This window comes from Danio aesculapii, chromosome 19 (assembly GCF_903798145.1).
Source record: "Danio aesculapii chromosome 19, fDanAes4.1, whole genome shotgun sequence".
NCBI lineage: Eukaryota > Metazoa > Chordata > Actinopteri > Cypriniformes > Danionidae > Danio > Danio aesculapii.
Window position 1 is genome coordinate 30040796 of NC_079453.1, and position 144179 is coordinate 30184974.

The following is a 144179-nucleotide window of genomic DNA, read 5'->3' on the forward strand; positions in this document are numbered from 1 at the left end:
ACTGAATCACTCCGTGTAACCTATATAAACAACCAAACAAACATCTCATTCATACAGTGCCCTACATTAATATTGACACCTCTGGTAAATATGAGCAAAGAAGGCTTGGAAAATAAAAAAATATATATTAAATACTTTTGAAGTCAGAATTATTAGCCCCTCTGAATTATTAGCCCCCCTGTTTATTTTTTTCCCCAATTTCTTTTTAACGGAGAGAAGATTTTTCAACACATTTCTAAACATAATAGTTTTAATAACTCATCTCTAATAACTGATTTATTTTATGTTTGCCATGATGACAGTAAATAAAATTTTCAACACACTTTTATACAGCTTAATGAGAGATTTAAAGGCTTAACTAGGTTAGTTAGGTTATTGTATAAGCTATTGTATACGATGGTTTGATCTGTTGACTATCGAAAATAGCTGAAAGGGGATAATAATTTGGACCCTAAAATTGTTTAAAAAATTTAAAACTGCTTTTATTCTAGCCGAAATAAAACCAATAAGACTTTCTCAAGAAGAAAAAATATTATCGGACATACTGTGAAAATTTCTTTGCTCTGATAAACAGCATTTGGGAAATATTTTAAAAGAAATAAAAATCAAAGGGGGGCTATTCTGACTTCAACTCTATATTGTAGAGTGTATACATTCACTGGCCTCTTTATTAGGTACACCTGTCCAACTGCTTGTTAACACAAATTTCTAATCAGCCAATCACATAGCAGCAACTCAATGCATTTAAGCATGTAGACATGGTCAGGAGCATCTGCTACAGTTCAAACCGACCATAAGAATGGGGAAGAAAGGTGATTTAAGTGACTTTGAATGTCTGGTCTGAGTATTTCAGAGACTGCTGATCTACTGAGCACAATCATATTTAGGGTTCACAGAGAATAGATCAAAAAAGAGAAAAAATCCAGTGAGCAGCAGTTCTGTGGGTGCAAATGCTTCGTTGATACCAGAGGTCAGAGGAGAATGGCCAGACTGGTTCGAGCTGAAAGAAAGGCAACAGTAACTCAAATAACCGCTCGTTACAACCGAAGTATGCAAAAAAGCATCTCTGAACACGAAACACATCAAAACATTGAGGCAGATGGGCTACAGCAGCAGAAGACCACACCGGGTGCCAGTCCTGTCAGCTAAGAACAGGAAACTGAGACAAAAATTTGCACAGGCTCACCAAAATTACACAATAGAAGATTGGAAAAACGTTGCCTGGTCTGATTAGTCTTGATTTCTGCTGCGACATTCAGATGGTAGGGTCAGAATTTGGCATCAACAACATGAAAGCATGGATCCATCCTGCCTTGTATTAATGGTTCAGGCTAATGGTGGTGGTGTAATGGTGTTGGGGATATTTTCTTGGCATACTTTGGGCCCATTTATACCAACTGAGCATCGTATCAACACCACAGCCTACCTGAGTATTGTTATGACCATGTCCATCCCTTTATGACCACAGTGTACCCACCTACTGATGGCTACTTCCAGCAGGATAACGTGCCATATCATAAAGCGTGAATCATCTCAGGGTGGTTTCTTGAACATGACAATGAGTTCACTGTACTCAAATGGCCTCTACAGTCACCAGATCTCAATCCAATAGAGCACATTTATGATGTGGTGGAACGGGAGATTCAGATGTGTGGCCAACATATCTGAAGCATCTGCGTGATGCTATCAAGTCAATATGAACCAAAATCTCTGAGGAATATTTCCAGTACCTTGTTGAATCTATGCCATTAAGGATTAAGGCAGTTCTGAGGGCAAAAGGTGGTCCAACCTGGTACTAGTGAGGTGTACCTAAAAAAGTGGCCGGTTATTGTATGTACTTTTAAACTTTTGATTATGCTCTGAAATAATAACGCAAAAACCGAAGTCTTGGCTTGAGGTTGTTTTTGGATGAAAGCACAGGCTTTTTCCTTGAAAGCCTTTCAAACAATTTGTGGTGATGTTAGTGATGTCGGATTGCAGTTTTAGAGACTTTTTGACCCCGAGACGCAGCGAACTTCTCCAGCTGTGATACTTGGAGATTTTCAGGCTATTTGATCCTTTTTTATAACAGGGTGTTGGAAATGACAGGCACACATTCTCTTTCAGAATGATTCATAACACTTACAGTTGACTGGAATTGTTTTATTATTGCCCTGATTGTGGAAATAGGAATTTACAGTGTTTTTGCTGTTTTCTTAGAGCCAATTCTCATTTTGTGAAGCTCAAAAACTTCAGCTTTCAGTTTTCTTTGGTTTTACTTATCATGATGAATGACAGAGAGTTGTCTAAAATTTATGAGTATATTTTAAAATTATTTCCAATTCAGTCACAAAATATATGATGTTTTAATGGAAAATACGGTACTGTACAAAAGTCAGGCAAAAAGTCATCAGGAAGTATATTAGTCAGTAAAATCTATCTTTAGGTTTTGTCTGTCAGTAAAACAAATCACTTCTACATATAATTTCCATATATTATTTGTGCAATTAATTGTAATAATCCAGTGAGATTTTTGTATGCACAAGTAGTCAGTTCGCAGCCAGTGCTCCACAAACAGATATCTGATTTATCCATCCTGAAGTCGATATGGAGGGACATAAAGAAACAGAAAAAACGGAGACAGATTAAATCTAGTAGAACTGTGGAAACATCTGCAAGACATTTCAAGTAACCTACCTGCAAAGCTTCAGTGCTGTGTAAAGTTTTAGGTAGGCTACTGTAAAGTGTCTCAGTTTTCTTTCTTTATGGAGAGATGCTGTCAAATTCCTTTGTGCATACAAAATCTCACTGGACTTTTACAATAAGCAAAAAATATGTTAGAAAATGTAAACTAAATTAAATAAAAACTTTAAATAGTTAAATAATACAATTTTGGTTATTTAAAAAATAAATATATAGCCAATAACAAATGCCAATGTTTTAATAAATCATGTATTTTCTATTTGGGCTACTTAAATTTATATTCGGGCTACCAAAAACTGAAAAGTGTATGTCTGAAGGTCTACCAGAAATATAGAAATTTTGCAACCCCTGCGACCCTAAAAATAGAAATAATAGGGATAGTTCATCTAAAAAATCTCAATTCTGTCAGCATTTATTCACCCTTCACTTGTTCAAAACATGTATGAATCTCTTTCTTCTGTAGAAAATAAAACGAAATATATTAAAGAATGCTAAAAACCTGTAGCCATTGACTTTATTTAATTTTTTTCTACTATGGAAGTCAAGTGGCGGCACAGTGGCTCAGTGGTTAGCAAAAACAGCAAGTAGGTCGGTAATTTGAGTACCGGCTGGGCCAGTTGGCATTTCTATGTGGAGTTTGCATGTTCTCCTCGTGTTCGAGAGGGTTTCCTTCGGGAACTCTGGTTTTCCTTACAGTCCAAAGACATGCGCATTAAGTGAACTGAATAAACTAAACTGGCCGTAGTGTATGAGTGTGTGAGTGAGTGTGTATGGGTGTTTCCCAGTACTGGTTTACCAACACAATCTCATGGCAATTCGTAACTTTTTGATTTACTGGCTAATTCGTATGAATTTGTACGATCTAATTCGTACAATTTAGTACAATTTGCCTCTCCCCCAATGACGGTTGGGTTTAGGGATGGGGTTAGGTGCCACGCCTGCTTTTAAAAATCGTACAATTTCGTATGAATTAGCCACTGAACTGACAAAATGTAAAATACTTAAGTTTTCTCATCAGATCAGGCTGGGTTTATGGCTGGAAAGGCATCTGCTGTGTATGTTTGAAAAGCTATGCTGGTATATTTGGCGGTTCATTCCGCTGTGTAATTTTTTTAAAATAGAGACAAAGCCAAATGAAAACGAATGGAAGTCAATAGTAACTGCTATCTCTTTTTGTTGTTGTTTGTTTCTTTGCTTGTGTGTTGTTGATAAATTAGTAGGCCTTTTGCACAGTACTGAACTGTATTGTAGCTCATATGAGTTCATAATGGGGCCAATAACCATACTGTCACTCATATATTTTACAAATATATATTTATATAACTACTTTATTATGCAAAACGTTTGTTCTCAGTGAAAGCAGATGCTTTTTGAGCTCAATATCCAAATGTACCATTAAATAAATAAATGAACGAATAAATAAATAAATAAATAAATAAATAAATAAATAAATAAATAAATAAATAAATAAATAAATAAATAAATAAATAAATAGATCATTAAATAAATAAATATTTCCTAGTAATGGGTTACAAAGGGCATCTGCTGTGTAAAACATGTGCTGGTTAAGTTGGCAGTTCATTCAGCTGTGGCAACCCCTGATTAATAAAGGGACTAAGCCAAAAAGAAAATAAATAAATAAATAAATAAACAAATAAATAAATACATTTTTCACAGCCTTTTTTGTTATATTTAGCACGAGATTCAATATTAGTTGAAGGCACTGTCCATATATTTGTGTCTCCTGCTGAGTGTCTGTGTGAGAGTGTAGTCGGCAAAACAATGAAAATCATGTGCAAAACCCATTTATCTTTCTTGAAATTCATATAAATAAGGAATGAATAAACAGTATTCAGCATTCAATGATACAGCGGGACTGATATTAATCTGAGACTGTCACTCTGACAGACACAAGTAACAATTTTCTACAATTCATTACACCACCCGTGAGCCCATATATGTCAGCTCAATGAGAGGCTGCGTCTCGGGAAAATGCACACATACAATGAACTACAGTACAGAAAACAAGGAGGGGGTCTGAAGTATATAGGCAGGCACCATATATAGAGGTAAATTAACTGTAGTCCTGTCACATTGCGAGACGGCACAGTGCCATGGGGACAGCAGGGCACCGTAATGGTGAAAAAATTGCCCCTTGGCCATGGAAACATTGTTTTGAATCATGGCCGAGTGAGGTATAATACAGATGGGTGGAAATAATGGAATGATGAAGGTGGAAACAAACCAAAAGGACAGGTTTAAAGCGCAAAGAAACATGAAAGTAATGGAAATGCTTCATGATTGTGGCTAACCTGATCTCCAGCCAAAAATCATCAAGCATTTCCATTACTTTCATGTTGTTTTATGCTTTAAATATGCCCTATCATTAAAAAAAGAAGTACTTACAGTAAGTAGAAACTGGATATTTTTAATATCGTTATTTTTTAAAGGAATTAAATAAAATTTGGTTTCTCTCAAGTTTTTTATTTTTATTTTTTTTCCTTTGTCAGTTGAAGTTTTTTCCTCGCCACTGGCTTACTTGTATTGGGACTTGTGCAGATGCGCATTGATGGATTTGCTCTTCAGTGTTTGAATATTCAGCAATGAAATTTAATCCACACTGAACTGAACTAAACTCAACTGAACTTTACTTTACTAGAACTTCTATGTTGAGCTGCTTTGACACAATCTACATTGTAAAAGCTCTATAGAAATAAACATGAATTGAATTAAATATAATGTATATGTATAAGTAATGTTTAAGTAACCATAACAATAAATAAATAAATAAATAAATAAATAAATAAATAAATAAATAAATAAATAAATAAATAAATAAAAAACAAACACCCAACCTGGCTTAACCTCAAGGAATTTTGATGAACTCAAATATATCAAAAAATCAATCCAGAAAGTAAACATTTTAGGACAAAGCCTGTCCATATCTGTGTGTGTTCGTGTTTATATACTATAGCTCATATCTTCTCTGACAATAAAGGATACTCTGTAATCTATTATCTTTTTTTTTTTTCATTATATACAATTAAGTACAGCTTTTTTTCTACAAAGCATAATTAATAGTCTTACTAGGCTACAATAATGGTTTGTTTACAGCCATTTGATTGAAGATTCCATTCACTGCCCATTCAGGTGAGAAATAGCTCTTTTCATTGATGTCACCCAATCTCTTCTAATCACTGTCCATTATATTTAGAGTTGATAATGTCAGTCAAAATGCATTAAACATACACACATAGAGACAAGAAGGTGTAAGATTCACAAAAGATCCTTTATCTCCTGGCACGGGTGAGGATTCTGCTATATTGGATGACTTTATCAACTCCGCATCTCTGAGGACGGACCTGGTTAATATACGAGAAAGATGAAGACATCACAGTCAGATTTCATCTAGCTTTCTTAATACTAACACAATGCTGAAGCCACCAGGCCTTTCTGACCCTGGTCAGAAACACACTCACACATCGCATTTGGCATCTCCCTTTAGACCTGGGTACAACGCTCTGTTTTAGGGAGCCAATTCAGTCCCATCCACTTTCATTTAGCTTGGTTGGGTAAACAGAAATGAGCATTTCCTTTCTCCTACACAACAGCGAATGAATATAGACATGAAGAGATAGATTCATTTATCCTCTTAATGGAGAGAGACACTGGTTTGTGGTGTCAGTGCATCGCCGCTTTGTGTCCAAACTAAATCAGCTGGGACGAGGTGAGCGCAGGAAGATGCTATCTCGCTTTTTTCCTTTTGAGAGCTTGTTTATGTCAGCGTAGAGGAGTCAAATGGACAGAAATGGACTCCCAGACAGATGCTAGTACACCGAAGACGTTTGACAAAGTCAAAGCGATAAGAGTTTCAAATGCTTTGCGAGGCGAAAAGCGACAATGGTGAACTTTGGAGTCATTGGTTTGTAGCAGGTTCAGTTATTTAAGCTAAAGTGGTTTCTTAGCACACCAACAAATACAAAAGGAGGCATGAGAAAAAAAGTGATGTCCTTTTCAAGGTGGAGGATGAATATAGCCTGTATTGGAGCTCGGTGGTCTCCAAACAGATAATAAGCTGACATTTTGACACAGGGTCCCAGGGCTGCTTGTCTAAATGGACATCCATTTGATCAAATGCCAGGAAGGAGATGCCTGGAATAGTAATGCAGCGATTAGACTTCGCCTTTGCCCTGAGCACTGATAAAGGTCACAGACAGTGGCGCATTTGGGTGCAAGTCAGTCACTGGTTTTCAAATGTATAAACATTCAATACGTCTACAGATGACAATTAACAATGCAAGCAGGTCTGCCATCAGATTTAACTGTAGGTTCACAAAAAACCTGCTACTGGTATAAATTAGAGTGTAGCATGTTTCTATGTTTTAGCCCATGGCTGACATGTTTTAACAAGATACTACCATGAACTTTTTAACATGCTACTAATATGAAGTAGCACGTTTTTAGCATGTTTTAACATGTTTGAAATCCTGTTATTCTTAAATTTATTTTATGCTTGCTGCTTTATTCAACAGTGCACTTTATTCAATCATATTAAATATAATAGAAGTAATTAACAAATCACACATACTATGCTACTAATGTGAATCAGCATGTTTCTAGCATGTTTTAACATGTTTGAAATGTTATTTTTAATTTAATTTAATGCTTGGAGGTACATTCAACAGTACACTTGAATCATGTATTAAATATAAAAGAAGTAATCAACAAATCGCATATACTTTGCAACTAATGTGAATTAGCATGTTTCCAGCATGTTTTAACATGTTAAAAATCCTGTTATTGCTTAATTGAATTGAATGCTTTCTGGTTCATTCAACAGTACACTATAATCGTGATTTAAACATAAAAGAGGTAAACAAAACAAAACAAAAAATCACATATACTATGCTGCTAATGTGAATTAGCATGTTTTAACATGTTTGTTCTGTTGTTGTTTACTTTAATGTATGCTTGCTGGTACATTCAACGGTACACTCGAATCATGAATTAAAAATAAAAGAAGTAATCAACAAATCACATATACTTTGCTGCTAATGTGAATTAGCATATTTCTAGCATGTTTTAACATGTTTAGAATCCTGTTATTGTTTAATTTAATGCTTGCTGTTTCATTCAACAGTACACTTTAATCATGTATTAAATATAGTAGAAGTAATCAGCAAATCACAGATACTACACTACTAATCTGAATTAGCATGTTTCAAGCATGTTTTAACATGTTTGAAATGTTTGAAAATGTTTGAAATAAAAAAGAGGTAATCAACAAATCACATATATTATGCTACCAATGTGAATTAGCATGTTTTAGCATGTTTAAAATGTTATTGTTTAATTTAATTTAATGTTTACATTCAACTGTAAACTTGAATCATGTATTAAATATAAAAAAGGTAATTCACAAATCACATATACTATGCTACTAATGCAAATTAACATGTTTTAACATGTTTATAATGCTATTGTTTAATTTAATGCTCACTGGTACATTCAACAGTATCAATCATATAATAAATAGAACAAAAGCAATCAACAAATCACATTATAGTTTTGCTTGAAACAGGTTTGCAAGGCTAGGCAAGTTTCTTATTAAGTTTATTATTATGGTTAAATCGAAAATGCTTTAGCTTACATAAACAAAATAAATATTTAAAAACAATCATAAAGTAACCACAAGTTAACAAGAAATTGTAGTAACCATGGTTTTGGTAGTAAAAGCATAGTAACCACAACGTGAACTATAGTTTTACAATGGTTTTTGTAGTAAAAATGTTACCACCATATTTTAGTAGCACAACTTTGTGTAGTAACCACAAAATAAATGATGGTTTTAGTTTCTGTAAGAGATATGAAGTAGTATGGTTATAGCACACAACACACGGCTAACATGCTTTAAAATAATGTTACGATGAATAAGCATATTCTTAACATATTCAACATGCCACTAGCATGTTTTAGCACTGTGCTGGCATAATCTCTGGGGTAATAATCTGTGTTTGCTTATCAAGATAACTGCATGCAGACAATTTCTTAAAAACAGTGCAGGGGCACCTTTCACTTTAACAGTTTCACCATTATGGAGCCATATACCCCTGCTAGTATTGCACTATGGCCAGCATAGCATCATCTGGTATTTGATCTAAAATAGCCCTATACAACCACACACCTCGACAGAGCTTGACTGCAAATTTATTTCCATGTACTAAAAAGCTAACCAAATTATCTGCCCTCGTTACGCTAAACTCCCGAAAGCCTAGCTATTAGCTGCATTAGATCTTTAATTTGTTTCTTACGAGTGGCTAAAGCTTATTCACAACTGCCCAGAGGAATGGTTTATTGCTTAGAGGTTGCTTATTCAAAGCTCAACATATTCCATGGGGTTCTATATTAACTTGATCTCGGATGCTTTTACTGAATATCCATATAGGAGAAATAAAAATGGAAGCAAATTAGACAATTATTAGCAAGCAGAGCTAAAATTAATATGAGGAGTGTAGGTCACAAATACATAAAGGAATGTAAAAATATATGTCAGGCATATTTACTAAAATAATTATTTAACAATCACAGTGCAGCCACAAAATACTGATAAAATTTTGATTATAATTTTAAATTCTTGTAATAATTTTTAAAATAATTTTAGATTTTTTTTACAAAAGTAATTTGAAGCATTAAAAGCAAATAATAAATAAATATGAAATATGAAAATATGAAAGTAAGTAAATAAATAAAATAAAACTGCTAAATTTTGTTTAATTTGCTTCAGACATCAAATGTCTAATATAAAATTGTGGGTACATTTTGCATCTCTAATATAAACCTGTTATTAAAAGAAGACTTAAATTAAACAGTTTTAAATAATAAAACAAATTATGTCAAGTTATCTCTAAAATGTGTATTTAAGGACATATTTGCTTGTGTATTTAAGGACATTTTGTCTTGAAAATATTACCTTAGACTCCCACTATACCTTTTTACAGCCTCAATCACACATTCAGCTTTAATTATCATGAAATAATTAAGTCTGATTTTTATATTTTTTGTGTGTGTTTACTAACTTTACATGCCATTATTTTTCTTTTGTTGATAGTTGATTAATTAATTGTCAACTCTGTTATAATTAGATTTTTTCAGTGAATTTCCTCATTCTCTTTTTAAAAAACAATAATATAATCAAAATACTTTTGATTTTAAACATGCCATGTTATATCTGCTTTAGGGTTAGCATCCTGAGCTAAATCATATAATGATGGAAAATGTCAACTCTGTTAATGGTTTATAAAGTTTAACAATAAATTAAACAACAATTAGTAACAATTTTACGTTACTAGAGAATTCAGTTTACTGTAAATCATCAATATCTTTAAAGTTTAAGGAAAACGAATAGGAGATGCGTGAAATGTAGCTACAGTGTTGCAAAGACTGCAATATCAAGTGCATATATAGGCACAGAAAAATCTGAGTAATTTAAGAGTTTTAAAAATGTTATGGGATAAATGAGACATTAAACAGATCTCATTTGCATCTTTTCATTCCTTAAGGCGTGCTGTATGGAAAACAGCCACCTTTCATCAAATGTTATATTAACCTCTAAGACATATGACGTTTGAAACCTTCACATTCTTTGTAGAAGCACTTCAAGACAATCACGCAGGTTTGATTCTGTTAAATAGCTTTTAAAAACAGATTGAGGAATGAGGAATTCAACTGACAGACATCTTGAAGAATGTACAGTCAATAGGCCCGCCGCTCTCAACAGGACTTTGATTATTGATTCACAATACTTCTTTTATAGAGATGTGCCATGGATGTTCTTATATTTGAAAGTGAGATGGAGAGATTCTGATGGTAAAGCTCACAGGAAGAAAAAGTGCTGTAATATTTAATTATCACGATTAAATGTGTAACTGGCACAAATTAACATGTTGTTAGCATTTTGGTTAGTACCTTTTATGCTTAACATTAATAAGCATGGTACTAGTTTGTCTTCCACTAATCCCACACACCTGGCTGATTGTCTAAGATCAGCTAAAAAAGTGATTAAACTCTTTTAAAACCAGCTATGACCAGGCTGGAAAACTAGCTAAAATTGGATAACCGGCATTAGCTAGTTTATAGTATATCATTAATTGTAATGTTAGCATACCTGTTAGCATAGTGTTAAAACATTCTAGAACCATGCTAATTCATGTAAGGAAGGATAAACATGCTAATTTATGATAGCATAATATTAAAATGCTAGTAGTATGCTAGAATATGTTAGCCATCCATACTTGAATAACATGCAAATTAGTGCTAAAAGCTAGCTAATACAGCTTATCCAGTTTTAGCTAGTTTTCCAGACTTGTCTCAGTTGGTTTTAAAGGTAGTGTTAGTTGGGCAGGTGTGTGGGATTAGTGGAAGACAAACTAGCACCATGCTTATTAATAATAAAAGGTGCTTGCCAAAATGCTAACAACACTTTAATTTGAGCCAGTTACATGTTAAATCATGAAAATCATGACAGCACTTCCAGTGAGATTTACCATCAGATCTCCATCTCATTTTCAAATATAAGAACATGGCACATCTCTATAAAAGAGTACAGTAATGTGAATCAATAATCAAAGTCATATCAAGAGCGAGCCCAAAGTCTGTACGTTCTCCATTCTGTCTGAACCATTTGGATAGTTCAGTCCTCCAAAAAAAAGGGTGTTTTATCCTGCTTGACAGGTGGAAACCTATATGATTGCTTTGAAGAGATTCTATGAAGAATGTAAAGGTCACACATTATGCCTTTGGAAGGCTAACACAACATTCCATGCTTGCAGGAATATGAATTTGATTATTGATTCACACAACTGTACTTTTTTTATAGAGATGTGCCATGGATGTTCTTATATTTGAAAGTGAGATGGAGGGTTTCTGATGGTAAAGCTCAGAGGAAGTGAAACTGCTGTAATATATGGCCACTTTATCACGATTTAAGGTGTAACTTGCACAAATTACAGCGCTGTTAGCATTTTGGCAAGCATCTATTATTTAGTGCTTAACTTTAATAAGAATGGTGCTAGTTTGTCTTCCACTAATCCCACATATGCCTACCCAAGACTACCTTTAAAACCAACTATGACCAGGCTGGAAAACTAGCTAAAACTGGATAAGCTGCCCAGATAGCAAGAAAATTTGGGCCAAATGTGGGTGATAGCTAGCACAGTTGGCTTAGGTATGGCATGGCTGAACAGATATGGGCCAGATTGTTACAATATATGTTTTGCCATACATTAAGAATAGGCGGGAATGTTCTTCTGGTTCACAGCTCCCTTTGCAGTATGTGGGCCAGTTAACAAAAAACACATAAGATCCTAGTAAGGTTCAGCTATGGCTGACATCGGTAAACATCGACTTCTGGCTGACTTTGGGATTGCATTTGGAAAACAAGCAAAACTAAACACAGGTGTAACGTTAGTAGACATCTGCCACACCACACTTCAGTTGCCAAGTCTACCCTGCGAGCTTAACATTCTTCCCGCCTGTCATTTGCTTCAGGTAAGTGATAATTTGGCATTTAAAGTGATTTACTTCAATATTCATCATTATATGTAAAAGTTGAGACTCATTGAGTGATTAGTTATTCATTTATTAAGAAATGCGTCGAGTTAAATAGTATTTTCCTCTTTGAATGTGGTGTTTATGTAACGTTAGCGCTCCAACAGTTTGCTGTTTAAATTAACGTTAGCATTAAATTTATTGCCATTTTTCAATGACCACAAAATCCGGTTTATTTATTATAGATAAATAACATTTTTTTTAAATGTTCAGTCACGTTTCAGTGTGGTTTAGTAAGGTTTAAAATAAAAGTGGTCCTGTTAGGCCTAACGTTTGAAACCTTTACATGTTCTTCATAGAATCTTTTCAAAGCAATCATATAGTGTTTTTTTTTATGTCCAAACGGTTTAGACATCAAGGATAATGTACAGCCTTTGAGTTCGCTCTCGATAAGACTTTGATTGTAGATTCACACTATTGTACTTGTTTTATAGAGATGTGCCATGGATATTCTCAAATTTGAAAGTGAGATGAATAGTTTATGAGGGTATATCTCACAGGAAGTGAAACTGCTGTAATATTAGACCATATTATTATGATTTAGGGTGTAGCTGGCACAAATTAAAGTGTTGTTAGCATTTTGGCTAGCAAATTTTATCTAGTGCTTAACTTTAATAAGAATGGTGCTAGTTTGTCTTCCACTAGTCCCACACACTTGCCTGACTACCCAAGACTACCTCTAAAACCAACTATGACCAGGCTGGCTAAAACTGGATAAGCTGTATTAGCTAGCTTTTATCACTAATTGGCATGTTGTTCTAGTAAGGCTGGCTAACATATTCCAGTATACTGCTAGCATTTTAATATCATGCTATTATAAACTAGCATGTTTAACCTACCTTACTTGAATTAGCATAGAACGTTTTTAGCAATATGCTAACAGGTTGCGAGCCTGCTTCTTGATAATCACTGTGGTAATGTTGTTTACTAGCAACAATTTACGAGACAATTTTTTAAAAAATGGTCTGGGACTAGCAACAGTTAACCATTAGCGGTATCCTGCTAGCATAGAATGTTGTGTTAGCCTTCCAAAGGCATAATGTGTGAAACCTTTACATGTTCTTCATAGATTCTCTTCAAAGCAATCATATAGGTTTCCACCTGTCAAGCAGGATGTAAAAACAGCCTTTTTTGGAGGACTGAGCTATCCAAACGGTTCAGACAGCATGGAGAACGTACAGCCTTTGGGCTCGCTCTCGATATGACTTTGATTATTGATTCACACTTCTTCTTTTTTGGAAGGAAAGAGATGTGCCATGGATGTTTTTATATTTGAAAGTGAGATGGAGAGCTTCTGACAGAAAAGCTCACAGGAAGTAAGAATTTCAGATTGCTGCTGACAAACCACGTGCGCTACGTTAAGGATGCAGCAGCGCTGTGCAGACATCAAACAATTCAGACTCAATCTCCAGAAAGTACAATTTTACAAATGCGATGGTAATACTTTCAGTCGTTTGCATCTCATTAATATCAATAAGCTCATCTGTGGGATGGAGATGAAGATGGTAAAGACAAACATGAGGAAATGATTGGAGAGGTTGAAAGACAAGAGAGACCAAATGGCTCCATGTCCCAACGCGCTGTGGTCTATTTATAATGGATCAATATGAGGACGGGGAGATGGTGGGCTTCTGTAGCGTAATAGAGGCTTTGGCAGCTCTCACTCTAATGATGCATGTTTACGTAATTTCTGCCAGTTTATGGAAAATGGCAGCGAGTGCTTTTTTAATTGATGAAGGATGTTGCAACACTTCAGCAACCCCTGCTGTTGCTAGGGATTAGGCAGATATGATCTGAAAGAGGTGCCCTGTTATGACAGAAAAATAATACATCACATAGTGAAAAACAGATTTAGTTCCCCTCTGGCTTTGTACATCCAAATGTGGCCTCTATCCAAGTCGAGTTAGAGGAGATGTGATTCTCCTTAACAAAAGCAAATCTGCGCTCCTAACCTGCTTTCTTAAAGGGATAGTTCACAAAAACAGTCATGTAGCTCCACATTCGCGGTTGTTTCTTCATGGAATGCAAATGAACGTAACACTTTACTTGAAGAGGATGTTCATAAGGAATCATAATACATTTGAATGTGTCATTAAAATGTCATTAACTGTCATAAAACAGTTATAATGACACTGCTGTGCGTGTTATTTGACATTTTTAATGAAAACGTTTAATGACCAATTCATTTTGTTCCACTGGAAAAGGTGATCAAAAAATATTCATGACAAATTTATAATGGCCTCATGACAATCATGAATATGACAGGTTATGACAAGTTATGTTGTTTTGCTAATGCCAAGTTGTCATAACAAAGACACTGACATGCTTTGATGTATTTGTTTATGTTAAGTAGCCATAACAAAGACATTTCAAACAATGTCAACTCTGCATTTAAAATGACATAAAAGAGATAATGACAGTTGACAGTTGACATAAACATGCGTAACATCTTCTTATATAGACACTCACCGGCCACTTTATTAGGTACACCTCTCCAACTGCTGGTTAACGCAAATTTCTAATCAGCCAATCACATGGCAGCAACTTAATGCATTAAGACTTGTAGACATGGTCAAGCAATCTGCTGCAGTTTAAACCAAGCATTAGAAGGGGGAAGAAAGGTGATTTAAGTGACAAACTGGTCTCAGTACTTTCAGAAAGTGCTGATCTACTGGGATTTTCACGCACAACCATCTCTAGGGTTTACAGAGAATGGTCTGAAAAAGAGAAAATATTTATCTTAGGGATATTTTCTTTGCACACTTTGGACCCATTAGTACCAATTGAGCATCATGTCAACGCCACAGCCTACCTGAATATTGTTGCTGACCATGTCCATCCCTTTATGACCACAGTGTACCCATCTTCTGATGGCTGCTTCCAGCAGGATAATGCGCTATTCATAAAGCATGAATCATCTCAGACTAGTTTCTTGAACATGACAATAAGTTCACTGTACTCAAATGGCCTCCACAGTCACCAGATCTTGATCCAATAGAGCACCTTTGGCATGTGGTGGAACGGGAGATTCGCAACATGGATGTGCAGCTGACAAAACTGCAGCAAATACGTGATGCCATCATGTCAATATGGACCAAAATCTCTGAGGAATACTTCTCTGAGGAATTTATGTTACGAAGGATTAAGGCAGTTCTGCCTTACCTAATAAAGTGGCCGGTGAGTGTATGTCACATCTTGTCAAGTCATGTCAAAGGTGTCATAAGAGCCTTCTTTAAGTTAGGTGTTACCCAAATGGGAAATTGTGGACAGTTTTGGCCAAGTTAATTAATTTTCTTATTTCATACAGACTTTAGGCTTTAGACTTGAGTGATCTTAATGAAACCACCACCAACAACAATACTACTACTAATAATAGTAATAATAATAATAATAATAATAATAATAATAATAATAATAAAACAATATACACAGAACAAAAAGTACCATGCATAAATGTAAAACTGTAAAGTTCAGTCTTGTTCACCTTGTGACCCCTGTGCCACCTGACTGCCGCATATTCAGACTCTATGAGCAAATTGCAATCAGAATTGAGCAACCTTATGCAGAGCCCTTGATGTGGGGACTTTGGAGAGAGTAGGGCACTTGTGTGTCGTAATGAAGCTATTTGGAAAGCACTTGGCAAATGGAGCAATGAAAGACAACATAATATCCTAATTATCTTCACCTGGAATGTTACCATGACAACACCAGGCAGCAACAACTGGAATGTCTTATTATTGCTCTTAATTATCATCGCAGATATATATACACTTTGTAATGAAGTTTTAAAAATATTCTGCATGCGTGTGTGCCCTCTGTGCTCTAAATCCTATAAAAAATTACCTTATTTGAATCCTGTAGGCAGAGTCAGAATTAGCTTTCACGTCTGTTTAACACATTTATTCTTTATGAAACTTATTTAAACTTCACATACTCAAATATAATTCAATAAATAAATGCAGGTAAATAAACAGGTAAATTAATAAATGAATAAATAAATTAATTAATTAGCTGGTTTGATTGTTTCAACACTGGCAAGATGTGAAAACTCCAACTGGTGAGTATTATTATTATTTAATATTATCATTATTATTTATTATAATTGTTATTATTGTTATTGTATTGATATTTATTATTTTTTATTTATTACTGTTATTGTATTATTATTATTATTACTATTTATTATTATTTATTGATCTTATTATTATTGTTATTGTGTTGGGTTATTTATTATTTATTTAATTATTATTATTGTTGTTGTATTGTTATGTATTATTATTATTATTATTATTATTATTATTACAATTATATTGTTACTGTTATTGTGTTGTGTTATTTATTATTTATTTAATTATTATTATTGTTATTATATTGTTATGTATTATTATTATATTGTTATTGTGTTATTTATTATTTATTTAATTATTGTTATTGTTATTGTGTTGTTATTTATAATTATTATTATATATATATATATATATATATATATATATATATATATATATATATATATATATATATATATATATATATATATATATATATATTTAAACAAAAATTAACCCAAATGTTGAGTTTTTCCATATTTTATCCCTTTTAGGGTTCAAGTAAGTGTATGTAATGCATAACACTAATCTATGTAATGGATTGTATGTCACAACAAAAAACAAAATACTAAATTATTTTTCTTCACACCCCAGTGACGGTTAGGGTAAGTTTAGAATCTTACACTTAAAATCGTAGTTTTGTTCCAATTACACTGTACAAATTAATGCAAATTAGACACTAATTCACCAATAATTACTGCTGAGAACAAAATTCCAGAATAACATGCACATTTCTAAATTCCAAAGACTAGTGACATCTTGAGCGAGACACACTGATGTCCTGATAGAGACTAGTGATGTCATGTGGCTGTAAATGTGCTGATGTCATTTAAAGTAAGAAGCTGTACACTTTCTACTTGTTTTGAGTGCTGTAACCTTCAGAAATTTATTCTAGTTTTTTTTTTTTCATGCAAAAAAAAAAAAAAACAACAACAGCAACAACCCCCCCCCCCCATCCTAACCTGCATTAATGAGCTAAATTATTGCTTCAAATCAGTAGAATAAAAAAACACACAGTGCCACGAAGCCTCTTCCTATAAAGACATAAAATGGAGATCTGATTTTGATAACATGGTATGAAAACCAGTGGCTGTAAAACGAATGAATTCATTTGGATTCATCACATAATTTCCAAACAATCTTCAAGAAAAGATATCTGAAAGCGTAGTAATGTAAAATTATGTAAATTTGATAAAATGATTAACTTTGACATCCCTAAAGATACCTTTGGTAAACCCTTTTTTATCTCTCCAATTCTCCTTATGCGTGTCTCTGAAGCTGCTTAAAAAAGCTGCTGCTTTAAATGAACAAATCATAGGCTTTAAATCCCCAGAAATCAACATAAACAGCTTTAAAGCTGACCTCACTATTTCAATACGCTTGTCCGACTCTTTAAGCCTTGTCTGCTCCGTCGCTTTTGTCCAGCAGCATATCTTTGACATTCTTGATGGCCGTATTTACGCAGTGCAAGGAGGCTGAAATGATTGGCTTTTCTTTGAGAGCCTTTCTCCTCTCTCAGTTTATCAGTTAATTGGTGTTACGTCTAAGAGCAGCTGATGGCTAAAATCTAATGAGTGAAAAAGTCCAGAGGCTGTTGGAGGGCAGAAACAGCCGGACGGCACTACAGGGTGTGGAGATGGCTTAACGTCATAGGGTTAGATGCATCTTCCTCCTCCCCTTCCTGTTCTCCAGCACAAAACCTATTTGTGCAGCTCAGCCTGGCATCTTCCTATCTCGTTACTCAGGACTGATGCAATAGGATGCAATCCGCCTTGCTCGCTCCATCACTCCCTCCCTCCCTCAGTCTCTCCTCCGACCTTCTCTGTCTACTCTCCACTCATTCTTCTCTGACTTTTTCCGATGCACACCGTCACTCCAGGGCCTATATTCACAAAATATTTTAAGGCTCATAAATTTCAAATTTTGGAAAAATCTTTTAAAAAATAATGGGTGTGTCAGTCTTAAATTTTTGCTCTACGAGTATTTCACAAAGCCTTTCAGAACTAAAACTAGCTCCTAAATCTATGAAATGTCAGAAATAGTGAAGAGAACTTTGTAGTCACTATAAACAAATCAAAAACTATGCCAGCAATCTGACATGAAACATAACATTTTGGAAACATTTCATAATTATGAGCTTTTAAAAATTATAATCATTTATAAGTATTATGACTGTTGTAGACCTTAACCAAGAAGAAACAGCTGTTTTTGTGTCCAGTTTGATTCTCTTTTACATTTGCATGTCTTTCAATCGGCCATGATTACTTTGTTAATTAAAAGGCTGTTTATTTGCATATCCGCTAATTGTTTATGATATGCACACATGTCTCTTACGTGACAATTAGCTGAACATATACTTCTTTAATTAGTGACACTTAAGGAGGTTGCACACTTGGTAAGAAGTGCAGCGGTCGCACCGTGTGCTTAAACCAAATGCAAAGCATTTATTGTGGAAGATGCCTCTACTGCATGTATTATGATAGATCTATTAAAATATATATATTTTACTGCTTTTCTTTTCTTAGAATGTCTTAACTTGAAGTGCTTTAAAAAAAACAGTCTGTCTGTCAGAAATCGTGCCACAGAAAGACAAGTCATGTGATTAACCAAAGCACATTACTATGGAGCCAGATCAGTCTAAAAAATAATACAATTACAAAATAAAATTGGTAAATACACAAATACAATTCGTAAATTCAAAACACAAATTGGATTTGTATATTTATGAGTTGCGTTTTGAACTTACGAATTGGATTTGTATATTTATGCATTGTAAGTTCAAAACACAATTCGGAAACACAAAACCAATTAATGAATTCAAAACTCATAAATATACAAATCCAATTTGTAAATACAAAGCACAGTTTATAAATATGCAAATCCAATTTGCAAATTCAAAACAGATTTCATAAATATGCAAATCTAATTTATTTATTCAAAACACAAATCATAAATATGCTAATCCAATTTGTAAATTAAAAATGGTTCATAAATATGCAAATCTGATACGTAAACTCAAAACACTATTCGTAAATTCAAAACACAATTCGTAAATACACAAATCCAATTCATAAATTCAAAACACAACTCGTAAATATACAAATCTAATTTGTAAACTCAAAACATTTCATAAATATGCAAATCCAATTTGTAAATTAAGAACAATTCATAATTTTTGCAAATCCAATTCATGAATTCAAAACGGCTAAATATACAAAATTCAATTCGCAAATTCAAAACAGTTGCAAACCCGATAAATATGCAAACCTGATACGTACATTTACCACACAATTCATAAATTCAAAAGACGATTTGTAATAAATACATATCACAGATAAATATGCAAATCCGATTCATAAATTAAAAACACAGTTCATAAATATGCAAATACAATTCATAAATTTTAAACGTAATTCGTAAATTCAAAACGCAATTTATAAATATGCAAATCCAGTTTGTAAATAAACAAATCTAATTCATAAATACGCAGCACACAATTAGTAAATTTAAAACACAATTCATAAATGTACACAATTAATTAATTTGGGGAAATATTTATTATTTTCACTTCACACAAATTGTGTTTTAAATTTACAAATTGGATTGTGTAAATGTGAATTGTGCTGTGCATGTATGATTTTTTTTTTTTTTTTTTGCAAATGCATTTTTTTCCATACATCACTGGCTAAACTAAGGTCTTCTATTTCCAACAAAAAAAAATTATTACATTGGTCTTAAAGAAACAGTGGCAGGGAAAGGAACATACATATCATGTTGCCATATGACAATGCCATGCGGTAGAGGGTTAAAGCAAAATAGAAAAAAAAGAAAAAAGTTCGCAGCAGTCACATCTTCCATGCAAGTTCAAAATATTAAAATCAAGCAAAAATGTTCACTTTGCATTAGGTTTAAAGACATGGTGCGGCACTGCACTTTTCGTCAAGTGAAATTTCTGCCATGAAACTATGCACGTGCAGTCTGCATAGTTTTTCTGATTATGACACTGCCTTGTCTGATTATGACACTCCCACTAGTAACTCCACTACAAACATCGGATCTTTCCTTCTGTCTCTCAACATCCACATTACTTCTGAGCCACCACACACTCCAACTCTAGTTGCCTTTCGCAGAAACCTACGCTCTCTCTCACCCAATAGACTACCCACCATTGTTTCAGACTCTAATCCTCCATCTTGCAAACTCTCTGCACTTGATACGAACAGTGCCACTGATACACTCTGCTCCACACTAGCATCATATCTAGACAGACTATGTCCTCTTACATCCAGGCCAGCCCGTGCCAGTCCTCCTGCACCCTGGCTTTCTGATGTTCTCCGTGAGCATCACTCAAAACTTCGGGCTGCAGAGAAAATTTGGCGAAAACTAAAAATCCTGAACACCTCATAATATACCAAACTCTTCTGTCCTCTTTCTTGGCTGAGGTTACTTCTGCAAAGCAGACATACTTCCGACAGAAAATCAACAGTGCCACCAATCCTCGCTTACTGTTTAAAACATTTTTCTCCATCTATCCTCCTCCTCCACCCGCATCCTCCACACTCACTACTGATGACTTTGCTACATTCTTTTGCACCAAAACTGCAAAAATCAGTGCTCAATTTGCTGCACCTACAACAAACACTCAAGATACATCACCAACACTCACCTTTGGTGTCCAAACTCGTGCTATCTAATCATGCAACCACCTGTCCGCTTGATCCCATTCCCTCTCATCTCTTGAAAGCCATTTCTCCTGCAGTCATACTAACACTGACTCACATAATTAACACATCTCTTGACTCTGGTTTATTCCCCACTTCATTTAAGCAGGCTAGGGTAACCCCACTGCTAAAGAAACCCAACCTGGATCAAACGCTACTTGAAAACTACCAAAAGGTATCCCTGCTTTCATTCATGGCCAAGATTCTGGAGAAAGTAGTGTTCAATCAAGTCCTGGACTTTCTTACTCAAAACAACCTCATGGACAACAAGCAACCTGGCTTTAAGAAAGGCCACTCAACTGAGACTGCCCTGCTCTCGGTCGTGGAGGATCTCAGACTGGCTAAAGCAGACTCTAAATCATCTGTCCTCATCTTGCTGGATTTATCAGCTGCTTTTGACACTGTAAACCACCAGATCCTGCTATCTACGCTTGAGTCACTGGGTGTTGCAGGCACTGTTATTCAATGGTTCAGATCTTACCTCTCTGACAGGTCATTCAGGGTGTCTTGGAGGGGAGAGGTGTCCAACCTACAGCATCTTGACACTGGAGTACCTCAGGGCTCTGTTCTTGGGCCACTTCTCTTCTCCATCTATATGACATCTTTAGGACCAGAAACATGGATTTTCCTACCACTGCTATGCTGATGATACCCAGCTATACCTCTCGTTTCACCCTGATGATCCCTCGGATCCAGCTCGCATCTCAGCCTGCCTGTCAGACATTTCACACTGGATGAAAGATCATCATATTCAGCTTAACCTTGCCAAAACGGAAATGCTTGAAGTTTCTGCCAACCCGACTCTACACCATAACTTTTCAATCCAGATGGACGGGGCAACCATTACTGCATCCAAAATGGTAAAAAGCCTTGGAGTAACGATTGATGACCAACTAAACTTCTCTGACCACATTTCTAGAACTGCTCGATCTTGCAGATTCGCACTCTATAACATCAGAAAGGTCCGACCCTTCCTATCTGAACATGCAGCTCAACTCATTGTTCAAGCTCTTGTTCTCTCCAAACTGGACTATTGCAACTCTCTACTTGCCGCTACTTGCACTTCCAGCTAACTCTATCAAACCTCTTCAGCTGCTTCAGAATGCAGCAGCACGAGTGGTCTTTGATGGACCCAAAGGAGCACATGTCACTCCGCTACTCACCCGTTAGCACTGGCTGCCAGTTGCTGCTCGCATCAAATTCAAAGCTCTGATGTTTGCTTAAAAAGCGACCTCTGGCTTTGCTGCTCCTTATCTGCTCTCACTTCTGCAGATTTATGTGCCCTCCAGAAACTTGCGTTCTGTGAATGAACGTCGCCTCGTGGTTCCATCCCTAAGAGGGAAGAAATCACTTTCCCGAACTCTCACATTCAATCTGCCCAGTTGGTGGAATGAACTCCCTAACTGCATCAGAACGGCAGAGTCACTTGCTGTCTTCAAGAAACGACTAAAAACTCAACTATTTAGTCTCCACTTTCCTTCCTAATCTGTAACTGCCTCTCTGGCTATACCACTTACTGCACTCTCTCTCTCTCTCTCAAAAAAAAAAACTTACATTACTAATGCTTTGCTTCTTAGACTTCACACATAAACTTGCCTATAGCACTCATTCACTGTTGCTCTTATAGTTGTGTAAATTGCTTCCTTGTCCTCATTTGTAAGTCGCTTTGGATAAAAGTGTCTGCTAAATGACAATGTAAAAATGTAAATGTAAATGATAGGTTCACCTAATCTGCTTCTGCGACATTAACTACATGGCCTGGTCGCCAATGGTCACAGTCGTAGACGGAGGACGCTGGAAGTCGCTCGCTCTCCGTTAAAATGAATAGTTGCTTGCCGCTGCGAGTGTGATAGTGTGAATGAGGCTTCAGACAGCATGTCTGTGTATATACTGGCAGTAGCAGGTCTTGGTACTTGCTCTGCCATAATAATCGCAGCAGCAGCGTAGCAGATCTATACCGCCAAGACCAAATACATCAACACTGCCATATACATATTCATTACCATACTAAACCCTGAGAGTGTTCACAACAGAAATACTTAAATTTGCATTGAGTGTGAATCCAACTCATTTTCTACCATTCAGTGTACCAGTTATGACTCCATGTACCACTCTTAGCTTAAAATGTCTCTCTATTCCTCACTAAAAGTTTGCCTCAGCATCTTTGTAAATTAGTTTTTACGATAAAAAAGTTAAAATTGAAGTCAAAATGATTAGCCCTCTTGTGATGTTTTTCTTTTTCAAACATTTCCTAAATTATGTTTAACAGAGCAAAGAATTTTTCACAGCATATTCTATAATACGCTTTTTCTTCTTGAGAAAGTCTTTCTAGTATTAGCCCCCTTAAGCAATATTTTTCTCCATTGTCTACAGAACAAACATTGTTATACAATAATTTGCCTAATTACTCTAACTTGCCTAATTAACCTACAGTAATTAACCTAGTTAAGCCTTTAAGTTGCACTTTAAGCTAAATACTAGTATCTTGAAAAATATCTAGTAAAATATTATGTACTGTCATCATGGCAAAAATAAAAGAAATCAGTTATTAGAAATGAGTTATTAAAACTATTTTTTTTAATATATTTAAAAAAAAATTATTTTCTGTTAATCAGGAACTGTAGAAAAATAAAATACACAGTGGGCTTAGAATTCAGGAGGGCTGATAATTTTGACTTCAACTGCATATACTGATATTTTGGAAAACCCCTAGTTATAAGATAAAATGTTTTGTGAATATTTTTCCATCTCTCTTTGTTTATTTAATCTGCTTGATTATCCAAAGATCAGCATCTCTCTCTCTCTCTCTCTCTCAGCAGATCTGGTATTCTGTCCACGCATGACTGAGGATGCTGTGTTCAGGTGGACCTTTGCAGCTGAACCAGATAAGGTCCATACGGTGTGAGAGGGGGATGCTGGGTACCTACAGTGAGTAATCCTGTTAATGGTGGCCTTTAATTAAAGAGCACACCGGGGAGCACCACTGGCCCCTCCGGCCTGTCCCACCTCAGACAAGGTCAAAGAGTGCATGATGATCATACAGACTGAGAACTTTTGACCATGAAGTTGTTGGAACTTTTCAAGGTGATTAGCATAACTACAAATAAAAATGTTCTATTTTTGAATAGAGCACATATATATATATCAGCGCTGCGAAAAGGGGCAGGATTCAACAAGATGATTAGACATTTAAAACAGCGAGAGATTGGTCTATATTTTAAATTCCTGTCCAGAGAGGTCATGTTTTGATCATCGGTTGGTCTCATGCAGTCAAGTGATGCAATTTTGCAGGTCAGAGTTCCCCAAACTTAAACTTTGCAACATAGCGAACTGCGAAACTTGTTGTATGAGCTTGCGTTTCCGACGCATTCACGTGCGTATGAATGGAAGTCTATGGGGAGAAAAGTGCAGTGTGACGGCAGCTTACAGTCACCACGATCACCCCCATCACAGTCACCTGAATTCTGATTAGCCCCGCATGTGCACAGCATCACCAGTCATCACCTCAGCCCTATAAAAACCAGCACCATGCTCCATTGAGGGTCTGGCCTTGTTGCTACATGAAGGACTGCACTGTCAGTGCAATTTACTCTTTCAAGTTTACTTACCTCTCTCGTCTCCTATGATCTTCAGTGTCTGTGTCTCTCATTCCTAGTGTGGTTACTCCTGGTCCCTCCTCTGGTTGTTGTCGATTCCCCGAGTTCATTCTGTGACTGGCTTCCATATCTCCTCCGGTCCATTCCAATTCATCTGGTCATCCACACTGTAAAAAACAAAAAGTTGACTCAACTTAAACTTTTAAGGCAACAAACTTCAGGACATTTTTGAGTTCAACTTAGATCAAGTCAAGTGCAATAATTAAGTTGAAAGTTGAGTCAACTCAAAAATGTCCTGAAGTTTGTTGCCTTCAAAGTTTAAGTTGAGTCAACTTTGTTTTTTTTTTGTTTTTTTTTACAGTGCATATCCAACCTGCAATAGACCTCCATTGAGCTTTGTTTACATTCCTGCCATCCTTTATAATAAACGGTTATCATACTTGCATCTTTGGCATCTGTGTCCTTTCGTGACAAAGAATTAAAGTATTGAAAAGTAAGCAATAGCCCCTTTCACACAGTGATACCGGTAAATACCTGGAAAATTATCGGAACAACTTTACCGGTAAATTTATAAAAGCGCTGTTCACACAGGCACGGATGTTCCAGTATTATTCTGGAAAAGACCATACATCCATTCCAAAATTCCAGTAAATTCTGACATCTTTAACCAGAAATGGCTGTGCTTGTATTTGTAAACATAGAAGGGGTTGGGCTTTTGTTAATGGTTTCACTTTTATTTAAAGCTTTAGCATTCATGCAGCTACACTGTCCCAGAGATATCCAGAAGCAGAAGCGGCTAAATGTTTACACATTTGATTACGTAAAAAAATCTGTGTAAGTATTGTGAAAAACTTTGATGAAAACATGGAGGAACACTTTCGCATGTCGAGATGTACACAAAATGTGTGTGTTGGCGCTCATCGGAGCACTCCTTCACTTCACGTGCACGAGCGTTATACAACTAAAGCAGAGCTTGGAGGTAAACAAACAGCGCTTTATCATAAGCATTTTATCAATAATTTTTTACACAGTTGGCATTAAGAAGGAACATAGAAACATTATCTGACTAGCATCTAGCAGCTAAATGTGTCTGGATAAATAATCAAAGGCTTTCATTATCATAAACAGCGTGGATGTGAACGCGTCTGAATGTTCTGATTGGCTGAAGTAGACGTCTCACGTCAGCGCGTTCTAAATGTGAACACGCTCTTTTCGGCAATTTTTCTCCTGCGTTCACATAGAGCAGCATTCTGGTAAATTACTGGTAATATTACAACTTCTCTCTCCAGAAAATTGGCAGAATGAATTTACCGTTATATTCAAAAAGGCCCTGTTTACACATACAGACCTTTCTGGAAAATTGCTGGTAATTTTCCGAAAAGGTCTGTATGTCTAAAAGGGGCTATAGTGTGTTTAGAAAAAAGAATGATAAAGACTTTATATTTTAGTCAGTTTGATTAATGTAAGTTAAGACGACTAGAAAAGTTAACTTGATTCAACTAAAAAAAATAAGTTAGACTTTGTATGACTAAAAAAAAATTGCTGAAACCTGATTAGCAAAAATTTTTATTGCTGACTTTTTTTCATTACATTTTTTACAGCGTATGAATGACTGTGGTGTCACGGTGGCGCAGTGGGTGGCATGATTACCTCACAGCAAGAAGGTTGCTGATTCAAGTCCCGGCTGGGTCAGTTGGCATTTCTGTGTGGAGATTTCCGGGTGCTCCGGTTTCCCCCACCGCCCAAAGACATGCGGTGTAGATGAATTGAAGAAGCTAAATTGGCCGTAGTGTATGTGTGTGAATGCAAGAGTCTATGGGGGTTTCTCAGTGTTGGGTTGTGGCTGCATAAAACGTGCTGGATAAGTTGGGAGAGGTTTATTCCGCTGTGGCGACCCCTGATTAATAAAGGGACTAAGCCAAAAAGAAAATGAATCAATGAATGAATGAGTGCATGTATTAAGAAATGGAATTACATAGAACAACAGGCACTGTCTATCTCTCGCTCAAGCAAAAGAAAATGGTAAATGATAGTCATTTTTGGTGAGGAACTACAAAATAGCCTTCCATTTACAGTATATAATAAATACAACCATAACAGGCCAACTATTTTTTCCCAAACATCCCATTCTGAGACCTATAGAGAGAATAATCTATAACTTTACATCGCACATGACAAGATGCCCTATACGCGTGGCACATTAGCAGTAAATTGGGACATATCTTACCTTGGTGAACGTGTCACTAAATGGCACACAAATCTCAGAGAGAGTGGAAATTGGACAGTGTTCATGGCATATCAGATAAAATTGCAGAAAACAGTGACAGAACATTGGCCAAACATTACCCCTGGGATCACATAGAGCACCGAAACACAGGCTTATCGTTGGCTTTTCAGCCCGAGGACAGCCAAACATGTCAAAGAGGAAGACATGAACTCACATTGGAATGATGGTACAATCAGGCAAGACTGATTGCTTCAGAATCGCCAGGAATAACTCGCTTGATGCGCCACTGTGTGAAAATCATTTGAGCTGAAATATCCTTCCATAGTCAAGAGGCATAAGGGCAAATTGTAAATCAGGGAATAATAGAAAAACAAGACAGCGCCTGGAAACGAGTTTAACGAGTCATGTAAAAGCACTGCTTTTCTGCACACTTTTCTATTTCAGGCTTTTTTTCTGGTCATTACATTACAGACCTTTGAATGCCCTCAATAAGAATGTAATGCATGCACACAAACACTATCTTTTTTACAGAGCACAATATGTACAGTAGTTAAGAAAGGAAAGTTGCCTTGGTTACTGAGTAGATGTGTTTTACCCTCAGTAACTGGAGGTAGACTAATTGCGAGGTCAGTCCCGGTGGATCAACTTGAGGTTAAGAGCCATGCTTCAGGGCATCCAGCGGTGACAGGGTATCTTCTTAATTCTCTAGTTTACCTCTTCTCAACTAGCGGGTCATGGACAGCAGAGTAAAAAAAATAATAATAATGATGGCAGGAAATAAACTGATAGTCAAACTGTAGTACATAAACATATATATAAATAGATATAGTAACATCTCAGCATTGTTCTTGCATGATTATTTTTTAATTAGCTCTTTCCTTGAGATTTTGCAGGTAATTTGTTCCTTCTTGTGAAATTAAAGGTGTAGGGGGTTGTTCTTCAGTTGTACATTAAAGAACATTGCACATTGGTGATTTTTCAAATGCAAGTGAATGGCTACTAGCACTTTGAGAGTAAAAAACCTATACAGGTAAAATTAAAACCTTGGGATTCTGATAATATTTTGAATATGAAAGTAAGAAAAAAAAACAATCTGAGAAAAAAAAAAACAATACTTGATACTTTTTATATAGGCAGATCATTTTCTTGAAGCTGAATACACTACAGTCACTGACCTGTTGAGGAGACTGGAAGAAGAGTGAAGATAGATCACAGCAGAGCATTGTGAGAGACTAGCAATGTCCTGTTGTGACATACTGTATGTGCTGAAGTCATTCAAAGGGCAAGGACGCTCCTTACAAATTTTTACTGCCATAACCTTTATAAATATTTTTTCATGCTACATTCATTGCGGTTCCCTAGTATTTTGTAAAACACAGTTTTTTTTACATTATATGAGACACCATATAATGAAAATCGAGATGTATAGGCATACTTGAATTATAAGAGGCTCAAACACTATTATTTCCTCGTTTTCATGTAAAACCATGAGTGTACAATTATGGTGAAAAACAGGCCAATTGAAACAACACACAGATACCGTTGTACATGGGATGATTATTATGCACATCCCAGGCTGTGTTTATTTGACCACAACAGTTTCTAGTGAAAGAAAGAATATATATATATATATATATATATATATATATATATATATATATATATATATATATATATATATATATAATCTTATATTAGCCCTTTCACTCATACAATCACATCTTGGCTGGTCCCTGAAGCTTACAATCACACTGGTGTGATTAGAATGTTCAGAATGTTAGTCATCAATTGCTAAATTTCAAATCTGACAGCGCATGCTGAGGCACAGACAGAGGTGCGCAGCACTCATCATAAGTCAGAATTTATCAGAATCTGGAGATCGCCACAGCGGAATAAACCACCAACTTATCCAGCATATGCTTTTTTTACGCAGCGGATGCCCTTCCAGCTGCAACCCATCACTGGAAACACCTATCCACACTCATTCACACACATACACTACGGACAATTTAGCCTACACAATTCACCACTGTGCAGCCAGATATTTATATTATTTATATTATATATATTTTTTATATAATTAAAAAATATTTATATAATATTTTATAAATATTTATATAATATTTATGTTGCTAAGACACACTGGATGGCAGAGCCGGTGTGCGTATACTCATATAAAATAATGGTTAGAATTCTAAAAGATAAGAGATAAGTGTTTAATATGTCACATCCCTCCGCTCTAACTGTGATTTCTCTTGAGTGTTTTCATACCCATTTAAAGCCTCAAAATACAACTTTAAATACATCTCTATAAGTTTATTTTGTCAAGTATAATTATAATTTCACCCATATTTAATACACAACACACCTCAGAGGCAAAATGGATATCTCACTCAGTCCTAGCTAAAATAAACCTCCCTTAATTATTTAGCAAGTTTCCTAAATGCTATATACATTTCTGGAGAACGCCAAATACGTCCCAGGAGGTATGTTTTGTTTTTTGCAGTTTTTGTTTTCGCGAATCCACCAGAGGCCACTGTGTACACTTTTTGAGATCTCAAATTTCTTTCACGAGTGCCATTCATGCCTGCTGTTCTTGCGTAAATCCACCAGAGACCGCTTTTGACTGACTGACTGACTGACTGAATGACAGAGTGACCAATCGACTGACCTACCCTCATCCTTCCCTTAAATCCAACCAATAATGTTTTCAAAAGCACCGATTGACTTGCTCTCCCACTTCCCTAAATCCAACCGACAGTTTTAAAAAGCAATAAAGAAATGGATAAGTCCTCGCCTTATTTTTACAACATTTTCAGATTTTCCACATTCCCACCCTGGTATTTACTTGTTTGTTTTATTTTTTGGCTTCTGTTTTTGTCTTACCTGCTTTGTGGAACTGTTCATCACCAGACTTGAACCTTGTCGTCATGGTCAACTTTGTTCTGTCTCAAGTCTGCCGACATACATAGCAAACAAACTGGTAACAGTGAGAAAACCGTCCATACAGAGGTAAGCGATCAGCTGGTAAACGTGAAAAAGAATTGTGTCATACCGGTCAGAAGATGAAATACAGCTATACGCTCTTCTGGCTACATAACTCGCGATCTCCAGAAATGTATACAGGGCTACATTTTCAGAATGAGACTTTGATGCCACTTTGACAAAATGTTTTTTAACAATTAGAGTGTGATTTTGCGTGTTTGTGTTTCAGAGTACATCACATGTGTGTGTGTGTGTGTGTGTGTGTGTGTGTGTGTGTGTGTGTGTGTGTGTGTGTGACAGAGCAAGTACTGATGAGCTGTGAAGCACCAGAACAGAGCTCATTAATATTCACGATCATCCCAAACATTGTAAAAATCATGTTTGTTATTCAGGGGTATTTTCTGAGCATATAAACTGTTTATGGAAGTACTTGTTCTCATCTAAGCTCTTGATATATCAGAAAACAGTTTAACCAATTGAAGCAAACCATTCTATGCAACATAGGCTCATTCTGAGAACATACCCTTATCTTCATTTCTGGAGATCTTGAATTATAAGCCAGGGGAATGTATGGCTGCATTTCATCTTTAAAATGAACTGTACGATGTGGTATGATGCCCTTTCTTTTTTCGCTTTCCAGCTGAGCGCTTACCTCGGGTTGCTTTTCTGCTGTTACCAGTTTGTCCGGTGGCTTGCCATGTACATCATCAAAGGTGAGATGCAGAGCGGAGTTGACCATGACGATGGGGTTTGAGTCCGGTGAAAAACAGTTTTAGAAAGCAGGTAAGACAAAAACAAAAACCCAAAAATAAAATAAACAAGTAAATACCAGGGTGAGAATGTGGTAAAATCTGAAAATGTGGTAAAAATCAGGCTGCCACGAGAGCTTTTTTTAAAAAACTGCGGTTGGCTTTAGGGAAGTGGGTGGATGCTGGTCAATCTGTGCTTTTTAAAACACTATCGGTTGGGTTTAGGGAAGGAGGTGGGTGGAGGTATCAGTCGGTTGATCAGTCAGTCAGTCAGTCGACAGTGGCCTCTGGTAGATGTAAGCGAGAACAGTAGGCGCAAATGGCACTCGCGAGAGAAATTTGAGGTCTCAAAAAGCATACACAGCGGCCTCTGGTGGATTTGCGGAAACAAACGTTTGGAAAAAATCTTATCTCCAGGGACGTGTTTTGCTCTCTCCAGAAATGTATATAGGGGTACGTTGGCACCTTTAAGGAGGTATTCCCACAACTATTGTAAAATTCTAATAAATTTTGAAGATTTAATAATAAAAAAAACAATAAAGTCTTTATGAATTGTTCTTTAATTGTAATCTCAACTGTACAACAATACTTTTCTAATATGTTTGTACGATAAAAATGCTGGCCCTGTGCTGGCCCAAAACATACAATCTGAGTCTTTCAGCAAATCCAGTTGAGGACCACTGATCTAGTTTATAGCTCTAATTTGTACTAGATATCAAGCTTATAACCTTTACGATATACCAGCCTTAATCCAGAACCCTTCAGCTTCCATCACAACAGAGAGACAGAGAAGAAGCAAAGTGCTGTTATATTGCGTTTCTAAGGTTTGTGCTTTCAGAAACACAATTTCTCAGAGCGGTCAATGAAAGAATTGTCTGACTGGCCATTTTATGAGGCTGATATTTCAAAGCTGCAATCGCGGGCCTGATTTTTTTTCCCTCCAGTCCTTCCTTTCTTCCCATACAGTACAAATCAACGTCTATACATGTTACGGGCAGCACAGTACAGCGCTTATGCTTTGTGATGTTTCCCAAGATGCCATTCTAATTTGCTCTTCTCTACTGTATGGCACATAATGGGGCGAGTGAGAGCCGTCTCTCCTGTTCGTCTGCACTCATGACAGCTTTTCAGCTAGGGTGCTCCCCATCTCCTCTACATCACTCTTTACTTTTGTTCTTTTATATGCTGCTTTTTACTCATCTTCCCCTCTTTTATGCCTGATACCTTTCATCCTCACTGTTCCCCCCCTCGGCTCCTGCCTCATTCAGCTCCCAACCCCCTGCCTCTCACCGGCCAGAACGAGCCCTCGATCTCCTCAGATTGTGTCCCATCAGACGAGCGGCCTTGTGGGTAATGGGTGCAGGATCCCCCATCACTCCCCCGCATCTCTCATGTTGGTGAAACCTGTCGGCAGGGGAAAGCCAGTCTTGATCACCCTTATCAAAGGGAGCCTCGTTCCTCTTGCTATGCCTGGAGGTGCTTTAGAGAGGAAAGAGAAGATCTGTCAGATGGCTTGGATGAGCTTGAGATAGACAGGAACAGAGAAGGTATGCTTTGTACTACTGGGCTACAAACACGAGCCAATCACAACCATGAAATGAGCTGCCATGAAAACAGTATATAGTGGAGAAAGTTGGAAACCTCTTATTGTTTTTTTTTTTGTGTGCTTTTTTTCCCCAGGAGTGTCTGCCGAACTTCACCAAAATGGCAGTTAAGGGTAATTTCTACATCATTAATGGTGATAAATTTCTTCAGTTGGTTGGCAAAAACAAAACGGATATACAGTGCTCAGCATATACAAGTACTCCCTCACAAAATCTATCTTTTAAATTCATATTTTTAATAGGAAGCTATACAATATTATATTTGTGCATATCCAGTTGAAGTCAGAATTATTAACCCCCCTGAATTATTAGCCCCCCTGTTTATTTTTTCCCCAATTTCTGTTTTACGGCGAGATTATTTCAGCACATTTCTAAACATGATAGTTTTAATAACTCATTTCTAATAACTGATTTCTTTTATCTTTGCCACGATGACACTAAATAATATTTTACTAGATATTTTTTCAAGACACTTCTATACAGCTTAAAGTGACATTTAAAGGCTTAACTGGGTTAATTAGGTAACTAGGCAGGTTATTGTATAACGTTTGGTTTGTTCTGTAGACAATCGGAAAAAAAAAATAGCTTAAAGGGGCTAATAATTTTGACCTTAAAATAGTTCATAAAAATTTTTAAACTGCTTTTATTCTAGCCGAAATAAAACAAATAAGACTTTCTTCAGAAGAAAACATATTATCAGACATACCGTGAAAATTTCTTTGCTTTGTTAAACATCATTTGGGAAATATTTAAAAAAGAAAAAAAAGAAAATTCAAAGGGGGGCTAATAATTCTGAATTCAACGGTACATAAGATCAGTCAGTACCGAAGCCAAATCTTGAGCTTATCTAACAAAATAAATTATGATAAGGGTCCAAAAACTAGTACAACCAAATTTAAATGTAATAGAAAAATTTTAAATGCAAATAAACAATATTGAACATTTTATTTGACATTTTGTAGGTTGTAATTATAATTTTTTTTTGCAGTATTTTGCTTGAATTTAATTGTCTTTCAATTTCTAAATTTGCTTGGTGACTAAAATATTATTTTAATAAATTAGGGTGTCCACTGGGTCTTAATAAGTATTAACAGTTTTTAAATCAATTATGATAAAATTAAGGCCCTTAAAAAGGTATTTAAAAGTCTTAATCATGTTATTTTACGAGGTCTTAAATTTTGTTTAAGCGTTGTCCAAAGTGTTTGACTCCAAAAAAAAAAAAAAAAAACTTTTCCACCTAATATTAACAATGGCGTGCTCAATCCATGTGATTGGTTCGGGCCAGGGCATGTCCAGCCAAGTTCCTCTGTCTGGGTGATGTCACGTAATTTGTGACAAACGCGGAAGGTGATGTAAGGTCTTAAAATATTCTGAGAAGGTCTTAAAAATGTCTTAAAAAGTTATTGAAATTACCTTTATACCATTCCTGTATATACTCTGTAAATATATCTGTTTAATAAAACTGTTTTGTTTTAATACACCATAAAAGCATTGTCTATATTCACAGAGAAATCGACAAAAATATTAATTTTCAAAATGGGGTGTATTCAATTATGCCGAGCATAAACTTGAACTTGTTTTCTATTTCCATTAAAGAATTGATGATAGAAAAGAAGAAAAAACAACAACTTTTCATTAAGTTGCACCACTTGAAATGTATTTAACACTATATATTTATTTGTCCCTATATTAGTTACTACTACTATTATTTTTACAAATATAACATGAATTAATTTGAATGAATTAATATGAGTGTGTGCTTGAAGAGTGAACACGAGATGACTTTTTACAACCTGAACTAACCTTGTCTTACCTTAATAGTTTTTTGCAATTTACAAATAACATTGATACATAATTCATAAATATATTTGCATATTTGAAGTCATCCCCATGATTATCTTATTTTAAAAATGTAACTAACCTTGCCTTAAAAATATATATTTTTTCAAAGTAAAAACTATATATGCATTTATTGCAAATATTACAATTAATATATAAATATTGGTGCGTTTTGAAGAGCCACACAACATGACATCAACAGCCTAAACTAAGCTTACCATATATTTCTTTAAATATATTTTTATATTTATTTATGTCCATACTTAATTGGTAATTTATAATATCTTGAGGCCCGTTCACACCAGAATGCTTTTTGCTCACGTTTTTTCGTCGACGTTTAATGCCTCGTGACTAAATAAAGAGTGCCAATGTAATCGTGCACACCAACGTGCAAAATGCCAGCTGTAAAAGCGTAATTTTTAAAGAAAGGCTTGTGTAGCTAACGTCAAGGAGGGATTTTGCATATTCTTCTGCTCGACACCAGTAAAAATGGCTTGGGCTTGAATGCAGAAAAACGAAAAGCGTTGCAGTGTGTACGAGCCTTTACACTGACAAATGAATATCATTGTTATTTTGGAGAGTCAGACCACATGACAGTTACAACATAAACAACCCCTTCCTAAACTGCTATTACTACTACTTACGTATGGGCTGTTTATATCGGAATATATATTGATGTTTAGCCGTACCATATTGGTGTTTCATAACATTTAAGGACCAGGACATTCACACATACACTACGGACAATTTAGCTTACCCAATTCACCTATAGTGCATGTCTTTGACTACTACTACTAATACTATACTACTACTATTTTTTTAAAAATATTATTAACATTATTGCTATTAATGTTATGTAAAAAAGGCTTTAGTGTCTCACAACATTACATTTAACACCCCAAATTAATTTTTTTTGCATTTTTCCTACTAGCAAATTTCTAGATATCATTTCTATATACCAATTAATTTAAAAAAAGTATAACTACATAAAAATGTACTCTGCACTGCCATAAAAAGCTCAAATTATCTGAAATTTTAAGGGAATCAATGGCCTTGAAACCTCCACAAGGGCCTCATTGTAGCCTTTTTTTCAATAATACTTTAGAATTGAGAAATTAAAAACATGGCCATCATAAAAAGGTGTATTCAAGTTACTGTACAGTATGTGTGAAATGCGTTTTAACATACCTTTGAATGAATGAACTGATTCATACATCACATCAATGACCCACAGAAGTTTCAACCCTAAAATAACAGAAACACAAGACAAGCTTTAAAGAATTTTATACAATTTAGCTGCTGAGAATAACACTACAATAAACGTTTAACTATGTAGTTTTTTTTTTTTACATATAGACACAGTCATGCCAAAGCCCCAAATGTAAACAGAGCCAAGTGGACAGGGTGATGATTTTAGGACTAAAAGTAAAATAGGCAGTAAAATGGACTTTGGACGATCTTCTTAATAATAATAATTAAAAAAAATTGGATCGCAACATCAGCTGCTGTACAGTATATAGAATTGTCCATTTGCCAGAAGTTTTAAGAATGATTTTAGCTAACGCTCAGGATAAGCTGCCAAAATAGCATGCTTATTCAAATTCACTGCATATTGACAAAGATAGTGTGAAAAAGAATTTCGAAACACAAACATGCACAAACAAAAGCAAGAGAGTCACCATTTACTGGAACCTTGCTTTGACCCGCACTCTGTAATTAAATTTGTCATGAATTGCCTTCTTTGCATTGTTTACTGAGGTTTACTTCTGATGTTAAGATGTTTTACATAAATTAATCATAATTTTTACCAATATGTTTGTTTGTTTTTTTAAATCCTGTTTTGAACCCTGTTAAGTACATACTGCTATTATTGACTAATCGCTTGCACTTTTTTCTTTTCTTCTTTAATTGAAAGTTCAAAAGGGTTAGGGTTAGACAGTTTACATCCTTCTTAGACAGATACTGCTGTAATTAACATTAAATACACATAAATACTTAATATATATATAAAACAATCTGTAATGACAGACCAAACAAAGCAATACAGACTGCTCAATAAAAACACTTACACTTGTGTGGTGTGACACTGCTGTTAGATCCTAGTTAGCACAGCACCAAGATTTTCAATAAATACAGGAATAAATTGTCCTTATTTGTAAACTAATCAACACATAAATGAAGTGAAGGATCATAAAACCACAAACACAATCATTTTGACCATTTTAAAATTAGAATTTTAATACATTTGTTATAAAAATCCCCATATAACTATAGACTTTTCCTAAATGTCTGCATATTTAATTCCAACATTGTTATTTTATTGTAACCATGAATGACCATAACAGTCAAACTGACCGTGTGCATTTCACAGCCCAGGCTCATTCTGATTATGTACCACTGCATACATTTCTGGAAAGCGCCGTATATGTCCCAGAAGTAACTTTTTTTTTCAGTTTTTGTTTTTGTGAATCCGCCAGAGGCCACTGTGTATGCTTTTTGAGATCTCAAATTTTTCTCGCGAGTGCCATTCACGCCAGCTGTTCTCACATAAATTCACCAGAGGCTGCTGTCGACTGACTTACTGACAAACAGACCAAAACCTCCACCCACCCCCTTCCCTAAACCTAACCAATAGTGTTTTCATAATCAATCCAGAAAAAGAAAAGCCCTTGCAGGCACCTGATTTTTACCACGTTTTCAGATTTTACCACATTCTCACCCAGTTATTTAATTGTTTATTTTATTTTTTGTCTTTTGTTTTTGTCTTACCTGCTTTCTGGAACCATTCTTCACCAGACTCGAACTCGTCGTCACAGTCAACTCGGCTCTGCGTCTGAAATCCTTAGACGCATGCGACGAGCTACTGGACAAACTAGTAACAGCGGAAAAGCTGCCCATACTGAGGTAAGCAGTCAGCTGGTAAGCGAGAAAAGGAACTGTGTCATACCGCCCTGCAGCGTTCGTTTTTTGCAATAAAATTCCTCTGGCTACATAATTCGCGATCTCCAGAAACGTATATAGGGCTACGTTTTCAGAATGAGCCTATATTGACATTTCACTATACTTTCGCATGTCTTTCAATATGCATTTCTATAAATCTGTTGCCTAGCAACTTTCTGCTAACGAAAACATAACTTTTTGAAAGCAAAAACGTAACTTTACGTCAGACCTGTTTTTCAAACAAATGTGTCTTTTTTTCACTGCGATGAAAAATCTTTGCTCTCATTCTTGCCGATCAAAGTAAAGCATGTACCTTCAGGAATGGTATATTAACACAAATTTATAAGCTATATTACAAAAAATGATTGATGACTTCATAAAATACAATGACAACAAAAGTCCAATAGAAGCTAAATATGACATGACAAAAATTCTATTCAATACTGTCTTAAACTTTTGTTCTTCATCCGAGGGCAAAAGAACTTTGAAAAGGCTGAGTGATGGTGTAGTGTTTGAGTACTCTAACACCCCCACACTGACAGGCCTGTAAATGTGTCACATTGCTTTCATGTACCCTTAAACACAACAAGAATGGCAGCTGTAAGTGAAGAACAGTTTCGTAAACATTTGGTAAACAGCCTTCTCAAGCCTTTCACACACCTGAAGAGAAGCGCCACCGCAGCACGCCACATCTTTACATTGTTTTCTATTTGCTGTGGACAGACACCAGTGCTATAAAAGTTGTGGTGTGATGCGGTGGAGAATCATGTATATTGTGTGTCTGTACAATCTCTCCACAAGCAATGTACAGCTACCAGCCCTGCAACTCAACCCTCTTGTGTATACATGTTGCTAACTTGGTGTTGTGGTGTTGGATGCTGTTCTCCTGTCTGACCTCTGTGGATGAAATATAAAATCAATAGCATAATCAAAGAAATTCCAGAACACAACCACTGCTTGCGTAAATATCATGGACCAATGGTAACAAATTCCCTCAAAAACATTGCTTTGGAGAGCTGTTTCAGCCTGCAAAAACAAACCTGGATTTTGTTCCAATTACATCATACAGTTCATACTTTAGCCGGGCCCATTATATGAATGGTCAGAATAATCGCTATGGCCATTCTATTACACTACCTGACAGAAGTCTTGTTGTTGATCCCAATTGTAAGAGCTACAAATAATACCTTAATTTCTAGTTGATCATTTGGAAAAGTAGCAGAAGGTAGATTTTTCTGATGAATCATCTGTTGAACTGCATCCCAATAATCACAAATACTGTAGAAGACCTATTGGAACCCACATCGACCCAAGATTCTCAGAGAAATCAAGTTTGGTCAAGGAAAAATCATGATTTGGGGTTACATTCAGTATGGGGGCATGCGAGAGATCTGCAGAGTGGATGGCAACATCAACAGCCTGAGGTATCAAGACATTTGTGATGCCCATTACATTACCAACCACAGAAAAGAGCAAATTCTTCAGCAGGATAGCGCTCCTTCTCATACTTCAGCCTCCGCGTCAAAGTTCCTGAAAGCAAAGAAGGTCAAGATGCTCTAGGATTGGCCATCCCAGTCACCAGACATAAACATTCTTGAGCATGTCTTTGGTAAGATGAAGGAGAAGGCATTGAAGATGAATCCAACGAATCTTGATGAACTCTGGGAGTCCTGCAAGAACTCATCTTTGCCATTCCAAATTACTTTATTAATAAGTTATTTGAGTCATTGCAGTGATGTATGGATGTAGTCCTCCAAGCTCATGGGAGTCATACACAATTTTAATTATTTTTCTATACTGCACATTATTTCCGTTAAGTGACAAGACTTTTGTCTAAGCAAAGTCAGACCTTACTGTCCTAATTAAATAATTAAAAATCAAGGCATGATATTTTATTTTGGTAAAATAAGCATAATATAGAGGCCTTTGCCTTTCATATAAGCCACTTCTGATACCAAATGATCAACTAGAAGTCAAGTTATTATTTGTTGTTCCTAAAACTTGGATAGGCGACAAGACTTTTAGAAGTGTAGTGTCAGGTAGTGTAGTTATAGTTTCAGTGTCAAGTTGATTGACTGTTTCCTAATGTTGGGATCAGGCAACGCAAATCATTAGGGATGTAACGGTACTGTATACCATCGTACCGCACTAGCAATTTTTTTTTCGATATTAACATGTTGGCATGATTAAACTACAACTAAGTTAACATGATGGGGATTCTTTTAGTTAAGGGGAAAGGAGAACACAGCACACTGCTCAGATTGATGCAGACATTGACTTGTACTGCAAAGAGACCTCTATCTCACTCATGGTTTGTCCTCTCAAGTGGTGTAAAGACAATGCACAACGTTACCCACTGCTGTCAACCCTGACCAAGTCATACCTCAGTCCCAAGTGAAAGGTATTTTTTCTGCTGCAGGGGACATTGTAAATGCCCAGAGATCACAGCTTTTACCATATAAAGCTGATATGCAAATTTTCCTTAAAAAAACCCATCTCTGTCTGAATAAGTGAGTGCATGAGTGAATGAGATGACTGTTCTCAAATACTCATTCAGCAGATGGACCAGCTGCAATAAGTAGGCTGCTATTTTAATTGTTTTCTGAGTTTTTAAGAATACTGAATTGAAACTTTATTTTTTACATCGTTTAATTTTTTTTGTTATTAAAATTGAAATGTAAGTTCTTGTTTCAAAGTTTACAGATAGATAATTTGTATGCCATTGAAATGATCAATGTTTTGCTAAACTGTTTAATAAACACCTCTGGCACTTTTTTCGAGTCTCATCATTAGCTTTGTTTTTCTTGTAAATGATTCAATAAATACCATATCGTTTCATTCATACCGAGGTATTATCTCACCGTGAAATTTTGATACAGTTATATCCCTACAAATCATGTTTTTTTTTTTCAAAACTTGTCACTGCAAAGTAACTTGTTGTCTCTAGAGCATCTTTATCATTTGGTGTCTGGATTTATCTCTCATTATTTACCCACCACAATGTGAATCAGTGGGCGGAGCTAAACAGGCAGTGATGTAGTTAATCTTCATTTGTGGAGGCGGAGTTTAGTCACAATTACGAAGTAAAATGGCACACTCCACAGTCTGTCGTTTTTTGGGGATTAGCTTTAGTATAAACACTTTTGAGACCAGCAACCACATTTCAAAGTCTAAAACTTACAGGATGTTATCACAGAACAATGACCCCTTATACATCAAAAGATCACAGGAATTTGGATTTCTCAGTTCATGACCGCTTTAAGATATCAGAGTAGTGTTCAAAAGACAAGTGAGTCTTCAACATGTCAAAATATTTCATCTGCTCACTTCAGATTTTGCAAATTGATGTCCAAGAGTACAGAATATCTAATCCGTACATGCACAGAACATGAAATTATGGGAGTCGCTTTTACTATCCGCATACAGCAGGTGATTTACATGCCAATATCTGCAATACCCAAGATGCCTTTTTTTCTCTTTTATCACATACTTGTGCCAAGTTGAAGTATACCACCATCAACATCATCCCCTTCATCATTAATGTCATCTCAGCCATGCACACTAGAAATCTGTGCGTCTCTGAGGCTTATTACAAGAGTAAATCAAAAAGCCAGTGACAGCTAGTAGTCAGGCGTCATCTAAAAACAAGCAATACACATGCCATATTAAACTACCCTGGCTTCAGGATTAGTTACGAAACAAGCGCGTTCAGGGAAACACATTTTCAGACGCTGTCAGAAAGTTCATTACTCCCTGTTGTTGACTGTGCCCAGAGGCACTTTTAAAAGCCTATGCATAAAACAGTCAGAAAGCCATAGTTACACCTTTGCCTCGCTGGACTCTTAAAATAAGAGGCTTTGGTGCAAATTGCAAGACAATGAATTACTGCAGCCTTAATCACACCACCAGATAAATTTGGGTAAACAATGTGGTGCAAGATGTGAAAATGATACCTGCAAACTAGCAAAATAAAAAAACTGTTGCGTTGTGCCTTGTGCTGCATTGTGCCGAAAAGGGTCCAAAGACTTCAATACCACTTCTGTGTTTCTTTTGTACTGCTTTTGTGTCCTTTTAAAGCTTGAAACCTGTAGCTTCCATTTAATGTAACTGCATGAAAAAGAACAATAGTGCCTTTAGGTCCATTAGTATGAAGGAATAAAATAAATGTTCAACATAACCTGAGGGTGAGTAAAACATTACAGAATTTTCATGAAAATTTACACACTGTTAACTCAAACTTGTTGTTTTCTTGTTGTTCTTTATGAAATTGTTGGAAAGAAGCAGGGATGGGCAGTATTTATGATATAAGTATTTCAAATACGTATTTTAATTTGTGTTGGTCACACTTTATTTTGATGGTCTGTTTGTTGAATTTAAGTTACATTGCATCTACATGCCACTAATTCTCATTAGATTATACGTAGACTGTTAAATTGGGGTTAGGGTTAGTGTAAGTTGGCATGTACTTGCAAAGTTTCTAATAGTCAGTTAAATGTCTGTTGAAGATGCAGTATCAACAGATATTAAGCAGACAGTCTACTAATACTCAAATGGACCAACAAAATAAAGTGTTACCCTTGTGTTTGATAGGGATGATGAAAATGGCTTAATATTTTCTATCAAAATACTTTAGTGTCTTGTATTTTTGTAGTTTCAAAACACTGTAAAATACTTTGCAAGAAGTCTACATGATGACATCATAAAAATGCGGCCTCTGATTGGAGCTTTCTCAGTTAATTTCCTAGACTTGAGATTAGAACAGAAAATGTATTTATATTAAAGAAGGTGGTTAATGCTTGGAGTATGAAAGGAAATTATGCATCACATCATGGCGATACCTTCAATTCTTCACTGGTTGTTTAAATTTCCAGTAGTATAGTTAATGAAGAGTAAACATGTCCGCCTAAATATGTCAAAGTGGGATAATATATAAAACACTGATATTTAATAATACAGCAGTCAGTCTACAGACTAGTCAAAAACACCTGACTCAGGTTATACGGCATTAGCGGGATATATATGAAAAGAACGCTACGGTTACTAAAGTAACCCTTCGTTCCCCGAGGGGGGGAACGGAAATGCTATGTGGAAACTTCCACTATGGGGATTTCGTCAGAATCCAATCATCTGAAAGAGTATAAAAACGGGCCAATGAAATGCCAATGAGTTGGCAGCGTCAGCGTGCACAGCTGGCGTCAATGACAATCAGTCATGCTATAAAGACGCAGCCAGTGCCATGCTCGACATCCTTTTCTAGCTGAAGAGACTTTCACGCTCAACCGCTAAGGGACAATCGTTGTGGCGAAGGAACATAGCATTTCCGTTCCCCCCCTCGGGGAACGAAGGGTTACTTTAGTAACCGTAGCGTTCCCCTTCGGATGGGGAACTCCAATGCTATGTGGAAACTTCCACTATGGGGAAATCTATGGAAAACGCCACAACGAAAGAACCTTACTGTGTCCCTGGCGAAGGGTGTGCCACGCAGTAGAGCGAGCGCACCTACAACGCCCCGAGACACAGTCTTCCAACGTGTCCCCTGGCCCTCACTTACCTGTTCAGAAACGGTTATATTTTTCGGGGAGTCGCAATAACCCTGTAAAAAGGTTTTGATACGACAGTACGTTGGGAAAGCGTTCAGTCCCGATAGGGAGGACGCTGCGGAGCTCACCTGCTACCCAGAGGGGAGACCTGGTGACAATCTATGGACCAGCCCAGAGATGGGGGGGTCCTAGCATAAGGATGGTTAGCGGGGAGGGAAGACACGAGCCTGCCCTAGAAGGGGGGACTATACCGTGGCTGTGTGAATGTATGGGATCGCCAGCGGGGATCACACATAGCAGGCACCTATACCCAGAACGCGGGCTGACCAGCGGGCATGCCGACAACGTAACGGGCCAACACCTGACTCCTCCGCTGAGTCAGGTGCTGGGGGCCTCGGAGGAACTCTGCAGGGTTCGCCAAAGAAATGGGGAACTAAACTGACAAAGCTGAAAAAGCGCACGTATCTCCGGGTTAGGGAGATTGGCGCAGCAAGCGTGTTTCGACACCTCAACCGAATTGTTTCCTCAATCACCAAGGGTTGCCTAATACCCTTGAGGAAACCGGCTCCACTCGCAGATTGTAACCTTGCAAATGTATTGGGTGTCACCCAACCCGTAGCTCTACAAATGTCTGTCAGAGAGGCGCCGCGTGCTAACGCCCAGGAGGATGCGATGCTCCGTAATGGAGTGCGCTCTCACCCCCGGGGGACACGGCTCACCCTGGCCCAAAGGCGAGGGAGATGGCATCCACTACCCAGTGGGCCAACCTCTGTTTAGATACGGCACTTCCCATCTGCCGACCACTGTAATGGACAAAGAGCTGGTCAGAGGATCTAAGGCTCTGAGTGTGGTCCCCATATATTCGCAAAGCGCGAACAGGACACAACAATGAAAGGGCTGGGTCTGCCTCCTCCGCGGGCAGCGCTTGCAGGCTCACTACCTGATTGTTAAACGGCGTGGTAGGAACCTTGGGCACATAGCCGGGCCGGGGTCTCAGGACAACGTGAGAGTAGGCCGGCCCGAATTCTAGGCACGAGTCACTGACCGAAAATGCCTCCAGGTACCTAACCCTCTTAACCGATGCCAACACGACCAGCAGAGCTGTCTTCAAGGACAGAAATCTCAAGGATACTGAGTCGAGTGGTTCGAAGGGATCCCCACGTAGGCTCGTAGCACTACCGCGAGATCTCAAGAGGGTATGAGAGGGGGGCGGGGGAAAACATCCGCCTCGCACCTCTGAGGAACTGGATGATGAGGTTATGCCTCCCCACGGTGCCGCCATCCACGCATCATGATGAGCGGAGATGGTGGCCACGTAAACCCTCAGTGTGGAGCGCGACAGCCTTCGCTCCACCTGTCCTGAAGGAAGAAAGCACAACACTGATCTGGCAAGATCGGGGGTCTTCTCGGCGAGAAGCGCACCACTCAGTGAATAGACTCCACTCCAGGGCGTAGGCATGCCTCGTAGAGGGTGCACTAGCCTGAGTGATGGTATTAACCACCGCCACCGGTAGGTTACCTAAGTCTTCCTCGTCGCGTCTTATGGACCCCACGTGGAGGTTCCACAGAACTAAGCGAGGGTGCCAGATGGTGCCCTGTCCCTGAGAGAGTAGGTCCTCTCTCAAAGGGACTCGCCAGGGGGGGCGTCGCGAGGAGGGAGAGTTCTGATATCCAGGTCCGGTTGGGCCAGGGGCGCAACTAGCAAGACCTGCCCCTCGTCCTCCCTGACCTTGCACAGAAACTGCGCGAGTAGGCTCACTGGGGGGAGTGCATACTTACGCATGACTCGGGGTGGAGTCGCCATTCTCCCGGGGAAGGAGCTGCCGTGAGAGCCTGTTGGCCGCACGGTTGAGCCCATCCGGGGTGTGAATAGCAAGCAGCGACTTCAGCCGCGTATGACTCCAGAGGAGCAGACGGCGAGCGAGCTGAGACATGCAGCGGGAGCGTATACCCCCCATCCGGATGGAATACGCTACCGCGGCCATGCTGTCCGTCCTGACCAGCACGTGTTGCCCCCTCAGCACCGGTAAAAAGCGGCGCAGAGCGAGAAACACTGCCAACAGCTCTAGGCAGTTGATATGCCAATGCAGCTGGGTTCCCCTCCACAGGTCCGCAGCAGCATGCCCGCTACACACGGCCCCCCCACCCCATACTGGAGGCATCTGCCGAAACGACAGCCTGCCTGGACGCCTGACCTAGGGGCACACTGGCCCGTAGGAAGGAGGGGTCCTTTCCAGGGGGTGCGGGTGCGGTGACACAGCGCAGTGACAGTCACTCGGTGTGGGCCCGCGTGCCATGCGCGTCTGGGGACCCGATCGTGAAGCCAATGCTGTAGTGGTCTCATATGGAGCTATCCGAGCGGCGTGGCCGCGGCTACGGATGCCACATGCCCCAGGAGCCTCTGAAATAATTTCAGGGGGACCACTTTTTTTCCTGTCGAACTCTCTCAGACAGTTCAGCATTACCTCGGCGCGCTCTCGTGAGAGGCGCGCCTCCATAGTGATCGAGTCCAGCTCCAACCCGAGAAAGGAGATGCTCTGCACGGGGGCGAGCTTGCTCTTTTCTCGGTTGACCTGAAACCCCAACGGGCGGAGGTGCCGGAGCACCTTGTCTCTGTGCATAATCAATTGCTCCCGAGAGTGGTCTAAAAATCAGCCAGTCATCGAAATAATTGAGCGTGCGGATGCCGGCGAGCCGAAGGGGCGCGAGGGCACCCCCCGCGAGCTTGGTGAAAACTCGCGGAGACAGAGAGAGCCCGAAGGGGAGGACCGTGTATTGCCACGCTCGACCTTCAAACGCAAACCGCAGAAACTGCCGGTGGCGTGGAAGTGTGGAGATATGAAAATACGCGTCCTTCAGATCTATTGCTGCAAACCAATCCTAAGGACGAACGCATCGCGTGATGCGCATCTGCGTAAGCATTCCGAAGCGCAGCCTGTGAAGGCAGCGGTTCAAAATGTGCAGATATAGGATTAGCCATAGCCCACCGCTTTTTTTTTTTTTTTTTTTGGGGGGGCACGATGAAGTGCGGGCTGTAAAACCCGCGCTCCATCTCGGCTGGAGGGCCGGCTCGATTGCATCCTTCGCCAGGAGGACAGCAATCTCCTCTCGCAAGACAGGGGCGGATGCAGGACTGACCCTGGTCGCCCGTGAACCTGGGAGGCCGTTTAGCGAACTGAATCGCATAGCCGAGTCTGGTCGTATGGATGAGCCATTGCGATGGGCTGGCCCGCGCTAACCAGGCAGGCAGAGCCCCCGCAAATGGTCCCACCCGCACGATCGCTGACGTGCCAGCGGCGGGGCAGCGTGGAGTGAGTGGGCTCATCCGGGGAGCGCTGGGGTCCCACAGGAGAGCAGGAGAGGAGATGTTCTCGTCTCGCACTCAAACTCCAGGAGAGGGGCTGGGAGTGGAGAGAAAGGAGACCGTTCTCTCGTGCTCCATGAGCCATTGGCGAAATGCACCGATCCTGCGAGCTGGAAGGCATAGCGTCCCAGACTGGCAGTGTTCGGGCTGTCACATCCGGAGGAGGGGAAAAGTGCTCTTTCACTGAGGATTTTGATGGCGTTTTTTTTTTTTTTTTTTTTACGCCTTTAAATAACGTGCCCCGCCCTCCAGCGGGGAAAGAGCAAATTCCCTCCTCCCCAGATGGCCCGCCTCAGGGACGCTTCGCGGTCCGTTTTACCGAACTTAGCGGCGCCCTGGGCGGGGGACGCTGGTTGCCTGCGCGATGCTCGGCGCAGCCGCGTGGCCGGAGGCGCAGGCGGGGCGGCGAAGCAAAGCTGCGGGCGGGCGTCCTCGGCGAAAAAGCAGCGGATGTGGATGGCTCGGCGGGGGGGAGCGGTCATACAATCCCGCCGATAGAGACCTCGCCCATCGCCTCCGACTGCTCTTTCACCGGCGTGAATTCCTGGGCGAATTCACTGCCAGTGTCGCCGAACAGGCCAGCCTGGGAAATGGGTGAGTTAAGAAAGCGAACTTTGTCAACGTCACGCACATCACCAGGTTTAGCCTGGGGTGGCATTCCTGGATCACGGATGTGAACATCGTCCTTCCCAGGGCACACACAGCCGACTTTTTTTTTTTTTTTTTTTGTAAGAGCATAGTCGGTTGCGGTGCGGAGCGCATGCTCAGTCCTGGGTCAGAACCATCCTCGCGCAGCCGGGCCAGCGCCTGCGCTTGGTAGCGCTGGTAGGTGGCCATAGCGTGCATGGTGAGGGGGAAGGAGCACGCAGCACACTGCGTGAGCCTACTGTGCCCATCCAGGAAGAAGGGGATGGGGAGGCTTAGAAGGTCTCGCCTTCATCCTCCACATCACACCCCTCTAATCGGTCCGGCCGCGGAGCTGGGGGATAAACCATCTCCAGAGCCACGGCCGAAGCAGCCTGGGGAAGCACAGCCGCAAAGTCTGCTTCTGGATTCGACGCCGCGCTCAAAGTCCCGGAGGGAGCGAGCGGGTTCGAATCCTCGTCAGACCTTGACAGCCCAACCTCCAAGGATGGTGAGGATGGAAGCGCACGCAGATCGGGCAGAAAAAAGTGCCCTCAGGACAGCGTGAGTTTACTGTGCACTTCCGGGAAGAAGGGGACGGGAGGCGTTGAAGGTCTTGCCTCCTTATATCCTCCACATACACCCATCTAGTCGGTCCGGCCGCGGGGCTGGGGGATAAACCATCACCAGACCCACGGCCGAAGCAGCCCGAGAAAGCACGGCCATCACGTCTGCTTTTTAGATGCTAACGCCGCGCTCTCCACCCCGGAGGGATGGAGCGAGCGGGCTCGCATCCTCATCAGACAATGACAGCCCATCCTCCGATGCAGCGATGGACATCTGACCCCCGGTGTCATCAGGTGAGAGAGCGACCATCCAAGGACGGAGCGCTTCTCTTCACCTGAAGCTTGGATGGAGCGCGTGGAGGAGCGAGAGGTCCACGGCCCGGGGGCGGCGGATTTACTCTCACTGAAACCCTCAGATCTGCCCGAGTGCCAACCGCAGTGCGGGGGACAACTGGGGTGGGTGGCTCTTTTGCAAGAGCGAGCCGCGATCTTAACTGCGCAACAGACATGACATCAGTGATGGCATGCACTGCCCGCGAGCACCGCATTAACATGCTGGACCCCCAGACATGAAACGCTGTGCTCGTGCCCATCATCCGGGGATAGGAAACCACCGCATCCAGAAACGCACGGTCGGAGTGACGTCTTGAAAAAGACGCGCTGCACGACCGTGTTGCTCTTTTAGGAAAGCTTTTTTCCTATATACAAACCGCTCTTGGAGGACCGGACCCAAAGGACGCCAGGCAAGGGAGAAATACCCAGCTCGACCATCTGCCACTGCGTATACGCGCTCTGGACCGGGAGAAGCTGCTTCTCGATCTCTCTCTGTAGACACAGGTTGGAGATACCCTCAAAGACTCTCTCAGAAGCTTCGTGAAAGGCTCTGAAAGCGAAAGGATGTCGAGCATGGCACTGGCTGCGTCTTTATAGCATGACTGATTGTCATTGACGCCAGCTGTGCACGCTGACGCTGCCAACTCATTGGCATTTCATTGGCCCGTTTTTATACTCTTTCAGATGATTGGATTCTGACGAAATCCCCATAGTGGAAGTTTCCACATAGCATTGGAGTTCCCCATCCGAAGGGGAACTATATATATATATATATATATATATATATATATATATATATATATATATATATATATATATATATATATATATATATATATATATATATATATATATATATGTATATATATATATATATATATATATATATATATATATATATATATATATATATATATATATGAACTACATTTTTAGTAATTTTAAGAGATCATGTTTTTATGTGCATTGAAGAAATTATATGGAAATTAAATTGTTTTTAGTTTTCAGAAATCATATATATTTAGTAGGCCTACTGAAGAGTTATATTGCAAAAAAAAATACATTTATGAAAAAAAAATCTGTGAAAAAAATTTATTTTAAAAATGAAACACTTCATATATCACCCTTTTAGAATGTTAAGAGGTTGAATAATCATTATACAGAGATTACATCAATTCTACTGGCCACACAATGGGTGAGAAACATTATCAACAGATATAGTACTATATTCTAACTCCTTGTCTGCATTGAACAGGGCTTTCTGTATGAAATGAGTACAACAAAATATACTAAATGAATAAAAAAGAAACAAGTAAAAAAATAAAAAATAATAAATAAATAACTTGCCTAATTACCCTAGCCTGCAGTTAACCCAATTAACCCAGTTAAGCCTTTAAATGTCACTTTAAGCTGTATAGAAGTGTCTTGAAAAATATCTAGTAAAATATTATTTACTGTCATCATGGCAAAGATAAAATACATGAGTTATTAGAAATGAGTTATTAAAACTATTATGTTTAGAAATGTGTTGAAAAAAAATCTTCTCTCCGTAAAACAAAAATTGGGGGAAAAAATAAACAGGGGGGCTAATAATTCTGACTTCAATTATACATTAAGAGTAGATGTGAATGAAGTAGCAGAGAATCTGTTAAAACTTGCTCCGAGAAAAGCTGTTGCTATCAAATATTGTTTACCTCATGTTTAACAGTAAGTTATTGATTAAATAGGCCTATTCATGAAAGGTTTGCAAAGAAGGTTCATGCTTACTTGTAAAAGTATTTTGTAGTATTTTTAAAATACAGTATTTTATTTTGATACGTTTGTGGCTGCTGTATTTTGTAGTTTATTTTGATACACCTAAAAAAGGAGGTATTTGGTACTTTATTTAAAATAAATTTCAATGTATTTTTGCCCATCCGTGGAAAGCAGACGCCACTAAATCCCGTAGTAAGGGGAGCAAATACATTCTTCAAAATATCTTATTTTGTGTTCAAAAAGGATTAGAAGAATTGAATGGTAAGTAAATTATGATAACTGAAATCTTAGGGTAAACAATCCCTTTAATTAGGCAACATGTAGAAAATGGCAAGTAATTTGCGGTACTGCAAAATATGGATTGTATTGCTGACACAAATTACATTTACCAAAACAATCCAATAAAATTCATCCTGAAAAAAGTTATTCAAACAGTTTTTCATAGCTCTGTTGTCTAAGCACTAAAGTAGGGAATTATCTTTGCCTCCACAGGCCTCTGATGTGAATGTCAGGACTATAAAGGCCATAAACACCTGCCTTACGCATATGCAAAGTAAAAACATGTCATGCCATCATCTTCATTGACCTCTCCGGAGCTCGTTTTTTCCTGTCCTCGTCCGTATGCGACCGCTCTGTGTGAAAGGCGGTAATTTGATCATTTGACATATGCCGCTGTCAGCTGATGTTTTCTCCTGTCTTTCAGAGCGAGTGCCTTGCATTTATCTTCTCGCATGAGCCTGACCTCGTCTCTCAACCTGTTGTCTTCTACCCCTTCATAATTACCCGAGCAGGGGGGTGAAGCTGGCGTTTCACGCGGCTGCCTCTCAGAGTTTAACAGAGCGTGAATGAGTTTTTAAATGCGTGTTATTTAAGTGCACACGTTTACCTCAGTGTGTGATTTGACCATGATTTCGGTGGTGTTTCTGTGTACCTGAAGCCTCAAAAATGACACCAAGGCTCTTTGGAATAACAGATATCTGAAAACACACTATTGAAACTCCACACATTTAGATAACTTCACATAAAAATTGTTTCAGTATAAAATAAAATAAAATAAAATAAAATAAAATAATAAAATAAAATTTTCTTCAGCTTAGTCCCTTATTTATCAGACACAGCTGAATGAACCGCCAACTTTTCCAGCATATGTTTTACGAAGCGAATGCCCTTCCAGCTGCATTCCAGTACTGGGAAACACCCATACATCTTCTGCATAAAACAAATGCTGGATAGGCTGGCGGTTCATTCCGCTGTGGAAACCCCGGAATTAATAAAGGGACTAAGCCGAAAAGAAAATGAATGAAAATAAAATAAAATAATACGGCGTCACAGTGGCGCAGTAGGTAGCACGATTGCCACACAGCTAGAAGGTCGTGGTTCAAGCTCCGGTTGGGTCAGTTGTCATTACTGTGTGGAGTTTGCATGTTCTCCCATGTTCGCGAGGGTTTCCTCCGGGTGCTCCAGTTTCCACCACAGTCCAAAGACATGTGGTACAGGTGAATTGAATAAACTAAATGCAACAGTGTATGTGTGTTTCCCAGTACTGGGTTGCAGTGGCAACCCCTAATTAATAAAGAGACTAAGCCTAAAAGAAAATGAATGAATGAATGAAAATGAAATGAAACTAAACAAATTGAAACAAAACGAAACAAAATAAAAACAATTTTAAGAAAAGAAGATACAAAAGAAAAGAAAAATTAAAAGAAAATAACAAAACAAAACAAAAAAAAAAACTAATGAAATGAAAAAAAAATATATATATATAAAACAAAACAACATTAAATAAATTAAACAAAATAATACAATTAAATAAAATAGAAATATTTAAAAAAACAGCAAAAATCCAAATAATGAAACAAAAACTACAGGCAGTAAAATGTTGTTAATTTTCATGCAAATTATGATTATGAAGCAAATGACCAATTATGAAGACACTTCCATACGGTTCCGTTTATAATTTTTCTTCAGCCTTTGGGAGAGAATTGCCACAGTTCACAAACAAACAAATATTTGTATTTATTTTTTGCATGGCCAAATTCAGTAGTTTTGCTTTTGAAATGTAACAAACAGCATCTTAATGATGTGACAGCAACAACACTAATGCAATACCTGAAAAACTGCATTCTCTCTTTGAGCAGACATTTGGCTGACATTATGCAAATATGTCCACAACACGACATAAACATGCGAGAGAGAATACAATAAATAAAAGTCTCATTTAATTTAAATAAATGACAGCTGATTATATATGTTACTTATATATAATGCAAAGATGTTCAAACAGTTTTCAGACGCCCAGATACTTTTTGGAGCCTTTGCATACTTTGCAAATGAGTTGGCTCCAGTGAACCAGAAAACCAAGCCTTATATAATCAGAGAAAATGTAATAATTATGCGCATGAAAAATCAGTCCGTGAAGACATAAACACAACATTTGGCTGCCAAAGAGCTGGCTATATTAATAATTCAATGTTCAGACCTGTTCTGCCCCACGTCAGTTGAAAGAGCAGTCAAATCAATGAAGATAAACAGAATTAGATATGGGGGATATAAAAGTATATGTATACCGTGACTTGGCTTAAATTCATAAGGACAGGAAATGCTATATTCCTGTGGGAAATCTCCAGCCGATCAGTAGCAATCCTAGTCCCAGAGGAGCGGATGCGCTTTCCATTTGGATGTGATCCCTGTGATTCTGCATTTCTCAGCGCATTGAATTCCCATCAGGCATCACGTCTGGACGCTGGTTCATAGCTCTTTACATAAGCACAGCACATCCACAGCAGAGACGAGGAGAAAATACAGAAATGCGATCGGAATAAACGGTCTCTGCTTGGTGTTTGTCAAGTTTAGCAATGATCTCATCAACCTCGACAGCGTGAAATCACCTATTGTGCGAGTACCTCGAGCTAAACACATGCTAAAACAGCTGTAAAGAATGTGTTGTTTATAAACATGCTGTACACCTGAAGTGTATCACTTAGAGTAAAAATGACACTTGTATTAAACTACTGTGTATACACATTATTGTTGTATGTATTGTTCAAATGTACGAGTGTTTAATGTAATTGTAACTATAGTAGTGTAAATTAGTAATGTACTGTAGTGTAAAAACAACAATAATAATAATAATAATAATAATAATAATAATAATAATAATAATAATAATAATAATAATAAAATATATTATTATTATTATTATTATTATGTGTTATTATTATTATTATTATTATTATTATTATTATTTTACTATTATGTATCATTATTATTATTATTATCATTATTATTATTAATAATAATAATAATAATAACACATATAATAATAATAATTTATGTACTATTATTGTATGTATTTTTACTATAATGATGACTAATATTAATATTATTGTCATCATTATATGAGTTATTTATTATTATTATTATTATTATACGTATTATTATTATTATATGTGTTATTATTATTATTATTATTATTAGTGTTATTATTATTATTTTACTATTATGTGTTATTATTATTATTATTATTATTATTATATATTTTTCTTATTATTATTATTATTATTATTATTATTATTATTATTTGTGTTATTATATATAAGAAAAATAATAATGTGGCTGCACGGCGGCACAGTGGGTAGCACGTTCGCCTCACAGCAAGAAGGTCGTTGGTTCGAGCCTCGACTGGGTCAGTTGGCATTTCTGTGTGGAGTTTGCATGTTCTCCACGTGTTTGCGTGGTTCTCCTCCAGGTGCTCCGGTTACTCCCACAGTCCAAAGACATGTGGTATAAGTGAGTTGGGTAAGCTAAATTGTCCATAGTGTATGTGTGTGAATGAGTGTTTATGGGTGCTTCCCAGTGATGCAGCTGGAAGGGCATCCACTGCGTAAAACATATGCTGGAAAAGTTGGCGGTTCATTCCGCCGTGGTGACCCCAGATTAATAAAGGGACTAAGCCGAAAAGAAAATGAATGAATGAATAAAAATAATAATAATAATAAATGTGTTATTATTTTGTGTTTATTATTATTATTATTATTAGTAGTAGTAGTAGTATTAGATTGAGTATATGTATATGAATTATTATTATTATTTTTTTATTATTATTATTAATATAATTATTACTACTAGTAGTACTAGTCAGGGGTGCCGCTGGGCGGGGGAAATATAGAATGATTCTAAGGGCCCATGCCGTTTTGGGGCTCTCAGAGATACTAATAAAAGCCCACCAGAACCACCATGCTCTTCACTTTTTGCGACACCCACAAAATGTTGTCATATGGCCCGTACCAGCCAGCAGCGCCCCTGGTACTACTAGTAGTAGTACTAGTATTAATATTATCATTAACTATCATTAATCATCATTAATAATAATAATATTAATAATAATAATAATAATAATAATAATAATAATAATAATAATAATAATAATAATAAATGTGTTGTTATTATTATATGTGTTACTATTATTATTTATTTTTTATTATTATTATTTATAAATATTATTTATTATATGTGTTGTTATTATTATTATTATAATTATTTCTTTTTTTATTTTAATAACCGTAAGAACTGTTTGATGAATAAATCAACAAATCAACCAACCAACCAACAACAGATTAAATTTGGTTAACTTGTTTGAACTTTTTAAAGTCTTTCATTGATTCAGGCTGCATTTACGATACAAAAATGTACTATGCACAAAACAAACAAACAAAAACCTCATGGATAGATTTGCACTTCCATCCACACCTGATTCCTAAGGTTTGTACCTGTTCAGAAAGCCATTCATTCCACCTAATCTCAATACTCTAAACACTAGAACCAATTCCTGAAATAAATTCAGCTCATCAGCTCGGCAATCATGTTGTATTTCAATCGACTTTACGATGTTAAGAGAAGATTACCAATGATATTTGCTTTAAATACAAAAGCAAGAAACCATGTTGCAAGAAAATGTATTTCGCGAATCACATTCCAAAAATATATATAAAACAGGCGCACACACAAAAGCCGATAAGCATAAAATCAAATCCAATGCCACTCCACTTTTATTGCATTTGGCTCTGTGAAAAAGCTCCATGGGGTTTTGTCTGGGGAAAAAATAAGGAGCCCGCAGTACAAAACTCACAGGCTGCAATGCAAGGCCACTCCATGTGCACACATTTGAATGCGAGCCTCAATTTGAGCCACTTACAAATCAAAAGCAGAGAGTCTAGTCTCCAGCAAGGCCAGGAAAGCTCTATGCATCCAAATTGCTTTGAGAGGAAGGGAGCATCTGGTCCATTGAAATCAACTTAATGCATGTTTGCCAAAGGGACCGTCTGGCAAAATAGTGCTTTTTTTTGGTAAAGTCCTCTTCTATCCCCCTCCTCTTGCACCTCTCTCCCCTTCTTTCAGTGCTTTGGAAAGGGTTATATGAAAAGGCATGTAGGCTGATGAAAATGAAGCTTTTATATTGAGAGATGGAGATGGAGCGGACAGAATTCGAATGGTCACGATCTATCAAAGGATCTATCAGAGTGCAACCTTGCATTTCAGGCCTCCCCCCCAAAAAAGTGATGCTGACAGCTGTCCATAGTTGAGGTCGGGTTTCAGGGGCAAAGGTCATTGCTGAATCAAAAGCGTTCCCTGAAGGTACAGGTGATACTCTGATTAGTCTGAATGACTTTCTTGTTGAAGTCAATCGGACTGTTAAGAATGAGAACGTTTCCAGCTAATATCGATTGCATTCGACACCACGGCCAGCACAAACACAACATCAATTTCATCCAGTATGAGCGCATTAGCACATCAATACACACCTACTGCATAAACAATGTATAAAAGTCATCGATATACACTCGCTCATACTCTTCTTGCACAATAAATTAATAATTAGATTTATAAACAAATATGCTTGGTTTGGGCGGTTCATTCCGCTGTGGTGTACCCCAGATTAATAAAGGGACTAAGCCAAAAAAAAATGAAAGAATGAATGAATGAATATGCTTGGTTTGCTCATTCAGAAAAAAAAAAAACTACAGTAAAGTTAATAAAATAAAAATATATAGGTTGTTAATATGAAGCTGCATTTTCACAATAACACATAACAAAAAATAATATCAAAACCATTGACATTTAAAATGCAATAAATAGTAAACATTTCTTTTTCTTTCATGGAATTTTTGCTATAAACTATGTTGTTATTATTATTATTATTATTATTATTATTATTATTATTATTATTATTATTATTATTAGGGTGACGCAGTAGGTAGTGCTGTCGCCTCACAGCAAGAAGGTCGCTGGTTTGAGCCTCGGCTGGGTCAGTTGGCGTTTCTGTGTGGAGTTTGCATGTTCTCCCTGCATTCGCGTGGGTTTCCTCCGGGTGCTCCGGTTTCCCCCAGTCCAAAGACATGCAGTACAGGTGAATTGGGTAGGCTAAATTGTCCATAGTATATGTATGTGAATGAGTGTGTATGGATGTTTCCCAGAGATGGGTTGCGGCTGGAAGGGCATCTGCTGCGTAAAACATGTGCTGGATAAGTTGGCAGTTCATTCCGCTGTGGCGACCCCAGATTAATAAAGGGACTAAGCCGAAAAGAAAATAAATTAATGAATTATTACTATTATTATTATTATTATTATTATTATTATTATTATTATTATTATTATTATTATTATTATTTTAGTCAAATTGCAAAACGGGTTGACTTTCTTAAGCCTACACTGTAAAAATGATATGATCAATTAGTCATGACAACATATGTTTTTAGTTAATTGTAACTTATTAAACTAAGTTAATCATGTTAAAACTTAATTTTAAAGTTTAAAATTAAAACACAAGCTGTTTTAAGTCAGTTTAACATAATATAAGTTCAATGGACTCATAAGGTTCACTTATTAATAATTTAAGGCAACCAGTATTTTTTTACAGTGTAGTTCAATAAATTACTTCTCTTATAAATCATAAAGACAACTGTAAAATCATTAATAAATACTTCAGGCTCAGTGGCTTTCCATACATTTCTAAAAACATAGGAACATTTGTCACTGATAACTTTTGCCCCAAGTGTGACACTATATGCTAGTTTTAAATCAGGTAATTCCATATTAATATTCTATATTAAGATGTGTCTAACACTGACAATAAAGCATGCTCATGCTGTTTTTATATCATTCAGGGTTTCTACAGGTTTCATAAAGTCTAATTTAGGACTTTTAAAGACCCTTTTAAGACTGTTATAAATTAAATTTAAGGCTTACACAAGGCTAAACGCTAAGGAATTTTTCTAATAGCGCATTTAAAATGTTTGAACAACCATTAAAAACAAACGTCATTACAAGGAAGTAGCATTAATAATAAATATTTTGTTAAAACTTTTATTGAGATGGAATATTAGTAATTGAACTTGTGTTACATGTACACAGGAAAATGAAGACCTGTTTAAAATTATTTAAGATCCACAAAACAATATTTTGAATTTAACACTTTAAGGCCTAAAATTTTGTTTTGGAAATTTAAGACAGTTTAAGACTTTTTAAGACCCTGCAGATACCCTGTTATTAAGAGTTGTTTTTATTCATTTTTGCCATGTAACACCATAAAACATATTTACAGCACTGTTCAGTAAGATTTATTTTTTTTAAAGTTAAAGATTATTGTATTTTCTTAAACATCATTCTACTAATGAACTACTTCTAGTTCTAATGAACTAATAAATAAATAAATAAATAAATAAATAAATAAATAAATAAAATACAGTGGGGGAAATAAGTATTCAACATTTTCAACATATTCAGGTAGTCACTATTTTTCTCAGAAAACATATTTCTAAAGGTGCTGTTGACTTGAAATTTTCACCAGATGCTGATAACAAACAAAGAAATCTTTGTATGAAAAGAAAACAAATCAAATTAATTTAGTTTACAAATTAAGTGTCATCAACTGTAAATTTATGTGTAATAAAATTAAATAACACAGGAAAAAAGTATTGAACACATGAACAAAGGAAGGTGTAGAAAGGCAGTGAAAGCCCAGCCAGCAGCTGAAATCTCTCAGAAGTTATTCAGCAACGCACTGCCCTTTGTCATTGTAAATTAATATGAGCTGCTTCAGTCCAATATCTACATTACCAGGACGATGAAGATGAAACCAGGGTGGACATTTCAGCAAGACAAGGACCCAAAACACAGCTAAGGAAACTCTTATATGGTTACAAAAAAGAAAATCAAGCCCATCCAATCACCTGACTCGAATCCAATAGAAAATACAAAATAGAGATCAGTTTGGATAGACAAAACCCACAGAACCATCAAGATTTTTACACTGTTGAAAAAGCACACCTGAGCAATGCATGTGACTTCATTCGACTCTTTTTACAAATAAAGCATTTTTACTGTTGTTTACAAAAACATTGTACCTAAAACTGAAAACGATTTCCTTTACATCTTTGAAAAGATTCTCCATAAATGACAACACTGTCAAAAATCCTTGACCTCGACTACGACAGCTGTCCATAGTCGAGGTCAGATTTTGAGGCAAAGGCCATTGCTGAATCAAAAGTGTTCCCTGAAGGCACAGGTGTTACTCTGATTAGTCTGAATGACTTTCTCACCGCACTGTTGTAGTCAATAATGCTGTTAACAATGAGAATGTTTTCACTCAATATTGACTGCATTCAACACAATGGCCAACAGAAACAGAATTTAAAAAGCTAGTAGAAGTTCACAACATGCTGGAAACAAACAAAGCATGGCAGTATTTAAAATGCAAATGTAATTTCACAGCACAACAGAAACGATTCAAAACCCAACAAAATTTTAAAATCCAAATCTAAGTTTACAATACAAACGGAAACAACCCAAAACACAACAGACTTAAAAAAAATAACTTCACAATACAGAAACAACCCAATACACAAATGTAAACATGCCAAAACACAACTGAATTTAAAAATCAAAAATAAGTTCACAATACAACGAAAACAGCCCAAAATGCTACAAAATTTCAAAAGCAAGTATGTACACAATGCAGAGGAAACCAGCCAAACCACAATGGAAACATCTCAAAACACAATGAAAGCATGCCAAAACCACAGTGGAATAAAAAAAGCAAACAGAAATTCAACAACACAATAAAATCACACCACAATACAACAAAAATACTCTTGACCAATAGGGGGCAATTGCTCACAAACAGTTGTGTTTTAACTTGCTTAACAGCATCACAATTAAGCATACATTGTGATATTTACTTTTTATCACAATTGGAATTTTTAAAATACTGTTGTGTTTTGTCTTAGTTCTGTAGTGTTGCGAACTTATATTTGTTTTTTAAATTCCATTGTGTTGCGAACTCATATTTGCCTTTTAAAATTTCAATTGTGTTTTGGTTTGTTTACACTGTGTTGTGGCTTGATTCCATTGTGTTGCGAACTTATATTTATTTTGTAATTTTCGTTTATTTTGACATGTCTCGGTTGTTTCAAAATTTAATTTGTTTTTTAAATTCCATTGTGTTTCTAAGCTTTTATTTGCCTTTTGAATTTTGTTGCGTTTTTGCTTGTTTCCACTGTGTTATGGCTTGATTTCATCCCAACAGACACACAACATCATAAGACATTAATATTAGGTCAATGTAGGTCGTAAGCGTCTAAGGACAACGTTATTTTGACATCTAGTAATGATGCACGTGAAATGACATTAATATTTTGTTGATTTTAGGTTGTGTTTGAAAGTGACTAAAATCCAACATCGAACCAACATCTTATAAACCAGTGTCACAAATACTGACATTTATTTGTCAGGCATGGCAACTAAAATCCAACGCCTGATAGACCAGGGGTAATGTCCACACAACGTCAAGCTGTAATATCATTAGACACTGATGTTTGGTTGATTTTAGGTTGCGTTGGAAAGTAACCTAAATGCAACGTCTGTCCAACGTTGGACATTGACGTCAACCCGGCGTAGGGTTCTAACATAACTCGATGCAAGATCATGCAACATCCACGATGTTGGAGTACAACGTCATTCTGACATCATGTTGACATCTTGTGCCTGCTGTGATCATGTTGCAAATTTATATTTGCTTTTTAAACTCTGTTGTGTTTTGGTTTATTTTCACTGTGTAGTGCGTCGATTTCATCGCGTTGCGAACTTATTTCTGCTTTTTAAAATCTTGTATTTTGGCTTCTGTTGTGTTTCAAACATCCATTTCCTTTTTAAATTTCGTTGTGTTGCAAACGTATATTTGCTTTTAAAATTCTGTTGTTTTTTGGATTGTTTCCACTGTGTTGTGACTTGATTACATCGTATTGCAAACTTACTTTTGCTTTTTAAATTCTGTTGTGTTTTGACTGGTTTCTGTTGTGTTTCAAACTTTTATTTGGTTTTTAAATTGTTGCGTTGCAAACTTAAATATGCTTTTTAAAATGCATTGTGTTTTGGTTTGTTCACGCTGTGTTGTGGTTTGATTCCATTGTGTTGCGAACTTATATTTGTTTTTTAATTACTGTTGTGTTTTGACTTGTTTCTGTTGTGTTTCGAACTTTAATTTGCTTTTTACATTCCGCTGTGTTGCGAACTTACTTTTGTTTTTTGATGTCTGTTGTGTTTTGGATTGTTTCTGTTGTGTTTCAAACTTATATTTGATTTTAATTGTTGTTGTGTTGCGAACTTATATTTGCTTTCACATTCCATTGTGTTATGGTTTGTTTGGTCTGTGCTTGTGGCTTGATTCCATCTTGTTGTGAATGTATATTCGCTTTTTAAATTTTGTTGTGTTTTGGTTTGTTTCCACTGTGTTGTGGCTTGATTAAATCATGCTGCAAGCTTATTTTTGCTTCTCAAATTCTGTTGTGAACTTATATTTGCTTTTTAAATTTTGTTGTGTCTTGACTTGTTTTGGTTGTGTTTCGAACTTCAATTTGCTTTTTAAATTCCGTTGTGTTGCAAACTTACATTTGCTTTTAAAATTTTGGGTTTGTTTTGGTTTGTTTTTACTGTGTTGTGGCTTGATTCTGTTGTGTTGCGAACTTATATTTGCTTTTAAATTCTATTTTGTTTTGGTTTGTTTTCATTGTGTTGTGGCTTCATTCCATCGTGTTGCAACCTTATTTTTGCTTTTTAAATTCTGTTGTGTTGTGGGTTGTTTTTGTTGTGTTTCAAACCTTTATTTGCTTTTTAAATTCTGTTGTGCTACGAACTTACATTTGCATTTTAAAATGTTTTGTTTTGATTTGTTTTCACCGTGTTGTGGCTTGATTCTGTCATGTTGAAAATTTATATTTGCTCTCAACTCTGTTGAGTTTTGGTTTGTTTTCATTGTGTTGTGACTTGATTCCTTCGTGTTGTGACCTTATTTTTGCTTTTAAATTCTGTTGTTTTGGCTTGTTTCTGTTGTGTTTCAAACTTTTAGTTGCTTTTAAATTCTGTTCTGCTACGAACTTACATTTGCCTCTTTTAAATTTTGTTGCGTTTTGGTTTGTTTACACTGTGCTGTGTTTTGAACTTCAATTTGCTTTTTAAATTCCGTTGTGTTGCAAACTTACATTTGCTTTTAATATTTTTGGTTAGTTTTGGTTTGTTTTCACTGTGTTGTGGCTTCATTTCATCGTGTTGCAACCTTATTTTTGCTTTTTAAATTCTGTTGTGTTGTGGGTTGTTTTTGTTGTGTTTCAAACTTTTATTTGCTTTTTAAATTCAGTTGTGTTGCAAACTTACATTTGCCTTTTAAAATGTTTGTTTTGTTTTGATTTGTTTTCACTGTGTTGTGGCTTGATTCTGTCATGTTGCAAACTTACTAAATTCTGTTGTGTTTTGGTTTGTTTTCACTGTGTTGTGACTTTATTCCTTCTTGTTGCGACCTTATTTTTGCTTTTAAATTCTGTTGTTTTGGCTTGTTTCTGTTGTGTTTCAAACTTTTTGTTGCTTTTAAATTCTGTTGTGCTATGAACTTACATTTGCCTCTTTTAAATTTTATTGTGTTTTGGTTTGTTTACACTGTGTTGTATTTTGACTTGTTTTGGTTGTGTTTTGAACTTCAATTTGCTTTTTAAATTCCGTTGTGTTGCAAACTTACATTTGCTTGTAAAATTTTTGGTTTGTTTTGGTTTGTTTTAACTGTGTTGTGGCTTGATTCTGTTGTGTTTCAAACATTCATTTTCTTTTTAAATTCTGTTGTGTTTTGGCTTGTTTCTGTCGTGTTTCAAACTTTTAGTTGCTTTTAAATTCTGTTGTTCTACGAGCTTACATTTGCCTCTTTTAAATTTTGTTTTGTTTTGGTTTGTTTTCACTTGATTGTTGTGGCTTGATTCTATCATGTTTTGTTGTGAACTACTATGAAGTTGGTCAATTGCTTACAAATGCACTGTGCAAATATAGTTATGCTATAAAGTGCTTAACAGGATCACAATTTAGCATACATTTCAATATTTAGTTTTTACTTAAATTCACATTCTTTTTGTGTGTGACATATAGCATCCAGACCCGCAAAAAATCATATGTGAGCACTGCCTGTTTCCTCTGACCAACTGCCCCCTCACCGTAAGTATGAGCGCATTAGCACATCAATACACACCTACTGCATAAACAATGTATAAAAGTCATCCATATACACCCGTCCGCTCTTCCTGCACTGACCTCAAAGGCAGGGCAGAACGCAGCTTGAAGCTGGTTGCTCTTGGCAGGACACTGTGAGTCCAGGCAGCCTCCCTGAACCAGCTGCTCCAACAATAACGCTGTGTATTTGCTTTGGCCTGCTCTACAGTGCCCCCAGCTCTAAGATTTAAATCCCCACAGCCATCCAGCATGTGCTGGGGGGGGAGTTCTGATAGCAATGGGACTTTATACCACAGGGGCAGATGGAAAATGTAGTCACTCGACCTGGAATAAACTTTACTAGTAGGCTAGTGCTTTACTGTGTTATGAGATCAAATATATGTGTTTGATGTGTGATTATATTTGCTTAAAGCAATTACACATTGGCAGAATTATTTTAATATTAAATTATTGTGGAATTGAAAATAATCATTGCACATATGTGTGACTCAGATTTGTAGTCAAATGGATTTAAATAACAGTAATATATAAAATAACAGCACTCGTACATCCTCTTCCCCCTTGTGTATTACTCTGCCTGCATAGAGTGACAGCAGATTAATAGACTCACTACAGAGAAATATTGCAGCTGTTGGACAACATAATGTACTTTTGAGGCTTTTTTAGACAATAGTGTATTAGTTAAGATTGCAACTATGCAGTTTTTTTAAAAAAAAATAGTGCCTATTTTAAATATTGTCATACTGAGCAGAGCAAAGGCAGTTGCGGCAAAAGATGGCATCAGAGACTGCATAGTAAGTCTTTTCATATTTCAGACTACAGCTGATTAAATCCTTATAAAACAGGTGACATTCTATGTCGATCTCTCTCTTCTGCATGTTGTAGTGCTATATTTATACTATAGTAATCTGCTAGTGTTTGCGTTGCTTTGGCCTTTTCATGGTTAATTATTGTGATCTACCGATTGCAACAGAAAAATACTGGAAAATCATTTCATGCCGTTCATAAAATGTGAGCAAAATGTGAGTTTTGTCATCACTTTAGATGCTATGCTAGAGAATCATTCAAATATTCGTTCTAAAGTGACGTGTTTTTAGGCAACGGTTTTTGCTGTTCTGACTGTCAGCTGCAGATGTGAATGAAGGCGGAAGAAAGTGATTCCTCCTACAAAAGGATTTTTGAGACTGTTTGATTTTGATTTTTTTTTAAATACACGATTATGCCATCGAACTGTTGTATAAACGCAATATCACACTCGTAGCAGTGCGATATGGCTGTATATCGTCACTGGTGGGGCACTAAGGCACTCGGCCTGCGACCTCGAGCCAACGCACGCCACCCACCAGTACCAATATACAGCCATATCGCACTGCTATAAGTGTGATATTGCTCATTTATACTTATTTATTTTTTAAATCTTAAGCAGATGATGAGCATCATGTATAACTAATGAAAATTCATATTTGCAGTCACGTCATGTAATTTAAATGATTAAATGTTAGTACACATGTTAGTACACAATTCCATATAAAATTCATTCATTCATTCATTTTCTTTTCAGCTTAGTTCCCTTTATTAATCTGGGGTCGCCACAGCGGAATGAACCGCCAACTTATCCAGCATATGTTTTACGCAGCGGATGCCCTTCCAGCTGCAATCCATCACTGGGAAACAACCATACACACTCATTCACCTAATGTTTAGAACATCAATGTATTTAATGCAATTTTATGTATTGTATGTGTTAAAAAAAGTTATTTTAAGTTTAAAACGGGTTCTACATTTATAAAAACAAATACACTCCATTGTTCAATTTGCACTTGTTTTTTTTACTTGATTGTCAAGAAAAAAAATTAATTAATTAATTCATTCATTCATTCATTCATTAATTCATTCATTCATTTGGCTTAGTCCCTTAAGTTAAATTCAATTAAAGCATTTTTAAAATACAACCTGAAAGCAAAATATGAGACAAAACATACCCCTAAAATAAACACAACAGTATCGCTGAAGCTCTAAATAATCACCCATGGATAGCCAAAATAACCATGAACGAACTCCAATCTCTTCTTATCACCTCCCATACATACCAATACTAAACATCTCTCCACTTCCCAAACAAATGATTACAAAAACCTGCCTGTTTTCCCATGTATTCCTATGCGGTGTTCATTAAAAAGGAATATAAATGGAAGGTAAGATGATGTTGGAGGCTGCTGACCCCGTGGCCTGTGTGTAATATCCCCCCTCCTCGTCGAGGGAGCAGTCAGATTAGGCAGCGCAGCTCTGCAGAAGGCCTCTAATCACTCTGCATTAGCATAACAAAAGAGGCAGAGCGCCTGGCCAGTGCAGCCGCGCGCCACACAACCCATTACTGGCAGCCTTTATTACAATTATCACGTCCATAGTGCCTGCACTGCCGCTGACGGGCAGAAAGTGTGTGTGTGTGTGTGTGTAGGGTTTTAGAGGGGCTCTGGAAAGAGTGTGTGTGCATATACAAGTGGGTGCGAGTGGGAGTGCGCGCAGCTGTGTGTAGTGTGTAGTTTGAGGTGCAAGTGTGTGTGTATTTGTGTGTGTGTGTGTATGTATATTCCATGAGATCCCAATGCTAGCTCTGTGTAATTCTCATCACGTAGTCTCATTCTCTCTTTGTTGGCTTGGCTGGAACGCATGAAAGGAAGGTTGCGTGCACCTGATTCTGTGCCATTCACGCTGCCTCTCCCAGTCTAGATTTTCTGTCTAAACAGACACACACACACTCATGTTGGTTTAGGTGGTTTATGAGGACTCTCCATAGAAGTAATGGTTTTTATACTGTAAAAAAAGCTTATGATATTCTTTACCCTACCCATACCTAGGAATGAGACGATAACTGTTTTCAAGGTAAACAGCGGTTTGGAAAAGTCAAGGTTTAAAAACTGCCACCATTTTCTGCTATATCGTTCCTAAGGTATGTGTAAGATTTTTTATTTACTTTTTTTCTTTTGTTTTCATGACACCAGTATCTCCAGCAGCAAAGATATCCAAAGATGCTGTTTTAAATAGTAAATAAATCTGTGTTTTTGAAACTGATGAAAACAGCAGAGGAAAAAGAGGAAAAAAGTTTTTGTTTTTTATCCAGACAATTAAAAAGAATATATTTTAAAGCAGTAATCACAACACCATGATCCCATGAAACCGTGGTATTTTTATCCAAGGTTATCATACCGTCAGAATCTTAAACCGGCCCATGCCTTCCCATACCCCTATCACTTTCATAAATAAAGGTACAAAATCTGTCACTGGGGTGATGCTTTTAAAAAGGTAAATTTTTGTTCCTATCAGGTCCTTAAAAGGTACATATCAATGCCTAAAAAAATTTAAATGTGTACCATAAACGTATCAAATTTAACCTTAAAGGTACAATGGTGTATTCTACTAATGTCCTGCTGTATGATACAAAAAATTACCTTTTGAAAAGGTATCACCCCTGTGACAGATTTTGTACCTTTATTTATAAGTGTGTACACCCAACACTCACAGGAAACCTTTAGCCAATTTTGAAGGTGAAAAGTCCCAGTTAAGGATGGTTTGACAGTTTTGATAAGAACACAAGTAGGCATGGGACGATAACCGTTTTCGATGTATACCGCGGTTTGGAAAAGTCAAGGTTTTAAAACCACCATTCTGTTAAACTGTTCCTAAGGTATATGTAAAAACGTTTTATTTTTTGTTATTGTTGTTGTTTTTATTTATCTCCAGCAGAAAAATATCAAAAGATGCTGTAAGAAATCTGTTTTTGAAACTAATGAAGACAGCAGAAGTCTGTGATTTACTTGTATCATTAAGCCTGACATGTTTACTGCTCAAAATATTTAAAATGTTTCTCAAACTAAAATATATTGTATTCCAAAGGGAAAAAAGTTTTTTGTTTTACACCCAAACAATGAAAAAGAATATATTTTAAAGCAGTTCTTACAATACCGTGATACCATGAAACCGCAACATTTTTATCCAAGGTAATCATACCGTCTCATGCCTTCCCATACCCCTATCACTTTCATAAATAAAGGTACAAAATCTGTCATTGGGTCAATACCCTTTAAAAAGATACATTTTTGTTCTTATCAAGACCTTAAAAGCTACATATCAATATCTATAATATATATATATATATATATATATATATATATATATATATATATATATATATATATATATATATATATAAATGTACCTTAAATGTATAAAACACTCACAGGAAACCTGTAGCCAATTTTGAAGGTGAAAAGTCCCTGTTAAGTATGCTTTGACAGTTTTGAATGACAAGTAGGCATGTGACGATAACCGTTTTTAAGATATACAGCAGTTTGGAAAAGTTAAGGTTTTAAAACTGAAAATACGGTGTATGTAAGATTTTTTATTTACGTTTTTAGTTTTTTTCGAACAACAGTATCTCCAGCAGAAAAGATATCCAAAGATGCTTTTTTAAATTGTAAAGGAAATCTGTGTTTGAAACTAATGAAGACAGCAGAAGTCAGTGATTTATTTGCATAGTTTAGGCTGATATGTTTACAGCTCCAAAATATTTTAAATGGTTCTCAAATTAAAATATATTGTGTTCAAAGGGGAAAAATGTTTTCGTTTTTTACCTAGAGACGCAAAAAGAATATATTTTAAAGCAGTAATCACAATAGCGTGAAATTGTGATATTTTTATGCAAGGTTATCACACCGTCTGAATCTTAAACCGGTCCATGCCCAGGCACAAGACATGTCCTCATATACCAACTCAACATGGTAATACCTAGATTATATCCATGCAATCCACAGGATTGTTTATTGTGAACTTTGTGTATATTCAATAAAATTATTTTTTGTACTTGCCCTACCCCAGTGATTCCCACACATAGGCTTTACTTGGGCAGGCCGCCCAGGTATATTAATGGCCACCCAAGCATATTAAGTGACACATTTTTTTTTTACTGTTACTATCATCCTTTTACACTATATTGTATCCATCTATTATAACCAAACATCCGTGATCAATAAAGTAATGCAAAATGCTCTCTTGTTTACCCATTTCATTCTGTGCACACGATACCTGTCAACACTCCCACACACAGTTACAAACTCTGCAAACACAGAGACGTGCCTTTCATTCATTCACTTTCTTTTCTGCTTAGTCCCTTTATTAGTCAGGGGTCGCCTATTTGGCACTTAAATAATTGTCCGGCTGGGGTATCAAAATCTTCAGCTTTCGCTTTATAAAGCCGTGATTAATCGTATGCGTTTTTGCACTACCCTTTTACTTAAGCCTACTTTCGCTTGGCGAGAGAAACATTCAATAATTCATTCTTGAATCTAAACGACTTATATACTCGGAGTGAATGAAATGACTGGTCTAAACTGGCTGCAAAATATATGTACACTATTAGTTAATGAACGCATTTGCCTTAATTAAATATTTCACACGTTTTAATGCTGTAGTTTATTGAGATATTGTTTGTTTTTAGTCCTTTTTCTGTCATTTATTTCTTATTTGCTGTATATTTTATTAGTTTGACGATGTCATAGGCTATTTCATATATATATATATATATATATATATATATATATATATATATATATATATATATATATATATATATATATATATATATATATATATATATATATAATGCTTTGGCATTCAAGTTAACTTTGAACTTGAAAGAGAGATAAGCAGATTTTATCTGTCAGCGGGTGCACATGGCTCTTAAATAGCATAAAAGTAAGAGAAATAGTGGATTTCTTCTTTTATTTCAATGTCTTTTTTATTTCAAAGTTTTTTTTTATTAATTTAGTCTACTTTTAACTTTAACCCCTTGAAAAGAAACTGTGTAACAGTGTCATGATAAATAAAATTATTGTTAAAAATTTAATTATGCCTTGTTTGTCGCATATTGTTAACTATTTATGTGATGTGGGTAAATGATGTTTCAATTAGGCTACCACCGCAAGTATATTTCAAACCTATGGGAAGCACTATACCCCAACACTACACCTAACCCTACCCCTTACAGAAAATGGCGTCAATTTTTACTTAAAAAAAAATAACTACATTATTCCTGAAAAAAAAAAAAAAATCCATTCTGCATGATTTTAGAAAAGCGGGGACATCAGCTATGTCTTCATAATTTCCCAAATCATCGTAATAGCTGTCATACCAAGTCATTATACACAATTGTGTCCTCAAAAACCACCAAAACCAGTACACACACATACAAAACACACATACACACACGCACACACAAATATCTGCTCCCCCAAAGCTCTGAGCCTCAGGCTAAAGAAATAGGAACACATTAATTATTTTTCAGGGTTGCGATAACAATAAGCGCTGCTCGGGGATGCTAATAATATGATGACTCATAAGTCAGATTATTATAATTAATAATGATTACAGTGACACTCCGAATAACATGCAGCCATCAACCTAATGAGAACATGCATCAACCTATATCTGCCTGGGGTTTTAAACTGATCCCGACTGCCTTTCGAGGCATCTATTCTTAGAGGTTACCTAATACGACAACAAAGAAAGGGGAAATTCAAACGGTTGTTTATTTATATATTTATTATTCTCAATCGGCAGCTGGAGGAAAATCGGCGGGGGAAAATAACAATCAAAAGCAATAGTCTTGGGACGCACTGATTTTTTCATTTGAAGTTCGTGCAATTGGCAGCGGTTGACCCATATACTGCTGTTATGCAGAGCTAAAATGAAACTTTGAACATCTAATTATGAATTTCGATGTATTTTTTACCCTTCCCGTTTGGGAAAAGAAAAAAAAAAGGCCAGAAATAGAAAAAAATAAGAAAACCACGACATGTTTGGCTCACGCTTTGAAGCAAACCACGTAAACTAAAGCTGACCCACATAACCTTCATATAGCCGGGACTCTCTGATAAAGCACCTCTCTAATTTCTGGTGACTTTGTGATAACTGCCGTCCCGTGTGAGACTCAAGCCCCAGTCAGTAACCTGTGTGTATTCATGATTGCTTGTTAGCAATTGTGTGTCCAATGGTAATGAAGTCTTTTGTGCCATGTGATTGCGCCATCAATCAAAAAATACACAGCCCTGATTGCTGCCAGTCGCCGTTCACCATGCAAAAGGCAACAAAGTGAAACACTTGCGCAGACTCAACATAATCACATGTCAGCCGGCACAAAGTCATACACACACATGCGGACTCAACATAATCACATGTTAGCTGCCAGAGTGAACTATTAAACAGTGATGGGGAAAGCTGGTAACCAAGGTTACTTTTCATAAGAACAATCACACTCCAAAATGTCATGCGAGTGAAAGATTGAGGCAGGAACTCGAAAGACCTTCATAGAAGAAAGAATTATTGGCTCCAGATTAAACCATGCAACAGAGTCTAGCAGAAGGAGAGGGAAATAAAAAATAAAGGAACACATGTTCACATTGTAGTACTTAAAGTCCATGTGAGGTTTGAAAAGGTTTGTTTCAGTAGTCTTCAATCAAAATCTGACCATTTGCTTACACGTTTGGAGTAGTGGCCCTTCTCTGTTGATGTCAGTTTGATGACTTCAGCAACACTATTCTTAACCACACCCTGCCAACAGTTAGGCCCAATCCCAATTCTACCCCTTAGCCCTTCCCCATACCCAATTCTCTTTAGCTTGAAGGCATAGGGCTAAGGAGGAGGGGTAGATTGTCCTTAAAACTGAGATTTTTCAGGACCATACTCGAAACCAAGGGGTAAGAAAATTTCCTACATAAATTTCCAACATAAATACACCAGCTACAATGACAGCATGGCTGCACATGGAAGTAAGGAGATGCACAGATTAGTATTATATTATAAAATAAAAAACGCTAAATTTTGCTATATATAATCCCTATTAATAACGACTGTGTAGTAGTCCCACAACATTCTGTCACTCGATGACACTGGAATCCCCTGTCAGAAACGTCTAGTGGCTGGGAATGACCTTTTTACGGTGCTGGTATGATGTTAATGCTGTTTTCGTGTGTTTACATAGATGAATATGGCCACAGCAAATTGTTTATTCTTGCTTATTCATTTCTACCCATAATGTTAAGAATTGTGATCAACACAAATATAATACACACTTGTGAATAATTGTGAGAAGAGAAGTAGGGGGATTGACGCCACATTGTTTTTTTTTTTTTTTTTTTTTTTTGTACATTTGTTATTGTTTTGGAAAAAGGGACTTAGGTAAGTAATTGCTGTATTTTTTTAATTATTTTTATTTTCTTTAGGTAAGTTGCCAAACAAATATATTTTGGTTTGTTCATTTTGATCTGGTCTTCCCCTAAAGATATATCCTTATCTCATGTAATAAACAAAGCTTGTTAAATTCAAATTCTCTCTGGTATTGGTTCTCTTTTCTGATGTGATCGACCCTTAGACGGTCATAACAGCACAGTACAGTTACAATCGTATTGCCACATTATATCGTTATGATAACAGAATATATGCCTTCAGTGATTTCCTGAAGATAAATACCAAAAAATAACGCAACTGTAATAACTACAGCAGTCGCTGTCATCGATCTCATATTAATGAGACATTGCGATGACAAATGATGACGTGTGCAGGTGTTGTAGTGCTGTCCCATTTCTTAGGCGTAAATTTTGAAGCCCTTCCCCTTCACACTCTGTTTCAAGGGTCAAGGGGAAGGGGAAGGGGAAGGGGTACAAAAATAGAATTGGGATTGGGCCTACAAGGGAGTCATCAGCAAAAAGAAAGCACCGCCCCCTACTCAATATTCTGTAATAAATAACTGTTTCTTTAAATGCGTCTAAAATCATCATTTGTAAATGATCAGCTGAAGATTATATAAGTCTATGAGCCTATTGAGTCAAAGCCATTGTAAATGCATTGTCAGTATTCTGATGTAAAGGTCACCAAATGCCATGTTTGTTTATTAGACAGAAAATGTCCATTCACAAATGTTACCCTGCAGTAATGTAATCAAGATCACGCGTACAGCATCACACTTGATTTGGGTGGGTGTTTTGAACTACTGTTCCTGTGTCAGATGATCTTGTACTGATGCTTTCATTGTTTTTGCTGAAGCTGAAAAAGCACTTTGATTATGTTATTTATCTTTAACATTTATTTTTATCTCAGAATATTTTAGCTTGAAGTGCTCATATTATGATTATTTTATGCTCATATTAGTTATGCAGAGTGTAAAGTATCTGATTGTAAATGTAAAATGTTATGGTAATATTAATATCATCATTATTGTCCTGTAGTGTGTGCAGTTGCTGGAGATGGACATGTGACTCTGGACCCCAAAACCTGCTATGAGTGTCGATTTTAGGTAATTGAGTTTTAAACATGATTTGAAAGCAGAATGAATAAGCTTTCCAATTAAATGTTGTTTGCTAGGATAGGACAATTTTGACAGAGATTTGAAAATTGGAATATGTGGGATAAAAATATCTAATATATTGAGAAAAAGAAATTGCTTTTAAAGTTGTTAAAATTAAGTGTTTAGCAATACACATTACTATTGAAATAGGTTTTGGTATGTTTGCGGTAGGAAATTTACAAAAAATCTTCATGGAACATGATCTTTACTTGCTTGGGATTTTTGGGATAAAATAATAATTTTGACCCATACAATACATTTTTACTGTATAAAATATCCCTGTAAAACATAAGAATGGCTTTGTGGTCCAGAATCACATATGGTAATGCATATTTTGTTTCTGTGCAGAAGACAAATTACTAGTTCAAATGACCAATCAAAGCAGAATAGGTTCATGGAATCAAGAAAATCAAGGTATTTAATATGTATTTTAAATTAGGCACCATTACAATAGCATAATGCTACAGTGTAAATGAAAAGACAAGTTTTTCTGAGCATGATAGCATTATTTGAACTTGTTAGGATGTTTAAGATTAGGTGTGAATGTCATGAATATGTTGAGGGAAACGACCTCAAATCACTAGCATTTCTAGCATGGGAGCAAGACACAAGAAAAAACGTTGTTATACCTGGAATAACACTCATATAAAGCAAAAACAACTTTAATTAGCTTCTCTTTAACTTTAATTTGATCATTGATCATTATATAACCCTAAAATTAGCTGGGAATTAAATAAAAATGTTTAATTCTCAATAACAGCTGTCGCTGCCAATTTAAATCTAAGTTTGATAACAAGAAGGTTTTTTTCAGGACTACTTTGACTTTGAAAAAAAAAAAAAACTGGTGCCAATAAAAAGCCAAAAGGTATTGGCAACCCAAGTTCAACCCAAGCAATTTTTTATTTTATTTTTTGCAGTTTTTGTTTTCGCGAATCCACCAGAGGCTGCAGAATATCTCTCGCAAGTGTCATTCGCACTTGCTGTTTTCACGTAAATCCACCAGAGGCCGCTGTCAACTGAATAACTGACTGACTGACCGATCGACTGACCCACCCTCCTCCTTCCCTAAACCCAACCAATATTGTTTTCAAAAGCACAGGTTGACCTGTCCACCCCCTTCCCTAAACCCAACTGACAGTTGCCCTCGCTTGATTTTTACCAAGTTTTCAAATTTTACCACCTTCTCACCCTGTTATTTGCTTGTTTATTTTATTTTTGGCTTTTGTTTTTGTCTTACCCACTGTCTGGAATCATTCTTTGCCGGACACAAACCCCATCATTGTGGTCAACTCCAGAAATGTATATAGGGCTACGTTTTCAGAATGAACCTATGTTGGGTATTATAGAAATATTGAATTTGGAAGGAGCAAATACACATGTGGAGTGAGGACAGACATTTATCAACTACAATCAACCATTCAGGAAATAGCAAGTTGGATTCCGGCCAACTACTGTGTATTATGACATATGGTGTGGATAAAACATGTGTACTGCATTAAAGGTGTAGCAAAACCTCATGTCTCTGAGAATCCCATTCTCAACAAAACCATCCCATGTGACTACAGAAGCTCCGGAGACAGAGTGATGTGGGTGTACACACTCAACAAAAGCACACCACATGGACAGAGCAGCCCACACACAATCGCTGCGTGTCACCCGAACCCAAGGCAACATAAAGTATAGCCATGGAAAATGGCAACATCATTGTGTCATCACTATAACAGGTGGACAGAACAGATTTGGACACAACACTCAGTCACCACAAGTAGCGTCTCCAGAGCAGCAGATTAGCATCAGACTCGTGTTGTCTCGTGACAACTGTCCTATGCGTGACTTGAACCTAAATGTTCTTGGCCTTCAGAAGAAGAACACTCATAATGAGTATTTTCCTCCAAGTGGTTCTTGGAGCTCTGGAACAAATGTCGAAAACAGACAATGAATTATTGTAGCTACAATAAGCCTGGATTTTTTTGTAAAATCTCAGTGTTCTACATAAGAAAACAAGCCCACAAAATGCCAAATTATATTCCATTCTTATCAAATTTCACTTAAAATGACATGTTTTCTCAGTGTTGGGCAAGCTAATTGAAAAATCTACCCTCTGGGAAATGTAGCAAGTTAAGCTAAAAGCTACTTGACAAAAGTAGCTTAGCTACATCTAAGCTATTTTTGCAATTTTCATTTTTAAATCAAAACAACATAAATCCAAGTCAATATTTCTTAGTGATCAGTAAAATGTCAATAAAACACATGTGACATAATTGTTCAGTTCAGTTATTTACAAATAATATTGTACTAAAGAGTAACAAATTATAGTATATAACAGTAAAAACAAATAATCCAATAAAACCAGGTGTTACACATTTAAAATACTATAGTAATGTATAGTAAAGAGAAATATTTAAGAATAAGCATTATGTTGCAAATATATTTACAACTCTTCATTAATGAATTACACTATATCATTAGTAACCATCATGAACTATAGTAATTACCTTAGCATACTTTAGCCATAACTACAGTAAGTGATATATACACATATATATATATATATATATATATATATATACACACACACACACACACGCACACACACACACACACACACACACACACACACACACACACACACACACACACACATACATATATATATATATATATATATATATATATATATATATATATATATATATATATATATATATATATATATATATGTATGTAATACAGTTGAAGTCATAATTGTGTTGCAATTAATTTGGAAAAAAACTAATTAGGTTGACGTCAGACCCAGCATCAGGCTGACGTCAATGTCCAACCAAAAATCTAGCAAATATCAACGTCTATTGATGTTACAGCTTGACGTTGTGTGGACGTGACCACTATGATGTTTATCAGACATTGGATTTTGCTTACCTTACCTGACAAAAAAAAAAGTCAGTATTTGACATCAATATGATATTAGTTTAAGATATTGGTTCAATGTTGGATTTTGGCCACTTTTCAACACAAGCTAAAATCAACCAAATCTAAATAACATCAAAATAACGTTGTCCTTAGACGCTGGCTAGACATTACATTTTAGTCACCTGATGTCACAACCTACAGTACATCTAACCTAATATTAACGTCTTATGATGTTGTGTGCCTGCGGGTTATAAAGTACCTTGATTACCAAATCATCCCCTTGTGTCAAGACTACAGCGTAGTGTTATAGGCCTTGCCATGTCAAGTGTCTCTACAAGAGTATGAAATGACTTGATATAAGACGCGGTCCTCCATGCAAATTGCTGGCCCATGCTGAATCAAGCCACATTGCTCGGAAGCAAGCCTCAGGGGGTTTCAAATGCAAGATAACCTATATCTATAGGTCACATGTAGTTCAGTGCCTTTCTCAAACATGCAATCTACTGTAGATTATAAAGTAGTTTAAGAGCCACCTTTACCAAGTACAAAATATTAAGAGTCTCTTATTGAGGTATTATAAAAGAAAAGAGTTTCACAGTGTGAAATACCTTTAGGGTACATGCTTGGGGGATGATAACAATATATACGTCTGAAATTAAATCAAGGGTTTGTGTTGTGAAAATAGCTTGTGTCTTTCTCATAGACTGAGACAGCGCCAAGCAAAGGAGAAGAAAAACACAGGCTCACAGTATTGTGTATATATGTAAACTGTGGAAGGCCTCCAGGCAGATGCACAGCAGGGACCGTGTCCACCGTAGTCACAGACTAATTGTGTGATTGGACAGGCAGGAGCATTGGGGGAGCGTTGGGGAACATTGGCAGAACGCTAAGCCCAGGGCATAAATCTAAGGTTCTGCTCTGAGAGCTTGTGACAGCACTGGCCCACATATCAGCTTCAAGCCCATCAGTCTGAATAACAATCCACAGGGGCTCTTCAGAGGGAGGAGGGGGGTTCATCAGGCACCCCACAACAGGGGACTTCAGGTTTATATAAACTTTGTCTTGATACATTTCTAATAACAGTGGATAGCTGGGTAATAACAGTGGCAGGAGTCTCTGTGTATGTGTGTACAGCAAGAAATGAATTCTGAAGGCACGCTGTGGTCAGGTCCAATGTGATCTCACGCTGAGAGAGGCAGACAAACTATAAGCCTGTCTCTCTAATCCAACAACAGAAACAGGGTCTCAGACACCCTTCCAGCTGGGGCAGGTTAGAGGCCACAGGGTGTGTCCTACAATCCCAAAGCATTAATGTTCCTCAATGCATTAAACGTGGAGAACAAACAGAGGATGGTGAAATGAAGGTGGACAGCCGAAGGTCTCATAATTGCAACATTGGTCAAAATGTGTGACTGGCTAAAATTCGCTCACCATTTTTATATTAGGTTGTACTTGGTTATTTAGGAAAAGGTTACGGAGGAAGAAGAGGGGAATGGAGTAAGATGGAAATTCAGTGGTAAATCAAGGGAAATTCAAGGCTGTTCAGACACATTCCAATAAGGCCACATTCCTGCAAAGAATAACACCAAAACAGCATGTTGTAACCCTAACCCTAACACCAAAACAGCATACTGTCCCTTCAAGCAGGACAGGATTAGACAGGATTGTCCCCAAATCCAAGAACCTTCTCAGCATTAAACTTCAAGAGGAACAAACAGAGGCTGGTGAGATTGGATGGATAAAAAAAAAAGAGGTATCCATCCATCTTAAGTTTGCAGACGACACTACTGTTATCGGCCTCATCCAGAACGGTGACGAGTCTGCATACAGACAGGAGGTGGAGCGGATGGCGTTATGGTGCAGATGCAACAACCTGGAGCTGAACACGCTCAAAACAGTGGAGATGATAGTGGACTTCAGGAGAAACCCCCCTGCACTCCCCCCACTCACCATCATGAACAGCACTGTGGCTGCAGTAGAGTCATTCAGGTTCCTGGGCACCACCATCTCTCAGGATCTGAAGTGGGACATTCATATAGACTCTATTGTGAAGAAAGCCCAGCAGAGACTGTACTTCCTTCGTCAGCTGAGGAAGTTCAACCTGCCACAGGAGCTACTCGTACAGTTCTACTCAGCTGTCATCCAATCCATCCTCTGCACTTCAATCACCGTCTGGTTCGGCTCAGCTGCCAAAACCGACCTCCGTAGACTACAGCGAATAGTCCGGACTGCTGAAGGAATCACTGGCACAACCCTTCCTACACTTCAAGAACTGTACTCTTCCAGAGTGAGTAAAAGAGCTCGCAAAATCACTCTGGACGCCTCACACCCAGCACACTACCTGTTCGAACTGTTACCGTCTGGTCGGCGCTTCAGAGCACCAAGCACAAAAACAGCCAGACACAGGAAAAGTTTCTTTCCTCAGGCTGTCTACCTCATGAACAGTTAAATATTCCCCTACTGTGCAATAAATATGTGCAATACTTCTCATACGCACTTGTACACAGCACCTTATATCAATATACAATGCAATACTTCCTACATTCACACTTGTACACAGCACCTTATAACCTGTATATTTATAACAATCTGTACATACAACTCAACATCCAGGTTTCTTCACTAACCGCATCTGTTTAATCTGTTTTTTATTATTATTATTTTATTTTTTCAGATTTATTTTGTGTTGTCACATGTCACTTTATGTACACTGGAAGCTCCTGTAGCCAAAACAAATTCCTTGTGTGTGTGAAGCACACTTGGCAATAAAACTGATTCTGATTCTGATTCTGATCATTTACAGTATATTAATGGATGGAAGATGGTGAAGGGATGGGTTAACATACACCCAGGAATTTAAACCTGGGTGTATGAGTATTTTTTTCCTCACAGAGTTTAGCTTCAAACTGCTTTAACAAATCTGGTTGGAAGGTTTTGGGCAATGCTGAAGATGATAAATAAGTTGTTTAGCTGTTTTAAACATAGGTTAAAAACTCTGCAAAAACTGTTTTTCTACAGGACTGGACAACCTTGGAGAAGAAGCAGGAGGAACAACTGAGTGAATGGAGGAAAATATTGATAGAAGGATTAACTGACACATGACCACCTAAGACAGAGAAGAAAAATCACAGGATTCTCTATGGTTCAGACTAGACTGATGTCCATCTTGTCATTCGTCTATCTCTATTGTTCGCCATCAAGAAAGGCCTCTAGCGTAGCTCTGTTGTTTACCATAGGGAGATGACTAATCTTTTTATAAACCACCTTTTCATGCTCTCTAATCTATAAACTGCCCTTCTGAAAAGTGAATTGTCTCTTTTATTCTGAATTTAATTGTGACTCTTCACCATGGTCATTTTAAAAGTCAGCAATAAGGAGATTACACTCACACCCTTAACACCAGACTAGTTAATCTAATCCCTTTATCTGTCTACAATAGGTGCTTGCAGCAATTGACGTGAGACATAATACAAGGAGCCATTGTGACACTCAGTGGGCAAAATTTTGTGTGTGTGTGTGTGTGTGTGTGCTAAAACAAATCTCAGTGTTAGCCACCACCAACAGATGGGCTCAACTATGGGTTTAATTGCACCAAAAGTCCAGATCGGAAAGTGTTTGACTTGGCTGGATGCTGTAGTAGTGAACAGGGATCCAGGTTGGTTGTATAAGCTCCAAATGATTATTGCTCAGTAGTCCAAAACTGATCAGGCACTGATATTAATGTTCAGCTGCACTTGCAGTGACATTTAAACATCTGGTATACTTATGTCAAAGACATATGGCCTCATCAATCAACGAGGTGCTTTTTTTGGTCCAAACTTGAATTAAATCATTTTAATGCTACAAAAATAAATGATATGTAGTGTATTATGATATGATATGTAGTTTGGTCTAAAGTTGATACTCTTATTCCTTAGAGAACATAAAATATTTCAACAACAACAACAAAAAAAAGACTTCACTACTTTCAAACCTTTGTCCAGCAAATCAAAGTCAAGTGCAACCCACATGAAGAAACATAAAACGGGAAATTTCATCAAAGAGAGGACCCCTGCAGACTCTTGTGACTGTGTGTCAAGGTCAATATGTGTCTTATTGACAAGGCACGGTTGTAAAATGTCATGTCTTGTGGTGTGACTCCTCAAAACATAATGACATTTACTAATTAATAATTCATGATATTTGTGAAAAACACCTTAAACGTCAACGTCTGTACCGTAGTTTCACCTTAAGGATACAAACTCCTCTAAGCTTGTCTGTTTATGCATACTGCCCCAGTGAAAAGCTGTTGTGCGTTATCTTTTTTGTAGATTTTTATCCTTTTCATAATTGTGGATTCCCACTATTCCCCTACATGCCATACTCAATCCAACACGTAACTATATATGATGAAAAATGTCTCTGCAGAAGTATTCAAAAATTTTCAAGAAAGATTTAAAGAGCATAAAAGCATTCTGTATGTCTATAGCAAGCAGATTGTGGAGAGTCAGTATGTCTGTCAGGTCTCCGCTGCCTCCAGACCTTGTGTCCTCACACTCCCTGAGGATGACTCATCTTTTGGCTCCAACCATCAGACAGGACTGGCTGGGTAGAGGCAGTCTGTGCCCCAGACATGTGCCACTTCGTCTGGCCCTCTCTTCCACATCACCAGGCAGGGATTAGCTCTGCTGAATGAGGCCACCCCTACTCCGTATGAAATGGGGAAAGAGGGGGTTGAATCTTTTCCCTTTGCTAAAACAAGATTTTTTTTTTTTCTGGCAAGACAACCTCTGCAGAGGGCAAGAAGACTTTCTGGTATAATTTGGCTACATAGGTATCTCCCATAGGTAAAGATGCTAGTGGAGAGAGTAGAAGTCCTGGACCCGTCAACGCGAGGCAATGAGGAGGCAGAGGGCACCTCTACAGCCAGAAAATGATATTTTCAAATGTAAAGAAAGAAGAGGGTACAGTCAGGTCATATTGGGCCCAGTGGGATCGACAAAGTGCTTACTCTCAGAGCAAACCTGAACTCAACCAGCTAATGTGGTGCACCCTTATCAACACTGGAGATAGGAAAAAAATCCCTAGTGGAGTTCAGTGCTGTCTATTTATTATTCCCAGAATGACCGAGGGCTGTACCCCAGCTGTCAAGCGTATGTACACTGTAAAAATTAAAGGTTCCTGGAGGCACTTTTTGGGGGTTTTCACATTGCCACACCGGCGGAACCCTCTAAAGAACCTCTAGGCACCATTTCAAAAAAAGGGCAGTTTTTTGAGGAACTTCAAGGGTTCCTGGAGGAACCCTTTTATTAACACTGTAAAAATGAAAGGTTCATGGAGGCACTTTTTGGGGTTCTTCACATTGCCACGCTGGCGGAACCCTCTAAAGAACCTCTACGCACCATTTCAAAAGGAGCAGTTCTCTGAGGAACCCTCTTATTAAGAATGACCAGGAACCACCTTGAGTGCTTTGAAGCACCATTTTTTTAATGCTTGTTTTTCCTATCTCTCTTAATTTATGGTTTGTGCAAACATGTTTAATCACAAATTCAATAGACATCTATCTATCAATCTATACATGTTTATAGATTTTTAAAAAATACAATCGCATTTTTCATAAATAATTACTTTTATTAATCAATATACATCACAATTACATTCACATAATATGATTAATAATGTAATATACATTTAATGCAAATAATCAAATTTAAATAATGTCTAGCAATAACAGCCAGCAACATCTTCAGCTGTCCACTGCTTTACATTGGAGGTGTCCCTATAAAAGTAAATTAAAAAGTAGTTAACCTGAGAAGTTATGAAAACAAAGGAAATTCACAATATTCCCAGAGCCATTTTTTTTACTTATCAAGACATTTTCACAAAAGATATGCAGAACACTTCTGAATAACAACAGGAAACATCAATAAAATTAGGAATTGTCTTAATTTATATAAAAGGATTTTTTTCACTGCTTGCAGAGTGCCCGTATACATCAATAAAGGCAAAATCCATAGAATGTAAACCTCTCAAATATCTGAGCACAAGCAGAAATAAGACAACACAAAAGCTGTCTGAAACCACTCCCTCCTTACTGCACCCCACATATCTTCCCACTCATTTACACAGATAATGCACTATAATTTTGAGTGTACTGCATATGCGATATTGTTATTTTATTCAGGTTGTAGTTATTAGCATTTTTTAAAATTAACCATTAGTTGATTAAAAACACATTAAATAAAAAGAAAATTATATGAGTTAAAAATTTAAATCAATTATGCATGAAGGTCAAATATTGTTTTTGGACTAAATTTAAGCGGCCTTCAAAATACAGAAATTAATATTACAGGGCTAAACAATAAGTTTTTACAATAATACAATGTAAAAACATGTATATACAGTACTTAATAAGTGCATTGTACCATATTATTAATTTAACTTTAAGTACTGTGGTTAAGGTGCCTTAATATAAAGTTGGTCTTGTTTTTTAAAATATATAAATGAAAGTAAAGCAGTCTGTCAAGTTTACATTATTTTGCGAATTGATTTCTACTTTAATGAAAATATATATTACAAACTCGATTCTTGTAACCATTTAGAAGAAAATGCCATGTTTTACTGTAGTTTTTAGAGCTAGGGTGCAGCTATTTTGGAATGTCGCTGTGTCTGACGTCACGGGGTTGGTTCCGTTCCCTCAACTGATATTGTGGAAATAATGGACTGAACATGAAGACTGAAAAGCCTAATTTAACAATGCGTGAAGTTGTGGACATGCATCGCAGAGCTGGTACAAATACAAGGAACAGACTTGTGTCTAAAATCTAAACTTTTTTTATATGTTTACTATTTTTCTTTTTTTTTTAAATACTGTTCATTTGATGTGCTTTGGTCTACTCTCTCACACTGGTACAGCGCTGCCTGGGACGGTGATTTACATTCAGACTAATGCAACGATTACAATAATCTTTCAACATTGAATATGAAGCACGAAAAAAAACTGTGAAGTGAAAAACGGCACCGATCTTAGTTTGGTTTGAACACGAAAAGAAGTGAGGGGCTATTTAGTAAAAAGTGAAAGTTCCCGCCTCCATTACGTCAGGTACCAGATCTTGTTAAAGACATTGAGGGCAGTCAGGCATCGTAATACAGAGAGTGGACCAAAGCACATCAATCGATCAGTAATAAAAGAAAAATGTAAAAATGTATAAATGTATTTTTATGTTTCAGACGTACAGTTCAAGTCAGAATTATTAGCACCCTTGTTTATTTTTTTCCCCTAATTTCCAAATTTTAACACATTTCTAAACATAATAGTTTTAATAACTCATTTGTAATAACTGATTTATTTTATCTTTGCCATGATGACAGTAAATAATATTTACTAGATATTTTTCATAACACTAGTATTCAGCTTAAAGTGATATTTAAAGGCTTAACCAGGTTAATTAGGTTAACTAGGCAGGTTAGGGTAATTAGGCAAGTTATTGTATAACGATGGTTTGTTCTGTAGACTATCAAAAAATATAACTTAAAGGGGCTAATAATTTTGACCTTAAAATGGCTTTAAAAAATTGAAAACAGCTTTTATTGTAGCTGAAATGAAACAAATAAGACTTTCTCCAGAAGAAAAAATATTATCAGACATACTGTGAAAATTTCCTTCCTCTGCTAAACATCATTTGGGAAAAATTTAAAAAAAGAAAAAAAATTCAAAGTGGGGTTAATAATTCTGACTTTAACTGTAAATGTAATGCTTGTATTTGCACTAGCTCTGTGATACACATCCAAAACTTCACGCATTGTGTTAAATTAGGCTTTCCAGTCTCCGTGTTCAGTCCATTACTTCCACTGTATCTGTTCAGCTGAGGAAACGGAACCAACCTTGTGACATCAGACAGTGATATTCCAAAATAGCTGCACCCTAGCTCTAAAAATATAAACTATTGTAAAACATGCTCTTTTCTTCAATAATGGTTACAATAATCGAGTTTGTTTATTATATTTTCACTAAACTGGAAATCAATTTACAAATGAATGTAAACTTGACTGAGTGCTTCGCTTCCACTTTAAAGGGACAGTTCACCCAAAAAATTTAATTCTGTCATCATTTACTCAACCTTCACTTGTTCCAATCCTGTTTAAGTTTCTTTCATCTGTTGAACTGAAAACAGAAAACCTATAACCACAATCCATACTTTGTTATACTGGTTATAATTTATTTTTACTGGTTAAAAACGTTCAGCTTTAATCAAAATATAATGTATTGCGCTCAACCAAAGAAAGAAAATCCAACAGGTTTGGAACATATTAGAGGTGGGTAAATGATGACAAAATTTTAATTTACTTTAAACCATGTTTATTTGTGAGGTGGTATTAACTAACTCACTACTCTGTAAAAAAACTATAATTTGGTGGACACTTTATAAATACTATTTTAATTGAACAACTATTAATTTTAAATGTATTACCCAAGCATTATGTTGCTTTATCTAATAATAAATATTTAATTAAATTCAAGTTCAACGCGGCTTCGTTTTAAACTAACATACTGTAGTCATTTTGTTTAAGCCAGGTTTCAGTAAGACATTAAGATTAGGATTATTAGTGCATTAAGATTGTTGTCTGTTCATTTACAATACGTGCTTTAGGTGCAAGTGGCCTGACGTTTAGAAGACCGAACTTCAAAAAAAAAAAAAAAAAAAAGTATTTTCACTTATTTGCCATTTTTCTGGTTTGATTTTTAATAGATTTTTTTCTAGAACACATAGTAAATTTAATTCTTGATCTAATAATACGAGGAACAGACAGTTTCTATGGAGTTAGCCAGATATGCATTACTGTGATTAAAGTGGGACGAGCAAAAGTCTACATGGCTAAAATGTGGATTTTCACTCACTGGTCAAAGCATCCTGTAGATGTTTTCTAACAGGAATTCAGCTCCAGTACTGCTGTGGTGCAGCCCATCAGCATGGGCAAGCCTAGGACGATCCTAGAAAAGATTCCAATTGTTAATAAAGAGCAGATTTTGTTCTTCACACTATGTTAATAGCCATTCATTCAGAGCAAAAAGTCTGCTGAACCTTTCATGTCCACAGCAGTAAGTAGAAAGCTGTCCAGAAATGATGATCTGCATTGCAAGTGAAGTGCATCGGACCGTTTCAATCTGGCCCACTGCTACCTGGATTTGATACAGCAAACTTTAAATTTCTAGTCTATATCTGTCACAATGATTTACACCTAATATGGATACGTCAGAAACAAGCAAATGAGAAAATAAGTGAGTGATTTTAAACACTTAAATGGTTAAAAATTTAATGTCATTAGTTCAGTGATACCCAGCTGGATAATGATTATCAAATAATATTGTTTGTTAAATGAAGTATTTTTACATTTATTTCCAATTCAGTTAGTTACTTAAAAAATACTTACATTTGAGCTGACTCAAACGGCTGTTTGAGAGAATACTGAACAATTTCAGGGTTTATGATGATGTTCTGAGAAGGAAAAAAGCAGGCCTTATGTACATTATTTGTGTGAATGAATAAAAGATGTATTGAAGTACATAACTTAGACACAATTTGTCACATAGGTAACTGTTTAAGAAACGCAAATAATAACAAAAGCGTAATATTACTCACAAACATAAGGAAAGAATATTAGATAGCATCGCGGCTAGAAAATAATATAAGCAACCCTGCTCAAGACACTTGCTACACACTGTATATGTGAGGGAAGACAATAAATAAATAAATAAATATATTTGTGGAAAAAAAGCCGTCTAATAAGTACGAATGTATCACGTTATCTGTTTAATTTGAAATTAACGGTCGCTTGCAATGGCTTTCATGGAAGCTTCGTGTTCAATGACAATAAATTATTTCGACATAAATCAATATTTTATATCAAATTATTTATATTTGTGTGAGGTACACGTGTAATTTGAGTGATTATGTACATCCAGCCGATTGTTATTATCGCAAAATAATAATTTTTACCCAATCTTATACAGCAATCGCTTCGCGAGACGTTCCTAAAACAGGTTACACGACATAATGATGCGTGTAAGTGTAGATATTTGTGTGCAAATCGTATCTAATTTGTATATTTATTTTGCAAACTTACTCACCTTCCGTGTGTTAGAGATGACAGCAGTCATGAAATGGAGGAAAGGAGCCGTTACAAATCGATATTTGAAAACGCTCCTGCGACCTGCACCTGCCCGTGCACGATGATGCGCGTCCGCGTCATGTTTATATGATTTTGTTAGTTCCGGTTAATATTTATTTATTTATTTTTTTTGGCAACACAATTAATTCCATATCATTAATCCAAGAAACAGATGAAAAAAAAAAAACATTTATTTCAGAAAAATAAAAATGTACAAAATACTGCATTCATTAGCAAGTTATCTTTGTTGGTTTATCAAAACAAAGTGGAGGAATACTTTTTATTAATAAACCAGAGCCCATAGCCTATATACTTAAGTTTAGTAATATCTTAAATATTTTTCATGAGTGGATTTTTGAAGAACTGTGTTTTATAGTTCTATTTTTATAAAAATAACAACAACAACAATAATAATAATAATAATAATAATAATAATAATAATAATTATTATTATTATTATTATTATTGTTAATATTATTATTGCAGCAGTTGTTGTTATTATTATTGTTTTAAATGACAGAAACATTTACAGAAAATTTAATTAGTCCCCTATAATAATTATCATTTTCATAATTGTACAAGCCTGTGCATGTTTTTGTCTCTTTTTTTCCCTCTGTTGTGGCTCATTTGTATTTTATTCTCCAAAATTACTTTTACATTTTCAAATTTTTTCACAATTTCCCAGTCAGCCTCCTAACTGCAATCAAGTTAACATTTCTAATCATTGATACTTTGTGTTCACAGTGAGTGCCACACAAAAAAGAAAAACAAACACCAAATTTCATATCATTCTAAAAGCACAAATAACTAAGTAAATATTAAGTAAATGAACATCCATCTCATTTTCTGGTCTCCACAATTGTCTATTTAATTATGACACAAAAAAAATCTCTTGGTTCCTTTAAGTGCTAGCTTTTAGATGAGAGATCTACCAGGAACCATTATATACGTTCATAGATCTTTCAATAACTCTTTTTTGAAAATTGAGTTCCTCCAATAACTTTCAAAGTGCTTTGAGGTCTTAGTGTAAGGAAACAGTGACTCCAGAACCTCAGTATTGACAAAAAAGTGTTTGTAGGATCCCAGTTACTGCAAAAGGGTCCTGCAAGCACTGCAAAGACTGTCAGTGGTTCCTCAAGGAACCCCATTTTGAGAGAAAGAGCTTTGAGGCACTTAAAATACATTTTAAAGTTCCTTGAGTACTCAACAGAGTACTTGAAGCACCTTTACTTTTTACAGTGTAGTCTCTTAAAATGGACTGGTTTGTGTGCTTACAGTGTGAATAAGATCTCAGCTGGAGTATACAAAATATGCTGTGCTCTCAATTTTGCAAATTTTAAAAGAGAGCTGTTTTAGTAGAAAAAAAACACATTATTATCTTACTGGGAACTTGTCATGGAAAAAAACTCTGAATTGATCAAAGTCAGGCCTAATGTTCTCCACCAGAATTCAACACTGTTGTATAAAGATTTAGGTTCTTGTTTCCTGCCAAGCTGTCTATGTTATTGTGCTAGCTTTGCACAGCTAATCACAGGCTAGGTGTGCCAACTGATAAATCAGTTTCAAGATTACAATACTGCATGTCCTCACAGAGAAAGCCACCATGAATATTCTGGGTTCAATACAAGTCAAGCTGAAACAAAAGCAATTCTAGCATTTAGCTGATTCTAGAAATATGAATACATTTAAAATATATATAAAAATAAGCAACAGGGTGGCTCAGTGGTTGGCACTGTCGTCTCACAGCAGGAAGGTCACTGATTCAAGTCCCAGCTTGGCCAGTTGGCATTTCTGTGTGGAGTTTGTATGTTCTCCCCATGTTCGAGTGGGTTTCCTCCGGGTCCTCCACTTTACCCCGCAGTCCAAAGACATGCAGTATAGGTAAACTGAACAAACTAAATTGTCCGTAGTGTATGAGTATGTGTGAATGAGTGTGTGTGGGTGTTTCCCAATACTGGGTAACAGCTGGAAGGACATCCACTGCGTAAAACATGCTGGAATAGTTGGCGGTTCAGAGACTAAGGCGATGGAAAATAAACAAATGAATGAATGAATTAAAATAAAATAATAATAATAAAATAATAATAATAAATTGTTTGTCAATATTTCAAACTGGAGTCATTTGATATTATTTTTTCCTTCCCTTGTCGCCCCATTGTTAACCCAAACCCACTGTAACCCAGATTCCTGAAAATAAGGGTTAAGTACAAATTAACTTTTGTGCTCACTTGAGATTCATTTATACTTATCCCTGGAATATTGCTTTGAGTATGTCAGCAAATAAAATGCTGGGAGTTCTAACCCAGGCTCAATCCCAAAAGGCACATTCAATTTGTACTTGTGGTCTTCTGGACTAACAATGGCCACCACCTTTGTGTCCACTTCGTCCACAAGACATTTGCTTGCCCCAGTCCTCATTTTAACTTTCAATTGGAGCTCAAGAGCGCCCCCTTTACAATCAATGTACACCCTCAATGGGCATTTCTGCAAAGCATAAACTGAGGCAAGCCCCTATTAGACTTCTACCCAACAGTCAAATAGCCATAATTGTTGAAAATACACATAGGTTTAGGATGCTATTTGGGATTAGCATTTACAAGACCTTGATTTGCTGATTAACGTGTGTTTATTTGGTAGTAGCTAAAGCCCTGTTTGTACTACATTTTAATTGTTTTAATTATGACAGTCATTGTGTCCGAGAATGTAATTTTGTCTTGATGAAATCTTGATGTGTTGTGGAAATCAAATATGCCAGACTGCATGTTGCTTTGCAATCAATCATTGCATAAAATATACTTCCAGTACACAGCCAGTTACCTGCAAAGATACATTATATACAGTTTCCAATACTGTATGGTGAATGAAAATATAATCAGTGATTCATTTGTTCACATGCAAACTCGAGTACTTACAGGGCTTCTGAATCCTCGGTAATACATTGCCAACATTTACCTTTTTATTCTGTCATAGTAGTCTCTCAAATTAAACATAATACAGGCAGGCATACTGTTATTATAACCAGTGGTGGAGAAAGTTACTTTTGAAAGTAGTGTATTACAATATTAATTTACTCCCCCCAAAGTTACTAATTGCTTTACTTAGTTACTTTTTATGGAAAGTAATGTGTTACATTACTCTCATGTTACTTTTCCTTGCCTGGCTGAGGTTAGATCTCTTTCAGAACTTTAACAACCACCTATATAACCTACACTCTCATTTTCCTTTAAAAAAATGCTGTATATACAAATTAATGAAAGCGTGTAATGTGTTTGTTACTTTTGTATGTTTTGTGTAATTAGTTAAGTAATTTCACTGTCAATTAAAATATATTTTGCAATAAAGCCAGATTTAACATGAAATAATTTATGAAGACAAAAACAAATTTAAAACCTTTGAAACGTTTAATAACATAATGAACAGTAAGATGATAAAAACATCCCCAAATCAAAATAAATCTTTGAGTTTTATACATTGAATAAATGGTAAATCGTTTCCCAAAAGAGAAAAAAAATAAGCGCTTCTACAATAGACAGTGGCTGCATTTCCTCAACAATAAAAGAAATAACCTTTTTTTTTAGTTATGCCAATGTTTATTGTTTAGTTGCTTTGCATCCAGTTTTTTTTTTCAATGTCGTGTTTCTTGTAGCTGTCAAGAGTTTTACTTACACATAATATACACTAACAACTTTTCTTCAATGAGTTCAAAATGACAAGAATCCATTGCAAAAGTGTAAGTCTCCGGCCTGCCATTGATTCTGTTTCTGACTGTCTGTAGCGATGACGGGCGATTCACGACTGAATAATTTGTTTTTAACTGGATCTTCTAAGTGAATCGATCCAACGAGTTCGTTAAATTGAATGGAATTGTCGTGAAATGCTCTGACTCTAAACAAACCATTAACCTGGGCTATTCAGTTACTAGAACAGTACACTGACTCATCTGCTGTAAAACAAAGAGACTTGATGATGATGATGATGATGATGAGTGTAAGCTGACTGTCTGTTCCCTCGCAGCATGCTCTTTCATTGAGTGTGTGTGATTCAACCTAAAGTAATTTTTATTCCACAATATATTTTGTAAAAGCCAGTTAAGCAAGGCAAAAAATAACTCACGTTACATTTTTTTTAAAGTAACTCAAATAAGAATTTAAAAAAAAAAGTAATGCATTACTTTACTCGTTACTCTGGAAAAGCAATATTAATATGTAACGTGTATTACTTATAACACGTTACCCCCAACACTGATTATAACTCCTCAAAGTTTTGTTCTATTTCTTATGTCCACCATAAAGCTTTCTCTCTCTCTCTTTCATTTTGCCATTTAAAAAGGGTACAAGAGATTATGTGCTCCTATTGGTCAATGTCACCCATGTGATGCAGATGCAAAAAAAAATAAATAAATACAACAAGCATCGCAGATGTGACATGGTTGCTGTGCACTATGACACACTACATGAGAAGAAACCATTGAGTCTTGCGTCTCCGACACCCATTTGTCATTTACCAATCTCTACAACATCCTACATCAAGCAACTCACACCAAAATCAAGGGTAAAAATGGTGTAATCTGAAAAGAGCTTAAAACATGCAGGACAATGGCCATCCGTGAGCAAGATTGAACATCCCTGCCTTATAACCAGTCAACTGGATTTCAAACAAGTTTAATTTTTGTTGAAGCCTGAATATTGTGTTATAAAAGCTTTATCTTGGTCTACTCTCAAATTGTACATACTTAAAGATGGCTATGATGTAGATGCACACAAGTGTAACCATGTCTGTGTGCTAGCATAAATCTCTGCACCATTAATGACATAAATTAGCAAACCAAGATCACTCATGTACTTAGTCACAGTGAGACAACACGGCTGCTGCTCCTCGGGTCAGAGTACTGTTAGTAAGAGGCTGTCTCAGCATTTGAGGCAGAAGCACTTATCTACTCCTGCTTATATAAACCATAAAGACAGGTCAGCCGAGGCACTATGTATGCACTAAAGAGCCCAATGTATACAAGGATTAGACAGATATATGCCCTCTAATCTGTGAGTGGGTAATGAGATATAGCAGGAAGGAGGGGTCAGAGTTAAGGTTGAAGCTGGTGTGGGGTGGAGGGCGCTTGGCTGTGCGCCACCCCGTCTCTTCACATGCGGCGCTAAGAGGACGAAGTGTGCTGCTAATCCATCAGCAATTCTTGGGGAGAGGAGAGAGGGAGAGATGGAGGAGGTGTTGTAGATAAAGAGACCAAGAGGAGGAGAGGAAAGCGGGGGCTTCAAAAGAAATCAGCTATTGATCTAGCAGATGACACAAATGTGTACTGTCTGTGTGGGGATTATAAATCTGTGACTACAGTACGCTTTGTGTGCATACAGTATATGTTTACTATATTTAAAAGTGTAACATAGTGAAGTGTAGCTACTTTTGTGAATAACATCAGCATGCACAAATATAATGTTATGTTCATGTTTACATGGGTTTCCCAAATAAAATTTTTTTAATATACAGCTCTGCTCATAAACTCAAATTCTTGACTAAGGAGAAGTTGTTGTGTAAGCCTGATCAGGTGTTCAGATGCCTTTTAAGGAAATGTTCAATTGACCTCTACGCAAAAGCTGTAGGCCATGTTGGATATTACATGTATGTTTAAATATTTGTGCCTGCAATAGATAAAAAAGGAATTTGATAAACACAACGTCAAGATGGGCATATTAGAGTAAATCTAAAAAGGTTACCATAGTTTACAAATCTGTAGTGTCTAGCATTTTGGTGCAAACTGTACAATCACACTGGTGTGATTCGAATATTCAGTGCGTCACATGATCAGCTGCTAAATTCAAATCAGTTTTTTCCGCAAAGGCTTGCGCTTAGCCAAAGAAAGACGTGAATGTGCTTGTAAAATCGTAACTTATTAGTGTTTATCAGTGTAAAACAAAATACTTTTTTTTAGGTTTCAGCCACTTAAAAACACACAAGTATTTAAATACTCATAAAAATTTACATTTATGGTTTGTAAAACACATGCTAATGTCAATGGAGATAGCAATAATAATTATTCTCAAACTTAATCAGATACTTTATTCACATCAGATACACTTTATGTTTCTAGAACATTTAATCTATCCGTCTTCCATAATCATTCATCACTCATCATAGATCAAATAACGAGATCACTATAAGCTGTTTAAATGTTCTTACACATATTTGAGAATTGGCATATATTTCACAATTTCATTAGAAGGTTTGTCAATATTTTAAGAAACTGGCGAAAAGACAAATGCATAATACATCAAGACTGCTGTGTGATAGACTATCAACTTGGAAAAGCCATAGAAGTTTTAAAGCAATATGTTCTAAATAATACTCACATTAAAATAATAATAATAATAATAATAATAATAATAATCACACAGGGGGTCAGCATGTTGGATATTACATGCATATTTGAATATCTATGCCTGTAATGGATTTCCATTTTTTTTAAATGCGATAAGCTAAGCCAAGATGAGCATTTTAGATACAATAATTCTAAAGTTACCATAGTTTACAAATCTGTAGTATCTAGCCTTTGAAGCATATTGTACGATCACACTGGTGTGATAAAAATGTTCAGTGTGGCACATAATAGGCTTCCCAATTTAAATCTGTTTTCCTGCTAAGGCTTGTACTTAGCCAGAAAAAGACAATAATGTGCTTGTCAACTCATAATTTATTAGTGTTTTCAAACAAACAACTTTTATTTTAGGTTTTAGACATTTAAATATACAAGTATTAGAAGAAAAAAATGCAATTGTAAAATACACACTGAAGTCTATGGAGACAGTAGTAATAATTATTCTTAAACATAATCAGATACTTCATTCACATCAGATACTCATTGTTTATGTTACTAGAACATTTACTTTATTCTTCTCACACTTACACTCATTTCATTCAGGTGAAGTTGAAGAATTAACATGTTGTAAATCCAGCAGCTCTAACCTCTCCTCTGCGGCGCAGGTTAAAATGGTGGCACCAATCACTCATCAAAGATCAAATAACATGATCATTATAAGCTGTTTAAATGTTCTTACACATATTTGAGAATTAGCATGTCAGATATTTCACAATATCATTAGAAGGTTTGTCGATATGGGGAGAAATACACATGCATAATTTATCAAGGCTGCCGTGTCAGGTGATAAACTTGGAAAAGCCATTAAGCTTTTAAAGTGATGCATTCTAAATAATGCTCAAATTAAAACAATTCACACAGGAGGGTCAGCAGGACTATATAAACGTGTGAAAGGGTTAATGCATATAAAAATAATAATAATAAAAATGTCAGGATTCTGCCACTTGGGTCCTGTCAATTCTTGTTTTGGTGGCAAAGTCCAGACACTAGTCCTGTCCTGTCTTGTATGTAGTGCTCGGCTCGAGTTTTCTTGGGTCGAGTACACATTTTTTGTCATTGTGTGTTTTTGTACGAGCCTGGTCCTGGTGTGTTTGATGTTTTGTTCGCGACATGGTGTTCTCATTCAAGATCGGAACATGTCGCATGTGTGACTGCATGGTGAGTGTATTTATTTATCTATCGTGTACTCCTGTCTTGGGTTTAGTCTTCTGTTGGTCTTTTGATTAGCACGTGGATCATGTTTACATGCGCAGTGTGCTTTAGTGTCATGTTCATGTGAACACGCGGTTAATGAGTTCTCTCATTGGCTGCGTGTTTTGGTCTCATTTTAAGTGAGTTTGTGGTTTGTGTTGTTTCTTTGTGTTATGTGCTCTCCTGTCTATTGTCTAGTTTCACCCAACTTGTTAACCTATTATTAGTTTAATCAGTTCACCTGTTTGTTTGTTAATTGCTTTTGCTTATAGTCTCCTCTTGTCTGCTGTTCTGTGCCAGTTTGGCATCAATTATTGTCTTGTCCTGTTGTATCCAGCCCTGCTCTTCCTTGCCAGCCCAGTCAAGTTTTTGTGTTTTAGTTACATTTTCCCCCTTGGGTTGTTTTTTTTTTTGCCTTTTTGTTTATTTTTATTATTAATAAACCTTTTTTGAGTGCAGTTGAGTCCTCGCTCCCTTTCCCTACACCGAGCGTGACAAAAAAAAAAAAAAACAGTGCATGCTGGCCTGTACATTCTGAATAATTCAAATAATCCATGTGTTTAAAATCGCATTGGTCTAAACAAATCGCATGCAAAAATGCTCATTTGATATGAATACATTACTTAAGAGGTGTGTACATATAGTTATAGTGTATTCGCATTAAGCTAAAACAGGAAAGTATTTTAACTGAAAAAAAGTAGCACAAAGAAAGCATGAGGTGAGGAGTGTCAAATTTAAAACCAATAACAAACAGATTCTGCTCTACTTAGTAGCACAATCTCTTTGTGCCGGGTTTCAAGAGTATTTTCTGCAATTATCTGAAAATTGCTGGCATGACTGACATGCAGTATAAACAGCGTATTAAAAGTAGTGTCACAAATTACCAGAGAAAAATTGCTTTTGTATTTAGCTAGTTAGACAACATGGGTGGGCCTAGCTTTTGCTACTTAGCGTGACACTTTGGGTGCTTCAGATAGTGGAAGGATCTTCAAATCAAATTAGAGTCATATCTCCATTGACAACCGAGCCACATATCAAGACTGCTCTGAAGTAATGAAAGAGACTAAAGCCAAACACATGGAGGACAGAAAGAGGAAATAGGCGATAAATAGAAGATCTGCTTGCCTGTGGTTCAGTTTAATATGAGGACATACTTGGCCTCTTTCAGCTTTTATTTCCAACTGAAGGTCAACATCTCTTTGTGCATTTCAAATTCGCCTTTCAGCGAGTCTACCGGCACACAATCAAGCCGGAATATATGAAAAAACACAAATCACACTCATTTGCTTTTATACACGGCTGCGAGGAGAATCGAGCTGTGTGTGGTACTTGTCTAATAAACTCAACAGCAGAATTCCAACCTATCCGAACCACGTTCTACATTAAAGCCATTGACATTTGCCTCCAAGGAGTCAAACCCCTTTCCTTCACGCACCGTTCGCCAGTGCCAGATGCACAGGGAGGCTGGGACTGACTGCCCCATGTCTCCTCTGGCCTGATTCAGACTCTTCTCCCTTAGAGCTAAGGGGGCTTTATGGAGCACGAAAAACAAATGCGCTCTCCAAGACCCCCCTCCAGATGCTTCCCCCGATACTGAGGGCACATAAGCTACATGTGACCGACATCTGGGGTGACATCATGTAAATTTGACCGCTTTGCTCAATCTGTAATGCATAGGCCACAACGGGCATTGACATATGTCACCATATGGCAGGACGCCTGATGTTGTGAAGGGAGATATTGGTAGCATTGTTAATTTTTCACACAGTTGTTCATTTAATTCATTGCAGCTTTAGCCCGTAGATGGTAATGACCTTTAAAATGAGTCAATAATTTGTCACAGCCTTTCTTTTTTTTGGAATAACAAAACAGTGTCATCAAAGATGGCTGTGTGGCTTTACAGACAGTCAGACATTTGCATGTCATTATATCACTAACATTTCACCAAAATTGAAGTAAAATTGAGTTATGAGGTTTTCAACCAGTGAATGTAAGAGATATGTGCTTTGTGCTTTCTTTGTACGTCATTTGAATGGCCACATCTGTGGTAATAACAGCATCGCATTATGTTTTGTCCAAGTTTAATGGAGCTGTGTTGGCCCACAGCGTTTTTGTTCCCTATCCTTGCATATATTGTTGGCCAAAATCTTATGCTATAAAGGATGAACTGCAATACCAACTAGACAACAAATGCAGGACTAAGTCACTCTTCTTTACTCCACATACTCATAAAACACTGGAGTAAAAAAATACTGTACTTATTTAAGCAACCTGTTATTTACTTGCTCTTGCATTTAAAACAAGAGACTTTACCCAAGCAGGCACACATCATCATAAGACGTTATTAATATAAGGTTAGAATTTGGTCATGACGTGAGGTGATCAAAACTCAATGTCTAGTCAAGAGGACAACGTTATTTTGATGTGCAATAATGACGTTAAATTACATCGGTATTTGGTTGATTTTAGGTTGTGTTGGAAAGTGACCAAAATTCAACATCTGATATATGTCATGGAGGGAACATCCACACAACGTCAAGGTATAACATGATTAGACATTGATATTTGGTTGATTTTAGGTTGGACATTGACGTCAGCATGATATTGGGTTTTGACGTCAACACGATTTTCATTTCCAAACAAAATCCAACGTCCACACAACGTTGGGGTACAACATCAATATGACGTCATGTTGACATCCTGTGCCTGCAGGGACCCTTCAATATTTCTATAAACTTCACATTTTCCACATATCGTGCAAAATTAAGAAACCGGGTATAATGTGAAGAACTTTGAGTTTAAAAGTGTGATGATGTTAATTAATAAAACCATATGGACATGTCTAGTGATGCTCTAAAGTATATTAATAAAGTAGATACAGAGTTAAAAAAAAAAAAAACTATCATCAACCCTAATGCAGTCAATCACAAATAACATGAAATGTGCTGGCATCTTTACACATAGTTATTAACAATGGGGGCTTTGGACATACATACATACACATGCAATATTTTATGTCATTATATTATACACTCACCGGCCACTTTATTAGGTACACCTGTCCACCTGCTCGTTAACGCAAATTTCTAATCAGCCTATCACATGGGAGCAACTCAATGCACTTAGGCATGTAGACATGGTCAAGACGATCTGCTGCAGGTCAAACTGAGCATCAGAATGGGGAAGAAAGGTGATTTCAACATGAAATGGTTACTGGTGCCAGACAAGCCGGTTTCAGTATTTTAGAAACTTCTGATCTACTGGGATTTTCCAGTACCTTGTTGAATTTATGACATGGAGGATTTAGGCAGTTCTGAAGGCAAAAGTGGGTCCAACCTGGTACTAGTAAGGTGTACCTAATAAAGTGGCCGGTGGGTATATCACATATAATTTCTACAGTTGAGAACAAATAAATTTAACCCTATGTTTTCTTACAAGATGACACGGATTGCTTGCATTGTAGCTAGTCAACCTTCAGCATTATTTGTTTGTAAATAAAGTCTGTTTTGTGTATTACAGCAACATACGCAGAAATAAAAAAGGCCGCAATGAGAGCACAAGGTACACAATAAAGAGGACAGGAAATTTGCAGGCCACCGGGTTCACTTTCTTTGAGCTTTCAGGATTCCTCTGTAGTAGCGTTAGCGCCTCTCCTTCTATTGAAATGTAGACATTGATATATTGGAGGGCTGCCTTTAGAAGTTCATTGCCAAACAGGGTACTAATGAGGGGACCGGCGCCCGAAGCACCGCACGCTTTGTGCAGATCTAGAGGATGAAAACATATTCAGGTGTCAATCTCACGCTGATTTAATAAAACTCACAGGAGATGGCTCATTGTTAGCGCCTAGCCCTACACCGAGCGCCGCGGCCACTCACGCACCGCTGTTTCTCTCCATTTCCCTTTCTCTCTCGGTCTCTTTTAGACCTGCTTTTATGTCTACGCTGTTTTTACAGTCTATCTCGCTCTTTGTCTCTCCTGAGGAAAGAGGAAGCAATCAGAGGCCTTTTATTAGACCTGGAGGCTATAGGGAAGGGGTGTGGTATGATTTTCCTCATTTCTGTCATAGAAGAGCTCAGCGCCTCAGAAACACAAAGCACCAGAAAACAGCACAGCGGGGTTCGCCTGGAGCAAATGAATAAATAAAGGCACATAAGTGAAGTTCAGTCATCAGACTCGTCCAGGTATCAGTGACTAAGGGCTGAATGGCACACTTATAAACAAACAGAGATTTTAAAGTCAATACATACTGTCGTTACTTTGGTAATGTGATGTTTTTGTGCAGGAAATAGGATATTAACTGACAACAGCATATGATGGAGTTTGATTGTATCCATTTGGATGGTGAAAAGTGGGTTGCATACTGGAATTCAAAATGTGAATTTGCTAAAGCAATGGCGAAACAGCTGTTGACAGTATATGAGATAACATTTGAAGTCTGTTAGAATCAAAGACATGGACACAAAAAGGAAATGCTGTTTTGGAAGAAACATTTTGATTTATGATTACACGTTTAATTGCTTTACCATTAAAAATTAAGAAATTGCTCATTTTGAATTTGCATTAAGTGATCAAGTAATTAGCGTACATTTTTATTTTATATTGACTCTAAATAAATCAGACATGTACTGTATGTTCTTTGCTGATGCTGTCTTTCCTGACTAATTACAGAACAAACTGTACATGTGTGTTAATGTTGAAACAAGATATCATTGAAACAAGCAGCTAAAAAATAAATGCCTTAAAATAAAGTGGATGATGCACCTTTCACAGTGAAGAAGCAGGTTTGATTTGATTGGGAGAAAAAGGAGATCAATGATGTAAAGTATTTAACAAATAATAACATGTTATTTAGAATTATTAAACAATGCTGAACTACAGGACATGTTGTGCAAGCGGAGCACATGTGACTCGCGTGCAATTTCCAGGTGCACCAAGTTGAAAATATCCAAACTTTTACGAATGCCGTGAACGCACTGCGATTTATGTAAGTAGAACTCACCAATTTGCTTCACACTTTGTATAGAAAATACACATTTCAGTAATAACGGTAGACTAATTACCTCAGACAAACACAGCGCATCCAAACACTGCAGTGCTTTTTACATTTCTCCAAAAACTTGTCTTCTTCTGAGAAAACGGTTGATCGTCGCCTTGACGCCGTTTACACTAATATGTTTTAGTTTTAAAACGCCTAAGTTGTGTAGTGACATCTAATTGGGGCTTTTTCTTCAATTTTAGGTAGCCTACACACAATTCAGTCTTGCATCCTCTCCTTGTAAGTTCAAACGTCACAAGTTTGATATGGAAAGCAAACTCCAGAGGACACGTCGGGTAAATCTTCAAGGGGAACAGTGTACTTTATAATGTCATTTACATCACCCTGGCTACGTTGTTTCACTATCTTAACAATACAACGAAAACGAGATATAAGGAATTGCCTATTTTCATTTTGATATGAACAACCTAACAGACACCAAAAATGTTGAGGCGTCATGTAGCTACATGTTTATATGACCGTCATCTTCACCGAATGCATATTTATAACAAAATGGAACCTATAACATAACAGCCTCTTTTCATTTTCATTGCAAATACGAAACATACCCTCTCTTTTGCTGAATATCAGTTTTAATAATCAATAATGACCATTATAAAAGTATAACGTACAATAAGTTTATACAGTATAGTAAATAAATGCGTGCAGAATCCGTGTACGCAGTTACATTAATTAATATATTAACTTATTTTTGCACTTATATTTGCCAAAACATGTTACCTACGAAAGTAATAGATTCAAAAGACCAAAGTCGGGGAATGTGTTGTTAGATAGAGACAAGATAAATTAAATATCACTTTTAACAAATATAGTGAGATTAGATCCAGTGGTAGATCCTTGATGAGCAGTCCAACGTGCATAGCTCTCAGCGCTGCAGCGCATGCCAGAGTGTATGTGTGGTCATGTGATGTGTGTTTTCAGTGGTGTAGTGCAGACGGAGAGTTGTTCAGAAATGCTGGGTGAAACGTCAGAGTGGACGCAGATTGTTTTCATTCTAAAACGCAGTTTTAAAACTAAAACGTATTAGTGTAAATGCGGTCTTAGTTACGAAAGGGGGACCAGGGGAGCCTCTTTTTTTGGTTTCTTTTCTTGTGCATCCCAGCCACTAGCTCCTCATCTGAAAGAGTTTTAGCATAGGGGTAATGTAGTCATGCAACTTCACAATTAATTTTTTTTTTTTTTGTCGCTTATATTTATTTTATTATAAAGAGATATTTTGTTAACATAATTTTGTTTTTGACTATTAAAACTATTTGCCTTAGTAATGTTGGTAAATTAAAATAAAGTGATTAAATAAATAAAAAAATCCTAATGTTTCCAAATGGATTTTTAAAAAATATTCAGTATCAAATGATTTGAAACATGATATTGTAATAATTTTATTTAATTTTTCAATTTCTATTGAGAAAAAACAAAGCAATAGATTTGCTAATAATCTTTATCAACACATAATAATAATTTAATAATTATCTTGACTTTAGAATGCATAACACTCCTGAGCTCATGCATAGCACAATGGAAAAACATCCGGTACTGAGATCTGTGGTATACCGCTACTATGATGGGTGTGCAATGAGAATGTGTCCTTCTCATGACCTGATATCATAAAGTACACAAGTTTTAATTAAGTAACAGTCCATATCCAAAAACTACTACCACAATTTGGAAACTCAATAACTTTCCAACAGCAAATAGAAAACCACCGTGAACCTAAGTAAGGCCAATCTGGCTAAAGTAAGCACTTCAGATGGAGTGGCCAGGTTTCAGTCTGATTAATAGAGGTCAAGTAGATTGTTCTCAGAAAGAAAGTTTCACATACCGGACTCGAAAGCTTTTGACATAAAAGGGAAGAGGGAGAGCAGCCAGTCGTCTTCATCTGGTATGTCTCAAGTGAGGTCAGATGTGGAGTGGAGTGAAGTGAAGTCAGCCAGCAGATTGTGTCAAGGTTCTGACTGACCAACGCTGTATACTTTGTTCTTGAAATGATGAACTCCTGAGCCGCGTGAGATGATATCTGTTGGAGAAAGGCACATCGGTGAGGTGAAAACTGCAGGGTGGAGGTCAAGCAGCGACGAGGAGCATGTTCTACAAAAATCACCACTGGTTTGAAATTTTCATGATCACATAATGAAGAAATCTCACCATGAAATAAAAACTTTGACCTGAATCTCTGCAGGTTGCGATAACTTGATACGCTGTTCATTCTCAATGGACTCCAGCAGATAGACGTCCTTATCTTTGTTTAACATGATATTGACTACTGCAGAGAGACTCGTAGTGTGGTCAGATCTCGACATGATGTCTTTCGGAAGGACGTGTCTGTCTCTAAAAAACAGCTTTGCTAAATACTGTTGTATAATTATGGATAATTGGCTGTCAGGTGTGGGGGAAGCATCTTAAATTGGCTAAAAGACTATTTAGAAAGAGACGTAACACTGAGCTGATTTCCTGTGACAAGTAGGAGCTGTGCAACAATAAAGATGCACACTGGTTAACTGACTGAAAACTATTTGTTTATATCAGGGAGCGCTGTTAATTAAAAGCCAAATGAAGACAAGAGAAACTGGCCTGATTAACAATGCACTACAATGACACACTCCCACACAATTTGTGTCGCCACAAGCAAGTGGTAAACAACAGAAATGAAGCATACAATGAACTGAATATGTTAAAATGTTTTTAATTCATGATTACAGTATGATCACAGTAATGATTACAATGTGTGATCTGCATCCTTGAATGACCGGCTGTAAAACTGCAATCAAGCAAAAGTAATCATGCAGCTTTATTCAAGGGCTAATGAATAAATTATTTTTAGTAAAGACATTTTCAAACACTTAAAGTCATATTATCTGTCTTTTCTGTCAAATGTATCACAGTTTAAATATATATTATATGTAATAGTTGATAGTAGTGATAATAGTTGAATAATATTTTTTGTAACCTTCTTATGTTGTACTTTGATACATATTTATATGTAACTTTGCTTTTGAATAAATGGTTAAAGTGTATATATTCAAATATGATTTGAGGCAATCGATGTAAACTAAAATGTACCATAGTATATTAAGTACATAATCCCCTTCAGACTCTGTCTATTACAATGGACATCACGTCAGTTTATGTTTTTAGTAGTCTTGAGCATTTCATCTAATTTAAATCCTGCAATCCTGGTCAACATGTTGTAATTGAAAAAATAAATAAATAAATAAAATCCACAACACTGAATAGCAGCAGGGCTTGTAAACCCAAAATTACATTTGGAAGGTGTTGCGTTAACTGATAAAAACGTGCTCTGTAAAATAATGTCTGATATAGTTTGATGGTCAGCATTTTTAGCTGGCTTATGAAATTGAAAGTGTGTTGAAAGTGTGCTTTTGTTGAACATTTTTACAAATTTCAAGGAAATCCCCCTTTTTGAGTGATTCCTATGGTTTTAATCTATTTGTTGTCAACTGTATGCAAAAATACAATTTATTTATGTTTTTATAAAGCATTTTTGTTCAGGAATGGGGCTTTACCTCATGTTGTGTTGTTTAGGTTTGGCAGTGTCGAGTGAAAATTTAATTTTCACTGCATTCTTCTCAATGTGACAAATTTTAGTGGACAATAGATACCAACACATGCATAATTTTGGGTACACACCAAACACAGAGAACATGTGGATTGTGTCACTGGCTCTAGAGTACCCACAGGATGTTTTTTCATCTTGAGACATTCTGTCATGCATTCAGTATCATTTGCATCGGAAATTCACCTTTTTTCCATTCGTTTGCATTGACTTTGTATGTAATTAAGCTAGGCTCAAGTTAGTCTTTGATTAGTTAAACATGTTCATCAACAACCTATTAAACCTCCTATTATCTCCCTCCCGACTTGTCACATAGTGATGCTTGATCACAGCTCTTTTGCTTTAAAATCATCTTCCAATGCTTTTGTTCATTCGCATTATGCTTCTCATTAAGCGGTTCAAATGTATTTGCAAAATCTGTATCATTTTATAAACATGCGCACTTTCAGAATTATTTTTACACCTAACCTCACACCTACCCACTTCTGAACAACATAAATAAGCTGCAGGCCAATAAAAGTGTAGTCATATGTATTTTGAAGCCTGTATTCCTCTGAAGCCATACAGTGTCATTATGTGAGGAACAGAGTTAATTATGAGGTTTTAATCTGTGGAAAATGTATGGCTGGTGTTTGCTGATATCATCAGATTCAATGATATGTAGCACATATCGCACACACGAAGATGCTCTAGCTCATTAGCATGATGCAATCATTTTTGAGACACAGGGAGACAATAACATTTGACATGATCGGTCATGAGACAGAGGGAGCCAATAGCATTTGACAGCCAAATCTGACGTAGACACTTTTTCCGACAGCATATTTGAATTTGTGACAGGAAACATCTGAGCTGTATGGCGAATGGAGATGGCCAGACATAACTAATATTCATATCTTTTGAATAAATTGCAAATTTATTTGGGTCTGCATGCTATATCCTGTGTTTTATATTGACAAATGGTTAGGTTTATTGCTAGGAACTGGCTTACTTATGTATGTTCATAGTGCAACGAAAGTACAAAAGTTTTGACTGCTTATTTTAGAAAAACTCACACCCAAAATATTACCCAATGTGTCATTTAAGCTTAATGATAAAATTGTCAATGCATTTCATGCCAACAAGGTTTTCTCATGTAAAGCAACAGAGGATGAGAAGTGATCACAATTTGTTCATCTGAGACAAGCATCAAACAAGAAACAATAACCTGAACCTAAACCTGATGATCAACGTCAAACCATGGCTAGGAAATGTTTATATATTTTTTTTAATAATATTATTCAGTGGTGGAAGGAGTGCTGAAAAATTATCCTTTAGTAAAAATACCATTACTTGTCTAAAAATGTAGTACAAGTAGAGGAAAAGTATCTCTTTTGTACTCTGTTGTAAATATGACTGTAAATATTATTAAGTAGGATATTCTTTATTTTTTATTTTAGGAAAAGTCTGTTTTTACAATTTGACACATGTAAATCAATGCAGAAATTTGCTAACCAACAGGCCCATGTCATATACATTACAGATTAACGTATGCTATGTTTTTTGTTTTCACTAGCTTTAAAGACATAACATAAATTCCGCTTTGAAATAATAGGTCACCTACAGCTTTCGCCATGAGTCACAACTGTGTTCCAAATGGCATCAATGTTTTCAAAGTGCACTGTGAAGGGAATGCAATTGTAAACATGAAGATCGCTAGAACTGAACTGCAAATATACTTTGAAAGCAAATTACACCTAAGAGTGATGACTTTAATGCTTTTAAAAATAATAATAATAATAATAATTCCAAGTGTAAATGTTAGAATAAGGTATGGGGGGGGGGGGGGGGGGGGTAACTGGGAATAGAACACAGCCAGGAACTATGTTTCTAACTACAGCTCCATAGGTGTAGTTGCAAGCATAGAAGTTTGCGACGCAGTTTGCGGATGTTCGTTGGAACGACGTATTTGGGAAACACCAAATCAACAAACTATTTCGTTTGTAACGACACAACTTGCGACCATAGTTGGCTAACAAAGTTTGGCCAGATAAGAAATGGTCGTGCCCAACTGTGCCTGGTTTCTCTCAAGGTTTTTTTTTTCCCTTCATTTTTCGTTAATTGGTGAAGTTTTGTTCCTCGCCACTGTCGCCACTGGCTTGTTTGGTTTGGGACTTGTGGAGCTGTGCATCGATGGATTTGCTCTTCAGTGTTTGGACTATCAGCAGTGGAAATTAAACTACACTGCATATGTAATAAGTGGACTTAATTTGTAACAACTACAAAAAATATTTTGAAACTTTGTCTTCAATAAAACTTATTTGACCAAAATAAGTGCATTTGGCATGAACTCAGGGTCAATTTGGGTAGAAAACTCAGAAGAGTAACCACAAATTGTCTCTTAAAACCTTAATAACACCTTGAATCCAAAGATCAGACATCTACTCTGAAATTCAATAGCATAATGTAATTCAGACATCATTGCATTCAGCCTTTTATAATGAAAAGTACAGAATGTCTTAAAACATCCTGAGAAAAAAATGACTTTTTCTCAATAGTTTTAATAACATTACAGCTAAACAGATTTTTTTTAATGGTCTGGACCTTGAAATGATCAAGCATTGAAAAGCTGAAAACCAGACAGATTAAATCTCTGGCTTCTTATTGACAAGCCACGGCGAATTTACATTTATACTGGCTTAATAAAATAAAGAAAGAAATAGCTTTGAAAATAACTTTTGAATGCTCACTCAATACTGAAAGCACACACCACATTTTATCCGAAGACATTTGAGGCTAAAAAAAAAAACAGCATTAAGAATTCTCTCTGAGTTTCACTATAGTTGGTCCAAAATGACTGTTGTTAGCCTATGAGCTTCTCAAAAATGTACTTTAAGATTGCTGTGAAAGCCTTGTAAAATAGCTTCATTTCACAAATGGCTCACGGAGCGTTCAAAGCATAATGCTGCCACACAAAGTGGGAACAATCTGCTGGACTTTTTTTTTTGCTCTAAAAGGTTAAAGTCAAGGAATCAGGACCTCTAACCACAGAAAAACAGAATTTTAGTGAGAAAACCTGATAGAGAGACTTTAATGAAGTGACCTTTTGTTTAACTGTAGTGTTGAAATGCAGCGTGCAGATCAAGTGCTGTTTAGGGTCATGTAATCATTTGCTGTGTGCCAATACTTGTGCTGACCATTAAAAATCCTACAACTCTGTTTCTGCAGATTATTAATATGAATTTTTCAGCCAATCAATCAGAATTGTTCAGCCAGGATGCATTATTATTTCCACCTGGTATTAATATACTGCACACTCACCGGCCACTTAATTAGGCAAACCTTACTAGTGCCATATTGGACCCTCTTTTGCCTTCAGAACTGCCTTAATCCTCAGGGCATAGATTCAGTGGGATACTGGAAATATTCCTCAAAGATATTGGTCTATATTGACATGATAGCATCACGCAGTTGCTGCAGATTTGTCAGCTGCACATCCATGATGCGAATCTCCTGTTCAACCACATCCCAAAGGTATTGGATTGAGATCTGGTGACTGTGGAGGCCATTTGAGTACACTGAACTCATTGTCATGTTCAAGAAACCAGTCTGAGATGATTCACGCTTTATGACATGGCGCGTTATCCTACTGGAAGTAGCCATCTGAAGATGGGTACACTGTGGTCATAAAGGGATAGACATGGTCATAACAATACTCAGGTAGGCTGTGACTTTGACATGATGATCAATTGGTATTAATGGGCCCAAAAAGTGCCAAGAAAATCAGTCTGGCCATTCTCCTCTGACCTCTAGCATCAACAAAGCATTTGCGTCCACAGAACTGACGCTCACTGGATGTTTTCTCTTTTTCTGACCATCCTCTGTAAACCCTAGAGATGGCTGTGCGTGAAAATCCCAGTAGATCGGCAGTTTTTGAAATACTTAGACCAGCCCGTCTGGCAACAACAACCATGCCATGTTCAAAGTCACTTAAATCACCTTTCTTCCCCATTCCGATGCTCAGTTCGAGCTGCAGTAGATTGTTATGACCATGCCTAAATGCATTGAGTTGTTGCCGTGTAATTGGATGATTAGAAATTTGCATTAATGAGCAGTTGGACATGTACCTAATAAAGTGGCCAGTGAGTATATTCAAATGCTTTTTTCACAACCATTTGTTTTCCGATTTTGTTCAAGACTCTTACGCCTTTTTGCCAAGCTCTACAATAATTAAGCTAATTCATTAAGCTTTACACATGAGCACTTAGTATAGTATTGAATGAAAAAAGCCACATTAAGTGGTTTATTTAACAAGCAAGCAAGTTTTTCTACAACGTTTTGGTGTACTTTCTCAAAGTATGTCCTTTGTTTCCTGTTTTTAAAAAGTTTATGTTTCAGATGCTGTTTACACTTGCGTCATCCACTTGATTTCCATTGACAAAAAAACCCATCAGGCTATTGTGGAGTGTTCTACAAGTAGTGTACTCTATGAGCTTTAACAAGCCCAGGGACAATAGATGCACATCACTATTGAAATCCCCTCTTTTAACGTCCAAGGTTTCATAAACATTCAGTTACACATGTAAATTACTTTCTATTCTTTTTTGCATTTCTTTCTTTCTTTTCTATTTATTTATTATAGCAAGACCAGATTAAACTGACTCAAAAGTCTGGGGTATGTTGACTGGAGTATATTGAAGGTTGCATAAACATTCAGTTACACATGTAAATTACTTTGTATTCTTTTAATTTCTTTTGTTTGTTTGTTCGTTCGTTTCTTTCTTTCTATCCTATTTATTTATTTATTTATTATAGCAAGATCAGATTACACTGACTCAAAGGTCTGGGGTATGTTGACTGGAGTATATTGAAGGTTGCATAAACATTCAGTTACATATGTAAATTATTTTGTATTCTTTTAATTTCTTTTGTTTGTTCGTTCATTTCTTTCTTTCTTTCTTTCCTATTTATTTATTTATTTATTTATTATAGCAAGATCAGATTACACTGACTCAAAGGTCTGGGGTGTATTGACTGGACTATATTGAAGGTTGCATAAACATTCAGTTACACATGTAAATTACTTTGTAATCTTTTAATTTCCTTTCTTTATTTCTTTCTTTCTTTCTTTCTTTCTTTTGACTGCTTACACACATTTTCAAAACAGTGTCACCCTTTTTCAAAACTCTACACACAATTCTCAACTGCACACACAAAATGCAAAATGCCAGAAACACATGTCAGAATAAAGCATTTGCATCTAATGGCAATCACGTCTTTCATAATATAACACTTTTGGATAAAGCATGTAAACATTGTTGTTCTAAATCTAAAGCTCTTTGCTCTTTCATAGGCTACTATCTACAGTTCAATAAAATGTTCTACAGTCACAGTAATCTGCTGAGAGGAGTAACAGGTACACCTGTAAACACCAATGGCATATAGAAATAGAAAATATTCATTAGGCCAAACATTAGTTGTATACAGCAGCAAACAACAAAACCATAAAATGTAAGTAAAAGATAAGTAAAGCAAATGTATATTCTCCAGAATACAGTCAAAAAAGAATTGGCCCAGAACAGCCTGGTGTCACATTACCTTTGACCTATTTATAGGTATGTACTACAGTAAAGCATTGATTGGTTAGTGATCAGTAAATAAATTAGTGTTTCTACATGTGAGGAGTGTGTGTGTGTGTGTGTGTGTGTGTGTGACCTGCGAAATAAGTGTAGCATTTTGTTTGGTTGTGTTTGGAAAAGGAAAGCAAGGAAATCCTGTTAGATTTTTGTGTTTTAGGTAGAGAATTGCATGTAGTTTTGAAAAAAAAGTGTTTTATATAATTGAAAACTGAGTCGAGGCTGAGAAACAGCTTCTGGTTTTGGAGATTTGAGGTGTAGTTTTTGATTTTGAGTGAGAGGTTTAAGAAAGTATGTGTCATGAAAAGATTTTGTGTGTAAGCAGTTGGAAAAAAAAACTGTAGCAAGACCAGATTAAACTGACTCAAGGTCTGGGGTATATGGACTGACTAAAATAATAATAATAATAATAAAAAAAAACTATAAGGTTGAGAAATATTATTACAAATTAAAATGACATGTGAATAAATGTTTTCTATTAAAATGTGTGATTGTTTGTTATAGTTATTTTGTTTGTTTAAAAATATATTTATTTCTATGATGGCTAAAAGGAATTCTGAATCAAATGATCCTTTAGAAACCAAACTAATATGCTTACAGAATATGTTAAACAGTATTTTTGTATTTATTTCTACAATGAATGTTTTGCTATGTGCAGTTTTGTCCAAGGTTTTATGATTAATATAACATTTATAAGATCAGCATTTATTTGAAACTAATCTTTTCTAACATTATAAATCTCTTTACTGCCACTTTAATCAATTTAACGCATCTTTGTTTAATAAAGATCTTTTTTCCTTCTGAAAATATAAAACAAACATACAAACAAGCGTAAATGAAACAGAACACACACTTATTTTCATTCACTGTACAAATGTATCTAAAAAACACAGAAAATGAAGTATTAAATGTTAGTATTAGTTTTAACAGCTCACACACTATACTGTGCTTATTTGTGTGAAAAAAGCAAAAACAAAACACGCAAGCAGGATGTATCTAAGCAAAAATCTAATCTTTTTTCATTCATTAACATAAGAATGCACACAACAACACACATCAAAAGAAGAAAAACCTTACAATACTGAATGAAAAACAGTTACAATAATCAAATGAGCCAAAATGCGATAACATAAAATGAAAGGCAAATTCATTGTTGTCAGTGTACAGTATCTTCCAGCGGGCCACTATCATTTGCTTAATGGGCCCCGCGCTCTCTACCAATCAAACGCAGCCTTCTAACAGAGCAACCCCACACCATGGCAACAGCGGCAACGGTGGCCGTGGTAACAACAGGGAAGAGCTGTGCCAAAAAAAGAGAGAAAAAAAAAATAGGGAGCATGCTCAATAAAGATAATTACGCCTTTTTAAAGTGCTGGTTGCAATCCTTCAGCATAATGTGCTAATTGCTTAGAGATGTAAGGAGGACAAAAAAAAACGAGATACAACATCACTTAAGGGAGAAGAAGAAGAAGAAAAAGAATGGGGGTTTGATTGAGGGGGGTTTGAGGCAGATGCGGAGTATGAAATTATCCACACACACACACACAGCTTATCCACGACACGGACAGGAAACAGGACGACCTCCCACACTTGTATGGGAAGATGACAAGAGCCTGTCTGCTCACCTCCTCAACTCCGCATACTGAAAAGGTTACGACTGTCAGTCAAAGCCAAGTCTTTCTCTGGGTCTCTCGCCCATGCTCTCTATCTCTCTTTTACTCGGGACAGGACAATGGGAGAAAACATGCCTTCGCACCAACAAATGTCAATTGAGGAATAGTAAGTGGGAAGGGGTGCAACCTACAGATAATCTGTCATGCTTAAACCCACGTTTTAAAAAACATCCTACAGGTATCTGGTGGCGCAAACCAAACAAAAGAGGGGATTCAGACAGCGCCTGTCTCGTCCTAGTCTGCGCGCGCAAAACACACCCAAAAACCTGGCAACAGGAAGCTTTTTTTAGAGCACATTTTTCATTTTCTTGACACACACACACACACACACACGCATGGTGTAAAGTTGTTTTCCCCTTTGCCGGTGTTTGTAGAATTCGATTGGCTGAAACGTTGCTAGCCAAAATTTCTCCTCACTCCGGCAACACCAGTCGCCCCACGTCCTGTAAAGGGGGGGCTTCAGTGCCTGATTGGCTCCTTTATCGTGCCCACCTTCCCTTCTCGCTCCAGCAGCCAGTGTGCTAATTTATTCCGAGTGTCACACTCCAGTCTGAGCAGTGTGTCTTACTCCACCGCTCTGCTTTGGCATGTGCCTCGCTAACAGCAGGGGAAGGTGGGAAAGGTGTGTGTGCGTGTGTGTGTGTGTTGAGTGAAGTGCTTTAGAGTCTGTTTAGGAGGGGGTCTATGTGTGTGTGTGTGTTTGTCTAGCAAACAGAAGTGTTTTTGTGGGAGGGGTTTTGTATGTGAGTGGAGTCTGCGAGTGGTTGTTTGTTTGATAGAGTTCACAGAGGACAGCGCATGAATGAACGGAGATCTGAACGTAGATTTATTCACAAATAATAATACAGGCTGATTTATTCAGTCAGAATGTCTGAAGCATCGTGGCCTTTCGTATTGACAGATGAGGTGGAATGCTGCTGAGCTGGAGTATACTGTAAAAAGGTTGTTTCAAAATAACTTAAGTTAAAAAAAAGGTCAAAACAAGGGAGAGATAGACAGATGGACAGATTTTGATCTTTTTTTCCTGCCGCTAATTTTAACTACTGAACCTAAATATATAGAAGCCTGATGAAAATATAAAAGTCAGATGGACTGCAAGGTTTTTGGGGTTTTACGTCTTTATGATATAAGGACTTTTACAAAGACTTATATATACAGACTTTTTACAAATTATATTATATTGAATTGAATTGAATTGAATTGTATTGTATTATATTGAATTATATTATATTATATTATATTATATTATATTATATTATATTATATTATATTATATTATATTATATTATATTATATTATATTGGGGGCAGCACAGTGGCACAGTGAGTAGCACGATCGCCTCACAGCAAGAAGGTCGCTGTTTCGAGCCTCAGCTGGGTCAGTTGGTATTTCTGTGTGGAGTTTGCATGTTTTCCCCGTGTTTGCATGGGTTTTCTCCGGGTGTAAGTGTGTGAATGAGTGTGTATGGATGTTTCCCAGTGATGGGTTGCAGCTGGAAGGGCATCCGCTGTGTAAAACATACTGTATGCTGAATAAGTTGGCGGATCATTCCGCTGTGGCAACCCCAGATTAAAAGAGGGACTAAGCCAAAAAGAAAATGAATGAATAATATATTATATTATATTATATTATATTATATTATATTATATTATATTATATTATATTATATTATATTATATTATATTATATTATATTATATTATATTATATTATAAATTTTCCTTTAGCTTAGTGTCTATTTCAGAGATTGCCACAGCGGAATGAACCCCCAACTATTCCAGCAAGTGTTTTTATGCAGCAGATGCCCTTCCAGCCACAGCCCAGCATTGGTAAACACCAGTGGTGGAAAGAGTACTGAAAAATCATACTTAGGTAAAAGTACAATCACTTGCCTAAAAATGTAGTGCTAGTAAAAGTATCTGTTGAAAATATTACTCAAAGTATGATTAAAAAGTAGACCTTTTAAAAGTACTCAAGAGTAGTGAGTATTACACTGTAAAAAATTGATGCATTTATATGTAATTTGTGGATGTGTGTAAATGTAACATTCTGTAGTGCATTTAGTTATTGCGCAGCAGGCACACAATGCCATAAGACGTTAATATTAGGTTACATTTAGGTTGTGATGTCAGGTGACCAAAATTCAATGTCTAGCCAGCGTCTAAGGACAATGTTATTTTGAAGTCCAATGTTAATACTTGGTAGATTTTTCGGTTGTGTTAGAAAGTGACCAAAATCCAACGTTGAGCCAACATCTTAAACCAACATCATATTAAACACTGACATTTATTCATCAGATATGGCAACTAAAATCCAAAATCTGATAGACGTCATAGTGGTAACGTGCACACAACCTCAAGCTGTAACATCATTAGACGTTAATATTTGGTTGATTTTAGGTTGGACATTTTCTAATCCCCATAGACAAGAAAAAAATAAAGTAGTGACTGCAGGTTGAAGGAAAGTAATGGAGTAAAAGTACCAATACTGCACTAAAATTGTACTTAAGGGAAAGTAAAACTACACTTTTTTAAAACTACTTGTTAAATTACAATTCCAAAAAAAAAAAAACTAAACAATTACAGTAGTTTGAGTATTTCAAATTTGTTACTTTACACCACTGGGAAACACCCATACACACTCATTCTCACACACACTCATACATTATATTATATTACATTATATTATATTATATTATATTATATTATATTATATTATACTGACATTTTCACATAAATATTATATGCTTAAAAACATTCATTCATTCATTTTCTTTTTGGCTTAGTCTCTTTAATAATCTGGGGTCGCCACAGCGGAATGAACCACCAACTTATCCAGCATATGTTTTACGCAGCAAATGTTTTTCCAGCCACACCCCATCTCTGGGAAACATCCACACACACTCATTCACACATACACTACAGACAATTTTAGCTAACCCAATTCACGTGTACCACGTCCTTGGACTTGTGGGGGAAACCGGAGCACCCGGAGGAAACCCATGCGAACACTGGGAGAACATGCAAACTCCACACAGAAATGCCTACTGACCAAGCCGAGACTCGAACCAGCGACCTTCTTGCTGTAAGACAACAGCACTAGCATCGCCCATTTTAAAACATACAGTGTTAATAATATATAAGCAAATAATAATAATAATAATAATAATAATAATAATAATAATAAACACATAAATAAACAAATAAATAACTAGATTTCAACTATAAGCAATACAGTGAAATCTTATGAAGAGTAAGATTTCACAGTATTGTTCATAGCCAAATTTTAATGTAATGCTTAATATAGAAACATTAATATATATATATATATATATATATATATATATATATATATATATTTTTTTTTTTTTTTTAACTCAACATATAATGATTTGTGACAACCTCACAAGCTCACCTAAAAAAAACATCAAATCCAACACTGGCATCCTGCCGAGTGACCACCATTTCTGCTCTGATTGAATGGACAAACAACTCATTTACTGTGATTCTTTGGCATTACGGAGGATTGAACAAGATCTTAGAGGTTAATTCTGAATAAGCTCTGACCTTGTGCTTCCTGTCGGGAGGCGCTATTGCAGGTGTCTTACGGAGGAACATCAATAGTGAGCACCTGTGGGGTCATTTGAATAATCTGCTTAGCGAGATGTGAGAATGTTGCAGGAGCTCGCTGAGTTTGCATAATTTCCCTGCTGTCTCCTCGACTGAAGATGCATGTCAACAACTGAGCCGAGAGACACTTTTCAGAAGAGTTCAGAAAAGAAAAAAAAAAGTGTACACAGGAAAAAAAATATTGAGCAAGCTTCAACATGCTGCCGGAATTAAAGAAAGGATGAGGGAGGGGGGTGATCATGGGTAATTTTAGGATACAAATCACAGTCTGTCACAGACATGTAACATTTCCCAGAGGAAACTTCATTGCTCTGAAGTTGCTGTTTTTTCTTCTTTATTTCTTTTTTCCAAAACTCAGACTTAATGAGCTCTCAGTCATGTTGCATGGAAAAATGCACTTTATTTGGGATGTTTGTTCTAAAATTTCTAAATAAAAGGTATTGGACACATGCTGTTAAAATATAGCTGCCTTTATTTTTTAATTGAATCAAATGAACTTTTCTTGTCATCTAAAATGAAAAAGATGAACCTGATAAACTGATTAAAATGAGTTGAAGCAACAAAAAAAATGCCAATATTTTTTGTACACTGTAAAAAATGCTGGGTTCCACACAATCGGTTTGTTTTGGGACAACATAAAGAAATTAGGTTAACTTATTAGTTTTTACAAAGTGGATTGAACATAAAACGATTAAGTTATTCAAAAAAAAAAAACAACTTTCACAATCTCCAGCGATCTAATCCTTACAGATCGCTGGTAAACTCACAGATCACACAGAACTACAAATCTGCTGGTATATGGACTACAAGTTCCAGTCATGCAACACACATACACACCTGTTCCAAGTCTCCATTGATTAGACTCACACAGCTGAAGCTGCTCATGGACTGATTACTGGACTATTTATACTTTACACAAACACAGAGAAATGGCTGAGTCTTGTTGAACTGTTATTGAACATTACGACGCGTTTTCCTTCCCTTGCCTTCCATGTTTTTTGTTTTGGTTTGTTTTACCTTGTCTGCTGCCTGCCTTCCGACCACTCGCCTATTATTTTGACTTCAAATCTGGATTTGCCTGTGTACATCTGTTTGCTCCTGTGTTTACTGTTGCTTGCCTGACCATTCCATTTAATAAACCTGCATTTGGATCTGCACTCCCTTGTCAGCGTCTACTTCACGTTACAAAATCAAAACAAGAATTGTGTTGTTTTGTGTTGATTATTTTAAAAAAGTCGGAACAAACAAACTTTTTTGAGTGTATATTATTACACTGAACACATGCCCATGAAGCATAAAACACACAAAAACACGTTTGGTGTTGTGTGAGCACCACTTTAATTCAAATCTCATTGGTTTCTCATTGCAATCTTTAAGTTATGTGATGTATTATCTTTATCCATGTCAAAAATCTGCATTTCATATTGAGCAGTGGTGGTTCTAAGGTAGGGGTGGAGGGGTGGCATGGGGGGGGCCAGTGCTCCCGTGTCATCAAGCTTGGGCCCCCTTAAATTTGGACGCATTTTTTTTCGTCACAACCAAAACGCCACGGTGAAGCGAGATCAGCCATCGGTGGCGGACGTAAATATTACTGAGGCCTGTCTAACACGCTCTCGGTGTCGCGCACACTCGCTTCCTCTGCTTTCCCTTGACTTTTGTCAGTGACGGTGCCATATATTCCGACAGGATCCACACACGCGGCTGTCAGTAAAGGACCGACTGACCGACCGCGCACACACACACACACACACTGTGAAATGTTTTTCTTTGGAAATCCAAAGCACCCGGTCCATTTTACTTGTATATGTTTTACTCGACACAAACTCTACAGGTGCCTGATAGTTAGATGTGGAGCTAACAATAATCAGATTCACTCTAGTGAACTGCATCCATGTCAGCACGTCATGTTGATGTGGTAATTTCACAGTAGGAATACACACAAGTTAGAAGGTTTACAGTGCAATTCGGCTCCTAACCCAACTTTGAGAATAGATTAACGGCGATATTTACTTTTCTTAATCGCCCGATAGAGTCTCGAATCAACGCAGCACGTTAACGCCGATAACGGCCCACCACTAATTTAAACATAATAGTTTAACAAATTTCTAATAACAACCACATTTTTTTGTCTTTCCCATGGTGACAGTGCATAATATTTAAACTAGTTAATTTGCAAAATAGTTGTATTCAGATTAACGTAATTTAAAGACTTAACTAGGTTAACTAGGAAAGTTAGAATAATTAGTCAAGTAATTGTATAACTGGTTTGTTCTGTAGACAATCAAAAAATTTACAGTAAATTTTTTTTTGCTTTTTAAAAAAATCAAAAACTGCTTTTATTCAAGACAAGCTATACAAAATAAGACTTATTATGACTCCAGAAGAATTATTTTTTTTTTTATAGGAAGAACTGTAAAGAATTCCTTGTTTTGTTAAAGATCACTTTGAAAACATTATTTAAACTGTATCTTTTAAAGTTTACATAGTGTAAAAAAAATGGGCCTTGATGTACTTGAATGTTAAAAATGTGTTATTTTACTACAATACTAAATTACTTGTCAAATAAATTAACATGGAAGATTATTTTGAGTTTAAGTTATATAATTAGCTTGTTTATGAAGACTGCAGAGTGATGCATGAAAAAAAACAAGACTTTGAATAATTGTGTAAGTATGTTGTGATGTATGTTAAAGTGTGCTACCTAAAAGTGCAAGTGCCACACAACTCACCCACTCAAGTAGTACAGTTGATATTAAATATTAAACTAGAAATTACTTTAAAATCAAGTGTGTGGTTGTGTTTTTAGCAAGGATTCAGTTTAGATGGAAATGATGGTGCACCTGCATGCCCACACCGCCCCACCTGCAGTGTTCACTGTGAATCTGCTGACTAATCAAGCAAACATATAAATAACTGCAGCAGAGCAATTAGTAAATAAATAAATAAATATATATATAAATGTGTATTTTGGCTGTAATTTTTTAAAGCTATTACGAATTAATTCATTTAACAAAATGAACTGATTGAGATGTATTTGATTAATTGATTGATTGATTGATTGATTAATTGATCAATCGATTGGAAATGCTTAACAAGCAACAAATTACCCAATCGGTGTACTGGTGTGATTTATGATTTTATTATGTGCCGATAACAGGAATATTTTTTTGTTGTTGTTGTTCTTTGGCCCGATCAGACAGTATGTAGACATAAAGTGTAGTTGGAGAGAAAGAGTGGGAGGATTGGATAAGTAAATAAATGAAGTTGGAGAGAAAGAGAGGGAGATTGGATCAGGAAATCCATAAACAGGAACTGAAAATGCAATGGCACAATATGTCGCCACTCCCCACAAGGATATTGATTATAATCTATAATAATGTTAAAGACTATATTATATATTTAAAAAGAAAATTAAATAGAAAACTTGTTCACACTTTATTTTAAAAGATTCACAATTTTGTCCCTTACAAGATGTGAAATAAGTCTTTGGTGTCCAGAATGTGTTAAGTTTCAGTTCATCAGATAATTTATTATACCCAGGTCAGAGAAAATTTGCTGTTTGATTCTGTGTATTTTAATGCAAATGAGCTGGATATCTCCGCCCACTGTACCAACATGTCTGCTTCTCCTGCACCATACAAGGCTTCAGCTAAACACAGCACATGAAAACCAGCAACCAAAAACACCAAAGTAAGACTGAGCTAGGAAGTTTTTGGTTGGTTATTTGATGAAGCTTTTGTGGAGTTTATTCAGCCTGTCTGCAACGATGAATGAGCCTCAAACAAATGGCGTTTCACGGTGCACACACACACACACACACACACACACACCTTTTACTTTGCACTGTTTTTTCATGTCTACAGGATACACATAAATATATGCTACTGTAGAAATGAAGATGATTTAAAGTCCACAAACCACCTTTGTGATTGAAGCATCCTCGTTTATAGTTGTACTGTCACTATGCAGCAGCGTTTATAAATTACATCATGATTTTACTGTCTTATCTTTGTTATACAAACAAGCAACAAACTTTAAAAACGTTTGAAATTTTTTTTTCAGGTGCAGCTAATCACAGATAGTTGGAACAGATCTTTTAATCATAGTCTCTTTGCAAATCCTGTATTGTGGACATAATAAATAAAATGCCAATCAATTCGGAGAGTGGGGAAAACCTACACGACTACATCAGGTGCGGTTGGCCTCAAAATCACTGTGATTTGGACCCCGATTTAACATTAGAATATTTTTTATGAAAAGAACTTGATGTGTTTATACCACTCTAATTTGGCTGTGTAGACACTATACTACACGCATTTCTCTTCAAAAGTTTCCAGAGGATGATTTTGGATGATATGATCCATTCTCACTAATAACAATACAGAAACTATGTTTTTTTCCTCAATAAATGTTTAACAGTTATTTAGTCGTCAGGTTTAGGTATTGCACTATGGGAAATGCTGGGTTCCACACAATTGATTTGTGTTGGGACGACATGAAGGAATTACTTTAAGCCAACTTATTAGTTTTTACAACTTTAAGTGGATTGAATGTAAAACAATGAAGTTGTCTCAGAAAAAAAATAAAGAATTGTGTTGTTTCAGCTAATTTTAAGTTGTTTGAACAAACAGCTGTTTTTGAAGGGTAGGATTGGGAACAAGTTCATGCAAAACACAGTGCATCCGAAAAGTGTTCATAGCGCTTCACTTTTTCCACATTTTTTATGTCACAGCCTTATTCCAAAATAGATTAAATTCATTTATTCATTTATTTATTTCCTCAAAATTCTACACACAATACCCCATAATGACACAGCCTTTGCCATGAAGCTCTAATTTGAGCTCAGGTAAATGTTGTTTCCACTGATCATACTTGAGATGTTTCAGCAGCTTAATTAGAGTTCACCTGTGGTAAATTCAGTTGATTGGACATGATTTGAAAAGGCATACACCTGTCTATATTAGGTCCCAGGATTAACAGTGCATGTCAAAGCACAAACCAAGCATGAAGACAAAGGAATTGTCAGTAGACCTCCGAGATAGGATTGTCTCGAGGCACATGGCTGGGGAAGGTTACAGAAAATTTTTTCTGCTCTGAAAGTTCCACTGAGCACAGTGGCCTCCATCATCCGTGAATGGAAGATGTTTGGAACCACCAGGACTCTTCCTTGAGCTGATCTCTTCCTTGAGTGATCGGGAAGGACCTTAGTAAGGGAGGTGATCAATAATCAATGGTCTCTCTGTCTGAGCTCCAGCGTTCTTCTGTGGAGAGAGGAGAATCTTACAGAAGGACAACCATCTGTGCAGCAATCCACCAATCAGGCCTGTATTCTAGAGTGGCCAGACAGAAGCCACTCCCTGCCTTGAATTTGCCAAAAGGCATCTGAAGAACTCTCAGACCATAAATTATCTGGTCTGAAAAGACTCAAATTGAACTCTTTGGAGTGAATGCCAGGCGTTACGTTTGGAGAAAACCAGGCACCGCTCATCACCAGGCTAATACCATCCCTACAGTGAAGCATGGGGGTGGCAGCAACATGCTGTGGGGATGTTTTTCAGCAGCAGGTACTGGAAGACTAGTCAGGATAGAGGGAAAGATGAATGCAGCAATCTACAGAAACATTCTGAATGAAAACCTGCTTTAGAGTGCTCTTGACCTCAGACTGGGGCAACGGTTTATCTTCCAGCAGGACAATGACCCAAAGCACATCACCAAAATATCAATGGAGTGGTTTAACAACAACACGGTGCATGATTTTGAGTGGCCCAGTCAGAGCCCAGATCTAAATCCTATTGAACATCCCTGGAGAGATCTGAAAATGGCTGTACACCGTTGCTTCCCATCCAACCTGGTATAGCTTGAGAGGTACTGCAAAGAGGAATGGGCAAACATTCCCAAGGACAGGTGTGCCAAGCTTGTGGCATCATTTTCAAAACAACTTGAGGCTGTAATTGCTGCCAAAGGTGCTTCAACAAAGTATTGAGCAAAGGCTGTGAATACTCATGTACATGATGATTTTTCAGGTTTTTATTTTTAATAAATTTGCAACAGTTTCAATTTTTTTTTTTTACATTGTCATTATGGGGTATTGTGTGTAGAAATAAATTAATTTAATCCATTTTGGAATAAGGCTGTAACATAAAAAAAATTGGAAAAAGTGAAGCGCTGTGAATACTTTCCGGATGCACTGTGTGTAATTTATTAATGCTAATACACAACCAATTCTTAAACTAAAGTGTATATTGATTTTATTTTATATATATTTTTTAATTAAGCAAATGTTTCTTAAAAAATATCACTCTAACCTTTAAGTGACAGTTTACACTTTTACACATTACAGGAAAATAGTATCAAATAAAACAAATAAATGACAATAATAAAAAAATAAAACTGTAATATAAAAATGTAAAAGTCAAGAGTAGGCCCTCAAAATCACTTTAACCAAATTTACCAACCACCTCTCTCTCCTAATCACACTTTACACCATACACTTCAAACACGTTCACAACATAACAGCAACGTTTACATCTATGTGTGTTTTTGGATCAGATTTCAATGGTCTGTTTTGAGTTGGCATGAAGTGCACACACAGATTCGAGTACAGTTTTCCAGGAGGAACAATGCATATGAAGTGACCCTCTCTCTCGCCCGTTGTTGGCAGCCTCTGTCTTCAGTCTGTTAATTGCACTTGGCATCTACATGATAGGAAGTTAGACTAACTGCCTGTGTTGTGTTTGAGTCTGGCTCACTGAAACAGTGTTCACTAAAATCAACTCAGAGCAGGTTTTTATGAGCTACTTTATATGCTACAGTACAGTACAGTAAATAAAGCAGCTCCAAAAAAGCAAGTTTTCTTTTTTTAAGGCAAGATGCAGGTGAATAAGGTATAAACACTCACCGGCCACTTCATTAGGTACAGCTGTTCAACTGCTTGTTAACGCAAATTTCTAATCAGCCAATCAAATGGCAGAAACTCAATGCATTTAGGCATGTAAACATGGTCAAGACGAAAGATGATTTAAGTAACTTTGAACGTGGCATGGTTGTTGGTGCCAGACAGGCTGGTCTGAGTAATTCAGAAACTACTGCTCTACTGGGATTTTCATGCACAACCATCTCTAGGGTTTACAGGGATTCCAGTGAGTGGCAGTTCTGTGGGTGCAAATGCCTTGTTGATGCCAGAGGTCAGAGGAGCATGGCCAGACTGGTTCGAGATTATAGAAGGGCAACAGCAACAGGTGCCACTTCTGTCAGCTAAAAACAGGAAACTGAGGCTACTATTCGCACAGGCTCACCAAAATTGGACAATAGAAGATTGGAAAAGCATTGCCTGGTCTGACAATTCTCGATTTCTGCTACAACGTTTGGATGGTAGGGTCAGAATTTGGCATCATCAGCATGAAAGAACAGATTCATCCTGCCTTCAATGGTTCAGACCGGTGGAGGTGCATTTGTGTGAGGGATATTTTCTTGGCACACTTTAGGCCCATTAGTAACAACTAAGCATCATGTCAACACCACAGCCAACCTGAGTATTGTTGCTGACCATGTCCATCCCTTTATGACCACAGTATCTTCTGATGGCTACTTCCAGCAGGATAACGCACCATGTCATAAAGCGCGAATCATCTCAGACTGGTTTCTTGAACATGGCAATGAGTTCACTGTACTCAAATGGACTCCACAGTCACCAGATCTCAATCCAATAGAGCATCTTTGAGAAGCAGGGGAACAGGAGAGTTGCATCATGGATGTGCAGCCAAGTTTAAGTTTAACAACTTTATTATTCCCACCAAGAGCAATTAAATAAACACCTAAAGAGACAAATCCCATACAAACAATATTGAAAAACATAATCTGCAGCAACTGTGTGATGCTATCATGTCAATATGGATCAAAATCTCTGAGTAATATTTCCGGTACCTTGTTGAATCTATGCCACGAAGGATTAAGGCATTTCTGAAGGCAAAAGTGGGTCCAACCCAGTACTAGTAAGGTGTACCTTATAAAGTGGCCAGTGAGTGTATATATTGATTTAGAAATTGCATTTTAGAAAACAAAATGCAAAAGAAAATAAACAACAATTCCTAATTTAATTTGTATGTTTAAATATGATAATTATGCAGTATTGTATTAAGTTTGGTATAATTTGCATACATTTGCAGCATAAAAAAAGAATACTGGAAGTTCGAAAATCAATTCTAACAGAGGAGATCTCTTTTTATCACTCCATAAATATATCCATCCATCCATCCATCCATCCATGTTTTATATAATCAGGCAAATGTATGAACAAATCCCTCTGTAAAAATCTAGATAAATAAATACAGACATAAGTTTGTTGTATTTTAGTACTGCTGAAAAATGAGATGTATGCAACCTTTAAAAGTATCTATTGTTATTAAAATCCACTAATTGATATTTTTACTTTATCTTTACATACTGTAAAATCTTTACAAAGACAAAAAAAAACACTTTATAAAGTTCCAAATCTCAAAATTGACAGATGCATTAAAAAAAAACTGTATTTTTGTCAGCAGTGTCTTGTGTAAATAAAAGATATATGAACCCACCTATGAAAATTTGGAAGCTGAAGTGAATTTTAGCAGCTGAAGGCGTGTTTGGGTCATTGATTTAGCACATAAATCAGTCTACAGTCACCCTGTAACAATTACAGTGACAGAGATTAAATGAGCCAATCGGGAAGCGCCAATGTCTTTGTTCACCTCGCGTTATCTTCAGCGCCGTCATCACCCATGGAAACACAAAGCCTTTCTGTGATGGATGAATGTGCTAGTTTCGCTTGCATGAAAAAAGAGCAAAAAAAAAAAAAATACACATGCAAGATTTGAGTTGTTATTTCATCAGCCAATCGTAAATGCAATACGGTGGCGCAAAACAAAAGCCTGGCGATTCTCCAGCTGCACATAACAACAGTGGTTTCTGTTCTTCCTTCTGCAGTTCTGCAGCTCTCGCATACGCACAAACACACACACGCACACACAAAAAGGCTGCTAATTAAAATAAACCAAACACAATGAATGATGCTTAATGGCTCTAATTCAAAATAAATGCAGGAGGCTCATCGCCGCCACCATTGTAACAGGCTTAAATATCTAATTAATTATTGTTTGTTGGTGGTTAATCATGGAGGGGGGACAAAAGCAATAACCTGGCTTTGTTATGAGATAACATAAACAGGTTATTTCCGGGGCTGCTGATAAAACAAAGACTGCTTATTAATTGCGTCTTCTGATTGAAAATGACCTTGGTAACCCTGCTGTGTAAGTAAGTTTTAAATAAGAGATTTTGAAATAAAAAAACATGTTTTATTGTATTTTAAAGAGTTTTATTTGAATTCTACTCTATGAAATGTGCCATTCGTGCGACCTTGATCTTTGCATCAACTTTCAATGCTGAAAATTAAACCTTACAGTTTAACAGAGGGGCTTTTATTAACAGTCAAGTGTAAAAAACTATTCAAATAGAAATAAACCCATAATAAATAAAACAATCTGATAACATATTGTTTCAAACTGTTCAAAATGTCAATAAAAGTTACTTTCTTTGCATTTCATATCAAAAGATGTCAAAGCAGAGATCAAGATCCCATAATGTAACTGGAAAGCATGAAATGGATAAAGTCATGAAGCACAAACTGTAAATAAATAAGCTATTTTTTTAATGGCGCTGGCAGCCAATTGTCCTGGATCACAAAAGCAACGTTATACAGTAGCAGGTGAGTAAAGGAGCACATTTACTATGTTGGAAAATCCATATGGAGACACATAAACAACATTTATAAGTTTACAAACCATTTACAAAATCTTGTCCTCAAATAGCTTCATGCCTTGTTTAAAATGAAACATCATACTCAAAATATTAGTGATTAGTGCCATTAGGAAGTTTTAGTCAAGTTGTGTCTATTTAGTCAAGTCTGAAGTCTATTAAAGAGAGACTCGAGTGTTATTTAATCTTAGTCAATAAGTCTTTTTATTACAGTTAAGTGTAGTAAACCATTTGAATAGAAACAATTCCATAATAAATAAATTTAAAAAATGATAACATATTGTTTCAATCTGTTAAAAATGTCAATAAAAGTCACTTTCTTTAACATTTTATATCAAAATATGTCAAAGCAGTAAGTTCCCATAATGTAATTGGAAAGCATGAAATGGAAAAAGTCATGAAGTACAAACTGTAAATAAATGAGCAAATTTTCTTTCAGAATAAGTACATGAATAGATGATGGTACTGGCACCCAGTTGTCCTGCATCACAGAAGCAATGTTATACAGTACCAGGTGAGTAAAGGAGCATGTTTACTATGTTGGAAAATCCATACATATGGAGATACATAATCACCATTTATCAGTTAACAAATCAGTTTAAAATATCTTGTCCTCAAATAGCTTCATGCCTTGTTTAAAATAAAATATCATACTCAAAAATCATATTAGTGAAGTTGGATTATGCTTCTGGGATTTGTCAGGAACTTTTAGTCAAGTTGTGTCAAGTCTGAAGTCTATTAAAGTAAGACTCGAGTGTGATTTGAATCTTAGGCATTAAGTCTTTTATTAAAAGTTAAGTGTAAGAAACAATTTTAATAGAAATAATTCCACAATATATCAAATAAATCAGCAACTTCAAACTGTTCAAAATGTCAATAAACGTCACTTTCTTTAACATTTCATAGCAAAAGATGCCAAAGTAGAGATCAAGGTCCCGTAATATAATTGGGAAGCATTAAATGAAAAAAGAAATGAATCACAAGCTGTAAATAAACTAGCAGATATGTTTTTCAGAATAAGTACATGAAGTAAAAGCTAATTATATTACATTGCTTAACATGTTTTTCTGCAGTTTCAAAGTGAAAAGTCCAGTGATCTAAAAAATGTGTTCAAATTCTTCACAGAAAAGGAATAGTCTCAATATATGTGATCTCAATTATGTGAATAAGCCTGAATTTACTTCAGAGGAGGATCAAGGCAAAGTGATGTGACATTTACACAGCAGAGGATACATTTTCAGACATGTAAGTACTGTAATGTATTCTTATTTATTAACATGTAATTTCTTTTATTTTATTTACTTGTACACTGTAAAACATGCTGTCAATTTCAAGAGTTCACACTTAACTGATGATTGGTAATATGCTTGTTTGGCATGCTGTCCTGGGAGAGAGCCCTGAGCTTATAAGATCCTCGAGCCCTGGGCTCCCTCCCATTAGCTGGGTGAGAGGGGAGTTTGAGCTCAGGTAGATCTCGATGAACTCCCCCAACTTATTTCTGGCTAATGACAGATATAGGGATGGCTAAGGAGAGATATACGGCTTGCTAAGAACTTGACTATGATGCCAATTTGGTATGTTTAATTTACTTGTTTTTTGGACTGTCGGAGGAAATTGGAGAACCTGGAGAAAACCCACATGAGCATGGGGGGAGCGAGCAAACTCCGCACAGAAATGTCGACTGGTTTAGTAGGGACTGTAACCAGAGACATTCTTGCTGTGAGGCAACATTGTTAATCACTGGGCTGCTTTTATCATCCATCTAGATTCTTCAAGACGAAGATAAGAATATCTGGTTATTTATAGTGATTTAGAAATCATCTGATTGGTGAATCAATCGTAAGCTAATGCGGGACCAGCTGTGGACAATCATAAGCATGTGATCCTCTTGAAAATAGCTCATAAATTAACTTGATAATTATTTATTTTTTTCTTACAAATTTAAGTGAATTGAAGTTGTCCCAAAAAGTGTTGTTTTAGTTCATTTTAAAAAGGTAGTTTTAACAAGCAGCAAAAATTATTTTATTTAATAAATAAAAATGTGTGTACGTATTTAACTAGTTAGGCTTTTCTCAAGCTATCGTGACCGACTAAAAATAAAATAACTGTATATGTCACAAATTCAGATATTGTTTTGAAATGAAATGTCCTCAATTGTATATTTAACCCTTAAATGCATCCATTCTTAAAGGGATAGTTCACCCCAAAATGAAAATCCCCTCACCATTTACTCAAATAAATCTAAACCTTTAGGACTTTCTTTCTTTTAATAAATTTTTTTTTTATTATTAAATATTTTTCAGTATATGTATTTAACTGGTTAGGCTTTTCTCAAGCTATGTTGACAGAATAAACTGTGAAAAAATAACTGGAATGTAACAAATTCAGATATTGTTTTGAAGTGGAATGTCCCCAATTGTATATTTAAACCTTAAATGCATCCATTCTTAAAGGGATAGCTCACCCCAAAATGAAAATCTCCTCATTTACTCAAATAGTTCTAAACCTTTATGAATATCTTTCTTCTGTTATTTATTTTATTTTATTTTTTTATAAATAAATAAAGATACTCTGAAGAATGTTGGGGGAAAGCCCCAATGGTCATAAATGGCTGTTTTTCTTCCAAATTCACCAGAAAATCTTCATTTGTGTTCAACCGAAGAAAGTTTCAAGTTAAACATCAACCTTCTTGGTCTATTCATTACAAACCACATAAAAAGAAACAGGACAAAGTATTAAAACTAAAAGTAAAGATGTATGTTTCTTTCCTTCTTTCTTAATTTTATATACTGTAAAATGTATACAAGGTCACATAAGATTCAAGGTTTGTAATAGATTAAGCTCTGTATTTTTTTTCTTCTTCTTCTGCACAACACAGCATATCTGATAACTCAAAGTTATAATTATTGATCAAACTGACAATGTCTGATACAGAATGAACAAATTGAAAAACAACTATGTTATTTTAGCCATTTTTAATACTGCTTTGAGTTTAATAGGACTCACACCCAATTGCCCTGCATCACAAAAGCAACACTATACAATACCAGGTGAGTAAAAGAGCACGTTTACTATGTTGGAAAATCCATACATATGGAGACACATAATCAACATTAATCAGTTTACAAAATCGAGTTCTCAAATAGCTTCATGCCTTGTTTAAAATAAAATATCATACTCAAAAATCATTAGTGAAGCTGGATTACGCTTCTGGGATTTGTCAGTAGGAACTTTTAGTCAAGTTGTGGCAAGTCTGAAGTCTATTAAAATAAGACTCGAATGTGATTTGAATCTTAGTCATTAACTCGAGTGCCAATATCTGCCCTATTATAAGTGTTTTGGGGTCAAAACATAGTAATGTGGAATTAAGGTGAGCCATGTTAATTAAGGTGAGTGACTGCAGGCAAAAAAAACATTTAAGTTTTTATGTAGATTATTAAAAAAAAAAAGTAAAGGTTTGCTGTTGGGGCCACATATAATGGGAGCACTAATGGGAGCCCCCCAAAAACGTTAGAATTGTACATTTGGGTAATTTTCTAAATGCAGGAGGGTCATCACCACCGCCATTGTAACAGGCTTAAATATCTAATTACAGACAACAACAGCTGATGCTTGTAATCCAGTTATTAACATAATAAAACGATTGGTCGATATGATCTACTGACCAATACAAACACTATAATTCAATAAAATCTACAAGAAATATGTTTGAGTTAAATACAGTAATGAAACCAAATTTAAAACAAGAACTGAGGGACAGACTGCACCTCAAAGGGCATAATATTTGTTGTCTAATAATGTCTAAGCAATTTGATTTGTAATGTCTAAAATTGTCTTAACAACTTAACTAGTAATGTCAAATAATGTCTATGCAATTTGTGCTATCCTAAAGAAAAGAAATATCCAAAAGCCTTCCTTTAATAGTCTTTTATCACTTTTTATATATTTGTTTCTGTAGATTTAAAATCACAATACACATTTCAATACGACATGGGGGCTCAGTGACTAGCACTGTCGCCTCACAGCAAGAAACTTGCTGGTTCAAAACCCAAGTGGGCTAGTTAGCATTTCGGTGTGGAGTTTACATGTTCTACCTGTATCTGTGTGGGTTTCCTCTGGGTGCTCCGGCTTCTCCCATAGTTCAAAGACATGTGGTATAATTAAATTGTTGTTATAAAAGGTAGATGGCCGTAGTGTATGTGTGTGTGTGTGTGTAAATGTGGGTGTTTCTCAGTAATGGGATGCGGCTGGAAGGGCATCCACTGCGTTAAACATTTGCTGGAATAGTTGGCAGTTCATTCCACTGTGGCAACCCCTGATAAAGGCACTAAGCTGAAGGAGAATTCATTTCAATACACAAGTCTGTTTTGACTTGAAACTGCACTGAGCTATAAATCTCACTTTTAGCACTTCAGCATTTTTCATATCTGTATTCTAAAGGGTTTTTTATCCACTGTTCAGATTTTTGTAAACCTATAATTTTAGAAAACTTGCCATAAAAAAAGTTTGCAATGTAGTCGTGTGTTGAAATATGGAGATAAATATGGTTATTTTTTATTTCACTCTTTTTTTACCTGAATCACCTGCAGTGTCTTGCCTAATTTGCCACTTAGTCATAGTTATATGTACAAAGGTATGAAAGATGTTGGCATGTTAATGTTAATTTCAAATAAACTGAGGCAAATAGTCAATCATTTAGTAGTTTTTCAGCAGCGTTGGTAGAGGCAGGTTTTCTCAATGAGCCTGTTTAGTGTAAAATGCTAATTTGCCTGAATACATATTTCTTCCCCGCAGGAGGTCCAGAGCAGGAGAGCCCCATATAACTCACACACTGCTACCTTTGACCTCGCTCCACTAATTTAAATGATATTGCATGTTAATCATGTCTATTTATGGCCCTACTGGTTCCTATTCCAAATTATATATTTTCCTTGAACTGCCTGGGCATCATTTAGCAATGTTAATATTTAACTCAGATACCTCAAATTAATTTTCTCACTGTGATTTAACCTAGGAGATGAGCTGAGCTCAACTTCAATAATTAATGACAATGAATTAAATACCTATGATGTAATTAATGAGAGGTGTAATTATTTATGCTACGGCCCATTAGTCAACTTCCTGCAATGTCATTGATTTGCTTACTATTTTTCATCCTAAATTTTTCAGTGTAGCTTGTAAATGGGCACTCATTTTGATTTGGTGATTAAGGCAAGATACTGCAGGGGAATGTTGTAGAAAATTAACTAATAGTTATTAGGATACTTACCCAGTTGATTTATTACATTAAGAAACAAGTATGTATGTATGTATGTATGTATGTATGTATGTGTAACTGAGGTCAGCTAGCAAAGTGCTATGCAGGTAAATCTCACTCCTCTGACCTCAAAAGGTGCTCTAGCAACAGACGCTAGTGGTCATGGTCTTTACCCTCCTTGTTAGAGCAACCGATCACGGTTCAATCTCAGCATGGATTGTGTGCAGTAAGTGGTTTTTATTTGTATGTATGTTTGTATTCATTCAATGATTCATTCAATCATTTATTAATGGTCAGGTTAAAAAATATTTTTTTTACTATTTGACACACACACACACACACACACACACACACACACACACACACACATATATATATATATATATATACACACATATATACACACACACACATATATATATATATATATATATATATATATATATATATATACACACACACATATATATATATATATATATATATATACACACACATATATATATATATATATATATATATATATATATATATATATATATATGTATATATATATATACACATATACATATACACAGTTGAAGTCAGAATTATTACACCCCCCCCCCCCCCCCCCAAATATGCAGCCACCCTGTTTTTTCCCCCAATTTCTGTTTAAGAAAGATTTTTTTCAACACATTTTTTAACATAATAGTTTGAATAACTCATTTCTCCTTTTTGTCAGTATATTTCAATTTTTAAAGACTATTTTATCAAAATTATTATTTATTTTCTTCTGCACTGAACTATTAAACTCTACTTCAGAAGCACTTACTGTACATACACTGGAACATTTTATTTATATCAGTATTCTGAAGGTTTTTACTGTGCAAAATGTTCATACATAAATTGCTTGATTATATAAAACGTCTCTACATATACACAGTTGAACTCAGAATTATTACCCCCCCCCCCCCCCCCCCCCCCCCCCCCCCCCCCCCCCGAATATGCAGCCACCCTGTTTTTTTCCCCAATTTCTGTGTAAGAGAGAGATTTTTTTCAACACATTTTTAAACATAAAAGTTTTAATAATTATTTAATAATTTAAAAATTTCTAATAACTGATTTATTTTATCTTTGCCATGATGACAGTAAATAATATTTGACTAGATATTTTTCAAGACACTTCTATACAGCTTAAAGTGACATTTAAAGGCAAAACTAGGTTAATTGGGTTAACTAGGCAGGTTGGGATAATTAGACAAGTTATTGTATAATGATGGTTTGTTCTGTTGACTATCAAAAAATATTTGAAAAGGGGCTTATAATTTTGACCTTAAACTGGTTCATAAACAAAATATAACAAATAAGACTTTCTCCAGAAGAAAAGATATTATTAGACATACTGTGAAAATCTCCTAGCTCTGTTAAACATCATTTGGGAAATATTTTAAAATAATAATAATTCAAAGGGGGGCTAATAATTCTGACTTCAAATGTGTGTATATGTATGTATATATATATATATATATATATATATATATATATATATATATATATATATATATATATATATACATACACATATATATATATATATAGAGAGAGAGAGAGAGGAGAGAGAGAGAGAGAGAGAGAGAGAGAGAGAGAGAGAGAGAGAGAGAGAGAATATAGAGATGTTTTATATAATCAAGCAATGTATGAACATTTTGCACAGTAAAAACCTTCAGAATACTGATATAAATAAAATGTTCCAGTGTATGTACAGTAAGTGCTTCTGAAGTAGAGTTTAATAGTTCAGTGCAGAAGAAAATAAATAATAATTTTGAGAAAATAGCCTTTAAAAATTGAAATATACAGACACAAAACTGACAAAAAGGGGCGTCATGGTGGCGCAGTGGGTAGCACGATCACCTCACAACAAGAAGGTTGCTGGTTCAAGCCTCGGCTGCAGGGTCAGTTGGCATTTCTGTGTGGAGTTTGCATGTTCTCCCCGTAATCCTATGGGTTTCCTCTGGGTGCTCCGGTTTCCCCCACAGCCCAAAGACATGCGGTACAGGTGAATTGGGTAGGCTAAATTGTCCTTAGTGTATGTGTGTAAATGAGTGTGTATGGGTATTTCCCAGTGTTGGGTTGCAGCTGGAAGGGTATCCGCTGTGTAAAACATATGCTAGATAAGTTGGTGGTTCATTCCGCTGTGGTGACCCTAGATTAATAAAGGGACTAAGCTGAAATGAAAATGAATGAATTGAAATTGTATTGAATGACAAAAAGGGTGACAAAACACACAGACACACATGGACAAACATATGGATACTACTGATGATTCATTTTTTACTGTATAAACTGTATATTCTATATGCCCATAGCCTACAACAACCTTACCCCTAAACTCAAGCCTCACAGGAAACAATCTGCATTTTTACATTTTCAAAATACTTTATTCAGTGTGATTTATGAGCTGTTTTCCTCATGGGGATCAAAAAAAAGTTCCCACAAGGTCAAAGTTATCACTATCTTTATTATTTATTAACTATAATATATAATTACTATATTTATTAATTATCGCGCTAAACACGCACACTATTAAAAGTGTATTTTGAGTGTTTTCTTTCCAATAGACTAAAACAAAACACTTACTGACTATCCAAAAAGCCCCAAATCTCAAAAACGTCAGGTGCATGGAAGAAGCGTTTCTTGCCTGCAGTGTCCCTGCTTAAATGAATTGGCTGTAATTTGGTTGTGTTGATCTCAAGAGTGTTGATTGTGTCATATTCTGCTCCATTACAATCCCAAACATTCTCAAAGCAGTGGCAGAGACCCAGCGAAATTTGACAGAGTTATTGAGAATATGGAAATAAGTCGTCACTAATGAGCAGATGTGAGCTTGGCAGCAGGAGAGCTCACTCTTTTCTTTCTCTCTTCCCCTTTTCTCCTCTATGTCTAACCTCCGCTCTTTCTTCAGTTCCCTCACTTTCTCCCTCCATCGAATCATTGAATTTCAGAAGACTTCAAATGATTTCCTGTAACTTGCTATCGATCTGTTTTGGATTCAAGCACAGCGAGAGGTGAGAGTGTGTGTGCACTTCTTTCATGAGCTGGACCATAGTCTGACATGTTGAAACTGGGTACAAAATATAACATAACATAACATATTTAGTATTTTGATTTTAATTTAGTTAATTTAAAATCGTGTGATTTAATTGTGTGATTTTGCAGCCTGATCTTATGAGGAAACGCAAGTATTTTACAGTATATTTTGTCAGTTTAGTGGCTAATTCATACAAACTCGTAGGAGTTCAGTTGTACAAAAATTTACTATTTTAAAAATTAGACATGACAGAAAACATCACCCCTAAACCCAAACCTCATTGGATTTAGCAAAACTGACTAAATTGTACGAACGAGATTGTACGAATTCCTACAAATTGGCTACTAAATCAAAAAGTTACGAACTGCTGTGAGATTGAGTTGGATTTTGTCATTTTTGGTAGTTTTTTTATAATTATTTTATAACAATTTTTTTGTGTACCTGGTGATATTAAACAGTTTGCTTGACTGATTTTTTTTTCTTCTAAAAAGTATTTACTAAATTAAATTTAAAGTTTAGCTATTATTATAAGATTTCATTCATTGGGCCCAATCATACACCTGGTGCAATAAGGCGCAAGACGCGTTTCCAAGACATGTTGCTATTTTCAGACCAACTCTACCTTAATTTTCCAGTCTTTTCTATAAAAATAATTATTTTCTACATAAATGTAAAAACCAGTACCTCCATGCCTTCTTGACCTCGGGGGCTTTTTTCAGTTTATTCACGACAATTTGCTTTTGTATAATGTTATTATTATTAGCAGTACTATTTATTATATGCATATTTATATTTGTTTTATTAAAAACAAGCTTAGATTTGTCCACCTGTCAGGTTTTGGACCATATGGGGCATAGGACGTGTCTTTGGAACTCAGTTTTTATAACTCAGACCACACGTTATTATTGTTCATTTATTTGTTTGCTGAATTTAGAAATAGTTTTGAAACAAATCTTTGCGCTTAACAAATGAATGTCTTCAGTGAGTTCGTCCAACATGTTTCCTTATCCACGAAAGCGAGAAAGTGAAAGTAAAAGTAAAGGCCAAATGGAGAAGGCTGTTTCTTTATCCTCGTGCAGCAGATGATCTGTTTAACTGTTTTCTTGCTAGTGAAGCGTTCAGTTTTTACACTTACAAAGGTCGCCATGTAAACAGCAAATGGATCATGGCACGACACAACTGACTCTTAAAGGGAATGGGAGATGAGACTCTGAATGGTTTATGCTCAAAACACACCTATAACTCATTAAGGGAATATGCTCAACCCTGTTAGACCATGCGCCATGGCACAGAGTGTATTTTTCCACCCTTAAAATAGCAAAAGTGGATTTAAACACGCCCTTAATGCTTTTGTGCCCTGCGCTTCAGACTTTGTGCCTAGACCATTAAAATACAGCCCATTGTCTTTTCGGCTTAGTTCCTTTATTAATCTGGGGTCGCCACATATGTTTTTTACACAGCGGATGGCCTTCCAGCTGCAACCCATCACTGGGAAACATGCATACACACTCATACACTATGGACAATTTGACTTACCCAATTCACCTATACCACATGTTTTTTGTTTGTTTTTTTTTTTGCTTTTTTTGGAAACTGGAGTACCCGGGAAACCCACGCAAACACGGGGAGAACATGCAAACTCCATACAGAAATGCCAACTGACCCAGCCGGGGCTCGAACCAGCGACCTTCTTGTTGTGAGGCAATTGTGCTACCCACTGCGCCACCATCATAAGATCTGTTCACTGAATAATTGTTGGTCAAAAAATATCAATGTGCAGTAGCAAAAGAAACACTGTAAATTTTCATTCCACAGACTATAAAATACAAAATCTGAAAAATGTCTTAAGTTATTTCGATACCAGTGCTAAATCGATCCTTTTAAAATGGTACTTTTACGTACTTTTGAGCCACAACATTATAGTGGACGACTCTAGAAAAATCTTTTTTTTTTTTTTTCTTTTTTAAATATTTCCCAAGTGATGATTAACCGAGGCGATGCAGTGGCGCAGTAGGTAGTGCTGTCGCCTCACAGCAAGAAGGTCGCTGGTTCGAGCCTCGGCTGGGTCAGTTGGCGTTTCTGTGTGGAGTTTGCATGTTCTCCCTGCGTTCGCGTGGGTTTACTCCGGGTGCTCCAGTTTCCCCCACAGTCCAAAGACATGTGGTACAGATGAATTGGGAAGGCTAAATTGTCCCTAGCGAATGAGTGTGAGTGAGTGTGTATGGATGTTTCCCTGCGTAAAACATGTGCTGGATAAGTTGGCAGTTCATTCCGCTGGGGTGACTCCGGATTAATAAAGGGACTGAGCCAAAAAGAAAATGAATAAATGAATGATTAACAGAGCAAGGAATTTTTAACAATATTTACTATAATATTTTTTCTTATAGAATAAAAATAATTGTAGTTTTAAAAAAAATAATAAAAAATTGAAGGTCAATATTATTAGCCCCCTTAAGCTATTTATTTTAACCTAGTTAAGCCTTTAAAAGTCACCTTAAACTGAATACTAGTATCTTGAAAAATATCTAGTAAAATATTATTATATTAAAATATTACGAGCGTAGTGTGTAGCCCAACTAAGCCACTCCCCCTCAACACCCCCCCCCCCCTCCCTCTCTTTCTCCTTTCGATTTAAGTAGAAATCAAGTTTAAAAGTGTGGAGTTAGGGTGGTGGAGGGATTCTGAAAGTTGAGAGCAAACAGAAATAGGACATGCTTGACTATTTATAGGGTTTTGGGTCTTATGCTGATAGAAGATAGTAGAATGACTGTCACAAATGAATTTGTCAAAACTGTTTGAGTTTCTCCCGAAAATGGTTTGTAAAACATTTCAAAATCTCAAAAATTAATAGGTACCTGTACATAAAATCGCTTTTTTGTCTGCTTCAGCTAAACGAGTGAATGGCATCTCTACCTTAATGTCTAATGTACAGCGGGACAAGGTTTGCCACACGAGTCTGCCAGAGGGGTGAAGTCTCCGATTGCCCCCTCTGTGTGATGGATGGGATTTGCCCTGCTCCATCTGGGCACGGACGGGCCACATCCATCATGTCCCCAACCGAGAGGGAGAATATGATATTGCAGCCCTTAACACACGTCTCAACAATATGGCATCTTTACCCTCTCACCTCACCGCTATACAATATTTCCCATGTTTCCCAATTAACTCTGTAATAAGCGACTGCTGTCCATGGAGGTTCACTCCTGTGACACTGTAGTTATGAAGTCATTAGATACTTTTACCTCAGTGTCACTGTTTAGCCAACTGACCTGGAAAGGACTTTACTCAAAACCATGACCCTGCAGCGCTGGCACACATGCTTCAGTCAAACTCTTAAAGTGATACTTCACTCAAAAACAAGAGGATTTATTTTGGCATCACTCATACTCATTTCGTTTTTTTGGTGGGTGAGGAATTCTTGTATTTTTCTTATATGGAAAACAATTGTATTGAATTACTGTTGCTCTTTTCTATTTACAATTTATATGTTTGGTAAAAATACAATAATGTAAAAAATATATGTATTAAATATATTTATTTAGTATTATTAAAGAGGTTAATTTTAATTTTAAAAACATTCAATTATGTTTAGAAGACTTATGCTTGCATATTTTACCTTGTAATTCTGGGTTTTACCCACATTTACTACCTCTCTTAAAATTCAGAGAAAAAAAAAACAACAACATCAAGATATACGATAATATACACTTACTGGCCACTTTATTAGGTACACCTAACTAGTACTGGGTTGGACCCCCTTTTGCCTTAATGCTTCGTGGCATAGATTTAACAAGGTACTGGAAATATTCCTCAGAGATTTTGGTCCATATTGACATGATAGCATCACATAGTTGCAGCAGATTTCTCAGCTGCACATCCATGTTGCAAATCTCCCGTTCCACCACATCCCAAAGGTGCTCTATTGGATTCAGATTTGGTGACTGTGAAGGCCATTTGAGTACAGTGAACTCATTGCCGTGTTCAAGAAACCAGTCTGAGATGATTCATGCTTTATGACAATCCTGCTGGAAGTAGCCATCAGAAGATTGGTACACTGTGGTCATAAAGGGATGGACATGGTCAGCATTAATACTTGACACAACGTTCAATTGGTACTAATGGACCCAAAATGTGCTACGAAAATATGCCCCACACCATTACACCCCCACCACCAGCCTGCACTGTTGATGCAAGGCAGGATGGATCCATGCTTTCATGTTGTTGATGCCAAATTCTGACCCTACCATCCGAATGTTGCAACAGAAATCGAGACTCGTCAGACCAGGCAACATTTGTCGAATCTTCTATTGTCTAATTTTGGCAAGCCTGTGTGAACTGTAGCTTCAGTTTCCTGTTCTTAGCTGACAGGAGTGCAATCCGGAGTAAACTTCTGCTGCTGTAGCCCCTCTACCTCAAGGTTTTGACATGTTGTGTGTTTAGAGATGCTCTTCTGGTTATTTGAGTTACTGTTGCCTTTCTATCAGCTCGAACCAGTCTGGCCATTCTCCTCTGACCTCTGACATCAACAAGACACTTGCGACCACAGGACTGCCGTTCACTGGATATCTTTTCTTTTTCAAACCATTCTCTGTAAACCCTAGAGATGGTTGTGCAATAAAATCCCTGTAGATCAGCAGTTTCTTAAATACTCAGATCAGCCCATCTGCCACCAACAATCAAGCCACATTCAAAGTCACTCAAATCACCTCTTTTCCCATTCTGATGCTCAGTTTGAATTGCAGCAGATTGTCTTGACCATGTCTACATGCCTAAATGCATTGAGTTGCTGCCATGTGATTGGCTGATTAGAAATTTGTGTTAATGAGCAGATGGAGAGGTGTACCTAATAAAGTGGCTGGTGAGTATAGATATAAGGCACAATTTTGAAAAGCAAGAATTAATCTTTAGAAAAATGTCAAAATGTTTCGTTTTTTTTTTAAAGATAAACAGCTCAGATTTATTATATAATTAAAATATTTTGGTCACACTTTATTCTAATGGTTCGTTTGTTGAATTTAAGTTACATTGCAACTAATTTTAATTAGATTATAAGTAGACTGTTAGGTTGGGGTTAGGGTAAGTGTAAGTTGACAAGTTCTTGCAAAGTTTCTTTTAGTCAGATGAAGGTCTGCTGAAGGAGCAGTATCAACAAATATTAAGCAGACAGTCTACTAATACTCAAATGGACCATCAAATTAAAGTGTTACCTTATCGGAAACTTAGTTTATTAGTTTCAGATTCTAATTGTGATATTTTTTGTAGAATGTTTTGTAGAAGTCGGAGTTTATAATGCAGAACTTTTGAATCTATCTATCTATCTATCTATCTATCTATCTATCTATCTATCTATCTATCTATCTATTTATTTAATGATTTATTTATCTATTTAATGATTTATTTATTTATTTAATGATTTATTTATCTATTTAATGATTTATTTATTTAATGATTTATTTATTTATTTAATGATTTATTTATTTATTTAATGATTTATTTATTTATTTAATTAATGATTTATTTATTTATTTATTTATTTAATTCATGATTTTTTTATTTATTCATTTATTTATTTATTTAATGATTTATTTATCTATTTAATGATTTATTTATTTATTTAATGATTTATTTATCTATTTAATGATTTATTTATTTATTTAATGATTTATTTATTTATTTATTTATTTAATTAATGATTTATTTATTTATTTATTTATTTATTTAATGATTTATTTATTTATTTAATGATTTATTTATTTATTTAATGATTTATTTATTTATTTAATGATTTATTTATTTAATGATTTATTTATTTATTTAATGATTTATTTATTTAATGATTTATTTATTTATTTAATGATTTATTTATTTAATGATTTATTTATTTAATGATTTATTTATTTATTTATTTAATGATTTATTTATTAACTTTAGAGTCTAGAATTTATCTTTCAGCTATATCTCTAAATTTACATTAATTCTGAATTAATTTAATTGCTTCATAACTTTTTTTTTAAATTCTGAGATTATCTAAATTTAATTCATATCTCACATAAATTTAGTTTATAACTTCATCATCTTCTTATTATTATTATTTATTTAGAATTGTTAGTTTACATTTTTCAAACCTGAGCTTATATCATGTGATTATCCTATTAAATAAAAGTTTATTTTCTTGTAACTCTTATTTATATATAATTTAGTTATAATTCATATTGAGTTATTTCACAATTTTGCATATTTTAATATATAAATTCAGAGTATATCTCACAATTATGTGGTTGCAACTTGCAAATCATAAAAAGTCTAAATTGACTTGCAAATAAAGAAGAAACTCTGAGAAGCAAACTCAAAAACTACAACAAAAAACCTCACCATCAACTAAATGAGACAGAATAAATGCTGATTTCCGCGTGCCTTCGATATCTTTAAGAGTGGGCTAAATTAAGCAAATTTGTGCATTTTAGTGCAATTCCTTTCATTTGCCATTTCACCAAATACCAAACCAACAGACTGTGACTCAACGCTGCCATTACTCCATCGGATTGTTCTTAATAAAAAACAATTATCTACAGGCATAACAGCATTTTAAGCAGCAGAACGTCTCCCTGCATTTCTGGAGAAATAAATATCCCACATCCCGGGCGTGTAATGTGTTTGTGTGCGTGCAAAAATAATTGTGAGGACACTGAAAGCTCTAACAGCTCGGCCCCTCATAAGAAGTAATAACCAAACACGCATTGACTATATTAGCCATCTTCATTTAGGAGCCTCACTAACAAGCTTTTGCAACATTGTGCTAATGAATCTCTCCTCCAGTGTGAAGGGTCTTTATGTTTAAATGCATTGGGGTAGGTGGGGGGTGTATTTTTCAGGCAAGTACATTCGCCTAATTTTTTTCAATGCAGGGATCTCTTTTTAAAAGCCTGGAGACACAAACAGGAGACCTGAAGAAAATAATTTTCCAATTAACGATGGCAGTTCAATACTAGGAAAAAAAAAACAAGCTCTCGTTTTGGGAATTAAAAGCTGTGGTGAGTCAAATGAGAGATAGAAAGAAAGAGAGAGAGAAAGAGAGAGTTGATGTGTGAACATATGTTCTGCTGTCATTAGCTTTTCCATTATCGCTTATGAGAGCTGCAGCTGATTCTGTTGTTTATAGGCAAATGTCATTCGGAATGAGGATTTCAAAGTGACACGTATTTTAAAAAAAAAAAGAGAGAAATCTGAAAATAGAGAACAAATTGTTTTATAGATGCCAGGTTTCTGAAGACCTTTTGAGCTATAAAAATCTAACATTCGCTTTATTTTTCCAAGGACAGATGTGCTATTTGAAATATTCCATTTAATAGTGAGGCAAAATATTGCAGATGAATAGGGTATTAAAAAAAATTTACTAAGAAGAGTTATCACTACACTTACTCAGTTGAGTGATAACATTTAGAATGGCAAAAGTTTTCTAGATTGTAATGTTAACGATGCAATTAATTCAATATGCATTCATGTGCATTCATAAATCTGATCAATTCTGATTTAAACCTATTCGTTTTTGATATATTAGAGTCAATTGAAGACTGTAAAAATGGCCATGATTTTAACAGTAAAAGATTTTACAGTAAAAATACTTCAGCAAAAAAAATATATAACATGAAAAACAGTTCCTTTATGGTGAATTCCATACATAAAAATGTATTAGCAAGTATGTTACTCATTGTATGTTGACATATTTTATATATGTGGAATTCAAATATAAACTTGAATGTCATACATGCAGTGGTGTAAAGTAACAAATACTCAAGTTTTTTTCTCAGGAATTGTAATTTACAAAGTAGTTTTAAAAATATACTTTTACTTTCCCTGAAGTACATTTTTAGCACAGTGTTGGTTCTTTTATTCCATTACTTCCTTTCAACCTGCAGTAACTACTTTATTTTTTCTTGTCTATGGGGATTATAAAGGTCCAACCTAAAATCAACCAAATATCAACTTCTAATGATGTTACAGCTTGATGTTATGTGCACGTTACCACTATGATGTCTATCAGATGTTGGATTTTAGTTGCCATACCTGATGAATAAATGTCAGTATTTGTTGTCATTATGACGTTGGTCTAAGATGTTGGCTTGGCTTTTGGTCACTTTCTAACACGACCTAAAAATCAACCAAATATCAACGTCATTTGATCTCATTATTCGACATCAAAACTATATTGTCCTTAGACGCTGTCTAGCCATTGAATTTTGGTCACCTTACCTCACAACCTAAATCTAACCTAATATTATCATCCCATGATGTTGTGTGACTGCTGAGCAATAACTAAATGCACTACAGAATGTTATGTTTACACACATCCACAAATTACATGTAAATGCATCAACTTTTTATAGCATAATACTCACTACTCTTGATTACTTTTAAAAGGTCTTTTTATTCATACTTTAGTAATATTTACAACAGATACTTTTACTCTACTTGCACTACAATTTTAGTCAAGTAATAGTACTTTTACTTAAGTATGGTTTTCCAGTACTCTTTTCACCACTGCACATGCGATTTGTAAGTTTCTTTATATCAGATTTCTCCACACCACATGCTTATGGTTGTGTTTTTTTCTGTGTAACAAAGGACAATGTGTAGATTTTGCACTCAAAAAATTATTTGCAAAATTACTTATTACAAATTAATTATTTAAAATGAGCTGAAACAACACAACTCTTGAGGTTTTTATGGGGACAACTTAATTGTTTTATGTTCATTCCGCTTAAATTTGCACTTAATTCCTTCATGTTGTCCCAACACAAATCGATTGTGGAACCCAGCATTGTTTTTACAGTGCAGTACTTCAAATCACTGGTGTATTAATACTAAATAAATGAAATGCAGTAGCTTACCGTACAATTTAGAAATTTATGTTATGCTTCTACTATATTTTTAACAGTAATTAATTGTATTAGTAATAAACAATAAAGAATTTTTTTTTTCAACAAATAAATACTTTTTTTTTTATTTAGTTTTTTTTTACATTACTTTAATATTTCAGTAACTTGCTATGAATTTTTTCAAAAAATGCTTCATGATGGCCGTGACTGGCAGAACAGGGGAAAAAGGGGGGAGCGAACAACTGTCAGTGGGCGCACAAAATGAGACACAAAACCATGAGGAGAGCCATGATTTTATAGATTACAAAGTTAAAATCAAAGAGATAAACAGTAAGTATGTTATTCGTAATTTCATATTCCCATAACCACAATTTGTTAAATCATTATAAAGATAATCGCGTTTATATAAACACAATAAATGAGGAAGTGATAAATTCTCCAACTGAACCCCGGTGGATAGTGTATCAGGTCGCTTGCCCTATCTATTTCAACCATTAATCCTGCCAGTAATCTGGAGGATTTTAAACATAGGAAACACAGCACCACGGATATAGGCGATGTGTCTGAATGGTAACAAACTCAACTGATAAAAGACAAAGTCCACCAATTCTCGTACAGCTCTCTTAACAAAAATGCTTGTAAACCAACAGCTTTGCTGTATCAGCCCTGACAGCATTCAGGGGAAATACATGCAACAAACATGGAATCATGGAACAAATCATGGAAACAAATGCATACGACCCGTGCTGTGTGCTGACGCTGTCTCACCTAGTCATTGGGTCATAGCTTGGCAGGTCTGCCTTGCTTTCAGAAAGCACGTGCTCTCATGAATAATTAAGAAGCAGGGTCTTCTCATAGGATAAGAAAACTCTGAAACCGACACGTCATCACTCCACTAGCAGATTCTCACAACATCACCGATTTTAATCTGCCCCAACAATTATTTTGAACCCACAAAAATGAAATTAGCAAAAAAAAGGCTTAAAATTATACGGTTTAAAGCTGACAGGTGCTAACGTTGTCTTAACTGATGCTCAACACACACAAATCTGTTACAACCTCAATAAAAGTACTCCAGGGTGTCTTAAACCTTTAAATGACAAAACAAAATGTTTGTTTTATTATCGAGTTGTAGCCTACTTTAATTTTAGTTTTCTAATTTTAAGGTGTTTGACGTGATGCAAGTGACCTGCTCCTTCATGACCAACGTCTCCGTCAAGTTCAACCTCACTGAAAAAGGTCAGCAATACATACAATCTAAGAAAGTTCATGGTTTAATGCATAAATGTTGCAAAAATGGCATGGTGATTGATAATTGTACTTTATTTATCAGTTTTTTGTTTATTCATAAATTACCATAAATGCACCTGGGTTAGCTGAAGTAGAGTTAAGCGCATTTTGTATGTTTTCTTTACATTAGACTAAAAAAATACTTCATGAAATGTCAAAATGCTAAAATCTCAAAACTGACAGGTGTATGAAGAAACAGTATTTTTGCCTAGAGTGTCTTGGCTTAAACGTAGGTGTACTATAATTTGTCAGGCGAGTGTGTGGCCATCAAACGGGGATATACAATGATAAAATAAAGACATTGTGACAGAAGAGTGTAGGACGCTGGCTGTCGGCTATGTAGGACCTTTGGGGATTATTAGATGAAACCTGACTGTCAGTACCAGGAACTACCAACATTCGGAAGAAAACTATGACATATATACATTATATATGCAATACGGGAGCACAAACCTTCAACTGTAAAGCTAGTCTGACTTAATGTCCTTTAAATGGAGTGGAAAAAAAGACAAAAGCACATGTGACTAACCTAACCTGACATCACAGTGACTGCTTTAGTGCAATAACTGGACTAACGTATATCCAGCGCTCAGGAATATGAACTGAAGGCTTGTCAATGTGTCATATGCATTGTGGAGAAAAAGCAAGAGTTATGTAGAATTTAAACAACACAGTGTAATCCAACATTACACAATGTCTATGGTGGTTACATGGTGCCTGAAGTGACTTCACTAGGATTTCTTGAACCTTTAGTTGAAACATTTCCAAATTAATTAAGCTCATCCTTAATAAATTAGAAAATAATAAAAGCAAAACTCATGAGAAATCAATCTCATGTTCTCTGATCAATCTTTGTAAAAACAAATAAAAATACTAGAAATATAGAAAACGTTCATTTAAAAATGTAAAATGTAAAAAAAATTAAAATTACACACACACACACACCGGTCACTTTATTAGGTACACCTGTGCAACTTCTCGTTAATACAAATTTTTAATCAGGCATTCACATGGGAGCAGCTCAATGCATTTTGGCATGTGATTTCTGCTGTGACATTTGGATGGTAGGGTCAGAATTTGACATCAACAACACAAAAGCATGGATCCATCCTGCCTTGTATAAACGGTTCAGACTGGTGGTGTAATGGTGTGGGAGATATTTTCTTGGCACACTTTGGGCCATTAGTACCAATTGAGCATCGTGCCAACGCCACAGCCTCCATCCCTTTATGACCACAGTGTACCCATCTTCTGATGGGTACTTCCAGCAGGTTAAAGTGCATTGTCATAAAGCGCAAATCATCTCAGACTGGTTTCTTGAACATGGCAATGACTTCATTGTACTCAAATGGCCTCCACGGTTACCAGAACTCAATCCAATAGAGCACCTTTGGGATGTGGTGGGAGATTCGCATCATGGATGTGCAGCCAACAAATCTGCAGCAAAGACATGATGCTATCATGTCAACAAGGACCAAAATCTCTAAGGAATATTTGCAGTACCTTGATGCATCTATGCAACGAATGATTAAAGCAGCTCTGAATGCAAAAGGGAGTCCAACCCGGTACTAGTAAGGTGTACCTAATAAAGTGGTCAGTGAGAATATACTGCATATTGATCTAAAAGGCAGCAAAATAGCATAAAAACACTGTGTGAAGTTACAAGAACAATGTGTTAATTCCAAAATGAAATACTAAAAAGCAAACGGTTGACAGAGTGACTACAAACATTCATTAATAAATGTTGAATTTTTTTCCAATAAAACTAGCAAAAAAAAAATTATAATTATTGCAATTCATCTCAAGATTTCTAACAATTTTTAGAAAGCAGAAAAGGATAATAATAAAAAAAATCATTAAATGAAACATTTTAAGACTATCTTAAGCTCTTAAAATAAACAAATATTTTTATGCAAATTACTCCTTCATTAAACAAACAAACAAAACAAAAAAAAAAAACACTAAAAATATAATAAAACAGCTCAAAATATTTTAATACAACAAAGACCATTTGCTGTTTTCAAAAAATATATGTCTGATTTTATATTTTCAGTGATAACTGGTAACTATGTAATTGAAAGAAATTATTATTTAACAGCATTTAGAATGAGGAGAGAAAAAATATTAGGAACACTACTACAACTCTGCAACTATTAAATAATTTATGTATTAAAAAACAATTAATTAATCTATTAAAAATGTGTGTCTTTATGTGGTGTAAAATTATGGAACAGATTCTCAAACAATGTCAGCATAATAATAGATTTAAAACGTTGTATAAATTTATGTTATTAAAACAATATAATGATACAGTTGTTATCAGAATTATTAGCCCCCTTTGAATTTTTTTTTCTTTTTTAAATGTTTCCCAAATGATGTTTAACAGAGCAAACATTTTTACAGTATGTTTGATAATATTTTTTCTTCTGGAGAAAGTCTTATTTGTTTTATTTCGGCTAGAATAAAAGCAGTTTTTTTTTTTTAAGGTCATTTTAAGGTCAAAATTATTAGCCCTTTAAGCAATATTTTGTTTCGATAGCCTACAAAACAAACCATCGTTATACAATATTTTGCCTAATTACCCTAACCTGCCTAGTTAACCTAATTAACCTAGTTAAGCCTTTAAATGTCACTTTAAGCTGTATAGAAGTGTCCTGAAAAATATCTAGTAAAATATTATTTACTGTCATCATGGCAAAGATAAAATAAATCAGTTATTAGAAATTAGTTATTTAAATTATTATGTTTAGAAATGTGCTGAAAAAAAATCTTCTCTCTGTTAAACAGAAATTGGGGGAAAAAATAAACATTATATGTTATATGTATATTATATGCTTATGAATAGTATGAGAAAGGTATGATGAAATTTCTGGTAATGCAATATGTATTTGTATTGTATTTTGGGTCTATGTTATAAAATGTAAATGTACAAATGGTGAATAATTAACCATATAATATGTCAAAGATGCCAAAATGATGAAATATGTCTCATGTAAAGCTCATGTAAGTCTCATATAAAAAGAAGAGATAAGTTGAAGTATTAGACAAATGTTGTGTGTGGTAATGGAGTGGGTAAAATAATAACCTTGCTCCATTTCGACCATGATGAAATGTATTTTGTTTTAAAAAATTGTTTTGTGTATGTTTTTTTGTTCAAAATAAATAAATCAAATCAAAATAATTCAAAGAAACATTACCTGATTTGGTGGATATTAAATGAATCTATAAACAATGAACGAGTGAATCAATGAATCAATTAAACACACTGATTAATCTGTATCAATGTATATGTAGATAACTGGATGGATTGATGGATGGATGGATGTAGCCATAAGTGAAATCTGCTCAAAAAAAAATCTGCTGTTTGTTGAGAGCTTCAAAACTGTTCAACCCCAAGAACTTGAAGCAGCCCTAAACTCTAAATCCACAGCCTCCTAGCATCATCTCCCGAGCTGTTTTGCTGGAAGAACAGAGAAAGAAAGGTTGCTGTGCACATTTCAGCCTGACCTCTCACTGACCATCTGCGAAACTCCCGAACAATGACGGCGGCTGGAACGCCACACACTAGCAGCAGCTGGAAACAACCCGGAGCTGCCAAAACCCATGTGCTCGCCCCTCCAGAAGCCCTCCAAATCTCTCCTTCATTCACTCGCTCTGAAAAAGATGCAGCCTCTTTTCAAACGCCTCTGTGCTGTGTTTTCTACTTTCGCAGGCCTTTGCTCGCTCTCTGGGTGTCTTGGCTCACCCAGGACCTACATGTACTCCCCCCCTCGTGGTCCTTCTTGGTTTCTGAGAGACGTGTTGGCAAGCATTGGGTAAATGGACAAATAAATGAGTTGGCTAGGGGAGCGGGCACGGAGGGAGAGCGCGGCACGCAGAGCCCTTTTCCTCTCCAGTGGCAAATCAGTAGCAGGTAAACAAGTTTGGAAGGAGCGGAAGCGTGTACGGCTTGGCCCGGACTCCTGGGGGAATTTTTTTTCTTTTTTTTTCTTTCCTTTTTTGCGGATCTATCTGCAATTGCGCAGAGAGCAACACGACCACCTGGCACACCAGCCCTCGCTCTTAACAAACCCACCATGCATGCGCAGCCTCAAACTAAATACCAATTTAAACTTCCACACATGCCTATTACACACTGCGAGTTTTTAATCTCCTTTGATTAGAAAGGTGTACCTTTGATCTTGAGGGACGGGATGAATTTTTCATTTCATCTTCAGGTTTGGACTGACTGCTGTGTGATCTGCGGAAGAGAGGGATGCGGTTTTGAGCTCATTAGACGTGACTTGATTTGTATGCGTCCAAACGTTTCGAGGATTTAAAGAAATGTAAACATGCAACGGCAATTAGTAATTGTTTATTAATAGTTTAACAGCTTCAATAAACTGACAGCATGTAAGATGATTAGAGGGACATGTACAGTATGTAAAACTAGTTATGAGGAGGTTTTTTATGGGGTGGATGTCAGGGCTTTAATGGGTGGTTGCTATAGTGTAAAATGTTGTGGGTTGTTATGGAGCTATGAAGCTGGGTAAAATGTGG